Genomic DNA, 143,768 nt, shown 5'->3' with positions numbered 1-143,768 from the left:
CTGTTGCAACTCCCATTTTGAGAAAATGGGCAAATGCAGAGAGCTTAAATAACTTGCCTGGGGTCACATGCTTAGTAAGAGTCAGAACGGGAGCTTGAATGCAGGTATCTGGCTCTTAGAGCCGGCATCCTTCTCCATTCCACTGAAACACTACCACCATTACATACCAGGGACCCTGCTGAGGACAGAAATGCATAGATGTAGCCACTGCCCTCTGGCAGCTCCTGGTCTACCTGAAGGACAGACATTCCAGTATCTGGTTTCAGTGCTACATGAAAGGAACTGAGACATGTTCTAAGCACAGCAGATCCGTTTCAGAGGGGAGCGGAGTGGAGGACAAGGGCTCAGCCACCAACCCTGTTTTGGTTCCCACCACACCAATAGCAGAGACTCTGGGTCACATCCTGAAGGATGGAGAGGAAGTGCCTGCAGAAAATCCCTGGCACGGATCCCTAACTGACTTTGCTCATGTGCCTGTGCAGGTCCTGGGGAGGGGATTAGCAAGTCAGAGGAAGCCTGGGGACCTGCACCAGGATGCCCCGGACATCTGGAGCAGAGGGTGTTGGGCATCAGGAACGGGGGCTTGGCCTACCCCATCCAATGGCCTTAGCTGTGGTTCAGGGGAGCCCAATGTGCAATGGAGAGGGCAACAAACATACAGGAAGGCCACACTGTGCCATGTGGGGTGAGGACGCTGCCAACTTGCCACTCAGTTTACCATGCTGGTTTCCTTAGTAAACTTCCAGCTTTCTGGGAACAGGAAGCTGCCATTTATCACCAGGAAAACATGGTGGGAGAGAGGCACACAGGCTGGCTCCAAGCTGGAAGGAAGGGTGGGGCTGACTTGGATGGAGAGGTCCCTGTCATCTTGGAAGCCCCGGGAGCCAGTCAGGCCTAGAGCCTGATCTGAGAGTCACCGTTCCCTGGGCCTGTCACACTCTCAGTAAGGCTCTACAACTGATTTCTCTGCAATGCTCTGTCAAGGCCAGAGGGAAAGAGGTACCACTCAGGCTGGCCTCCAGGAGAGGAAGGCCTGGGCACTGGAGCAAACCCTGGCCTCCTCCGGGCCTCGGTTTCTCATCCACACAATGGAGAGACCCCCTCTCAGTCTTCTGCTGTGAGGCTGATAGCCTGGAGAAGGGACCAGAGAGAACTTCGGGGCTTTCTGGGAGACAGTGGAAGCTGGAGAAGGTTACTTCTCAACTCCTGTAACTTATGCAATGATGGGACAAAAAAGGGCCCTGGCAAGGCTGGATGATCTGCAGGTCTCAGGTGGGCATCCTGGGTGCTACCTGCTTCCTGAGCCCCTCTTCCTCCTCTGTTTACCCCTACTCAGCTGTTGGTAGGAGCCACCAGGTCTGGTAGGGCCATCCCTGTGAGGCATTTATTCGATGGTTCCTTCCCAAAGTCCTGAAAATGCTTTTTTAGAGACACGTCCCAGGCCTGAGAGAGGACGCTTTTCTCTAAGGAGACCCACCAGTCTGTTGCCATTGGCAAGGGGCCGCTCCTCTTGACTCCTCCCACATCTAAGACCTGCCCATGTCCTCTCCTTTCTCTTCCTTCCAACAGCCCCCCTGGCCGGCCTAGTCAGGCCTTGCCAGACCCTGGGGTCAATAACGGCACCAGTCACCTTGCCAGCACTCTCTCCTCAGCCCTTACATCCTCTGTTGCCAGAGTGGTCTCTTATCACAGACTGAACCATGATAGTCTGGGCTCAGACCCTTCAATGGCTCCATGCTGGTGGCAGATGAAGTCCAAAGGACTTCAGTGGGGGACACGGGGCCTCTGAGTTCTGGCCCCTGGCCTTGCAGCCAGCTGTCTCGAGCCTGTTTGGACCCTTGTGAGCTGTGTTCCACTCACTGCCCACCTTGGGTCCCTCATCCAGGAAAGCCAGGCCTTTCCCTGGCCCTTTCTTCTCCAGCTATTTTTCTAAACCCCAGTTCAACAAACACAAGATGCCTCTGGTGCTGAGAAAGCTCTTTTCCCATGTGCTAACAGTGAAGTCTGGGAGCAGACGGTGGAATCTGATGAGCTGATACAGGTGTTCTGCTTCATTCCCTTTTATTATAAACACCCCTTTCAAATTGACTAACTTTGTAAAGAAATGGATTACTTTGATTTCAGAGACCCAGCAAAGGTGGGCACGAAGCCCATGCTGGGCTAGCAGAGGTTTCTGACAGGCAGGGAGGCTAAGTCTATCCTGAGCCTGCAGTCACCTTCCACCCCTGGGAACCAAAGGCCTCCAGGCCCTGGGTACCCAGGAGCTCTTGGAAGGGCTGCCTGGGGGTGTGGCTGATCACACACTCTCAGAGGATGCTGCCATGGACAGCAGCCGCAAACCGTGGAGGGAGGGAGCACGGGCTGGCAGGGAGGAGACAGGGAGCACAGCTGTCATCACCCGGCTAGCGTGTGTCTCTGGCCTGCCTCTCGTCACACTTCCTGCCTCCCTTTCTACTCCAGACAATGTTCTCCTGTGCTTTCTGTGTATAGTGCCTTCCTCTGCGGCCTGCTCCTGCTATTCCTCTTTCTGGAACACTCTTCCCCTCTTCTACCTCCTACTTACTTTTCAGGTCTCACCTTGGGAGTCATTTCCTCCAGGAAGTCTTCCCCACTGGGACTTCCCTCCCCTAGTCACTTGAGTTTCCAGGCATCCTTCCCCTCACCCCACTGACCCGGCTGGAGTTGCTGGTTGGCTCATTGCCTTCCCTCCTAGATCAGAGGCTTTCAGAGGGGAGAACCTGGGTCTGTCCTACTCAGCATCTTACCCTCACCTTGCCAGGTGCTTGGGTATGTTAGCAATAAATAAATTACACACACACACACACATATATATATGCACATATAGGTATATACAAATATAAATATGTATTTATATGTATGTATGTGTGTGTGTGTGTGTGTGTATATATATATATATATATATTTCTTTTTTTGGTGGTACTGGGGATTGAACACAGGGGTGCTCTACCATTGAGCTACATCCCCAGTTCTTTTTATTTTATGAGACAGGGTCTCACTAAATTGCACAGGCTGGCCTTGAATTTATAATCCTCATTCTCAGCCTCCCAAGTAGTCAATTTGTTGAATGAATAAATAAATACATGAACAAAAACCACCCCTGAGGGGCTGGGGCTGTAGCTCAGTGGCTAGGTGCTTGCCTAGCCCAAGTAAGGCACTGGGTTTGATCCTCAGCACCACATAAAAATAAACAAATAAAATGAAGGCATGCTGTCCATCTACAACTAAAAAAAAAAAGAAAACCAAGCCAAGCCTCGCTGAAGGAGGTGGTGATTCTGCAGGCCTAATGGGAAGTTCTCTGCCCCGCCCTGGCATTGCCCGACGGGATGCCTTGCCAGGGCACGGCCCAGAGTGTGCTGGCCTGTGCATGCGGGAGGAACTCACCTCTTGCTCAGCTCCTTCAGGGCACCACTTCGACACAGGCCCAGGTAATCCCCGAGAAGCTTCAGCTGCTCCCGGCTCCTGCCAATGAGGCGCATCTGCTCCACATGCTCGTACAGCGAGGCGTTCACCAGCTGCAGGTTGACCAGGGGCTGGGTCCGGATCTGCGCCAGAAACTTCAGGGCCTGCCGACAGACCTGGGGGCACCACGGAAGGGCCGGCTGTTAGCAAGCACCTTCCGGCTGAGCCCTGCACTGCCCGGCTCTCACTTGCCCTGCAGCTCTCTCCAAGGGATGCAGTGCTATCTCCATTTTACAGACGAGGAAACTGAGGCTCACTTTCCTACTTAGCCAAGAGCACACAGCTCAGAAATGGCAGTGTGACTCCCAAACCAGCTGTCCCTCTAATGACACCCATGTTGCCCCCTCCCACCCATGACAAGATGTGGGAAGTCACTCTGGATGAGGCCCCCTCCCCTAGGCCTCACAGACCTTTCCTCACTCTTTCCTGTCCGCCCAGCTCACTTTTCCTGCCTGTAGGAAACAGGTGCTCCCCTCTGGGCCCTGACTCAGGAACCAGGTGACTGGTGGGGCAGCTCTAGCCACAGGAAACCACAGAGCAGACACAGCTTAACAAGGTTCCCCCTATGCCCTGGGCTCTTGCCAGCAGCAACCACCAGGACTCCCCTGTGACTCCATAGAGCTGAGTGGTCAATCTCTCAACAGATCGAGAACTCTCAATTGAAGGTTCCACTCAGGAACCTTCCTGGCCCTAATACTAATGCCAACAATTGTGCACCTACTATTAGCCAGACATAGGGTCAGGGGCCTTGACCATATCCTCTCTTCATCCACAGAATAACCTGTGGGGAGAAGTGGCATCATTCCCATTCTATAGATGAGGAAACTGAGGCTCAGAAAGCTAAAGTGGTTTATCTGACCTGCCTATGGAAAGTGGAGCCCAGGTCTAAGCTGCAGCGTTGTTTCTGAACACCAGGTTGTTTCTGAACTCCTGTGGCAAGCTAAGGAGCGGGGGCCGACTGGAGGAAAATCAAAGCACCGACCTCAGGAGACTATTTATTTGGCAGTCCTGGGAATTGAACCCAGGGCCTCACTAGGCAAGTGCTCTACCACTGAGCTACATCCAGCCCCCTTTCTTTTATTTTGAGACAGGGTCTTGCTAAGTTGCCAAGCTGGCCTTGAACTTGGGATCCTGCTGCCCCAGCCTCCCAAGTTGTCAGTATTTCAGGTGTATGGCACCATGCCTGGCAGATTATTTTGAGTTTAGCTTAAGAGATATTCCATGTTTGGCACAGGGCCTGGCACAGAGCTCATCCTTAGTAAATGTGACCTTCTGTCAGCAGCTGTGTAGGAGCCTATCGTGGTCCATTTGTCCCTTTGAGGGTCAGAGAATGTAATGGGGTCTTCAGGAGAATTGGTCCTATATCTGGGAGCTGGGGAGACCTCTGGTCTGTCTCCCAGCTCCACCAGCAGCTCCCTTCTCCCCTTGCCATGGACAACTCCTTTTCCCATATCCTAGAGCCCTGAGGTACCAGTCTCCCAGCGCAAGGGCAGCCCAATGGCAAACCCCTGGTGACTTGGGTGAAATTGCTGTTCTCCAGCCCTGGCTCAGCTCTCCCCACAATAGCCTCTGGCCTTGAGTGAGGCTCAGATGAAATACACATAGGAATGAGTGCCAAACACAGCCCAGTGCTACAGACCAGCAGGGACTTTGTGCTCCCCAGGGACCGTCCCTGTTCTGTGGGCGTGGAGGAGAAAGACAAAAGCAGAAACCCCAGTCTGAGGCTGACATCCTGCCAAGTGCCAGCTGGACCTCAGCACAAGTGGGTCAGCCAGAGCAAAGAACAAACAATAAGGTCCCAAAGCCCTGGGCCAGCCACTTTCTGTTTTGAATTTTCTTGTCTCTCCAGGTTATTGATTTTTTGTTGTTGTTGTTGCGGTGCTGGGGATCAAACCCAGGGCCTTGTGCTTGCAAGGCAAGCACTCTACCGACTGAGCTGTCTCCCCAGCCCTAGGTTATTGATCTTTGACAGAGAGCTGGATACTTCCTGATCTCAGATAAGCCTAGAAAAGTATTGCAGTTTCCTAGGGAGAAGGAAGAGTACAGGATTCCAGCAGTGAGTAAGGAGCGGTCCGACAGAAGTATCAGGATCTGGGGAAGAGGGAATGTGCTCACTGTCAAAGGTTCCTTGCATTCCTGGTGATTCTGAGGGTTAGTTTTCTGTGTGTAGTTAAATACTACTGAGGCAGGGGTGGCGATGGGTGGACAACAGAACGGCCAAAGTGACGTTACCTTTGGCGTTTCCCCTCCCAGGAGAGTGGAATTTACTTGTGCTCTGAGGACACATTCTCGAGCCAAGACTGTGCAGCCTGCAGGTCCTGGGCCTCAAGAGAAGCAAACAACTGCTTCCTTGTATTTCTGTGTCTATCTGAGTAGAAATCTTTGTCTTTGGGATGAAGGCAGATTTGAAAGGAGAGGATGCATGGGATAATGGGATAGGGTGGAACAGGATAGGATAGGACAGGGCAGGACAGGGTAGATTTATTAGTGGATTTGTGAATGGATGGATGGATGAGTGAACAGGTAGGTGGATAGACGGGTGGTCTTGAGGCAGACTCTGAACAAGTGAATCAGGGATAAGAGGTGTGACTGGCCTCAGGGGAGGGAAAGGGCAGTGTTGGAAGGCACTGTTATAAGTGACAGGCATATACTGCCACAGTCTTCCCAATGGACCCAAGACAATACACTGTTTTTTTTTTTTGCGGGGGGGCTACCCAGGGACACTTAAACACTGAGCCACATCCCCAGCCCTTTTTTATATTTGATTTTTTAAAATTTATTTATTTTGATTCATTGTACACAAATGGGGTACAACTGTTGTTTCTCTGGTTGTACATATATTTGATTTTGAGACAGGGCCTCACTGAATTGCTTAGGACCTCACTAAGTTGCTGAGACTGGCTTTGGACTCACAATCCTCCTGCCTCAGCCTCCAGACCCACTGGGATTACAGGCTTGCCACTGCCATGCCCAGCCTGAGACATATGCTTTTATTAAACCTCCTTAATAAAAGAAAAACAAACAAACCAAAAACCTTAAAAGATGAGGAATCTGAAGCTAATTTGCTCATGACAACACAGTTAGAAACGTGGCTAAGTGCTGGGCAGTGGTGGTGCATGGTCATAATCCTCATGGCTTAGGAGGTTGAGGCAGGAGGATTGCAAATTTGAAGCCAGCCTCAGCAACTCAGTGAGGCCCTAAGCAACTTAGTGAGAACCTGTCTCAAAAAAAGTAGGACTGGGGTTGTGGCTCAGTGGTAGAGCGCTTGCCTAGCCTGTGTGAGGCACTGGGTTTGATTCTCAGCATCACATATAAATAAATAAATAAAATAAAGGTATTGTGACCATCAACAACTAAAAAAAATAATTAAAAAATTGAAAATTAAAAAAAACAAAAGGGCTGGGAATGTGGCTCAGTGGTTAAACACCCCTGGGTTCAATCCCCAGTGGAGGGGAGGGAGGGAGGGAGGGAGGGAAGGAGGGAGGAGGGAGAGAGAGAGACTAAGCCCAGTTAGAGAAGAGGCCAATCTGAAAGATCATAGAATATATTTTGTTCAAAAAAGAAAAAAAAGAATATATGTTGTTCAGAAGCATCTGGTGGACATAAAAAGTACCCAAGATATAATATTAAGTGAATAATGCCTGTGATAAAGCAGGATGAGTCCAAGATGATCCCAACTTTACAAAAAATAGTGTGTATGTAAATTAATGCTCAGGAAAGACTGCACCCCAGAATATCAGTAGTGAGTATCTCTGGGTAATGACACACAATTCTGATTTGTTCTTTGAACTTTTCTGTAAGTTTTAAGTTGAACAATAACCATGTGTTACCTTTATAATACAGAAAAAGTGCACTTTCAAAAATGTGAAATAAGTAGCTCACGCAGGGCTGGCAGTGTAAGTGTAGTCACCTGGAGTCCTCAGGGTTGGCAAAAGACTGAACTGCTCTAAGGGGTGTGGCCAGCTGGCTGGCCTGAGCATCCACTTATCCAACAATCCACCCACCCACCCAACTACCAACCACATGTCCGTTAATATATCTGATCTATCCTATCCTGTCCTTCCTCTCTACCCACCTGCCTACCTGCCTGCCTACCTAGTTGCTGGTGCCTTAAACAGTTTTGTCTGTTCCTTGGAAGCTGCAGAGAACGGTCCTTAGATGTCTACCTGGGGACCCAGGCAGGTGTTCACAGAGCTCTGTTCAGGGGCTACAGGTAGGCCCCAAGCTTTTTTCTTGGTCCTCCCCACATCACAGGTGTTAAATGAGTGATCCTGCTCCCCAGAGCCAAATCACTTCAAACAGACAAACAGCAGCAACAAAAAGGGAAGAATATCCCTTGGTCATTCAGCAGCCCTGTGTGACCAGGACTCACTAGGCCTGAGACTTACCGGGCGCTTGGTGAGGTCCCAGTTGTGGATGATCCTGGCTGGAATCACTGAAGCATCATCTTGGTGGCAGATGTCACAGTAATAGAGGCCAGAGAAGGCACAGAGTTTGGGTCTCACAAAGGAGAAGCCAATCTGCCGGGAGCAGCCTGTGGAGATAGGCATGGGTGAGTGAGCAGAGGGGCCAGGGTCAGCTCCAGGTAACAGAAGCTACTATGGTGGGAAGGGCCTGCTAGTCAGTATTTTTTAAAAGGAGAGTACAAAGGTAAAAATAACTCGCTCATATTTCCACCACTAATGATTAACACTATTAATACAATAACACACTGCATGAATTGTCATCACCATTTTATAGCTTAAGAAGATGATGCTTAGCCAGATGCAGTGGCGCATGCCTGTAATCCCAGTGACTCTGGAGACTGAGGCAGGAGGATCATGAGTGCAAAGCCAGCCTCAGCAATTTAGCAAGGTCCTAAGCAACTCAGTGAGACCCCATCTCTAAATAAAATACAAAATAGGGCTGGGGATGTGGCTCGGTGGTTGAGTGCCCCTGGTTCAACCCCCACTTACTCCCCCCGGACCAAAAAAAAAAAAAAAAAAAAAAAAAAAGTTGATGCTCAGAGGTGAAGAAATCTGTCTGGTTACATCACAACTAATTTACACATGGAACTCAAGTTTGGGCTTGGTTGGTCCCAAAGGCTGAGCTCTCTTCCTTCATCCCATGGCTCCACTGCTTGCTCCCCAACACCAACCTCCTCTCCATCCCCCGCTCTACTGGGGCCCGTTAATGCAAGCAACCAGGTCAGGGCCTGGCCAGCAGTGAAGGAGCTGAGGAAAGGGGGCTGGCCACAGGAGTGGATGGGGACGCTAGCAGGAGGCAGGGTGGCCTGGACATTTCCTGGGGCCAGCCTGAACCCTGAGTAGCTCATTATTTCAGAACAGAGGGGTAGAGCCAGTTTCAGTCCCTTGGTTGAAGGTCTCAAGGGACAGTGGGAGTGGGGTGTGGTCAGGGCAAAAGCTAAGCGTGGCTCAAATGCTAAACATGTGCTCTGCCTCCCACAGGGGCAAGAGAAAGTGTCCCTCTGGCCTGGACTAAAGTGCAGGATCTCCTGCTCAGCAGCTGCCTCACCCTCACCTTCACCTAATTTTCTCAAGATCCCATTTCAGTGTCTATAAAAATCAGTTGCTACTTGCTATTTTGTGGGGATATTACAAAGTCATAATGAGATCGGGTTCTGAAAGTGACCTGCAAACTGAAATACAACACAGCGCGCACTGGTGTCTGCCTGGCTGCTGGGCTGTGCCGCAGGGTGGGAAGGAAGCAGGAACTCCTGGGTTTCACAGTCCTGGCTGGCAGGTGACAGCCATGGGAGAGCTGTTCTCTGTGCCAGTGCTGACTTCACTGCTGGCAAGTCTCCCCTCGAGTGCTAGAGTCCCGGCCCCTTGGGCCGAAGAGAGAAAGAAGCAGGAGTTCTGGGGTGGCGGGGCTGCTTGCTGGTGTTCTCTGCAGGAAGCTCTGCTCAGCCTGCTTCTCCCATCCTCCAGGGGGGCCACCGCAGGCCACTTCCTTCCAGACATTTGAAGCAGGCTTTCCCCTCTGGTCCCACAGGCTCCACCCCATCAGGACAGCTCTGAAACTGGAACTCAATTCTTGCTGTGGCCTTCTGCAGCAGTGCAGCTGGCACGTCCCCCTGGACACTGGGGAGTGGGACATCACATAGGCTTGGACAATTCAAGGGCAGAGAGGGCCTCTGGGGTCCTCTCCACTAGCTTGTGCTAGAAGGGCTCCAGGGAGCAACCATCAAGGTCCAGTTCTGCCTCTCACACTTACTAGCTGTGTGAGCCTGAGACGAGGCACTTACCAGCTCTGGGCCTCAGCTTCCTCACCTATAAACAGAACAGCAGTCCCTGTCTCTATTAAATGAGATAATCCAAATAAAGCATCTGGCTCAGTGCCCTACACAATGATGATAATGACATAGCAGATGCAGTGATGTAAAATAATACCCATAAAGTATTACTAAGGAGAAAAAACCAAATTGCAGAATCACACACAGAGTTGTGCTGCCTGAGACAGTGGCCACGAACCACAGGTGCCTCTTTAAGTGAACTGAAATGAATATGCAGTTCCTTAGGCACACTAGCCACATTTTAAGCACAGGTGGCTCACAGCTACCACACTGGACAGCTCAGATCTAGAACTCTTTCATAATCACCGAAAGTTCTACTGGACAGCATAGAATAGCATGACTTGCAAAAAACATGCAAAATATTTGCTTTTGGGAGGATTCCAGGACCCTTTTGTAAAAGCATATGACAGTATAGCAAGAAGGTAATACAGAGGGGAGACAGTAGCAGGAACCAGGTCCCACACAGCAGCAGGAGAGGGGAGAGACAGGGGCTACCCAAGAGCAGGCAGCTGGCCCCAGTGGGTCCTGGGGAGGTGCAGTGGCTGCATGGAAAGTTCCCTGCTGCATCGGCTCAGGGGAGAGATGAAGGCACAGGAACCTCGCTGGAGGTGGGGCGAGGCTGGCAGGGAGCGGGTGGTGAGGAGGGTCAAGTCAGCACCTGCACAGAAGCAGCCCTGGGAGTCCAGGCCCTTCTCTGTGGGGATGGCCACCAGGTACTGCAACAGGAAGCCGTTCTCCCTGGTGGCGAACTTCAGCACCTCCTGACAGTTTTCATCCAGACTCCCGCCAAGCGTCACGGCCTCCTCGGCTGTCTCCAAGTAGGATGATAAGACCTTGCGGACCAGGTCCCTCCACTGGGCGGCCTCCTCAGCATTCCCTGCCTGCAGCTTCAGCACCGCCTTGGCTGTGATGATTTTGAAAAAGGCCGGGCCCCCGAGGCTTGTGTCTGGCAGGATGTCTCGAATGGTCTCCACTCCATGGCTGTCGCTTAGCATCTTTTCATTGTTTTTCACTCGGAAGCATTTAAGAGAGTCCAAAGACAGGGAAAAAATATAGGGTATCCAGGTCCTGTCCACATACAGGTACAGAAGGGACTCTTTGATAGCATCTGGCTCGGGAACCTGCGCAGACGTCCAGTCAAACTGTGTGCCCTGGGGGACTGTAGACTCCGGGAGCAGGGCTGAGTTAGAGAGGTGGCCACCCAGGGGAGCCTCGGTGGGGTCCTCAGGCTGGTCTGGATACTGGATGTTCACCCATTCGTCCTCCTGCTGAGGCCGGACCTTCTGCAGGGCCTCCCGCACCCGGTCCAGCCAGTCCTCAGCCTCATCCTGAGAGGAGGCACGCAGCGCCAGCTTCTTGCCAGAGAAGACCAGCTCAAAGCGCCCGTCACTGTGGGCCGGCCCCACAGCCTCACAGCGCAGCAGGGAGCAGCTCTCCACACAGGTGCGCTCCTCGTCGCTCAGGTAGAGGCGGAGCTCCAGCGGGGAGAGCTCGCAGAAGAGCTCCTTCCAGATGCCCATGGCCCCTCGCCGAGCCACCGTGCCCAGCTTCATGAGGCCACGGAACGGGTTGGACAGCCCTGAAAGCACAAAGAGGCACTTTAGAGTATGGGCCACAGTGGAAGTCCCCAGAACACAGCCGGCCATGGGCTGCTACCAGATGGGATTCTGAAAGCCAGACGGGAAGATTTTTTTGAGCACCTTGGCCAATCCTCCCTCGGCTTTGACCTCACTTCCTGCACTTCGCTGAGATGAATGTGCTCGGATGCACTCCAGCATCTGGGCCCACACTCAGCCTTCCCTCCTGTCGCCAGGGCTGTGCTTCTATGTGAGGTCAACCCCTCCCCCCATCCACGCAAGGCCAAGGACATCTTTCCAGCAATTCTCTCTCCTGTGTTGTGCTTTCCTCCCTCCTCTACTGGATCAGGCCTGCTGGCACACAGAATGCTGTAATTTCTCCCATCTTTAAAATCTCTCGCCTCAACTCACATCTCTAATTACTACTTTGTTTCTTGGTCCTTTTTGCAGAATAACTGCTTAAGAAATATTGGCACCTCTGTCTCTATTCCTGCTCCCATTCCTTCTTGAACCTGCCCCAGTTAGATTTCTGACTCCTCATTTCACTGAAACTGCTCCTGGGAAGGCCACCAATGCCCTCCTTGTTGCCAAACCTGAAGGCTACCTGGAAGCCTCCCCCTGCCCTTTGGTGTCCTTGGCTCCCTGATCCTTTCAAGGCTGGAGTGCTCCAGGGCTCAGCCCTGGGTCCCTGTCTGCTCTGTGGACACCCACTCCCTGGCTGAGCTTACCTGCTCTCAGGGCTTTATGCCAACAGACCCCAACTCTTTTCCTCTAGCCTGGTCCTCACCCATGAACTTTAATACATCTATTCCACATATGTCTAATAGGCATCTCAAAGTTCATGTGTCCAAAAATGAATTCCTAATTCTCTAGCTGCAAAACTGCTTCTTCCCTAATGTTCCTTATCTCATAAAGTGGAAAACTTCATCCTTCCAGTTTCTTGGGCTAAAAACCTTAGAGGTATCCCAGATTTTCTTTTAACACCTTCAGCAAATCCTCGTAGCTTCAATACTTATCTAATAGTCCCCGGCTCCTCCCCCACCTCCACTACCACACAGGTCAGGCCACTGTCATCTCTCTCTTGAATTATGACAGTCCCCTAAATGGTCTTTCTTCCCCTGCTGTCCTTTGGTATAGGAGCTGGAAAGTTTAGTTTAAAAGATAAGCCAGAGCATGTCCCTCTGCCATCCCGCCCCAGAACAAAGGCCTAACTACCCTTCGTGGGCCATAGGCCTCCATCCCACTGACCTTATCTCTCACCACCCCTCCTCCACTCTGCTCCAATTGCTCTGGTCACGACTGTCCCCTGGACATGTCAGGCATGTTCTTGGCACAGGATTTGCATTTTTCTCATTGAGTGAAACACAAAGACCACCGCATGCCTCCCTCCCTCCTTCCCTTCCCACGTCCTCACATGTCACCTTATTTGTGAGGGTGCCTTGGCCACCCTCTAGCCTGGCACTGCCTTGACTCCTTATTTTCCAGGGTTTTTACTACCACCTGATCATACTCTATGATTACTTGTCAGTTTTCTTATTTCCTGGACCCCGGTGCCAGAACACAAGTCCTGTGAAAGTAAGGACACTACTCAGCTTCCTGCTGTGTCCTCCACACCTAGAACACTGCCTGCCACATCAGAGATACCCAGTAAATACCTGCTCCATGAACAAAGGAGAGAAGGCCGGTGCCTGACACTGCTCAATGCCCTTGCTCCCCTGGAGTCTGCCACCAACGAGGGGTCCATAAGACTCCTAATTCTCTCTCCTGCAGCCTGGACTAACCTTGGAGATTTGTACTGCGTGGGGTTTCCTGACCCCTCTGGATAGCCTAAGAAGTGCACTTCAGGGGCTGGGGCTGGGGCTCAGGGGTACAGCGCGCGCCTAGCACGTGTGAGGCACTGGGTTCGATCCTCAGCACCACATAAAAATAAATAAAATAAAGATATTGTGTCCATCTACAACAAAACAAAACAAAACCCACACACCTTCTCAGGCATGGTGAGAGACCACAGCCAGCATGCGGACCAAATCCAAAAGAAGCCAACAAGGAGACCATAGCTCTACTCACTCAAAGCCCCACGGACCTGACAGAATTCTCAACCAGGTCACTGCAAACAGAAAATGAGGAGAGACTGATGCCAGGGCCCCTTGTTTTGTTTGTTATAAAAGGAACCCTTATTGAGGAAAATTAGGTTATGGTTATTTAATGCTTTCTGGAATTTCACAGGGTGTAGAGATCAAGCTGGCTTCACCGTAAATACTACATGGAGGACAGAAACAAACAGAAGATCTGATAAAGCTCACCAGCGCTGTTAAATGAACCATCTAAAATAAGGCCTTTAGAAGGAGCTGTTAGAACACCTGGGCCCTAGGCCCCAAGGCACAAGGTGCCCTGAGCCACAGAGGGAATCAAGAGTCCTCTAATTCTCGATTTGATAGTGCAATTTCAGGGAGCATATTTCTGCTTCAACATATGAAGCAATATTTTAATTCTCTGTAGATAGATTTGAACACTATTTTAATAAGATTTTATAAGAGAATACAGCACTTTCCCTGAAATGCTCTCCTGAAATACTAAGCATGAGTATGCCTCTTATTACATTCTGAGATGAGGTTTTTCTGGGAGAACACACCACCCATTGGATAATGGCAAACACGACTTTATTGCATGGTCCCTGCCAAGCCACCTACCCATCTGCCTGCGGTGCACCACCCGGAAGTTCTTATGCTCCTGCGCTGGTGCTGCCCTGGCTTTCCTGCTTCCTGGGGAAGGCACACATGCTTTGTCTAATGCCCCCAGGGAGGAGCTCTTTCTCGGTCCTTGAGAAAAATGCCTGCAGAGAGCAGGCCTTGACTCTGGAGTCCCTCGAGAAGCAGCTGTAGAGCAATCTGGGGTGCCCTCCGGGGCTTGCTCCTGGGTAGGCCGGTAGAAGTCATCTTCAGAGATCCAGCTCTTGCTTTTCTATTGAGAAAGAAGACAAAGGCTGTCTGCTTTTAAGTTGTTAAAAATTACATGCCATAAAATGAACCCATTTAAAAAAATGATATGAAATTCAATAGTCTTGGTATATTCACAGAGTTGTGCGATCATCACCTTAATCTAAGTTTAGAACATTTTCATCACCCCCAAAAGAAACCCCACGCCCACTGGCAGCCACCTTCATTTCCCCATGACCATCCAAGCTCCAGGCAACCACTTGTCTACTTTTTGTTTCTATAGGTTTGCACATTCTGGTTATTTCACACAAAAGAAATCATATAATGTGTGATCTTTTTGTGACTGACTTCTTTCTCTTAGCATGATGTTTTCAACAAGTATGTGTGAAAATTCAAATTCTCTTTTACTGCCAAATATTTGTGTGGGTGTACCACATTTTATTTATCCACTCAGCAGTTGATAGGTTATTTGGGTTGTTCCACTTTTTTGGCTATTGTGAATGATACTGCTATGAACACCTATGTACATGTTTTTGTGTGGATTTAGGTTTCCCTTTTCTTGGCTATGTACCTAGGAGTGGATTTGTGGAATCATGTAACTCTATGTTTAACTTCTCGAGGACCTGTTAAACCATTTTCCAAAGTGGCTACACAATTTTACATTCCCACAAGCAATATATGAGGGAATCAATTTCTCCATAAACTCTCCAACATTAGTTATTTCTTGATTACAGCCATCCTGATGGGTGTGAACGGGCTATTATGTTGAAGTTTTGATCTGCATTTCCCTAGTGTCTAATGATACTGAATATCTTTTCATGTGCTGATTGGTGATTATTATCTTCTTTGGGAAAAAAAATCTATTTGAATCCTTTGGTCTTTTTTAAAAATTTTTTTGTATCAGGAATTGAACCCAAAGGCACTTAATCACTGAGTCACATCCCCAGCCCTTTTTTATATTTGATTTTGAGACAGGGTCCTGCTCAATTGCTTAGGGCCTCACTGTGTTGCTGAGGTTGGCTTTGAACTTGTGATCCTCCTGCTTCAGCCTTCTGAGCCACTGAGGTTACAGGTGTATGCCACTGTACCCAGTCCTTTGGCCATTTTTGAGTTATTTATCTTTTTTGTTAAGTGCTGAATTGTGGCGCCCTCCCCCCCAAAAAAAGACTTGTTGAGCTCCTAACCCCAGCACCTTAGAATGTGACTTTATTTAGATGTACATGTAATTAGTTAAGATGAGATCATATTGGAGTAGGGTGGGCCCTTCATCCAATATGAGTGATGTCCTTATAAGAAAAGAAGACAAGACACACACAGAGGAGAACCGAGTGAAGACAGCACAGAGGGAGAATGCAGGTGAAGGTGGAGGGTGTGTCTACGAGTTCAGGGACACCAAGGTTGTTTGGCTGCACTGGAAGCTAAGAGAAAGGCATGGTACAGATTCTTCACTGGAATCTCCAGAAGGAGTCAACCTGATGACATCTGGACTTTAGACTTCTAGCCTCCAGAGTTAACAAAGAATGCATTTCTGTTGTTTTAAGCTGTCTGGTTTACGTCACTCTGTCACAGCTGCCCTAGAAAATGAATATCAGTTGCACGGGTTCTTTGCACAGTCCATGAACTAGACCTTTACCAGTTATATGATTTGCCAGTGATTTCTCCCATTCTGTGGGCTATCTTTTCACTTCCTTTCCTTTTTTTAAAATTTGTTCTTTTTAAATATACATGTCAGTAAAGTGTATTTTGACACAGTATGTATACATGGAGTATGACTTATTCTTTTCACTTTCTTAATGGTGCCTTGGAAGCACAGAGTTTTTAATTTTGATGAAGTCTAACTTATCTATTTTTTCTTTTGTCTCTGCTCCTGGTGTCGTATCTAAGAAACCACTGCCAAAGCCAGTGTCACAAAGATTTACTCCTACGTTTTGTGCTAAGAGCTTTATAATTTGAGATCTTACATTTAGGTCCACGATCGGTGTTAACTTTTGTGTTAGGTGTAAGAAAAGGGTGCAACTTGCTTCCTCTGCAGCCTTTGCAGGTGGCTGGCCAGTTGTCCCAGCATGTGGGTTTTTCTGCCCTGCTTACGGGGTCTGAGATGAGGGAGGTGCGGGGAACAGGCGGCCTCTGCTCCCCTTACCCGCCGCTTCTGCTGCTCTCTCTGCGTTGCCCTCTCATCTGAAGCTCACCTAACAGGGGAAGTGGGGGAAGTCTGGGGTCTGTGGCCTTGTGGGAATGAATTCCGGTTCCTTTATTTCACTATTTCAAGCCCTCCCTGCCTTTCTGTGCCTAAACATGCAAGAGCAGAGGCAAGGAAGCCGACTGGGCTGTCCTACGTGGCTGTCTACACAGAGGAAATGAGTCACACAAGGGGTGGGACCAGCCCAGCTGTTTTGTTAAGTGCCACCCACCTCACCCTGATGTTGCTATTTCCAACCCCTATATCAAGACATCCTCCTTGCTTATGTAGACAGGGAAGGGGTGCTGGGCTGGGGCCGCCCCAGAAGGGTTGGTTTGAACAGTTTAATCCATTCGATGCTATAAGACTCCTAGGTCAGGAGTTGTGAGTTCTGATTCAGGCGCCTGGGGGAGCCTCCCAGAACAGGGCCCCAACACCTCCTCCAGAGGCAGAATTGGCAGGTGCTTCTGCCAGGGATGGAAGATCTGTCAACAGCTCCTGGGGACCACGTACAATGCTGCACTCTTAACAAAGACTGCCTATGACACCAAGACCCAGGAGAAAACGGGCTGAAGCAGCTCCCTGAAACCTGTAGCTATCTTGGCAGCCTCGTGCACACTTGTGACGTCCTTCCTGCCATCTGCAGCCCCTGCTCATAGCCCTGATGGGAGACCTTGATCACTTCCTCCTTAAGCTTCCAAATTGGTCCTCAACCCACACTTCCCCCCAGTCCCAGAAGGGCCAGGGACCCCTACGGAACCCAGTGATATTCTGTGCTTAACACCATCCTGTTTGGACAGTCATTTTTCTTGCTATCTCCCACAAGTACATGGCGCAGGGTCAAAAAAGCGGGGAATAAATCTCGACTATCCCAATGTCTTTAACGTAAAATAAGAAAGGCGGGTTGAAGGAACTGGAAGGACGGAAACAAATGTGAATGTGACGACCATGGATGCGGGGGCTGCTCTCTCCACCGAGGACAGGGAGACTACCAGGAAACGTGCAGACGAGTTCACTGACCACAGAGCAGCCTCCAGGAAACGGTTCTCCAGAGAAACTCTTCGGCTCTCTCAAACGACAGGGAAAAACACTGGGAAGCAGGTTCCTTGGAAAAAGCACTGAGGGTGCACATCCCACCCCTGGGCATGCGGGGTGTGGGGGAGTGGGCCTGCAAAATCATCACACAGGGTTTTTTTCTCTCCCCTTTTCTATGCCTGCTGGCTCAGGGGCCCACATTTGGCCAGCTCCCTGCCCCTTTAAGAGTGGGGGATCACCACTGACCCAATAATCACACCACAGCACCACCTGCCACCAGAGATCCAAGACAGAGAAATGCCACCTTGAGTTATTCAGGCACTATACACAATGGCTAAGTTCCAGAGAGAGCCATCTAGCTGAGGAATGCAATGCCAGGTCTCTGGACCACTTTCAAAAGGATTAGACAGTCTGTCCAGGCTGTTCTCAAATACCAGGCAAGGGGACTTTGTACCCACAATTGTGGTAGGGGACCCTATGCCACAGGTGGGATGTCCATTGGGGAATGATTGGACCAAACTCATAGACAGTCACTCTTGGGAGCTTCCAGTTTTCCACACCTTCCTACCTACCACTCACCACAAGTGTAATTATGATGCGGATCATCATTTGTCTAATCTAGTGTCTGTCCCCAAAGGGTAGGGATCTTGTCTGTCCTGTTCCATCTCTGTCTCCCTAGCATCCACCATGGTGCTTGGCTCATACTAAATGCTTTGTGTTGAATGAATTTAAAATGAAACATTTTTTAAAAGAAAGGCTGACTGGCTCTTAGGGCTATGAAACTTGACATTGACCCTAACATTCCTCTAAACATTTTTGCTTGAATAATAAGTATGGAAGCACAGAAAGACAGAAACTCAGGGACAGACGTGTAGGGCACAGCCCAGCACCATCCCAAGATGGGGAGCCTACCAGGACCCTGTGCACATGTGCCAGATAGGGGTAGTCGGTGACTGCCTACTGAGTGAGGGAAATGAGTGAATCCACAATTCCTGCGCAAGACAGAGGAGGAAGCGAGCAGCATCAGAAACTCTGACACAGGACCCAGCATCAAGCACTTTGATTCCATGTTCCCCAGCATCCCGCTAGTAATCGGACTCCCCTGAGGCAGTAAGGAGGCAAAGCTTGCCCTGGTCAGACCAACTTAATCACCCCAAGCACCTGATGGTGCACTGCTCCAAAGAAACTTAGAAGTTGGCATCTTGAGAGTCTCTTGAGAGCTCAAGAACCCTTAATGGCTCCCATTCTCCCAGGTGCAGAGCTCAGGGCTGACAATTCCGAAGTGAACAGGTATGGTCTTTTGTATCGTGGAACTACGATTCATTCAAGTGAAGAAATAAAAAAATAAACAAGCAGACAACTGAGGAGGCAGTGAAGTTTTCCACTGTAATGAGTGTTATGCACAAAGGAGAGAAGACAAATGGGACAGAGTTGAATGGGATGGTGTTTTTTTAGACATGGGGTTCAGGGTAGGCTGAGACAATGATGAGGGCCAGGAGCAAATCAGAAAAGTGGTCCAGGCAGAGAGAACAGTGAACAGGAAGGAGCTCACTTTGTCTAGGTAGCTGTGAGGAGGCTGGAAGCAGAACTCAGTGGGCAGTAAAAGAGCTTTGTTGACAAGTTAGCTGGCCTATCCCGTTAGCTCTAGGTCCTTGGCAGGATAGCGTGGCTAAACCTGCAAAGCAGAAATCAGACCCTGGGCAGGAGTGAACCCAACATCGTCAAGGTCACTCTGTGGAGCCCTGTTGGAGTGCAGGCCACCATCCACAGGAGGTATTGCTCTGCCTCCAGTTCAAGTCAGGTGCTGCAGAGCCTTTCAACCTTGCATGGCTTAGGAGCCACCTAGTCACAACCTTTAGAGTTCCATGACATTCATCTTCCAGAAGTAAATCCAAAGCCATCTTCAGCATAGTAAACACAGAGAATCTAGCTCACATTTATAGTTACGTGATTTATACAGTCATATTCAATAATGCATGAATATGTAGTGAGACCCCAGCAACTTAAGAAGACCCTGTCTCAAAATAAAAGATTAAAAAGGACTGAGGGTGTAACTCAGTGTAAAGCACCCTAGGTTCAATTGCCAATACCCCCCTGCTCCCTGCAATCCCATGAATACACTAAAAACCACTGAATTAAACTTTGGTTAGGTTAGAATTGTATGGTGTGTGAATTATACTTCAGTAAGGCTGTTAGAAAGTGGGGAGAAGGGCCTCTTTGGGCTTCACGGTCCTGATTCCATCCTAAGTCATAAGATCTAGAAGTTACGACCCAGGGAGAGGTAAGCATGGATAGAGCTGAAAAAGCAAGACCACATCCCAACCTGAGCCCCAGATGGCACTGGGGTAAACCGGGGCGTTCTGATTTCTACCTCTGCTTTCATGACTCTCTTTTGCCCTCCATGGTGTAGTTTAACCGTGAAGACTAGAGAGAGAAGTAGTCAGAGAAACTCACACCTGAAAAGGTGTCTGTTTTCTCTCCTTCACTGTGGCCTCTCCCCTCCTCCTCCACAGGTCTCCCTGGGCATTCCAGAGCAGCTGCTTTCCCTCACCCTGCCCTGTTAGGTAGCTGGGGCTTGAGTCATGGAAAGGGCAGAGACCACACACATACCTTCCTGCAAACACAAGTCAATAACTTTGGGAAATGTCAAAGGCCATATGAGAACAAGTGTGAGGCACAACCTCTGACAGGTGCTTCATTGGGCCAGCAGTGCCCAAGCCTCTGGGCCCACAGCTCTCTCAAGGAGAGGCCCAGGGCTGGCTCTCTTAGGGTTACTGACAAACTGGACCGGCTTGTCTAGAAGAGTACTAATAGAAATATACTATGAGCCACATGCATAGTTTTAAGTGTTCTAGTAGGTACATAAAAAAGCTAAAAAAAGAAAATGTGAAATTAATTTTAATATATCTTACTTAGTCCAATATTTCCAAAATCTTTTCATTTTAACATGTAATCAATAAAAACATTATAAAATTATTGAGTGAATTTTATCCCCCCCCCACACACACACACAAACTAAGTTGTCAAAATATAGAACTTATTTTACACAGCACATCTCAGTTTGGACTGGTCATATTTCAAGTGCCCAAGAGCCAAATGGACTGCCACATTTGACCACAAAGTTCTAAACCCTGGGTCATGTAAAATGAGTATTTTCAAAGCCTGGTATTTTATAAAAATATTAATTTAACAGTAAGTACTAAGGAGGAAACCAAGGCTCAGAGATGCGAAGTCACTTGTCTAAGGCCTTACGCTGGTGAGTAGTAGTGGCTAAGAGCAGAGACTGTGATCAGGTAGGAGTCACCTTCTTCACAGAGTCAACGTGAATGACAGGAAGTGGGAAGTGGTGGCACGGCACTTGGCTCATCACTACTCACAGCCCAGGAAACCTTGGCCCATCCTTACCATGCTATTAACACTACTGCATGCAGGAGAGGGAGGCTCATGGGGAGAAGGCAGAGACGACTCAGGGTCACTAGCTGGGGAAACCCTGCTTCTGCTCTGAATCATTTCCCCAGGACTTCCCCACATCCTGCACCACTCACCGGGCTGGTGGGGGAGGAAACCACAAGCTTCAGTCCAACCGTACCGTCCTCCAGGGCCTTCTGCTGGGTGTTCCCTTGGCTGACTGCTCCACTCCTCTCTCTCACAGCGCTAGGGGGCTGCTGGCCTAAAGTGCTCCCCACAGCTTGGGTGACATCTGGCTGCTGCACATCTGGGATGCCAGGTGCCTGGGAAAGTGACTCCTGCTTGTGACCACCATCTGGGCTCCCCGAAGATGCTTGGGCAGGAAGGAGCTCTGTAGGCACATTGAAGTCCAGGTGTGTACTTGAGGCGAGGGAGAGCGAGGCCTGCAGCGAGGGGATCTCCGTCTTTTGGGGGGGTCCGTTGGTTGGCACAGAGTTGACCTGGGCTTTGCTGAATTCTGACAACACCCTAGAAGTTTTCAAACAAAGAAACCTGTTTATAGGACGATGGATAAAATGCCTAAGGCTACTGGGACAATGGTAAGAATGGAAAACTGCTGTTCTGTGATTTAAAAAAATCATACAAAACAACACTCTCTTAAATACCCACTGCACTCCCCAGCTCCCAGCCCCACGCAGCCCTCCACATACTCCCCACAAAGGCTGTCCCTGGTCAGGTCATGGGCACACGGGGTGGTCAGGTGAGCTGTGCAGCTGGGGTCTCAGGTGAAATGCTCACGGAGTACAAATGAACACTTGTGCATGGGAACTAACTGCCATTCTGAGAGTCTGCTCAAACAAATGGTTGTGTGGGCAGTCATTTCCCCAGCACCGTCTGTGGCAGAGACTCCTGGACAGATGGTGTCTACAGTGGGGTTCCCCAACAGCAAAGCAGCAGAGACACTGAGACTGCTGGGACAGGACTGGGCAAGATGAGGTTGTACTTTGTCTTGCGACAGTCACTGGAACAGCAGGGATGGAATGAGGTGCAAGGGCTGATCCCCCTCAGAGCTGGACTGGGTGTGGGATCATAGAAGCCTCATGTCCCCAGAAGTTGCTGCTGCAGCTCAGTGTACACCAAGCATAGAAGGGAGTGTACAAGTAACATGGGCTGTACCTCTTCAGTCGTCCTGTGGGACTGCCACTCCTTGCCTCCTCAGAGGTGCTTCCTGGGGCCACGGGGAGTCAATGTTATTGTCTCTGTATGCATGGACGCACTGCACAGAACGTAGTTCTGAGCCTTCTGGAATGTGCCCTGGCTAGTGACTACTCCTTCCCTCTGCTGTGGTTTCTGGGGATCCAAGTTTGCTTTCTAAAATAAACCCATTTGCTGTTTACTCTTCTACTTATAAAACCAGTGGAGTCTGCCTCAGGTGGTAACAAGGTTGTCTGGAGTTCAAAACCTGCACATATCTACTTAAACTGGTTCCAGAAGACATATTAAGTGTCCCTTAATTGAGGCTGGTATACACAGGGATTTTAGCACCCAAGTTGCTTACCTGCTTGGCTTCCCACTGAGCTGTGCTCTTACCTATGCCATCCTGACTCAAAAACATTCCAAGACATTATAGTTAGAAATAGGTGACCAACCCATACACTTATAAGCAACAGACTTTCAATATGGACACCAAGACATTGCAATGAGGAGAGAACAGTATTTTCAACAAATTGTGCTGGAATCAATGAACAGACACATGCAAAAGAATAAAGTTTGAATGTGATCTCATACCACATACAAAAATTAACTCAAAATGAAGCAAAGACTTAAATGTAAGAGCTAAAGCTATAAAACTCTCAGAAGAAAATAAAGGTATAAGTGGGTGCAATGTTGCAAACCTGTATTCCTAGTTACTCGGGAGGCTAAAGCAGAACTGTGTTTGAGACCAGTCTGAGCAACATAGTGAGATCCTGTCTCAACAAATAAATTAATTAAATAAAAAGGCATAAATTTTGTGTCTTTGGATTAGGTAATAATATAATATAAATATAATATAAATTAGACTTCATTAAAATTAAAAACTTTTGTGTTCCTAAAGATCTATCAAAAAAGTGAGGGGTTTGGAGTGTAGCTCAGCAGAGCCCTTGCCCAGCATGTACAAGGTCCCAGGCTCCATTCCCAGCACTGTGAAAAAGAAAAAAAAAAACAAAAAAAGAACAAAATTATGGGAGAAAATATTTGCGAATCATACACAGTGGTCTAGTATCCCCAATCTACAAACCATTCTTACAACTTAACAATAAAAGACAATCAAATTTTAAAATGGAAAAAGGATTTGAATGAACTTTTACCCAAGAGAGATAAACAAATGCCAGTAAGTACATGAAAGGCATTTAACATCATTGACTTTCAGGGAAAAGCAAATCAAAACCATAAGGAGATACTACTTATACCCATTAGGATGGTTACAGTCAAAGAGAATATCAAGTACTGGCAAAAATGTGAAGAAATCAACACATATTAGTGGCAAGAATGTAAAACAGTGCAGCTACTGTAGAAAGAGTTTGGTAGTTCCTCCAAAGGGTAATCATAGAGTTACATGTGACGGGCAATTCTATCTCTGGGTATATATCTAATAGACATAAAAATATGTTCACAAAAACCTGAATACGAATGTTCCCAGCCACATTACTTGTTAATAGCCTAAATGTGTGGGGGAAAATGTCCATTAGCTGATGAATGGATGAACAAATTGTGATCGATACATACACTGGAATATTATTCAGCCATGATATGTGTTATAAAATGAATGGATTCTGAAAACATTATACTAAGTTGAATGAAAGCAGTCATAAAAGGTCACATATTGTATGATTCCATTTATATGAAATGTCCAGAATTGGCATTTCGTGGTATTGGTAAGGGGTTTCCCTACAAGCTGGTGAAAATGTTCTTTTTTTTTTTTTTTTGGGTGCTGGGGATCGAACCCAGGGCCTTGTGCTTATAAGGCAAGCACTCTACCGACTGAGCTATCTCCCCAGCCCCGAAAATGTTCTTGAATTAGATGGTAATGATGTCAATCAACCCTGTGAACATACAAAATACCACTGGATTATTCTTTTAAAAGGTGAATTTTATGGTATGTGAAGTCTATCTCAATAAGAAAAATGGGTAACCACTCAGAAAGGTGGAAACATGTTTAGGAACAGTTATGGGGGAGGCAGGCAGCTGCTGCTTCTTGTTCTAATGTCTTGTTCTAAAACCAGAGCAAAGAAAATCCAAGAGTGCAGTTTGCAGGGAGTGGGCAGTACTGAGTTCTGGAAACAAAGGGCTTCCACAGGCAGAGAAGGAAAGGAAAATTTGCTGACAACTGTACATATCCATACCACTGTGACAGCAGGGGGCCACTTCTGAAATGAGGCAGGGAGGCAGATTTTGGCAAATGTGCTCTGTGAGGTCCCAGGTGCTCCTGGGCACCTGGGAGATGGTATAGTGAATGATTAAGAGCAGGGGCTCCTGAGTCTACGTGGTCTCACTTATTACACTGTTGTTAAAGCAGTTCATGGACTTCAATTGGCTTATCTGCAAAGCAGGAGCCATAATAGCACCCCCTTTTATGATTGTGACAAAGACTGAGATAATGTAGGCAAAATGCTTAGCAGAGTGTCTGGTACAAAGTAAATACTATTGACCTCAAATTTTTATGGTAGTTGCTTTTATCACTGATAAGATGGCTTAACCTCCATGTACACAAACATAAACATTTAGAGGAAAAAGTCAAATTATGAAAATATTTGATATCATTATAAAATGATTATCAATTAATGAATCCTAATGAAAGAAAAATTTTCATGACAAAGTAGACTGGGTATTAGAATAAGTGAGTGATAAGGCCTAAAGAAATGCTACCAGATAGCAGGGAGCTTGTATGATCAATCAGTTTCCACTAAATCAAAACCAAGGTCAAGATGAAAACAAGTTCAGTTCCATCAGCATCAGTACCAATCTTCAGGGTCCAGAGAAAATAAGGGAGACACTTGCATGGAGTGGAAAGAACTGCTGGTTAGAGATGAGATTTTGAATGAAAAGTAAAAGAAAAGAAATTTTTGAAGAATTGTGAAAAAAAAATACAGTCCTCCCACTTCTATTTGGATTAGGACACCAATTTCCAGAAACTTCTAACAAAAAAAAAATTTAAATGTGCTTTCTTTTGGAAAGCAATTTGAAAAAATACGTGTCAGTGGGCACAGTGGTGCACACCTATAATCCCAGCTGCTTGGGAGGCTAAAGTAGGAGGATCACAAGTTCAAAGCCAGTCTTAGCAATTTAGTGAGGTCTTAAAGTAACTTAGTGAGACCCTGTCTCAAATAAAATATAAAAAGGACTGGGGATGTGGCTCAGGGGTTAAGTGCCCCTGGGTTTAATCCCTGGTACCAAAAAAAAAAAAAAAAAGGAGTATGTGTTTTATGTGTGTGTGTGTGTGTGTGTGTGTGTGTGTGTGTGTGTGTAGTCATATGCTCACACACATGTGCAGTGATTAAAAATCGTGGTCTGAAAAACCACAAAGCAGTCCTGACAAGCATTTTTTCTGAACATGTAATATATGGACCCTTGTGGCACTGTTTTGGTGGGCAAGGGCCACTGAAAACAGCACAGAGGTGGGCCGCATATGCTGAGAACCAGTTCCCCCAAGGGAAAGTTTCACGCCAGAAACCTCTGACAAATACTCATGAAGGTTTTGCAGCAGTTTTTTGTTGTTGTTGTTGTTTTGTTTTTTTCTTTTTGGTGGTGGTTGTTTTGTTTTTTGGTACTGGGATCTGAACCCAGGGCCATTTACCACAAATCCAGTCCTTTTTAATTTTAATTTTTAAAGACAAGTAGTGGGAGAACTGATATCACAGGTACTTAGATTAAAAAAAAAATCACAATAAAACCACCTAGTGAGCGCTCACCATACCATAAGGGTCTGTTCTAACACTTTACATATCTTGACTCATTTAATTCTCTTTCCTTTGAAGAATTTGTAACCTCATTTTGCACATAAGGACATCAAGGTCAGAAAGGATAAATACCTGGTACTTTTTCAAGTTCAGAAAGCTGATAAATGGACAACTTGGGCGGTCTGGTTACTGAGTCCACTAGACTGTACCTAAGCTTAAGGAACAGTCAATCCTCTATCCACAAGGCAAACTGCAATTTGGTTTCCACAAAACAGAACTCCTTATATTAAATTAATAATTCCATCTAGAATGTTGTTTTATACTTTAATTTACAGGTTCTAATTTTATAGTTGTAATAATAAGTACAAGGTATTTAGGCCCAATTTTAAGTTACAAATATTTATGTAATAATAACAAAAGTCAACTCTTAAGTGCTGGTGAGACACTTGTATCCTTGAAATATCCTCCAAGAAATGCTGATCTCTGTGGATGCTCAAACACTTAGTACGAGGCCCAGCTCTAGGAACCACAGTGCTGGACATGTGTTTGTGCATCTGTGTTTAGTGTTTGCCAGGGGCTCACCCACACTGTCCAGGGTTTGTACATTCTGACCCTCATCCCTTGAGTTTCCCCATAAAACCCAAGACAGTGCTTCCCACACAGGGTGGATGGTTACTGATTCAATGACCTCAAGCTGGAATTTTCCAATCATAAGACCCATGAAAGATAAACACCAGGCACATGACCCAACAAAGCAGGATGGTCTGTGGAGGAGGCAGAGACATAGAAAGAGCTGAGACAGGTGGGCAAATCTACCTATGTCATACGGTAGGGACTGCTCCTCCCCAACACACCCTACCTAAATTCATCCATTTGACATCTGGAAATACCATCTCAAGGGCTCAGTGCTTGGCAGCTGTCTCTGGAGCCAACCAGACAGTCTCACCAACAGGCGTCTGATTTGATTCTTAAATAGCCATATGTAAGGGAATCTCCATCTTAAAGATGAAGAAACAGCTTCAGCAAGAGTCAGCAGTTAGCCTGGCATTACTGGACTTGTAAGTGGTAGAACAGGACTGAAAACTAGTCCACATACCACCTAATCCTGGTGCTATTCCCGCACTGGGTGGGAACCCTGGAAGGACCTGGACCAAGCTCAGGGTGGGCAGCAGGGGTAGAAAAAGGGCAGGCTGAGGGAACATGGGCTTAACCAAGGGAGGCTCAATAAAAGGTCTACATTCTTCACCTGTTAATGAGCAGAATCCACAAGTTTGATAATAATTTGTGGCAAGGTAAGAGGATAAGGGTACATTCCTGGTGGAGTATAAATAGGCAGCGCCTGAAAATTACATATTAATTCACCCTTCAGCCTAGCAATTTTGCTTCTAGGAGTTTACCGAACAGAGATATTTATATGAAACTAAAAGACCACAAATACAGGATTATTTATGGGACCAATGAACTCCAATGTCCATTAAATATAGGGCTGATTAAATAAACTAAGGTATATTAAAGCAATGGAATAATATGTGATAGAAAAAGAGAATGAAGATAATCTGATATAAAAAGATCTCTAAAACAGAGATAGAAGAATGTACATATATTACCTTTTGTGGAGAAGGGGGATAAAAAATAAGGAAGAGATTTTAAAAATCTATATATTGTTATTTGTTACTGATACATTTAGAAACTTTGGAAGTATATGCAATAAATCAGCAATTTATTAACTAATAAATAAGGAGGAAGAAAAGGGTGAATGTGGAACAGAAAGGGAAAAGAATTTTCATTGTATTGTTTCATTGTATGGTTTAGATGTCTTTTACCATAAAAAGATTATTTGAAAAGGAATCTTTAGCTGGGCATGGTGGTGTACACCTGCAATCTTCAGTGGCTCAGGAGGCTGAGGCAGGAGGATCATGAATTTGAGGCTGGCCTCAATAACTCGGCGAGTCCCTAAGCAACTTAATGAGACCCTGTCTCAAAATAAAAAAATAAAAAGGACTGGGAATCAGTGGCTCAGTGGTAAAGGGCCACTGGGTTCAATCCTGTGTACCAAAAAAAAAAAAAAAAGTCTGGCGTTGGGGTGCATGCCTGTAATCCTAGTGACTTGGGAAGCTGAGGTGAGGATGGCAAGTTCCAGCCCAGTCTCAGCAATTTATCGAGAACCTGTCTCAAAATATAAAATAAAAAAGGGTTGGGATGTAGCTTGGAGCACTTCTGGGTTCAATTCTGATACTGCAAAAATTTTTAACAGAAAAAAAAGAATAAAAAAAAAAAGGCTGGGTGAAGAAGGTCATGTCCCAGGCTGCCCTCTTAGGTCAAGTGACTCGGACACTTCCACACTTGCTTATTCCTCTGTCTCGGGTTTTGTGTCCCAGGGAGTCTTCTATGAAGTTACACCCTTATGCATATGCTTCACTGTACTTGTTGGACATTGTACATAATGTCTAAACTATTAAACATACTTTACGCTAAGCCTCAGGGATACTAAGTGACTTGTTAAAGGTGGCCCAGGATCAGAGCTGGAGTTTTGTACCAGCTCTGAGCCTTTCTAAATCTAAGAGCCATGCCTCCCTTTGACTTTCTTATATCTTGAGAGTTCAGTGACAGAAAATCACGTGATCAGAGAGAGAGAGAGACAGAGGGGGAGCAAGGGGGGGAGGGCAAGGCTGTGGGAGGGGCACTCACTCTTGCAGAGACGGGTCGGAATCATCAGCATTTGCTGTGCCCAGGTCTGAATCGTAGGACATGGGCTCCTCAGAACGGTCTGGACTCTTGGAGCCATTCTCTTGAAGTAGGCAGCTATCGGAGTTTAGGCTGCAGGACAGCTGGGAGGAACTGGCTGTGTCCAGGCTGAGGGAGGAGGCAGTGAGCTTCCTATTCCGCCGGATCTTATGACCCGAGTGCTGGACTTCAATGTCCTCTGAGCCTGAGGAATGGGAAATTGAATCCAGAGATTCCTTCCGCTGTAGTTCTGCACCAGAGGTAGTGAGAGGGTCAAGCTCAGAGAGTGGGCAAAGCCCAGAGAGGGCCAATGGGGTGAGCGTCCATTCATTTAAGATGGCGGACTTATAGGACAGTTCAAAGGACAAGGATGTTAGTCCCTGCAGGAAGCTAAGGAGGAATTCGCCCTCCTCGGTGTCTCGAAGCAGGGCCGTGGGCTGATAGTACTCGCACAGCCGGGCCTGCTCCTGGAGCAGCAGCTTCAGGTAGCACTCCATCAGGCCGTCGTTGAGGGCCAGCCGCAGCCAGGCCCGGCAGCGGCCCACGTCTGTGTTGACAAAGACCAGGTGCTCCAATTCCGAGATGATGTGTCTGGGACCGGGGAGAGGAGACTTGTTTCAAGAAACTGTCTCAATTTATTGAGATGTCATTTTACCCACTGGTTAGCAAGAACCCATCATAACTATTGCAAGTATACATAGGAATAAAAAATACTTGGATAATATGTTTTAAGGGGAATACAGAAACATTAAGCTATAACCCCTGACTTTTGAGTTTGGTGTCATGAAAGATAATTGCCATGTTTACTATAACCATCCCTAGAATCCCTGAAATCATCTGTTTGTCCAAGACATGTTTGTTGAGCCCTCAAGTTTTTGAAACTGGGAAGAAACAGGGTAAAGTGAATCCCTTTATTTTTTTTGTGGTGCCAGGGAACAAACTGAGGGCCTTGTGTAGGTGAGGTAAGCATGCTACCCTCGAGTTACACCCCCAGCCCTAAGTAACCGCTGTTCATGGGCAAAAGAGGTGGGCCTGTTTGTCGACACAGTTGCTGTGGGAGGTTGGACCATCATTTCTGGGTTGGCGGGAGAAAAACCATAGAAAGGGCATAGATGGAAAACCTTCTAGGAAAATTGGATGGACAGAGAAAGAGCACAAGTGGTAGGAAAGCAACAGACCTGTAACAGGAGTGGTGCGTACTCCACTTACAACGGGTGGAGGGAGAGTGGCTGACTTGGTCACGAAGTCAGGTAATGGAAGATCTTGAGTAAAAACTGATAAGGCCACATAAAGCAAAGGTTCCCACAACTAGCTATGCAGAAGCCCTTGGGAAATTTACCAGGATATAGAATTGGGGGCCTGAAATTAGTAGACTGGACTCTAGGGCAGCATTTGGGAGCTATAGGTACAGGGAAGTGACCTACCCATAGGTATAAGGACTGCTTTAGGATGGATTACTCTGCTCAAGGAGATCAGATCCTAATAAGGGAAACTCAGTTTCCAAATCCCGCAGGCTGACATAAATGCCCCTCTATGAGACCACAGTGCCTTGTGTGTGTCTCCTGTTGGGGAGTACAGACTATGTGCCCCTGGACTTGGTGGCTGAGCTCCAGCTAGTTTAAGCTCAGTAAGTGTTAAGCAGCAGATGACTTAAGGAAAGACAGAGTAAGATAATGGGGACAATTAAAACCACTGTTGCCCAGAAGAGAGGTAAAAACCTAAGATAGGGCAGTGGCAATAGGCAGGGAAAGGAAGCTCAGGGACTAATAAGGCACCTGGGGCTGAAGGTGGCATTTATAGCCTGTAGAGGTACTATGCAAGCCACCTGCTCAAAAGTTCCAGCAGTTAGGAACAGGGTCAGAGACACATGACTCAGGTGGACATTCAGATGGCTACTTGGATTCCACATTTTGATAAAACAAACAACAACAAAAAACCCATACCTCATTATGAGTATAATATTTAGAAGGCAGATGTTCAAAATATCAGAGGACAGAGCAACTTTTTCTATAAAGGGTCACAAAATAAATATCTCAGGCTTTGCAGGTCATATAAGCTCTGTTGAAACTGCCTGACTGCTATACATGATCAAAATGTCACAAGCCCTGGGGTGAGAAGCAACCACTGACTCTTGCCCGAGGGCTGAGGCTCTCAAAGTGTCAAGGCCTAGTGTCTGTCTGGGAAGCTAGGTCTGGTGACAAACCTTTCACTAGACACTCTCCAGTCCTCCCTCACCCCACCTCTACACTAGAAGACAGGGAGCAGATAAGCCTAGCATCCCACACTCCGAAGCTCCTCCCCTAAGAAAACCTCTCCAGCTGATCTCACTTGTGAGTGACAGCTTTCAGGAGGGACCAGAAGACGGGCTGAGGCAGCGGCTTCTGGTGGGCACTTTTCTTCCTTTTCCCTCCAGCCTCCGCGCGAATGTGCTTGGCATGCAGGCCGTGGATAAACACAGCCTCCAAGGCACTGCACATGGTGTTGGCATCTCCATCTTCACTGGTGACCACTGTGTCCAGGGACACATACTGCTTCTGCAGTGCCTTCACAGAGCCCACCAACTTCTTCTTGATGACCTAGGCAGTGCCGAACAGAAGACAAGCCGTTAGAAGAAAATTCTGTGGAGCGTCCCTGGAACCTAACCTTAGCCTCTCACCAAATATGTGTGCAGACACAAGCAGACACACCTATGTAGGCATCTATAGATTCCTTCAGCAAACTTAGCACATGTTCATTACAGCAAATAAAGATGAAGCACAGTGAAGGAAAGGAAAATCACACAAATCACATGACCCTACCCAGGGGTATTGTTGTCCAGAGGTAACATTATTGGTATTGTTTTGCATATCATTTGCTGTGGATCCTTTTTGCTTTCTAAATCGAATTCCAGTGAACTGATAGTCATATAATCTTTGTTTTTTTGTTTTTTTTTGTACTGGGGATTGAACTCAGGGGCGCTTTACCACTGAGCTAAGTCCCCAGCCCTTTTTATTTTTTATTTTGAGAAAGGGTATCATTAAATTGCTAAAGTGCTGAGGGTGGCCTTGAACTTGTGACCCTCCTGTCTCAGCCTCCTGAGTTGCTGGGATTATAGGCTAGCCATATACTCTTGTGTTTAAAAACTTGCTCTATCATAGTTCCAGCTATGAGAGCAAGGGGACAGGGGTGAGGCTTCCCAGCTAAGTTACATGACCAGCATTCTGCAGAGAATCAACAAGCTTAGGGGCAAAAAATTGCTGTTGTGGAACAATAAAAACATAGAGAAAGGGCTGGGGTAAAGCTCAGTGAAAGCATGCTCAGCATGCACCAGGCTCTGGATTCAAGCCCCAGCAAGACACACACACACACACACAAATCAAGAAAACAGGAGTATAGCTACATTAAGAAAGATTTTAGGCTTGGGAACCGAAGGCCTACGTTCAGTTCCAGCTCTGTCAGTAACCATCTGAGTCCCCTCAGACACTTCACTTAACCTCTGAGCCTCAATTCCCACATGTGTTAAATGGAAATAATATCTCCTGATCTATAGTACTGGGGACATCGCTCCTTGAGGGAGGGCAGGACCAGTTCTTTATTCATCATTGTGTCTTCAACATGTGGCACTGTGCCTGGTACACATAAGATCTCAATAAATGTTTGTTAAATGAATATATTAGAAAATGTGCAAGAAAGTGAAATACCAACTCAAAAAATGAATGCAAGATATTATTAGTAGATTATATAAAAACTAAAAATCTCCGGACTTCCAAGGCAGGGATAGCCAGAGAGGGGTAATGGCAGCCCCAGAGGGCATCACTGAGTTCTGTAATGTTCCTGATGTCCATGTAAGTTCCAGGTGACCAAATAAAGGTTAAATGAAAAACTAAAAAAAAAAAAAAAAAAAAAAAAAAAAATACTTTTAAGTGTCTGCAAGGTGTTGAGTTAAGTATGCAGGGATGGGATAGGCATACACCCTCAAGAAACCTTAGCCTCAAAGAGTCCGCCATGCTATAAGGTCAAACTGACCCAGCTCTGCTCCTGCTCCACGGGCCCTTGGTGGGATGGGAGGGCCATGAGGGGTAGGGTGGGGATGGGGAAGGAAAAGGGCCTCTGCCCAAAAACCAGCTGGGAGCTGGGTGCCATGGTGCATGCTGACAATCCTGCGACTCAGGGGGCTTGAGGCAGGAGGATCTCAAGTTTAAGGTCAGTCTCAGCAACTTAGAGTCTCTAAACAACTCAGTAAGACACTGTCTCAAAATAAAAATATAAAAGGGCTGGGGGTGTGGCTCAGTGGTTAAGCGCCCCTGGGTTCAATCCCCAGTACCAAAAACGAACAACAAAATACCAGGTGAAGCTGAACCCTCTAGTGGCCAGGAGAGGAAGGTACATTTCTGAGAGCTGAAGTTCCTTTCAGATAGAAAGTTCTCTGAATTGGGGAGAAATAGCAGGGAGGAAAGGGCAATACTGGCTTCTCCCAAGAAGCCACCTCAGGATTCTGCTGAGAGACCGGTCCAAAAGCTCTCCAGTCTTCTGCCTCTACAAGGGAAGTGACAGAGCCAGTCCAGAGTGCCTGAGACAGCCCTGGGACTAGCATGGAGCAAAGGACTCTCCAAGAAAGGGGATTTGAGGGATCTGGTAAACTGGTGACAAGCAACCATGTTTGAAAAACCTTGGAAGATGCCCATATTCAGACATATGTAAGCTACCAATTTGCCTCCACTCTTGAAAAACCAAACCAGTGCCTAGAGTCTGTTCTGCATCAAATCAGCACCTTGACCAAACTGACCTAATCACGGCCTAAGGGCAGAGGGCTGATTGGAAATCCTTCTTCTTCAGATAACTTAATTTCCTGGTTTTATTTATTTATTTATTTATTGCAGTGCTGGGGATCAAATCCAGGGCCTCACACATGCTAGGCAAACCTCAACCACTGAGCTCTTTCCCCTGTTCCCCCAATGTTTTAAAAATAAATCCCCATTTTACAACCAATATGATCTAGAAAGGGCAGGATCTCCCCAGGGTCTGCCTCTGCTATAACCTTTTCTCAGTCTGAGGCCTCTTTCTAGGCACTGCCCATTCATCTCAGTGAGAAAAGCCAATAAAATGGCAGTCCTCCGCAGCCCTTCCCACCCTTGCCACCTACCGGGATGGCAGCCCGGGGGTCCAGTCCATTCTCCACCACTGAGAGCATTTCCACTCAGGCAGCAGCTCCTGAGGAGACTCACATGACACCTGCAGGGAGAGATGGTGGCCAGGTGAGCAGGCTCCCAACTCACCCCAGCAGCCAGAGTTCCCTCCCAGCAGGCAGCAGGCGGAGGCTCACTCAAACTGCAACTGAAAGGCCTTTGAGCAACACAAAAGTAAAAACCAGAAGTGGATTTTAAGGAAGGAAACGGAAGGAAAAAAATCAGAGGCTCAATGCTTGGGAGGTGAGGCGCCCTGCGTGCCACAAGTGCGTGGTTGGTTAAGGGCTCTTCATACCAAAAGGTGACCCCAAAGCCAGGGCCTGTGGGATGTGGGTGTGGGTAAGGACCACACGCTGATCTAGGGTGCAACGGGGAAGCTTCAGTTGAAGGTGCCAAGAATCGGACCAGGACTCACAATTACCACTGAAAGCCCGACCCTGAAGCAGGCCCCCTAATTCTCGTCCCATCCGGGGTCTGCCAGCTCAGCAGTGGAAAGCTCAAGTGGAGCAGCTTCAAAATAGAGAACTCTTAGCACACTTCTGCTTCTCCTTTGGGGTGCCAGGGATGTGTCTAAACAGACCAACACGAGTTCTGCTTGCAGTTTACCCCTAACCAGCAAGGCACGCGAGGGCGCAGTACCAGATTTCTCAGGTGGAGAGGAAGAATGTGTAAGATTCTTACCGGTATAAATGGCATCTCCAATCCAAAGGGTGTGGCCACCCAAATCTATAATCAAAGAATGCCACTGCCCCAAATAGTTGGAAGTCAGTACAACATTAAATCCCTCAGGGCAGCTGGCTCCCTCCCCAGAACCTGAAGGTGCTGTTGGAAGGCCTGGGTGGACCCTCACACTAAACAAATCTCTAGTGAATACTCTGCTGAGCCTCAGGGGAATTAAAAAAAAAAAAAAAAATTACAGTTGTCTCTGCTCTCAAATCATTATGACCCAGAGAAGTTAACAGAACCAAGGAACGTGACATAGATTGCCTCATTTATGCTCCTCCTAGTCACAGGAGTTCCATTTTATTATCTCCACCTGACAGATAAGGACATGGAAGCTCATCAGGTCAAGGAACTATCGTAGGTGCCATGGCTGACAGTGGCCTTGCTCTATCAGCCTCGAGGGTTATGCCAAGCCCAGCTCAAAGGAATCCCGGATTCTGAGTGAGTGCCATGGGTGGGCTGGAAGGAAGACAACTCTACTGGGGACCCAAGAGAGGGTGCAGGGACAGCAAGACTAGCCTGGCAAGCAAGGATTACAGGAGTGTGGTGGAGCATGGGGTCTGGGAAGGAGAAAGCAGGGTGGCCTTCATTGAGGTTGCTGCTTCCATCTCTGGCCTCTGTTGGCCAAGAAGAAAGAAGGCACAAGGACTTAGGGCCTAGAGTGGACCTTCCAAGGGAGGCCACAGAGGGAGGCAGGTGTGTGTGAAAGGTGGCCCTGGCTGCAGGTCCTGGCTGACACCTCACCCTCTGCCATATTTCGTTCCATCTACCAGTGGATTCTCAGAGCTTCCCGAGATCTGCTAATAGGTTATGCTGACCAGCAGGCCTGATCCTGGAGGCTGGGTTCCTTCAAAGTTACCCTCATGCTGTCCAACAGGTAAAATCCAGCCTCTGGCTCCAAGACACAGAGTGCAAGCCCAATCCACAATTCCAGTGGCCTAAACCACTCCCTCAAGCCCTTCTAAACACGCCCTCAGGCTCCAAAGTTGCCCTTTCCTCAGCCAGCTACAAGGACCCAAAGGGCTGAGACCTTAATAATCTCAATAATAGCTTGGGTTCATTAACTAATGCCCTCATTAACTAATTAGCTGAGAATAACAGAGCATTTATTAGAAGGGGCTATCAATAATTGGATGCTCTGGCCAAGGACCAGTCTGCTAAAACAAACAAACAAACAAACTAACTAACTAACTAAACTTGAAGTTAAGAGACATCAGCTGGGTGTGGTGATGTGCACCTACAATCCTAGCAACTTGGGAGGCTGAGGCAGGAGATTGCAAGTTCAAGGCCAGCCTCAGCAACTTAGGGAGAACCTGTCTCAAAATAAAAAGGGTGGGGACATAGTTCACTGGTAGAGTGCCCCTGGGTTCAGAAAAGGGGTTGGGGGTGGGGAGACAAGTAACTTACCTAAAATTAAGGGAGCTGTACTACCAACAGGTCAGAGGGATTCAAATAGGCATTCACAATTTACAAAATAGGATCAAGACTTTGGGGCTCAGGCCACAATTCAGGAAACCTCTACTTTTCTTCATAGCAAGGTCAAAATACCCTATTTATTCATGTCCATTTTGCAGCACTTCAGGGAGCCAGGAATGTGACCACTGATGACATAAGAACTTGCTGGTGGAAACTAAGAGGCTCTGGATCTCTTGACTGCTGGGTCAGTGTTTCATTATCCACTGGGTGGTTCAGATCCCAAATCTACCTTTGGATGGGCTGGTGTCACTTCCTGTTCTCAGAATATCCTTTATTGATACCAAGAACCAAACTGGAAGGAACCATGGCTTCATTGAAGGGAGTAAGGAGAGAACAACGGCTACTGGGGAAAGACTGGCAGGGGAAAGGTGACTCCCACCATTCAGGTAACCCCCAAACACAATCACACCCCTACACAGACACTCGTTCAACCCTCCGTGGCTTTCCAGAGTGAACAAAGCAAATTTCTTTGATTTCATTCTCCAACCTCATTTATTTCTTAGAGTAATTCCATGAGAGATGATCATCCCTATTTTACAGAGGAGAAAACGGAAGCTAAGTAGAAACAGGGCTCAGCTAAGGGACAGGATTCTCTGGTCTCCTCGCTCTTCCATCGGATCAAACTATCTCAGGTCTTTGACTTGAAAAATTTTAAGCAAGCTGGGGGGGGGGGCGGTACTGGTGCACGCCTGTAATCCCAGCGACTTGGGAGGCTGAGGCAGGAGGATGGAGTTCAAAGCCAGCCTCAGCAACTAAGCAAGACCCTGTCTCAAAATAAAAAATAAAAAGGGCTGGGGATGTAGTAGGTGGTCGATGCTCATGGGTAAGATTCCCCAGTACCAAAAAAAGAAAGAAAAGAAAAAAAAATTAAGCAAATTATTATTCATAGACTCTTCAGAGCTGTGGTCAGAAGCTCCACTTTATTGAATAAGGCCTGTAAGCAACAAGACATAGTCTTGCTGATCAGATTTAAAGCCCCAATCAGCTGAGCCCAAGTCCTTCCCAGGGTACCTGAGTTTCAGAGCTGTCCTTTCTTAAATGTTTTAACACACAGGAAAGCCAGTTCTAGTTGTTTTTCTTCATTATACCGCCTGTCCTTCTATATACAGTATGTCCAATTTCACTTCCTCCAGAGGCCGAGGAAGAGATAAAAAGAGAAGAACAGCTTAGACAAGACTTACATTAAATGAAGAAATGGATAAACTGGCTTTACCACTCTCAAAACACTAAACCCATCGGTAAACAGCAACCAATTCTCTTTAGAGACTTCTCAGCCACTCCTAACAGCCTTCTGTCTACTGCCTGAATCTTGCCCTGGTTGTTCAGAACAACAGGCTGGTGTTTATGCCATCCAACTGCTGTACTAATTGATGAGTCATGTTATTTCACTTGGAAAAGAATGACAAAGTTATCTTCTGATTCGGAAAGGCAGCTGATCTTTCAGACATGTGAGTGCTGAATGAGTAAATAGCATCTCCTTCTATCTGAAGCAGGGTGGATTTCTAGACAAGTGTCCTGGATGGGGTGGGATGGATAAGTCCTTCAGAGCAATAGATTAAAATTAAATATGTTGGAGGGTGAGGTAGGGCGTGGTGGCACACACTTGTAATCCCAGTAACTCGGGAGGCTGAGGTAGGAGGATCACAAGTTTGAGGTTAGCCTCAGCAATTTAGTAAGGCCCTAAGCAAATAGATGAGACGCTGTCTCTAAATAAAAATAAAAAGGGCTGGGATATGACTCAGTGGTTAAGCGCCCCAGGGTTCAATTCCCAGTTAAAAAAAAAAATATGCCGGAGGGTAAGAAATTTCTAGCTTGTGATCCCCAGACCGAGGATTAGTGGGCGAAGACAGAACTGTGAAAGTGGTGAACACTAAATATCTTTCCTCCTTCCTTTCTAGCCAGTAGTCCCCACTTTCCCCATATCATTGTCCCATATGCTGTAGAATTCTAACAAGGTGCTTTACCACTGAGCTACATCCCCAGACCTTTCAATTTTTCATTTTTAGACAGGGTCTCACCAAGTTGCCCAGGCTGGCCTCAAACTTGCAATACTCCTGCCTCAGCCTCCCAAGTCACTGGGATTTACAGGTGTGCACCACTGTGCCTGGCAAGGAACAAACTCTGAATGAAAGAAAATAGGAACTCTGCCTGAGTCATTCACCATTGCATTTCTATACCTAGAACTGCGCTTGGCACACAGTGGTACTTGGAAAATGCTTGTTGAATGACTTGACAAATACAATGAAAACAGGGCATAGTGCAGGTATGTCCATTTTGAAGACTGTGGGGAGCTGAGGTACACCATTCTGAAGTGGTAGGGGTACTGTGCAGCTGCTGCTAAACAAAGCTGTCATGTATAACTAATTAGAACAAATAAAAAAGTTAAAGAAAAAAAACAAAACAAAACAAAGCAAAGCTGTCAGTAAGGCTGAAAGCCATTCAGGTAAGTTGCATCTTAATGCAAAGATACTGAAGGTAGCACTGCCATTCAGTTTTCAAAAGACCATAGTGACAAGCAAAGACAATGGGTCCTCTTGGGGGCCCTATAAATCCTGCCAGAGCTTGGGGTGTACTCAGTGCAAGCATGTGCAAGGCCCTGGGTTGATCCTAGCACCAAAAAATAAATAAATAAATTGCCTTCAAATGGCTAACCCTTCTGAAACCAGGTCATCAGAATTCAGAGGAAATGTAAACAAAAAGTCTCCAGGAAGCTATAAATGGTGAGCATGAGGTGTCTCAGAAACATCTGTCTGCCTCAGTTACTATGAAATAACCTGGCTTCTTGTGTTCGTGAAACCCAAATTGCTAAAATTCAATGATCCAGCACCTACAAAAGAGGAAGTAATGCAACAGCTTCTGAACCCAACTACGTCTCAGCTCCCTCAGGACCCACTAACCTCTGCTCTTCACATGTAACATGACTCTGACACCATGTGTCCCCTGTGTTTAGTGCTGGAACTGATCTGTCATCAGTTCTGGCAAGGAGCACTGAGATAGGATCCTCCACAAGTGCCAGGACAAGACACATGGCCATGGCTCTGTAAACAGAACCAACCCCAGTGGCATTCCCTGAGTTTCTCCAGGTCCAGAATACAGTCAAAAGGAAGGGAGGGCTTCAGCTGTCCCAGGGTGAGTGAGCTGGATGAGTGACCATCTCTCACCTTACAGGTATTTCAATGACACCTACCATTCCAACAGTCAACACAAGTAATATAATATGAATGGTGGGAAAAAACGATTCCTGGGAACAGGTATAAGGGACCAGACACCAGGAAAAACCTCTGACCCAAGATTAGGGTATCTCTACTTCCCCAAACTCATTTACCAGTCAAGCTGCTTGGTTAATCAAGCTGCTCAGCTCTGAGCAAGCACCCAGACCTGACTGTTCAGGGGTAGCTGGTGGGGTTCCCAGAGAGTTCTGCACTAAATTTTCAGGCTGAATGGAAGCTTGGTTAGGAGAAGAATGGGTACAGAGTTGGTGTGAAGAGTTGCTATGGAGACAACAGGTGAAAGGACATGAATGATCTCTGTTAATAAGAGGGAAGAGGGTGGTAGGAACTGAGGCAACAAGAGTTGGGGACAGTTTAACAAAGACTTAGGGATGGGGTGTCCTCAGGATGGTAGAAGAGGGAAAAGAAATATATAATGAGCTAGGTAGTTAAGGGCAAAGTCTGTGAAGAAGATACACACAAAATTTGGGATAAGGCTGAGACCAGAGTTATCACGAAGGGGGTGAGTACAATAGGGCACCTATTTTTGTGGTAGGTCTTTAATGAGAGGAGGGGAAAGGTAGATGTTTGAGATAAGCAGAACTTGGGGTGTGTGTGGGGGTGCTGGGCAGAGGTATGGGAGCTGGGGATGAGAAAGCTGAGCCAGAAAAGGGGAAACCTGAATGTTGGGTTTAGGGGAGGTTTGTGCGGAGCATTAGGATTGCCAGACGGGTGAGGATTGGCTAAGAGGAGGTAAGGGATATATCCAGTTCCGAGTTGCAACTGGGTTAAAGAGAGGTCACGAGTGAGGCTGCATTTATGCAAGACCGGCGGTAAGGAGATGGGGGCAACAGCTGAGGTCGGGTCACGGAGGGGAGAAAATGGAGAGGACGTGCCAGCGGTGGTAGCAGGGATCGAAGGCTAGGGTGAGAGCCCAGCGCGGGCTGGGAGAGCAGAGGCTCGGAAGCCGAACTGTCTCGAGGCAACCAAGGGGTCTGGGATCACCGCGTGGGCTGGAGGACCCACTGTCCGTTCGAGTTACGGCCCCACCGCCCCTACGCTGCCCTCTTCGCCCCCTGACCCCTAACTCACCAAAAGGAGCGGGGAGCTGGGCTGGGGGCGCTCCTGGCCGCGGCAGCCCCTCAGCCTCCGAACCGACGCTGGGGCCTCCCGGCCACTGACAACAGGAAGCGGCGTCCCAGCGCCTGACGCCATCACGTTGACTAGGCGATAAGGCCCCGCCTCCAGCCCGAGGAGCCAATCGTAGGCCTTGGAGTATCCAGGGGCGGGGCCAGGGGCACTTCAAAGCCCCCGGGTGCGGAGCCCAGGCGGCAGGTGAGTGCTATAGATGTCTTCAGATTCCTGCACGCCAGCCCGGCTCCGAGGGGCTAGGCCACCGGCGCGGGTAGGAAAGCGACTGTACTGCGTCCGACTAGGTCCAGGCTTCTGGGTCCCTGACTCCTCTCGGCCTTGGCACCAACTGAGCGACTTTGGGGTAGTGATTTATCCTTACAAAACCGACGATTGTCCACCCGAGTGGCACCGATAACACATACTCTGCCTTTGCCTCTCGAGGGCATCATTACAGCCCAGTAGGCAAAACCTGGGCCCAAATCGGAGCCTTCTTCCTGGTTTTTAGGAGCCGGGAAAACATACCTGTTTTGACGGCGCCTAGTACCACGTGATCGCCTTGAGGCTCCTCTGGGCTGTCTCTTGTGTGCGCCATGCCCGTCAGCCCTGGAGGCCTGAAACCCAGGGGCTCGCTTTTTCTCTTCCAGCCTTGTAGTTGTTTGTTTTCTTTCCTTCCTAGAAGTGACATCTCTCTTTCAAATGAACTTAGAAGAAAAATGTGGAGTAACGAACCCCAGGGACCGTGCTTTAGCACTTAACACTTGCAAACTTTGATCAATGAGAGCCTAGAGCCTGAGTCAGGACTGTGCATTGTTGGGGTGGGGAGAGGTACTTGCAGGCCCTAAGAGAGCACAAGGGTGACCAGGGACAGGCCAATTCTTGGAAACAAACTACACTGACTTTGGTCGGGGGTCTTGTGCTGCCTTGGCCTTTAGGCAAGAAAGGTATCCCTCATATCTCCACAGAACTTGGGGGCCCAGTGCCTACTTCCAGTTATAAAACTGGATATCGGCATTGGTGCTCCACCCTGATCCTGGGCTGCCTGATCAGTAACTCTCCTCCCCTCAGTTTCAGGCTAGATGGGTCACAGTGTTCAGTACAGTTGGCAGTTGAGCAGGAAGATGGCAAGTACACACATACAAATTATTCTTTCATGTCAAACATTTTAAACAAGATGGAAGGTATGGACTTTTCTAAGGAAACCTACCTACCTTGGAAAATGGATAGCTGTTTCTGGTCATAATCAGCACAGACAGAACGCTGATGGTTTGGGACAAGCATGTCCTGCCCCCAAATCAAGCATTCTACATCCCCTCAGTTATTCCCTTGCAGTTTCACTCAGCTGTTGAATGCAGAACTGTGGAATTCCTCAAAATAACCTCTTGTCTGCTTTTCAGGAGTCCCTATTTCCTGGTCCCTTATTTTCCAGGTTCCTTAACTCTGAAAAGTCTGCAGACTTGTCTACCTCTTCTCCTCTTGCTCTACACAAGGTGAAACTGTACAAAGGCCTGGGGTGGGATGAGGGAGGGCGGAGGAAATGGCAAGAGAGGGCAATGCACAAATGCACGTAAGTATCGCACATTTCCACAAAACATTTCATAATGGAGCATGTACCCACCAGCTAGACTCCAGATGGGGGGGAAAAGTTATCCTGTGACTGCAACAATAATAAAGGCACCTGCAAAATACTGTGGGACCAGAGAAGAGAATTTGAGAAGTTTCCAGATTCATAGTATCTATGAACATGTGAAGAACTGTTGAGTTTGGGCTTAAAGGTTAGTTCAATCCAGCTTCAATCTTTGATCCTCTATTACTCATCTCATTCTCTCGTCTTTTGGTAATAGAACTTCCTGTAACATTGGTCCACTTCATGCTTTGAATATAGCCGTAGCTGCTCTGCCACAGCGACTTAATTATTTTTAATTTTTTGGTACTAGGGATTGAACCCAGGGGCAATCAGCCACTGAGCCACATCCCCAACCCTTCTTCTTCTTCTTCTTCTTTTTTTTTTTTTTTTTTTTTTTTTTTTTTTTTGAGACAGAGTCTCACTGAGTTGCTTAGGGCCTTGCTAAATTGCTGAGGCTGACTTCAAATTCACAATCCTCCTGCCTCAGCCTCCTGAACTGTTGGGATTACAGGTGTGCACCACCACACCCACACAGAAATTTTTTAAAAAATAGACATGTTTCTTTCCCTCCCCCTCCCTAATTTTACCCTTCCTGATCTCAGGGGAAACAGGATTACTCTTCTTATCCATCCTACGCCAGTTATCTGTCCTCGAGCACACCTCCAACCATAGGAATGAAGTAATTCGGATTTGGGGAATGGCTCCAGAGGATCTAGGAAATCTATCAAATTAACAAGTGGATTCTGTCTGTCTGTCTGTCTCTTTTTCTTTCTCTCTCTCTCTCTCTCACACACACAAACGCGTGCACATACACGTACACACACACCCATCAGGGCACACCTGGAATGTAGCCTTTGAATCACCTCTAAAAACTCTCACTTGTCCTTGATGGGCAACCTCTTGGACAGGAGTCTCCTATGGGTTTTTTTTTTTTTTTTCCTTTTTCTCAAAACTGTGTCCTCCTCATAGGAGTGGCACTGGGGACAAGGACTGAGCTTTTGGCAACAGTCTTATTTTACTTTTGGGATGAGCCTCTTTCACTCACTGTGATTCTGCTGGGTTTAAGTTCCCTGCTCCAGGATGTGTGCAAGACCGTGGCCAGCCATTCAGAGCCTCCTCTTCCCTGACCCATGGTCCCAGGCTAATCAGAAACCTTTTGAGGAAGGTCTTTCTCTGAGCCATTTCTTCCACAGCAGTGGAGAATTGGAATTACTGATGACCGTTCTTGCAGACAAGGGGAGTCCTCTCAAGGCTGAAGCTATCCCAGAGGAAAGTGGAGCCGAGACGCAGATAGAGAGAGGATGCAATGAGCCAAGGATGCAGCCAGCCTTAAGCCCTTAGGGGTTCCTGTTATATAAGCTTATAGGCCATTTTTTATTCAAGTATATTTTAGTTGGATTTCTTTTATGTGGTACATGAAAAGCCCTAATATATATCTTTTTGAACTTAAGCAAGTTATCCTCCAGCTTCAACTTCCTATTAAATTGAGAATAAGATCTCCCTTCCAAATAGTTATAAGATTTAAATGAGATACATGCATACACCTTCAGTGTATGATTCCTATTAGTGATATAGTGACACGATTTATTTACTCTGCAAAAAGTGTATGATGCACCCATGCATTCAGAGGCCTCTTGCTGTGACGGGTGCTCAAAAGACCTGCAGTTATTAATTGGAAATTACTGTTTCAGAGGTTACCTTTTGAGCAGGCGATTTTTATTTTCCTGTCCCCTCCCAGTCGATGTGCATTCTTCCTCTAAGAGGTAGTTTGGTGTTATGGTTTTCCCCATCCCACTCCCACCTATTTGGCCTGGATTCAGGTTACTTCCAAGCAGAGTTCCCATCCCTCATTTTGTTAATAATCAAACTTGCTTAGGAGACATGTTGTATGTGTCACAGAACACTTATTTCTGTTACAGAACTGGAAACACCCTTACCAAGAGGAACTATGACTGTTGATTATTCATGTGGAATAAAATCACAATGACCCACACACATTTCTTAGAGGAAAAAAACTGTCAACCAGTGCATGGCAGCTGGTTGAGTTTTTCCTTTAATGTTCCACTGCTACTTACTAATTCACTTTGCTGCCTGTGAGCTCCTAAGAGCACAGAGAGAGAGATTGGCAGGAGCTAAAAAGTTTAAGCTGTTTTAAAAAAGTAAAATATCTATTAACTTGTTTTAGGCAAATTACAAAGTTATCTCCTGTGAACCACTATCCCAGTATAGTGACCCCTTATAGGGATTCCTAATTCCCAATTTTTATTTTTTCAAATTTATCATTAAATACCCAATATAAACCCATGATATAAAATTCAAAATGTATAAAAAGGCATATGATACTGCAACCTCCCAGTTGCCCTCTCTGAGGACAACCACCATCACCAGTGTCCTGTAATGTCCTTCCAGAGGAATTCTATACCAGCATGTCCATCAGAACTGTAGTGATGAAAATAGTCTACCATGCTGTCCAATATGGTAGCCATTAGCCATGTAACTACTGAGCCCTTGAAATGTGACTAGTGTGACTTAGAAGTTGACTATAAATTTTTAATTTGTATTAATTTAATTTATAATATATTTGCATATAATATATTTATGTATATATATGTGTGTGTATATATATGTATATGTATACATATTATAGTTATGTATAATATATAATATTATACATAAATATTACATACATACTTTTTTTTTATACTAGAGATTGAATCCAGGGTGTTTTACCACTGAGCTATATCCCAAGTCCTTTTTATCTTTATTTTGAGACAGGATCTCACCAAGTTGCTGAGATTCTGGCTAAGTTGCTGTGGCTGACCTCCAACTTCTGATTCTCTGAGCCTTGCAAGTCACAGGGATTACAGGTAGGCTCCCTTACATCTGGCTAAATTTGTATTTATCCATGTGTAGCTAGTGGCCACTGTGTTGGGCCAGTTTTATACAGATAACATACAATGCACAGTCTCATACTGTACACACTGGATTATATCTTGCCTTGTTCACTTACCAACGCCTACATATCTTGGAGATAAATTGTTCCAGTCTACCTCATTTTTAAAAACTACTATAAAATACCTAGAAGGTGTGTGTATATATATGTATATGTATACATATTATAATTATGTATAATATATAATATTATACATAAATATTACATACATACTTTTTTTTTATACTAGAGATTGAATCCAGGGTGTTTTACCACTGAGCTATATCCCAAGTCCTTTTTAGGGTATTTTATACCTTACAATACCTAGTTGTAATTCATGAAGAGAATTCCTTACTCCATTAGAGAGCCACGGACCATCACTTTTTATAATTATCTCTAAAATCCTCCACATATAGTAGGGTGCAGTGATGCATGCCTGTAATTCCAGCGACTCAGAAGGCAGAGGCAGGAGGATTGCGACCTCAAAACCAGACTAAGAAACTTAACAAGACCCTGTCTCAAAAGAAAATATTTTAAAAAGGGCCAGAAATATAGATCAGTGGTAGAGAACCCCTAGATTCAATCCCTGCCCCCCCATCCAAAAATATCCTCTCCCTGTAACCAAGACATCTCACAACAACCCTGTGTGCACACTCCTCCACTTATCAACCTGAACAGGAGGTAAATTGACATTAAATTTTATTTTATTTTTGTACTGGGGATTGAACCCAGGGGCACTTAATGACTGAGCCACATTTCCACCAGCCCTTTTTTGTATTTTGTTTAGAGACAGGGTCTCGCTGAGTTGCTTAGGGCCTCACTAAGTTGCTGAGGTTGGCTTTGAACTTAGGATCCTCCTGCCTCAGCTTCCTGAGTTGCTGGGATTATAGGTGTGAGCCACTGTGCAGCGCACAGTGTGGGCTTTAATGATCAATCTCACTGTCTTAAAATTGCCCTTAAGACACGTGGATCGCTGACTAGCTTGGTGCCTTCAGACAGCCTTCCTCTTAGGAAGTGATGAGAATCTTTCCAGTTTCAAATGACCCTTAGAGGAAGCAATGTCACTCACCTGTTTTGGTGTTTAGTCCTTTCTTCTGGAGGCCCCTATTGGGGGCAGCAGATTCAAAATTGGTATGAGACAGATCTCAGCTTTAAGTGGCACAGTCTCTTTACAGTTTATGGGGCAGATACTTAGCACTGTGCACTGTCAGTTTCTCTTTTGTAACAAATCACATGGTGAGAATGAAGGAATGGTTTAAAAGTCACCCAGTAATATTTCTGAGTCATCCCTAAGGGCAGGGCTTGGTACTAGGCACTGGGGGAAAGGGAGCAGAGCAGGGTGGAGAGGAAGGGGAAGTGATTCTTTTTCAGGGCTCCTGATCTAATAGAGAAGGTGGCCGAGCCACCACATTGGTGGCACTTCCTTTCACTAGGCTGCAATTCCAGGTGACCACTAGAAGAGTGGGTCCAAATTGTGTAACCTCCAAACCAGGGCTCATCACACGCTGAGAGAGAATTACTGACCCCAGTTTTTCTCCCCTCCTGGCATCCAGGGTTTCAATGTAGTAGAGTGTCCTTTCCTGTCCTCTGGATTTGGGCTTGCTTTGATCCTTCACATAAAGTACAAAAGGCCTTCAGATGTTTTGCTGGCCCTTGTGTGCATCTGCCTTCACTGGGAGAAGTGCTTCTCTCCGGCAGCTGCTGCCTCTCCAGCCTGGGCTGCAGAATGAATACACTTGGAACAGAGATGCAGGGAGAGGTGTAGCCAAGTGGTCAGCACAGCATCAGAGACGGATCTATATTAGACAACTACAGCATTCTGCTGCAGGGAGCCTGAGTCCAATCTGGAGTTTCAGGGTGGTTTGTTACATAGCATTATTGTGGCAATTGCTAAGCCATTCCTTTATTAGATTGTAGGTCCAGCTGCTACAAGTGACACCTAGCACAACAGTGGGTTAAGAAAGTTTATTGGGTTGTCATGTAATAAGCCAATAAAGAAGTCTGGCGTTTCCTACACACATTGCCATGTAGGAAAGAAAGTGGAATGAATCGGACATGACTTTCCTATGTTTATATATGAATACATGACCAGTGAAACTCCACATCGTGTAAAACCACAAGATCCTAACTAGAATAAGTTATACTCCATGTATGTATAATATGTCAAAATACAGTCCACTGTCACGTATATCTAAAAAGAATAAATAATAATAATAATAATAATAATAGTCTGGTGGCTCATATGTGAGAGACCCAGTCTCTATCTATTTTCCTGCTCCCCCTTCCTTGGGGTATGACCCCCATCTACATGAAGCCCTCTTAGTATTCCCAGTCTAGAAGCCCCTTGAAGAGAGGGACTCTGTCCTAGTCAGCTCTTTCCCCCAGTACCAGAAACAGGTCTGACTTATAACCCAGACTCAGCTCAAGCTGCATCTTTTTCAAGGACTCTCCTTAGGCGACCTTTCCTTCCCTGAACCAATACCTCTTTTCTGTAGAGTCTTTGCCCAATCGTGCATTGCCCCATCTTCTTCTTCTTCTTCTTCTTCTTCTTCTTCTTCTTCTTCTTCTTCTTCTTCTTCTTCTTTTTTGTACCAGGAATTGAACCCTAGGGTTCTTAACCACTGAACCATATCTCCAACCCTTTTATATAATTTTTATGTAGAGACAGGGTCTCTCTGATTTGCCTAGGGTCTTGCTAAATTGCTGAGCAGCTCTGAACTCACGGTCTTCCTGCCTCAGCCTCTCGAGCCACTGGGATTACAGGGGAACACCACTGTGCCCAGCTCCATCATTTTCTTCTTTTATGTTTTTTCCCCAGTCTGAGGATCAAACCCAGGAGTACTCAACCACTGAGCTACATCCCCAGCCTTTACATTTTTCATTTTGAGACAGGATCTCACTAAGTTACTGAGATCCTCTGGTCTCAGCTTTCTAAGTAGCTGGGATTACAGGTGGGTACCACTGTGACTGACTTATCATCTTTAAAAACAATGTCTCATTTCTCTGACAGGTTTTACTGGAATCGCAGTGTTCATTAATTCAGTGGTCATTGGCCCTTGTGTCTACCTTTATTATTCAGGATTCAGTTAAGAGCTGGTCTTCTGAGCTGTAATTTACCCCGTGGTAAGATGGAGGCAGCCATGTTTTGCACCACCTTGTCCTGGACACCCCTCCCCTCCCACATGTATGCACCCTTACAGTGAGAGGTATATACCTGGTCCATGGACACATAGCTCATCCACCGGCTGGACAGACAGAAATTCTGGACTCAGGCACAAACTCTACCCCATTTAGGATGAGCTAGGAAAGGCAGACTCTGTTTCTTGGGAGTTTTAATTTGGAAAGATGGTTAGGGTAGCACTTGAGACTAATAAGAATTGTAAACACTTGAGATACTGATATGTAAAAAACGTTAACTAAGCCTCACTGTGTGTGTCAAGTTTGAAGTAATATAAATATGTCCAAATAGTAACCTGGAGCTGCCTAGAATCCTCATCCAGACTCTGGGAAGCCCAGCAGGGCAAGGATTTCTATTCTTGCTTTCTCCCCAGCTCTGTCTTTTGATCTGACACTCTTCTTAAGTCACAATACAGAGAGAAATGCTTATCTTCATTTTCAGTAAGGATCTTTGGGAGGTAAGTTGGTAGGGCATCAAGGGAATGGGGTCTCTTGCCCAGCATCAGCTAACTGATCAACCAGATGAGGAACTGATAAGCACTCACTTTGTTTGGACTCTAAGCAGCAAAACCTGTTGTATTGCTCCTCTGGGGGACTCAGTACTATTCTTCCATGGTTGGTGCTATTCTCCATCTCATAATACTGGACTGCCAGCATTTTTTTTTTTTTTTTTTTTTGTAGTCAGTAGGATTATCAATTCTTATTCATTCAGACTTTCTTTTACTTACTGATGTGTTTAAGGCTCACTGACCTGCTAATCATGTGGGGAGGTGGGCAGGCAAAAGGACAGTCAGTGTAGGTAATAAATGGCTGATTCAAGAGGAAATAAAATACTAATACTTCCAGAGAACTTCCCCTCCTCCAACCTGTTGCCATGGTTACCTGCCTCCAGGGACTTGTTCCTCCCTGCAAAGAGTTGCTAATGAAAGCCCCCAGGGCTGCTCCCTTCCTGCTTGTATCCCTGGAAGGCTCTCTTCCCACCTTTTGGCCCATCTTTTGGCCCACCTTTTGGTCGTGTAGGCAAGATGACAGGAGGAGGAAGCATGAGAAGAAAGGAAATCTAAGATGTGTAAAAGGGCAGGACACCCACACTCCCTCAGGCACCAGCTTGGACCCTCTCCTCTGCAGTGTCACCTCTGTCCCTCTCTCTCTCTGTTCTGTCCTTTAAATAAAACTTTTTGTGCTTGCCTGAGGGTTTCTCGGGTGTTCAATCTTCAACACCAGGGGAACGGGACTCAATCCTGATTCTCAACATTGGTATCATCTCTGAAGGTCCCACTGACATCGGTTACTGAGGTAAGCTCCTTCGCAAACACCCCACATCTTTCTGAGGACAATAATGGGTACCTGTCAGCTAATTAAATGCAGTTAGTGCAAGCTGCCATTCTACAAGACTAGGGTGACAGGATTCATGGCCTAGGTGGCTCCTAATCACCTGTCCTGCAGGTCAGGCATGTCGGGTTCTGCCAGAACTGTTTCTCATTGTCCTGTCCAGGCTCAGAGCACTTTTGGCTTGGGTACACAGTGTCTCTAATCCCCGTTTGCCTTTGGATGTGTGCAAATGGACAAAGGGTTGGAAGAACTGCGGGGTTCTGGCCAGGGCCATTCCCTGGTGAACCTCAAAGGTTTCTCCCCCTACTCCTCTCCCAACTGCCCCTATGGGGAATCCTGTGGTGACTGGTCCATTGAGTGGTACTGGCAAAAGCCCCAGTGATACACCTGCCTCTGAATGAGCAGTTTCCCTCACTCGCTTCCCCCAAGCACTCCCCTCCCCTGGCCGATCAGACTCTAGGGTTGAGAGGGACACAGAATGGTTTGTAAGGAAATGCCTGGGTTCCCTTTGTTCACAGCCTTTACAAGCCTGTAGGGATTTCCGTTGTCATTTCTGTGCTCCTGTGTGCTTGTCGAGCTTCTTTGACTACAGAAAGGGATATTTATACCCACAACCCTCTGAAGATTCCTTTGGCCCATGGTGAGTGTAGACTTCTTATTCCAGCCTTCACCCCTAGAGTTCTTCTACTGCCAAACCTGGTCTCAATACCAACTCTCTATTTGATAGAGAATCATGGCCATCAGTGGGAAATATGAATTTTAATACCATTCTACAGCTCAGCCTCTTCTGTAAAAAGGAAGAAAATGGTTCGAGGTTTCTATGTGCAGTCCTATGTAAGGACTTCTCAGACCTTGTTTAAAAAACCTAAATTGTGCCAATCCTCCATTCTAAGTGAGGCCAAATCCCCCCAGAAATTCATTAACCAATGGGAGACTCCACACATACAGATCAAGATTCACTACAAAAGGGGTCCTGTGTTCTCCCAGGGAATTACAAGTCACATGGTGAGGGTGGATAATCCAGAGGCTTGCATTTTTTTCATGGTCACCCATGAAAAAGCACATGGGTTATGATCAGACTGGTAAGGCAGCAGGTAAATCCAGAGGTCATGCTTGGAAGGAGGGGTGGAAACTGCTGACTGCTAGAGGCTCCAGCATTTGGGAGACGTCTCCTAACCAAAGAGATAGTTCCTCAGTGCAGGCACCTATGGGTTCTGCTCTTTTGTTCAGTTCCTTTTTGTTGTTCAGAGGGGAGCCTCGTCCTCAAGTATTAATGGGAGATAATGTCTCATAATTATCTCCATCCAAATCTGGCCTGATTACTGACAGGGGGAATGATAAAAGGGTCTCCAGAAGAAAAATGGTTAAACTGCCCTATGCATGAGGTTTTGCCTCTCAAGCTCAAAACTGTATCTTCCCTTACTTAGCATCTGCCAGATCTCTATCTCTCCAAGGCTTGCATTTGAAATGTAAGTTGCAGGGGCCTGCAGAGCTTGCAAGACTCACAAGGTTTGCAGAGAAATGATTGAGACCTAAGCGGGGGGCTGGGCGGGGGGAGTGTTACTTTTAAATTCAAGTTGCTTGTGGGACCTAAGTAGCTGACTCTCTTATCTCCTTTTGCAGTCTACCATGCTGCTTTCTTAACAAGTTCCTCCCTAAACACTACAGCACAGGGAGGGAAAATGGAATGATCTCATATATATAAGTCTTCTTTACCTTGAGAATCGTTACCTAAGGATTTCAGGGCTCTCATTCTTTCAATATCTGAACTGACTCTAATCTAAGCCAGAAATGCACTCTGATCTGATAAGGATGTTCTGCATTCTCCTTTACTAGAGCAATTATGACTTTGTCATTTTGTTTAGAACTCCTGTTTAAAATTCTGCATGTTTGAGCTCATGGTTTCATGGTGAATTCACATTTGATCCTGTGCCCCTAAATTAATATATTTTTCTGATTAGTCTTTTTTAACTATAGATGTTTTTTACACTCTGTCTTTGTTCACAGGCCAGTTTTCAAAGGTTAGCTCTCAAAGTCTTTGGGAAAATCTCCTTCCCAAAATTCTAAAAAAGATATATAGTATTGGTGTTGTGAATAAATTTGATAGCCATCAAGGACAAGTGGCCACCTGAACCTTTGGTTTCAGTGTCCACCATGGCTACCAGACTTTACACCTAGCATTTCCAACTGTAGAGATCTGCCCTATGTTTAAGTCATAATATAAAAGACTGATAGGCTCTATTTTAATTTCTAACAGGTGGAATCTAATAGAGGTTTTAATAAACATCTGTTGCCTCCAACCTGTGGAGTTACACCTCCAAACTGCTACAAGATCTTTGTTTCATGTTTTATTATGTGTGCAACACCTGTGTATTGTATTGTGTCTACATGTGTGCTTATGTCCACATATCATGTACATGGTATCAAAATTGGCATATAGATAAATGAGCACTCATAAATAAATTTAAAGGAAAAATGGATCCAAATGCCTTTTAGTTCACATGACTTAAAGTGTTCAATTTAAAGACAGATGAGAATAAAGATGTCTTTAAAATTGCTAACAAGTTTTTCTAGATGGTCAGACAACTAATAGAGTGTTGATTTCTATAGAATGTCTAGAATGTAATATCTATTGCTTTTAGGATTTTTCTTCAACAAGGAAGAGATAGCTAGTACTGCTCACTACATTTGTCTGATATCTTGGTTTTTACAGTTAGAAATGAGTAAATTAGATTTAATATCAATGGGGTTAATCTTCATAAATGTGTTTGTTAGAGACATTTGATTAATTTACAAAGTGCTAAAACATCAACTGCCAAATATAAAATCAAGTACTCTTGACTTCTTAAATTCCATGAGAATATATTTAAACATTAAATGTGTTTTTATAAATTGGTAAATGGAAAAAGGTTTACGATTGCTTTGTTTTTGTGTCTTTACTAAAAACATTACTAAGTGTTAAAGTTCTATCAGGTGAAATTTATATACGAGTATAAGAGGTCTCAGTTGGATTTCAATTAAAATACTATAAGAACATAAACATATTTCATCTTATTAAAATGGAATAACATCTAAATTCAAAATTTTATAAGGGTTGTTTCAGAATGTGAATTTAAAACAGGGGTAAACAACCAGAAAGGATATATAAGAAGGTTCTAGGTATGGAAATACGTTTTAATATGAAAATAGAAGAAAAAATAAATTTTTCTGGATGAGAAAGTCTTTGTGTGGTAAAAAGTTGTAAAATGTCTAAGTAAGTTGCAAAAAGTTTATGGAGAGCAAATTTCAAAAAGTTCATGTGTAACTAAGTTGGTTATGTATATAAGTAGCACAATTAATTAAAGTTATTGAAGGTTTTTCCCTAAGGTCAAATATTAATGTACTAATATAAACCAGAGTTTAATCTTCTATGGGTTGAAGTAACAAAGATTTCTTAAAACATTAATCTGCTCTTATCTATCAAGATAATTTCTTGTGTCTGTTAAGTTTTATTATTTAGAGGAACTAGTCTGGTTAAACAACAACTGCTAATTTATAGTATTCCACTACATTACAGATCCTGAATTTTTCTTTACAACTGAACTTGGTTCATATAAGAACATCATTGTAATTGTGGTGCTGTTACTGGCCTCTTTGTGTACTAAATGTATTTGTATCTTCCAAGTATACAAATCTTTTTTTGTGTGTGGATGGGTACCAGGGATTGAACTCAGGGGCACTGGACCACTGAGCCACATACCCAGCCCTATTTTGTATTTTATTTAGAGAAGGGGTCTCACTGAGTTGCTTAGCACCTCACTTTTGCCGAGGCTGGCTTTGCACTTCCCATCCTCCTGTCTCAACCTCCTGAGCCACTGGGATTACAGGTTTATGCCACTGTACCTGGCTATATAAGGTTTTAAATATAAGGTTTAGAAGCCCACTTCAAATTAAACTTTAAAGATTTGGGATTATAAAAATTATGTTTCTTAGTTCATAGCTATTATTACAGACTAAATATGTTTTTACTCTTGTTAATTTCATTTTGTGTTTTCCTTGTAAACTTTATAACTACTATCTGTTAGTGTCTTACAGAAGTATAACTTCTAATATAACAACCTGAATTAATTTGAACTAACAGGCCATCACCTACAGGACAGACAGGATGTAAGGCTAACTTCTATTACTAATACAGACCCCAATTAAATAGAAGGGGTAAATAATTGTAAAGTTATAGACATTATAACTTTAGACATTAAAGTTAAGACATTAAAGTTAAGTACTCTAAGACTGCTGAAACTGGCAGGCTAAATGTTTAAGACTAAAGTTTAGAGACTAAAGTTAAGAAAGCACTTGCCCTCTGGGGTCAGCTTGAACCCAGGGAATAAAGGGACTTCTCTAAGGGATTTGCAAATCTGGGCCTCATGACATCTGATCATGGGGATTAATGAGACCCTGTACAACAGAAAGCTGACCAGTGCACGTGCTGCAAGGAGGAGGGTCATTGTAGAGGGAGATGTCCCTGATGCTTCCAAGGGAAGCCATGTGGTCAATAAGACCCTGACCCATCCTGGCAGACGACACCAAAGGAGCTAAGAAGATGCTCTCAAGTTCCCAAGAGTGACCCCCTAAGGGAACTTGGCTGAATCTTAACAATAGATAGGAACAAGGTCAATTTGACCAGCTTGGTCTTAAATACCTAGCAAAAACAGTTATAACCAAAGTACAACCATATCTGGGCATTTAAAAGAGAAAGACAATAGTTCTTTCAACCTAAGATTTACATTTGTGTTAGCCCCATCAAGAGTAAGTAAGACTGGAGGCTACAAAAGAGGGATTCTTAGGAGTGCCTGATAACTATCAAAAGAGACTATTAAGAGTCAGAAGTTTTTTTAGTCAATAGTCAATTAAAGGCCTACAAATCTTCCTAATCTTCTCCACAAGTAGGCCTGATCTGTATTTGCTAGTATGATTATCTAGCCCTAAGTGACAGATATAAAGGAATCTCTACTGAACACAAAGGATATGCTAATAAAAAGTATTTTATAAAAATCAGATGACATTAGATATCTGAACATCTTATGGGGGCATCTTGACATTATAAAAACTAAGTATTGTGTTTACATTCTTTAACTCTGGCAATGTACTAATAGCCTTAAAGATTTACATTCTTAAATAGAGGCCATGTCCTTACTGGCTCTCACACCTCCCGGTGAGAGATTACTGTTTTCTTTCATCTTCATGATGTTCATTGACATGTTCCAGATGCTGTGATGTTTATTTCATACTAATCTTATTCCGGTACTTGTCTTTTTCTCTCATAGAAGGACCCACCTCTCAGAAGACTTTATAGCCTGTTGCCTCCAAATCATATTTTACCACTGACCCCTCAACTGACCCAAAACATTCCCAAAAGGGAAACCCAAACTGCTTGCCTCATGTCACCCCTCTCAACCTGAAGCAGCCAGAATAGTCATCGTCCATTTCCCCTTACAGCAGTAAAGGTTCTGTTCTCAAGAGGGTAGATTGAGGCTGGGGGGCAAAAGGACAGTCAAAGTTGGTAATAAATGATTGGGTCAGGAAGATGGGGGCTGATTCAGGAGGAAATAAAATACTAATACCTCCTTCTCCTCCAAACTATTGCCAAGGTTACTTGCCTCCAGGGAATTGTTCCTCCCTGCAAAGAGTTGTTAATGAATGCCCCTGGGCCACTCCCTTCCTGCCTGTACTTCTGGAAGGCTCCTTTCCCACCTCTTGGTCATGTAGGCAAGATAAGGGGAGGAGGGAGACCTGGGAAGGAAAACTAAAATATATAAATGGTCAGGACACCCCCATTCCCTTGGACACCAACTTAAGAGTCTCTCTCTCTCTTTCTCTCTCTCTTCTGTTCTTTAACTAAAAACTTTCTGTGCTTACCACAGTGTTTCTCAAGTGTTCAGTCTTCAAAACCAGGGAAAAAGTACTCAATCCTGATTCTCAACACCGGTATCACTAAATGTGATTTATTAACAACTTTGTCTCTGAGGATGGGAGTGGAGGAATGCTTGCATCTTTTTGCAAATTATCACTTGTAATCCTGCAGTTGTACATGATGATGGATGAGGCAGGAAGTGGACAGGTTTGGGGCTGGGTGGAGTTGGAGGGAGCTGAGCACACGTGACCCTAATTGGGGTCAGCAGAGGCTGAGGCAGTCCATGAGAGTGGAGAAGTAGCCCTACACATATGTTTTCCAAAATAAAGGCCCAAGGAGGACAATCTTGGGAAATCACTGCTCTTACATGTTCTATATCCTATCCTACTAGTTGTCCAAGGGTCAGAATTTTAAAAAAGAAAATCCAATAAACCAATATTAATTTTCTACCAGCTTGTAAGGGTGGAGAATCCCCTGCCCAAAACAGAGCATATGTTTGCACCTGAGTTTGAAGGATTGGGAAGAAAGGCAGAGCTTGGCCCCCCAGTGCAGCAGGTTCAGTGATTCAAATATTCTGGCAGCCCCAATACCCAATGAGAGAGGCCAGAAGGTGGAAGATTCTTGTGGGCAGGAGGTCAGGTATGTTGGAACAATTGTTTCTTGATGAACCAGAAAAAGAGTTCACCAGAACAACTGATATTTGATTTAGAAATCCAGGGCTGGGATTGTGGTTCAGTGATACAGCACTTGCCTAGCACGTTTAAGGCACTGGGTTTGATTCTCAGCACCAGATATAAATAAATGAATAAAATAAAGGTCTATCAATATCTAAAAAAAAAAAGAAAAAAAGAAATCCAACCCCTTGAAGATGATGTGTTTTCTGGCTCTCTGAAGCTGATTTTTTATACTGGGGGCAGGAGGCCTAGAAATGCTTTCCAACCTTGTTCACACACCCGCTTACAGAAGCATGGCTGCCACAGAGGATTCTGGTTTCAGACCAGCTCTTCTTGCCTATGCCTTTGTTGTCTGTACACATATATTTAACTATTTACATTTTACTTTTTACTACATGTATTGGGAGCCACCTATGAACCGTGTTGTGAACTGAGTGATGTTCAAGCCATTAGGCAAGGATCCCCCAGTTTGAGAATGCCTGCATCACACCCGCACCCTGACCTAGCTCACAGCTCCAAGTTCAAAAACAGCTTCCCGGAGATGGGCGTAGCCTTCCAAACAACTTGTTTACCGCAAGACCCCTGCCACACTAAGAAGCAAGCACGAAAACAAGACTCCTCCCACACTGAAACCTCATACCTGCTGATCCCCTTTGATCTGTGTTGCTATAATAAAGCAAGCACAGGCTTTTTCTTGTTGGAGCCAGACCCTTCTGGTCAGCTCGACCCGCCATGCCCCTGCTTTAAAAATATTCTTGCTTTTTGCCTTTATTTTCTGATATATCACTTTCGTAGCTTTTATTTCATAGCCAGCCCATCCCTCTGGTGGGTACCCACTCCCTTACCCATGTGGGATGTGAAAGAGACACACATATAAAATTGTGAATTTTATACCTTTTTAATATGAGAAAAATAAGTACTTTACAAGCACTGACAAGAAACCAATATTAGAAAATAAAATTTGCCAGTTGTCTGAGGCAGGACAGATTTACTCTCCGCCCTCTTCACCGCCCTCAGCAGAGGCTGGGGCAGAGGTCTGTGATGGGGCTTCCATATCCCTGGGAAAAGAACAAGGCCAAGGCTGTCACTCTTGAAAGGAGCAATCAAGCTTTTCCTTACCTCTTCACTTTAGAATTTTACACCCCCAGCCACTTACCCAGCATCCTTATTGAAAATCTCGTCCTCATCAGAGGAGTCCTTGTCATGTAGTTTCTGTGCCATGTTTTTCTTACGTGTGGCATTGAGAGGTCTGTACATATCCCTAAGCCAAAGTGGCCGCCTTAACCAGAAAAAGCCCTCCTAGAAAAGAGAAGGGGGAATATTAATTCTGCTTTCCCTGCCTGCCCTGGCCATACCACTGGTCCTCCTCAAATTTACCTGATTTTCGCTATCCGTTGAGCCTCTCCTACACAGAAATCCAAAAAAGCCCCTGCGGGGGAAGCACACGCACGAGACAATTAGTGATGGATGCCATTTTTTCGTGTCTTTTTGCAATGTACACCTCTGGTCTTAACAGGACAAAGCCTGTACCTTAGTTCATGAACACAATGAGCAAAATCACTCTAGACTGGTTCCTGAAAACAATTCCCTGAATGCTGGGCTACCAGAACTCTCTGTGTGTGTTCCAAAGGGCCACACAAGTATGGGCAGGATTGACAACCCTGCTTACCATCTTGGCTAAGTACCTTGTGCAGTGCACAACCATACTGGGCCCAAGTATTTTACTCCAGAGCCTTTCACATCAGTTCTCTTTGGATTTAAGTCTCACATGCATCATTCATGGTGGGGGGCGGGCAGGGTGGCTGTTGAGGGGGAAGGTGTTTCTATTTCCTAGGTGCTTTATCCTACAAGTTGAATCACATCAAGCAAATGCCAAAGTCCAATTAGTAAAGTTGTCTAGCTTACAGATTTCCATACTGCAGGCTGTCACTTATGATTGAGTTGTAAAATAAGTTTGGACACATAAGATATCCTTTCTGAATATAAACAAAAAAGAATCAGCGAGCCTTGTTTCAGAAACTATTGATGTTTACATTGGTATGTAACTACTAATCCATGATATCAAATGTAGCTTGCAGTCCAAGTGTGGGTGTAATTAATGGAGAAGCACCTAGCTGAAGAGGAACCTTTCTTTGACACTAGCGGTGTGACCACAGGGCAAGATATTTCCCCTTTCTTCTTCTCTGTTTCTTATTATAAAAGGAAGAGACAAACTACTGTCTCTAAGGTCCCTATTAAAATTCTATGAAATCTGGAGAGTGGGTGTGAGAAGGTGATCAGTAGGGCAAGAAGGTAAAGTTTTCCCATCATTCTAGAGGAAGGACTCATACATTCTACCTCCAACAGCCTTGAAGGGGAACAGCCCTGCACGCGAACACCCCAAGGCCTTCCCTCCCCTGAAAGCCTTCCGGAAGGGCGCTGGTTGGGTCTGATGCATATGAACAGTGGGAGCAGGCACAGCCCAAACCTCTCGCCCTCCACTCTATTTCCTTAAGGATGGTGAAAGCAGATGCTTCCCTGCTAGCACGGGTTACCTCAGCAGGCTGGGGAACTAGTTTTCCTGGAGCCAGGGGAGACATGAGAGGAAGTATTCTTCCTGCCTTTAGCAGTTTCCTCACTGTAAGATGAGGGAATTGAAATAAACAAGTTCTAAAATTCTCATTTAAAGACTGCTAGGCTCATATTTACCTTGAGGGCCTTTCTTTATCGTCTTGTGATGCTGTTTTATGGGAATAAATCTGTTTTGGAAGAAAATAGAGTCATAAGTATCCATCACCATGACCACTAAACTCTAAGTCTCTATTCAATCCTTTTATTCATTTTGTCTCATTTACTCAGTGAAATGATAACTTTTCTGAGGGCAGGAATTTTATCCTGTTGAGAGTTCTCTGACTCTTCCACAGTACCTAGTTTAGGGTCTTGCATGCAGTTGGCACTTAATATATTTTATTGACTGTTTTAGATAAAATTCAACAGATAATGACAAATAAAAACTCTTAAAAGTAGGAAAAGAAAGAAACAACCTCAACTTGATAAACATGTCTACCACCACCCTAAACAACAGTGTTGTTTTAAAATCAAGAACAAGAGTAGGATGCCTGTTATTGCTGCTGTTCAACCTCATGGAGGAGATCCTAATCAATGCAGTATGAAAAATAAATGGGGCAGGGATAGGGTTGTGGCTCAGTGGAAGAGCACCTCCCTAGCATGTGTGAGGCATGGGGTTCGATCCTCAGTATCACATAAAAATAAATAAAACAAAGGTATCATGTCCATCTACAACAAAAAATATTTTTAAAAAATAAGTGGAGCATAAGAATTGGAAAGGAAGAAAGGAACTGAAACTATATATCGAAATTTATATCAAAATGGATTCTACTGTCATGTATAACTAAAAAGATCCAATAAAAAATCCATATAGTAAAAATACTAAAATTCAGCTGGGTGTGGTGGCACGCATCTATAATCCCAGCAATCTGGGAGACCAAGGCAAGAAGATCACAAGTTCAAGGCCAGTCTGGGCAACTTTGAAAGACCCTGTCATAAAATAAAAAATAAAAAGGACTGGGAGTTCAGCTCTGTGGTAGCATGCCCCTGGGTTCAATCCCAGGTACTGCAATCAATCAATCAAACAAACAACTAAAGAAAACTCTAGAATTCTTCTGAGGTACATTAAGAAGAAATGAATGTATGGCATGAGATAACATGTTCCTAGAATGTAATAAAGATGTTAATTCTCAAATTAATCTTCAAATTCAGTGTAGTCCTATTCAAACTCCAAGATAATTTTTGTTTTTGTTTTACAAAAACCAGCCAACTGACATTTGGTGGAGAAAATATATAAGAATAGCTGTGAAATGTATGAAAATGATCAGAAGAGCAGGAGCTTGCCCTACCAAATATATAGCTTGAAATATGTTATAAAGCAACTGGAATCAAGCGGTGTGATGCTAGTACTGTACAGGAAATGACACCTGGGTCAGTGGGAAGAGGATCCAGAGAAAGACGGTATTTCACATCAGTGAAGAAAGAATGAACCGTTAGAATTGTTTTAAAACAAGATATTCACATGGAGGGGGGAAGATTCCTTACCTCAACCATACTAAAATAAAACACAAATCCCAGGAGGATTAAAAATATAAATTAATTCTAAAAATTATATAAAAAATTATAAATACAAATGCAATGTTAGAAAAGCACTATTAGAAAGTATCCGGAATTACCTTTGTTCCATGAGGTAACAGAGGCCTCTCTCACAAGGGCACATCCATGGCCACAAGGCAGTGCTGTGACTGTGGTGGGTGGCTTCTTGACTAGAAATGCACCTACTCTTCACAGCCCCGCCCCTTTCGACTGCATTGCCTTTTTTCTTATGGATATGTAAAACTCTTTTTATACCAAATATGTTAGTCCTGACAATGATTTGCAGGGTTTTTTTGCTGTATTTCAATGTTTCAAATATTTCCCAGTATTTTTCCCTTAAAGAGGCAAACAGGCTTTGCAGCAGGGGAACTGGACTTTTGTTCTTGGTTTGCCACTGAGGCTGTAAGTTGATCTCCTTTCCTTCATTTGTAAAAGAGGGTTTATGATATTCTCCTACAGGATTTTTGTGAGGATGAAATCAAGTAACATGTGGGAACTGTCTGTCCTATGCTTAGCATCTGTAAGTACTGTTTGCTAATGGCACCAGAGATGGTGTCGTCACTTCTACCAAAGGTATGCCTGTGGCACCAGACTTGGAAAGCTCTTTTCCACCACGAGATTATAAAAAAAATATATATATATATATATTGCTTCTATTTTCTTCTAAAGCTTTCATGGCTTCTTTCTGTTCTTTTTTTTTTTTTAAACATTTACTGAAACATGTTTAAGGTGAGAAGTAGGCATCTTTTGTTACTTGCCCCCCAAATAGTTAGGTATCTGTTCTATTACCGTTAATTCATTTTCCTCCCAATGATTTGAATATTAAAAGGTGACATTTTAAGTCTTAGAGGCTGAAGTGTAGCTTAGTGGCAGAGCATACCCAAGGCCCTGGGTTTGATTCCTAGCACATAACATGCATGTATATAAATATATGCAAATATCTTAGGATCACTTGGGTCTGTCTATTGCTGAGCTCTGTATGCTACCTTCAGATACTGGATTTATATGATTCCTCATTGTGGAATTCACATAATACCTCATTTCTCTTCTTTTGAACACCATATTGCCTACTACAATAGTATCTACTGCTACTATATGCTCCCTGTCTTCATGGAGTTTATCATCTAAGTAGGAAAAGGAAATAATAAAAATATAAACAAACACAAATATAAGGTTGAATTGTACATAAAATTTTTTGTTTGTTTGATTTTGGTACCAGGGTAACCCAGGGGCACTTAACCACTGAGCCACATCTCCAGCATTTTTGTTTATTTTGAGACAGGGTCTTGCTCAGTTGCTTAGGGCCTCACTAAGTTAACTGAGGCAGGCTTTGAACTGGCAATCCTTCTGCCTCGGCCTCCTGAGCCACTGGGATTGCAGCTATGTGATACTGCACCCAGGTGTACATACAAATTTATAAATCAGTATAAAAGTTTACAGAAATTTCAAGAAAGGTCACATGCCACCCAGAGATGCAGATTGAACCATCTGTGCAATGGCCAGTGATCATCTTCCCAGAGGCTTTTGCAAACTGACCCCATGCATAAGCACCTCTTAGGCTCAGAAATTTGACTCTGTCCTCACTAAGAGAGGACTTACTTATTCCCTTCTGACAAGTCTCACTTTATGGATACCACAGGACTAACCCAAAATCAGAATGCCAGATAATCACCTGACAGTAAGAAATACTTCTGTTCCACAAACAGAACATCTGTCTACACCATAAGGGAATTGCTTCTTTATAGAGATGCCTTTAGGGCACACTCAGGCACAATAGGAAAGCTACTTGGTGAGAACAGAATTAGAACAAAAGGGCTGAGGTGGACAGATCCATCCATCTTCCCTCCTGGTCAGAGGTTACCTGGTCAGTGGAACTGACTCCACACCTGCCCAGGATCCATTGCTACTCTCGCAAAATGTTAGGATGGGCACTAATCACACCAGTTTCTTTTTCATCTTTTCTGTGCTTTTACTACTGACCAGCTCTCCTGTAGACAAGCATATTTTTCTTTTTTTTTTTTTAGTACTGGGGATTGAATCCAGGGGCACTCTACCACTGATTTACTTTCCCAGCCCTTTTATTTTTTTATTTTGAGAAAGGGTCTTGCTAAGTTGCCCAGAATGGCCTCGAATTTGTGATCCCCCTGCCTCAGGCTCCTAAGTCACTGGCAATGTAGGTATGTGCCACCACTCCTGGCCTGGATGAATTTTTCTGAAGATATGTTAAGACTGTCAGTTTCTATTCAAGTCTGAGCCATCTGATCCTTATATATCTCTGTTCTACTCCATTAAGTTTTGACTTTGGTGTTTCTCTCTTTCTTTTAAAAAAACTGTTTACCAAAATTTTAAGTTCTGAGAGGAGGGTCAAAGCCTCACTATGGCCTCAAGAAATGGAAACAAATCTCATAGCTGGCATAGGCCCAGGAGAACTGGAGTATTCGGAGAAGGCTTTATAAAGAAAGATGAACTTGAGTTGGCTTTTGACAGATTCATAAAACTTCCACAGACATGGTAAAGTAAGGAATTTTAGACGGGCAAGGAATGGGCATGGCGTGACTGGGGTGGGTGGAGGGGTTGCTTTGGCTGGAATAGAGGGCTGCCATGACAGTGGTAAAGGTTAACCCGCTAAGTTGGGTGGTTGAATCGGGAGGGTAGAATCTAGATTGTCAGCTTATTAATGGACTCTTAACATTCTAGCACTTGCCGATTGAGAAAAGTAATAAACCATCATGTAAGCAAACAAAAGGTAAACAGAAGCGGGCACAGGAGCACGTTGTCACTGTGGCCTGCCCTGAAGTGGCTGATGAGAATTCAGCTGCTGTGCCTTAACTGAACACCTAGACAGCGCCTCACACACTAGAGGAGGAGGTGGCTTCGTGGGTCCAGTGAGTCTAGAGGATAGCACTTTTATCTTTTAGCCCTCTCCTTTTATCCCAGGGTGATGACTACTCCTTGAGAGTGAAGTCATCTCTTGTCATTTCAGCATGCGAGTGATTGGTGAGTACATCATATTGTGGACGTGGTTTTGGATTGGGCAGATTTTGCTATGATGTCATCTCTGACCATCTTAGTCTTAATTTCTCAGGAAATTACGGCTTATTCTCTTGGTTTCAATTTCTCAGATATCTCCTGGAAATGAGGTTCCTTTTAAAAATCCATGGAGCTGGGCACAGGGGCATACAACCTGTAATCCCAGTGGCTCAGGAGGTTGAGGCAGGAAGATCGCAAGTTCAAAGCCAGTCTTGGTAACTGAGCAAGGTCCTAAGCAATTTAGTGAAACCCTGCCTCAAAATAAAAAATAAAAGGGCTGGGGATGTTGCTCAGTGGTTAAGCACCTCTGGGTCCAATCCCTGGCACCAAAGTAAATAAATAAATAAATAAAATAAAAATTCCTAGAATATATTTTTCAATAAAAGAACAAAGCATAACTCAGTGTTAGTGACTGAAGAGAAATGTCAAGAAGCAGCAGGGGAAGGAGCTTTGATTTTCAGGGTATATGTTCTAAATCTATTACAGTTATAAGATGTATTCTGGAAACCTGAATTGTTGTCCTTACCTCAATAAGACAGAAAATTATAATCAAAATCATCACTACTACAGTCACAGATATTGCCAAGATGAGTTTGTTGTTATAACCATATCCTGGAACTCCTTTTGTGAGCTAAAAGAAAGAAAGAAAAAGAGTAATTTTTGTTAAGTAAAAAAGAGATGGGAAAGGATGAAAGTTAAGTATTCAAAATTTCCTTTCTTCTAGGTGAATAGCTTGCAGTTTCTTAAAAAACATACCAAATCTAATATGTTACATCTTTTTATCACACATCTTTTTTTTTTCTATTCTTTATCTTGTGTGTTAAGCCCACTTTATTCTCTAATGGAACAAAATGGGGATCTCTGTCTTGGCCAAAGTTATGTGGCCAAGACAAGTGTGAACTAGAAGCCCCTGGTCTGCCTGCTTGGGTGCTTCCATTGTATACCCTAAGTGACGGAAAAGTCTGGGCTTCTTGTTCGATAGTGCCCTCACCTCACTTGTCTCCTCATGCTCTTTCATTTCACCCTGGGCTTCTGTGCTCTCATTGATATAGTTCTCAGTTTTCCACTGGTCTGTATCCCATTCAGCCTTGGACACCTTGATTTCTTGCTGTTCACTGAGAAGCTTCATCAGGAGGCCTGTTCTGGAAATGAGCTTGGCACAGGCCAGTTGCACATAGGTCTCAGAGCAGTCCAATTTCAAAGTCCGGATAACATGAGAAATGAGCCTTCTCACATCATTGTTAGGGATGAGGGACCGCAGTTGCTGGTTTAGCTGAATTTCAAACTGATCACCTGGGGATGCCGTCAATGGGAAAGAGAGGTCTTCAGGCTTGGGTTGTGAGTCAGTGTTCGCATTGAGGTATTCCCATTGTGTCTCATTGGTTTGTTGAACAGTTGGCATTATGTTGAATGCGGTCACAGCGTTATCTGCAGATTCTATAGAAGGGGTCTCATAGGTTGCATTTTCAGAGGTAGTTTCTTCTAACACAGTAGCATTTGTTTCGAAAACATTTCCTTCAGAAGGAATTTTTGCAGTTTGGTTTTCTACAGCAGGGTTTTCTACAGGAGGGTTTTCTATAGGAGGGTTTTCTACGGGAAGGTTTTCTACAGGAAGGTTTTCTACAGGTTCTGAAAGAGCGTTTAATCCTGAGAAAGGATTATCCGGAGAATCCGGGTCTGAATTTGAAAAGACCCCTCGTGCAGGGGAGTTTATGAGGCTCCTTAGGGCGGAGAATGGGAGCCTCTTGGCAAGCATCGGTCTGCTGTGCGAATTATCCTTTCTGAACTTTCGACTCCCTTTGGCCTTGGGTATTCTGCGGGCTGCAAAAGGGTTAGTTTTATGAAAGGTGTGAGTTTTTTTGGAACGTATGATTGGTTTATCAGCCTTCATGCTCTTAACTCTAGCATTTGCATCTTCTAAAACAAAAAGGGTGTAGGTTAAGTCTTTTGTTTTGTTTTTAACCTCAGGCTGGAATTTTGAAATGGTGGAGGGGGGAGACTTGCCCAAGGAGAATTGTTTCAGGAAAGAAGAGACTGCTGCTTTATGTTCACTTGTAAATGAAGGTTCCAGGAGGGAGTTTTCCACTAACTTCCTGGGCCTCCGCTCCATGTGAAGCTGCTCCAGTTCCCTTGGGATTGGTTTCCGGAGGCTACTTTCTTGGGCGATTTTCTCCACAAGTGGCGGGGCACTCTGTTTCCTCCTCCACATGTTCTGCTTTCTCATTTCTCTGAACCGCCTTTTCCGCCTTTTCCATAAGCCTCTGGGCCCCTTGATGACTTTGTTCACTCTCTGCAGTCTTTTCTCTGTATTCTCAATCTCTGCCACATTGTTTTCCTGTGGTTGGGCAGGTTCCAATTTCTTTTGAAAGATCTGGCGTTTAAATTTGGGACCTAAAAGCCTAGACTGCATAAGCATGGCAGTTTTCTCTTTTTTTTAACTTCATCAATTTTTTCCTGAATTTCTGCATCTAACAAATTTTCCAGAAAATAGAGCTTCTTTAATTTGTTTTTATAAGTTGAATTGTTGGATGCAGGTGAAAGAGAGGGGTTCTTTGTATTGTTCTTCAAATATTCCATGGCATTATCTCCATCTTGAACATTTGAAAAAAGCAGTTTAATGAATGGTAATAATGTTGACTCTACATCTTCTAGATTTCCCTCTGAGAAATATGGCAATATGTAATTTAATGCACTAATAACATCACTTTCATCATTGAAGTCTAGCTGCTCATTTAAGAATCCCGAAAAGGTGACACCATTTTTATCTGAAGCTGGCCTTTCAGGCTCAATAGTCAGCTCAGTGCTGGTGTTCTTCTTCCGGGCCTGTAACACCTTCATGAATGCTCCTTCTGCATTCCCTACAGATGCTTCTTGAACTGTCAAAAAAGAAGAGACTGATTTTGATAACAGAAGACTGATGGACAGCTTTTTGACAGTCCACAGCCATACATCCCAGTCAAATATAAGAGTATCGTTTAGAAGGAAGAAAAATAATTTCACACTTAAACCTATGAAATGGCAACAACAAAAAGAGAAAAAGACATCTTTTTGACAAAGTGCTACTTAACTCAGAATATCCCATACTGTGAAGTATAAGGAACTCTGTTTAGAACAGTCAATTGCCCAGTACTCAATAAAAGCCCAAGACTGGAAGAGAAATATTTATCAGCTCTGTGAGCCTCTCTACAGATCAGCTGTGTCTCCTTACATTCACATACCCCATGCTGTCCCGCTGATATTCAGAGGGGGCACAAAGCCTCCTCCTCCCACCTTTTCAGTGTGCCATGCATGTTCTTGCCAGCATCATAGATGATCATGACAAAGGACAAAGCTACTTTGGTCAGAAGCCTGCCCTGTTTTCATATTAGATGTGAAATCTAAATAATTCCGGCTTTACTTGGGGAACAATCCAAAGCTTTGCTACATGAACTCAAGTATACCATTGTGTAGCTGGGTTTTTCTTTCTCCTTTTCTTTGGTACCTGGGATTGAACCCAGGGGCATGTAACCACTGAGCCACACCCACAGGCCTTTTTATTTTTTATTTCGAGTCAGGGTCTCGCTAAATTGCTTAGGGTCTCACTAAGTTACTGAGGCCGGCTTTGACTTAGAATCCTCCTGCCTCAGCCTCCCAAGACCCTGGGATTGGATTCCACCACCAGACTGTAGGTGGTTTCTCCCCAGGAGAACTAAAGTATTTTTGGTGTGGTGAGGGTGTCAGAGGAGGGGGTAAGGATGGTGAGAAAAGAGGAATATGGGCTAGAATTGGGTACAGAAGACCTGGGCACAAGGCTACAAGTCCTTGACACCTCTGATCTTGTTTTCCTTATCTGTAAATGGAGATGAAAAATACTTGTTCTCTGGGGGAAAAGGAAATAATGTGATTGGTGAAAAATTATTTTGAAAAATAAGTTACATTGTATGTAAGTAGCAAAGTGCTATTAGTTATTATTTGCTCCAGATCACTGGTAAAGACCTGTGTTTAAGCTATTTGGATATGAAAGCAACCGCATTTTGGAAGTTATGAAGTTAGTGCTAAAAAACCTAATATAGAGAAAAACATCTGAAAGCACATGAGTTACCTGTGGATAGAAAAGTTTGAGATTCAGAGGAGTTCAGAGTTGGATGGTCTAGGTGTAATATCTGGTTATAGAATCAGAAAGTCCTAGACTTCAAATAAAATATTTATTCTCTTTTTATAAAGTTGCAAAAAAAAAAAAAAAATAGATCTATGTCTGCCCTATAAGGGAGAGGACCCTTGAGACCTAATGCATAAAACCAGCTTACTAACTGCATTGTACTATGTGAATAAGTTATCACTGGAAGACAAAGCACAAAGCAGAAAGCACGGGATGCCACGTGTGGTCATTAATGTTATTCCTTCTCCCTTCCATTCCTTTCTCTTGGTCCTTAGGCACATGGAATAGTTATATTATTAAATTATAGCAGAGAACCTGATTTTTAGCAAGAGTGCAATTCAGAAATTTAGGGAGTTGAATTCTAGACAAATAAATAAAAATAAAGCAATTTCATCATTAGTTTGAAAAATCTATGATCACCAGTAAAAAGCTGAATAACAAAACAAACAAAAGTTAAAGCACTTCTCTCATCAGGCAGTTCAGACTCACGGCAACGGGTGTTGTTTGTCCGACAGGCACTGTCACATCGCAACTTCACTGTCTTGCAGACAACTTCAATATTGTTTTTAAACTGGCAGAGGCAACAGGCCATATGGCTAGGTAAGATCCTATACATGGAAACACAGAAGATTACATTAATGTAATTAATGGAAAAGGAGTTCCTTGAGTAGCAGAAGAGCAGCCCAAGGCTACCACAGGGCAGTGCAGAATGGAGTCTTGATAAATAAAGCCTGGACAAGTTGGGTTAAAACAAATGGCTAACTGCTATTATTATTATTATTATTATTATTATTATTTGGACCAGGGATTTAACCCAGGGGCATTTAACCACTGAGCCACATCCCCAGCCCTTTTTATTTTTTATTTTGAGATAGGGTTTTTCTAAGTTGCTTAGGGCCTCGCTAAGTTGCTGGTCCTGGCTTTGAACTCATGATCCTCCTGCCTCAGCCTCCTGAGCAGATAGAATCACAGGTGTGCACCATGGTGCTGGCATGCTGCTCTTGAATATTGTAAATAAATTGGAAGGAGGAGAGGGGTGCCCACCAGAAGGGTAAGCATGGCAGTGGATGTGGTAGGCCTAAATGAAACAGAGATTAGAATTGGGTGACATTAGGAAGCATCTCCTTTCAAGTCAGTCTTGCTCTGGGTTAGTAGTACATAAGAAGGTAGACTTCTAAGAAGGGTCTGAATAAGTCTCCAACTACTGGAGTCCATTTCTCAATTCCTGTCGGGAGTGGTAAATGTTAGACATTTACTCTGGGCATAAAAAATAGCTTAGTTCAACTCACACTGTGTGGTTAAACAACAGCAGAGATCACATTGGCCAAATCTGGATACTCTGAGCATGTAAAAGAATAAAGAGGGGTTGGGGGTGAAGCTCAGTGGTAGATGTATGCCTAGCATGCTCAGGGCCCTGGGTTTGACCCTCAGTCCTGTGAAAATAAAAAAATAAATAATAAATAAGGTATAACATAAACTAAAGAAGAATCCATGAATCCACAATGATATTCAAAAGAAAAGGAGGCGGACTTTCAAAAGAATAATGTTGGTACCGGGTGTGGTGGTACATACCTGTAATCCTAGCAATTTGGGAGGCTGAGGCAGGAGGATTTCAGATTCGAGGCCAGCCTCAGCAATTATCGAGGCCCTAAGCAACTTAGTGAGACCCTGTCTCAAAATTAAAAAAAATAAGGGACTGGGGTGTGGCTCAGTGGTAGAGCACTTGCCTACTATGTGTGAGGCACTGGGTTGGATCCTTAGCATCACATAAAAATATTTAAAAAATAAATGAATAAAAAGGGCTGGGGATGTAGCTCAGTGGTAAAGCATCTCTGGGTTCAATCCCCAATACAAAAAAAAAAAAAGAATAATGCCAACTAGGAAATGTAGAAGTAATGCTAGAATTAGAAAAGTGTCATTTTGCAATCACCAATGTACCAATGTAATACTTATTCAGACAAGAATTATCATTAATGTACATTTGGGTGAAAAGACATTTGAGTGTAGGAAATTATTACCCCACAGGCCACTTATTAATTGCCAAACAAAAACATAACTTTATAGTGAGGAGGTCTGAAAGGTACTACCTTAATCAAGTTATCAAAAATTATGGGCCACCTGAAACCACAAAGTAGGAAGACTGTAGTATCCTTCCCAAAAATGTTTAACCTGGGCTGGGGATATAGCTCAGTTGGTAGAGTGCTTGCCTCGTAAGCACTTAAGGCCCTGGGTTCAATCCCCAGCACCGCAAAAAAAAAAAAAAATGTTTAACCTGAATTCACTCATGAGATTGTTGATAATTTATAGAACAATGATCTTAGATATGCCTCAAAGTGCTAAGGTCATGAAAAACCAAAAAAAAGAAAGAAGGAAGGAAAAGGAAAATCTTTAGGTTAAAGGAAACAAAACATAACATGTAATACCTAATCTATCACCCTGAATCAAAACAAAACAGATTTAAAGATTTAAAGAATGTTATTTTTAAAAATAATCTCGCCAAGATGGAATGACAGAGACCAATTTAATCTTCCATCTGAAACAACCAAAAAAGACAAAATATGTGAAACAACAGTTTTTGAGACATTGGTTATCAAACAATCAAGGTCAGTGATCACAAAGAAATGGGAAGTCAATGAAGCGCATCCCAGCTGACTGCTCTGAGCGCGTTGTGTTTCTAGGCCATGGTGCAGAAGGGGAAGCAGGCCGCAACTGGCATCCCTGCAGAGGGACAGCAAAGTACTGATCAAGTGTGAGGAAACCACTGAGGCTGGGAAGAGAACCACCAAAGGGCTAGAATATCAGAGTAGGTGGGGAAGAGTCACTGTTTCCGTAAGCCAGATTGGAAAACCTCATGACTCACAGGGCACCGGGTACCCGGAAAGGCCTTAGAGCTCAGTAGCTGTGATAATGAGCTTTAGACCGAAGGTTACTTCTGCCCCACCTCACAAATCTTAAAAGTTCAACCCAATAAGATAAAATTATTTTGAATAATATAACTTCACCTAGAATGTGCTCAAGCATATTTATAAGAATATAAAAATAAATCCCAGCAGCTTGGCAGGTTGAGGCAGGAGAATCTCAAGTTTGAAGCTGGCCTCAGTAATTTATCAAGGCCCTAAGCCACTTATAGAGACCCTGTCTCAAAATAAAAAATAAAAAGGGCTGGTGATGTGGCTCAGAGGCTAAGAACCCCGGATTTCATCCTTAGTACCAACAAAACAAAACAACACAACAAAACAAACAAAACTAAAAAAATTGAAATTCACAATGTTCAAAATCAAATTAAAAATACTAAGCATGCAAAGAAACATGGAAATATGAGCTACATTGAGGAAAAAAAGCAATCAATCAAAACCAACCCAGAACTTACACAGATGTTAGAATAAGCAAAGACGTAAAGCAGCTTCTATTAATGTGTATGTCATCTGTTCAAAACTTACAGACTGAGACTAGCTACAGAGAGGAACACATTTCCTGTCCAAGGCATACCAGGTAGAACCCCGCCACTCTGGGTAACGGAGAAGGTGGTTGGTAATGAGTTCTGACTATTCAGGGAGGAGGGCATCTAACTGACATGGGAGAGAGCCACTGGAAGATGATGCAGGAGGCTGAGGAAGATGAGACCAGAGCAGAAACTAAGAGATCTGACAATAGGAGGAAGGCAAGTTAGTCCAGGAGGTGACCTGACAAAAACCAAGGGGCAGAGTGCTAAACGAGGGGCCCTTTTCCATACTACTCTGTGAACCCCTCAACTAACCTTAGCATTAGAGTAAGTTTCTATTTAGCTTGTCATATAAGACAGGAGAATGGCAGAAATTAAGCAGCAGTAAATGGTATAATGAACTATCACAATAGGCCCTTCCAGAAATAATTTCAAAACTCAAAGAAACCAACCAAGAAAACAAAAAAAAACCTAACTAAAAATGGATCATAGACCTAAATCAAAGTATGTAATTTAATTTCTGAAAAAAACCAAAGGATAAAAATCTTTGTGATTGTGAATTAGACAATGGGTTAGATCTTAAACAAAGATATCTTAGGCAGGACATAAGCACAAACCCTCCAAGAGAAACTCGGTAAATTACAGTTCATCAAAACTAAAAAATTTAAAACTTTTACTCTTCAGGAGATAACAGAGTGAAAAGACAAATTACAACGAGAGAAAAGATAATTATTAAACACCTATCTGAGGGAAAGGACTTGTATCCAGAGTGTATAAAGCACTTTTAAAACTTAATAAGGGCTGGGGATATAGTTCAGCTGGTAGAGTGCTTGCCTCGCAAGCACAAGGCCCTGGGTTCAAATCCCCAGCACCACAAAAAAAAAAAAACAACAACTTAATAAGATAAATATGCAGTTGAAATATGGGAACAGATTTGAACAGATACTTCATTGAAGAAGAAATGTGCATATAAATAGATATTAAACATCATCGGCTATTAAAGAAATACAAATTAAAACCACAATGAGATATCACTACATTCCTACTAGTAGAAAGACTAAAATTAAAAAATGAAAACAAAAACTTGAAACAAGGATTAGATGAAGATGTGGAAAACTGCAATTCTTCTGTACTGATGGTAGATAAGGTACTAAGTGAAAGAAACTAAAAATCTACTCCTAGATGATTTGATTTATAAGACATTCTGGAAAAGGTAGAACTATAGGGAGAGATAAAAGACTGGTGGTTTGCAGGGGTTGGTGGTGGGAGGAGAGGATGAATGCAAAGGGATGTGAAGGGCTTTTTTGGGGTGACAAATGTTCTATATCAGGAATGTGGTGGTAGTTATATTACTATACAAATTCACCACACTGTACACTTATGTGTGAATTTTATTACATGAAAATTATACTTCAATAAACTTAGGAAAATAATAAGGGCTGGGGAGATAGCTCAGTTGGTAGAGTGCTCGCCTCACAAGCACAAGGCCCTAAGTTCAATCCCCAGCACCGCCAAAAAAAAAAAAAAAAAATAAAGAATATAATAAAACAAACAAAAAAATACCAACTAAAATAAATCTAAGAAAAAAAAAACTTACAGTTTTTCCAATTCGAGAGTCATCAAGAGGATATTCTCAACTGTTGAAAGTGATACTTGTGTTGTTCCCATGTCTCTGAAAGAGAAAGCCGAGATATTCGCTGTGATGACCCCCAATATAAATAGTCTATACTTGAAAACATACTTCAAGGGCATGTGATGACTTCTATTTTGGCTTCTGTATAAAACAAGCTGCCTCAAGAGTTTATTTCTCACAAAAGATAATTCCATAATGCTCTTATGGAAGATACTTAAGTGGACTATTTGCATCATCAAATCAAGGACCTTGACATTGAATAACAGAACCTATATCTTTTCTTTAAGTATGATTTACTTCTCATTTTCATATTGCATTCATTTCTCTCTCTCTCTCTCTTTCAAATACTATACACCTCTTCCTCTTTGCTTTCTGGGATAAACGATATTCTACACGTGTTATCTGTATGCATTCTTTAATGCTGCTGCCTTCCCCATGGCTCTCTTGCCCCATGATACACCCTTTCTTAACACTTCTTTAACACAATGTTTTTCTCCAATAACGAATTAAAATTAAAATTATGAGTTTCTAAGTCTTAATACAAAATACTAAACCTTTGATGAAGTAAACAAGAAAAGCAGAAATCATATCTTGATTTTAAAATTATTATAATACTTACAGATATTTTAATGCTGGCAATTTAAAAAGATGTGAATCTTCAACAGTTGTCAGAGGATTACGACTGAGAACTCTGAAAAATGTAATGGAATTAAAATCATATTTTCAACATGCATGAGACTACATGAAAAGCTTCTATTCTTTTTTTGGTGTAGAACATATATGTTAAAAAAATCATTTTGTCTTTATCTATAAATCACCCTTAGAATTCATAAAGCACTGTTCCTTTGGGAATTACCCAACTCTCCAGAAGATAAAGTGCAAAAGAGAAAGAAAAAGAAAAAGGAGGGAAAAAATGGAGAGCAAAGAAAAAACTATGCCAAAGAATTTTCAGGCCTAACACCCTAGAAGTAACTATACTAGTAGGAAGTCCTTGCCCTGTAGGAAACACTACTTTTAGTGCCTTCCATGGTTCAAGGTGTTTGCCTTTCATTTTTAGAAATTTAAAACAATTCATGACCTAATTCACTTGGATAAGAAAAAATCTAGGCCCAATTCCTTGACTTGGACGTCAAGGAAAAAGGGCTGAAGCTAAGCGGAGGAGCTGGCTGAAGCCCTGCTCCCGCACCTGCTGTCCCTGTTCTCTTCTATCACATCACAGCCTTGGCCGAGGGCCTGGGACCACCTGCTTACTTCTCAGTCTCCTGGATTATCAGTTCAGTTCCTTGAGGGCAGGGGTCTCATCTTATTGTCTCTGTCATTCCTGTGCCCCACACAGTGCCTAAAATTCTCCAGATATTTAATAAATGTTTGTTGAATAAATAACATTTTGCTTTCATGTCAATACAATGAATAAATTCTTTTTTTAAATTTTAATTTTTAAATTTTATTTGTTCTAATTAGTTGTACATGATAGTAGAATGCATTATACATTTTGATAGATCATACAGAAATTGAGTGTAATCTCTCATTTTTCTTTTTGAGATGGTCTCACTATGTTGGGCAGGCTGGCCTTAAACTCCTGGGCTCAAGTGATTCTCCCACCATATCCTCTGGAGTGGCTGAGACTATAGGCATGTACCACAACACCAGAGATAAACTTTTTTTTTTTTTTTTTTGAACACAGGATTGAACTAGGTGTACCTTATTATTGAACCATATATCCAGCCCTTCCTATTTTTTAAAATTTTGAGACAGGCTCTCTTGATAAATTGTCCAGGCTGGCCTCAAACCTGCTGAGGCTGCCCTCAAACTTGCAGTCCTCTTGCCTCAGCCTCCTGAGTCCTAACACACCCAGTGTAAATTCATTTTTGATGCAAAGTTTTACTTGAAAATACAGAAAGATTTTTTTCAATTCATTAAAGCAAACAAACAGAAAACAAAAAAGAGAAAAGAAATAGGAAAAGAAAAAGAAAAAAGAAAATCTGCCTTTAGCTTAACTCTATTCAAGAAGCATTAGTGTATTTCTACAAAACATTTTTTGGTGTGGGGTGGGGGGTTGCGCAGTACCTGAAATAGAAGCCAGCTGCACTTAACCACTGAGCCACATCTCCAGCCCTTTTTATGTTTTGACATAGTTGCTGAGTCTGGCTTTGATCTTGTGATCCTCCTGCCTCAGACTCCTGAACTACTGGGGTTACAGGTGTGTGTTACCATGCCCAGGTAGAACATATTTTTAGTTGGTTCTCTATAGTCATTCATAACATTTTAGGATTCATCTTAACATAATTATGAAAGCATGTAATATAATTCACTCTAATTCAGTCCCCAGTACTTCCCCTGTCCCTCCTTTCCTACCACCCCCTGTTCTCTCCCTTCTACTCCACTGATCTTTCTGCTATTTACTTATAGTTTTTAAGAATAATAATTATTACAGTTAACATGTACTAGGCTACCAGGCATCTATGATCAGCATTTCACATTTAATCCTCATAATAAGCTTATATGGTAAATGTTATCATGAACCCATTTTACAAATGAAGAAACTGAGGCACAGAGAGGTTATATAACTTGTTCTAGGCCACCAAGCTAGTAAGAAGCAAAGCTGGAATTTGAACTTAGTTCTGACCCCAAAGCCTGTATGAAGAAAAAAAAAAAAAAAAAGGTTTAAGATAGCTGTTACTTTAATCTTAACTTTGAGAGGACTAAATACAGAAATGCCTTTGTAAACTTCATCTGCTCATCTGGAAAAGATGCTTTGAGAATACACTTTTATTTCTTTTCCCTAATTATTTCCCATGATTAAATAATTAGCCCACAGAAATTGAGACTTTAGAAATGTAAAACCTTGTTATAGGTGACATCGGTGAAAATGGTAGAGTAAGGACATCTGAAAATACATCCCTCCACAAAGGCAACAGCAACAAAAAAATGGCAACATGGTCAAAATCACCTTTTCCAGTGTTCTGGAAATTTAACCAAAGGCTTGCACAAACTAAGAAGCATATATTCCACAAAAATAGCTGAATTGCTATGAGAATAGTGAGATCTGTGTTGTTTTAACCACTCCTCTTGCTCTAGCTCAGTGGTAGCCTTGAAAAATAGCCCATATCTACAGTACTAGAGGGGGCAAACAGAGTTGGGGCTCCTTCAAAGACTCTTTCCTAGTAAATTGGAGATCCCCTAGAATACCTCACTTGAAAGGTTTGTTTTTGTTTGACCTGATTGAAAGCTGTCTACTGCTAAAAGCCTCTCTCCAGGAGGTATTTCTGGAAAACAATTATAGAAAGTATTTTAACTATGGCAACTTCACGAGACAATGGATAACAGATGGAACCAAAAAAAATAGTCTAAGCAAAAAGCTTAATAGAATGCTGAAGAATAAAATGTCCATATGAGATATTCCAACATGTCCCTGGGAAACTGAAAGACCATGAGAGATACATACCTGGGAATTTGGAACACCATGCACATATGTAGGACATGTGAGCATAAGCAGAAAAAATACTGAGAAGACCCTAAAATTCTCAACCCTAACTGATACTGAGGTTCTGTACAAGTAGGAAGTAAAAGCTGAGGCAGAGCTATAGACTCGGACTGCCTGGCACAGTACTATAGGCATGACCCAATACATACACAGAGCCCCTTAGCAAAAACTAGAAGACTTTTGGTTTTAAACATTTAATGAATTCTCTGTTCAGTCACTAGGTGAATGTTAAGCTAACTAAGCAGAGACTTCAGTGGCCCCACATGACATGACAAAGAGTACCGACATTACAGAATTAGTTTAGCAAACTCCTTAAATAATCAAATAGGAACTACTACAATAAGTAGCAATAAAATCAAATCTTTGGGATGGAAATTTGATTTCCAGAATTGCTACATTATAGTATTTAAAATGTCCAATTTTCAATAAAATGATTGAGAGATGCAAGGAAATAAATTGTGAACCAAACATGGGGGGAAGGAAATGGGGGAAAATCAGGAGAAAATGTCCCTGGGGAAGCCCAGCATGGGACTTACTAGGTAGAGATTTAATTCAGCTATTTAAAATATGTTAAAAGAGAAAAAGAAACCATCTAGTATGGTAGATTAAATGAAAGTTATGAGAACAGTGTCTCATCAAAGAGAGAATATCAATAAAGAAATAGAAATTTAAAAAGAAGTCAAAGAGAATTCTTGAGTTGAAAGTATGGTAACTGAGATAAAAAAAAATCACTAGAGGATCTCAATGGCAAATTTGAGCAGGTAGAAGAAATAAACAAGAACTTCAAGGTCAACTGAGACTACTGAGTCTGAAGATAAGGAAGGGAAAATGAAGAAAGATGAATGGAGTCTCAGAGATGTGTTGTGGGACACCATTAAGCTTACTAATGTATACATAATGGGTATTCCAGGAGAAGAGGAAGGAGTAGTAAGAATATTTAAAGAATGACTCCAAACTTCCCAAACTTAATGAAAAACATCAATCTACATATTTAAGAAGCTCAAGGACCTTCAAGCAGGATCAAAGTGACACATCACAGTCAAAATATCAAAACTCAAAGACATAACATCTCCATCAAAAGAAAACAACTCAGCATACCAATGGATTTTCTGTTGGGCAGGGAATATAGCTCAGTTGGTAATGCACTTGCCTACCTCTGGATTTGAGCCACAGTACTATGAAAAGGAAAAAAGAAGAGAAAAAGAAAATAAAAAGCGAATCTTCAAAAGATTAATAGGTGATTTCTCATCAGAAATGAGGGAGAACAGAAGGTAGTAAGATGGCATAAGAGGGCTGAAAGAAAAAAAAAATCAAGAAACAATTCTATACCTGGAAAAACTATTCTTTGAAAGTGAAAATATTCCTAGATAAACAAAAACTGAGAGTTTATTGCTAGAAGAGCTGCCCTATAAGAACACAAAAAGCATTCCTTCAGGCTAAATTGAAGGATACTAGATAGTAATTTGAATCCACACAAAGAAATAAAAAATACCAGTAAAGTCTACATAGGTAAGTATAAAAGACAGTATAAATTTGTTATAACTTCTTTTTTTTCCCTCTCTGATTTAAGAGAATTATATAAAGCAACAATTATAAATCTATGTTGATAGATACAAAATGTATCAAGATGTAATATGTGACAATAATAGTATAATGGAGGGGTGAGGGTAGAGCTATTGAAATTAAGTTGGCATTAATCTGAAGTAGAACGTTATAAATTAAGATGTTACTGGTAATCCCTAGGGCAATCACTAAGAAACTAACTAAAAAGTGGTTGGGTGTGGTGGCACACCCTATAATCCCAACAGTTTGGGAGACTGAGGCAGAAGGATCTCAAGTTCAGAGTCAGCCTCAGCAACTTAGTGAGGCCCTAAGCAACTTAGGGAGACATTTTCTCAAAAAAAAAAAAAGGGCTGGGGATGTGGTTCAGTGGTTAAGGACCCCTGGGTTCAATCCCTGATATCAATAAAAAGAAAGAAATAACTCAAAATTATTTTAAAAATTAGGATTGAAAAAGTACACTAGAAAATACCTATTTAACACAAAAGAAAACAGTAATGCAGGAAGTAAGAAGAGAAAAAGACATGACACAGAGAAAACAAGGAGCCAAATGGCAGATGTGAAATCTATCACATTAAGTTAAATGGATTAAACTCTCCAATAGAGGCTGAGGTTGGCAGAATGGATTTTTAAAAACATGATCCAATTAGGTGCTATCTACAAGAAACTAAATTCAAAGACACAAGTTGGTTGAAAGTAAAAGGATAGAAAAAGATGTATGATGCAAACAGTGACCAAAAGGGGGCTGAAGTGGCTATATGAAAAACAGACAAATACAGATTTAACATTAAAAAATTTTGACTAAAGATAAAGATGGGCATTTTATAATGATAAAGGTTCCATCCTAGCCAGGTATGGTGTAGGCCTATCATCTCAGCTGCTTGGGAGGCTGAGGCAGGAGGATCACAACAGGTTCAAGGCTAGTCTGGGCAATTTAGTGAGATCCTGTCTCAAAATAAAAATCCTTACAAAGGGCTGGGAATGTAGCTCAGTGGTCAAGCACTTGCCTAGCATGTGTGAGACCCTGAGTATAGTACCAAGTATTTCAAAAAGAAAAAAAAAAAAAAGGTTCAATCCATTAAGAACATACAACAATTAAAAATATATATGCATTCTAACAAGAGTTCAAAATATATGAAACAAAAACTATTTGAGAATAGAAAATTCAATTTTAGTAGCTAGAGACTTCAATATGCTACTTTCAATAATAAATAGAACTACTAGACAGGAGATCAGCAAGTAAATAAAAGACTTGGATAACTATAAACCAACTAGAATTATCTTTTCACATGCACATAGAACATTCTCCAAAACAGACCACATGTTCAACTACAAGTATCAAAATTTTTTTTTTGTTTGTTTTTTTGTTTTTTGTTTGCGGTGCTGGGGATTAAAGTTTGCGAGGCAAGCACTGTACCAACTGAGCTATCTCCCCAGCCCAAGTATCAAATTTAAAGTGACTGAAAAGATATAAAATATGTTCTTAAACCAAAGTGGAATGAAATCGGAAATTAGTAAATGGAGTTTGGGAAATTCATAAATATGTAGAAATGAAACAAATAACTAAAGAATCAAAGAAGAAATTACAAGGGAAAGTAGCAAATATTTTGACATCAATGAAAATGAAGACACAACATACCAAATGCTTATGAAATTTAGTTGGAGCAGTGCTCAGAGGAAAATTTATAGATGTACATGCAAATATGAAAAAAAAATCTGTGAAAAAACTAGAAAAAACCCCATCAAACTAAATCCAAAGCAAGAAGGAAGGAAGAAAATAATAAAGACTAGAGCTGAGGAAGGAAGAAAGCAAGGAAGGGAGATAGAGAAAAAACAGTAGACAAAATCAACATAACCAAAAATTGGTTCTTTGAAAAGATCAACAAAAACTGACAAATTTTGGCTGACGGGCAGGGGTGCAGGTGGGAAGACTCAAATTACTAAAATCGGAAATGATCAGGAATGAAAGAGGTGGTACTATTACTGACCTTACAGACATGGAATGGGTTATAAGAAAAAACTGTGAACAATTTGTATGCTAATAAATTAGATAATCTGGACTAAATATATACACTCCTAGAAATGGATTTGAGAACAAACAGAAAATCTGAATAGATCTATATTAAGTAAAGAGATTGAGTGATCAAAAAACTTTTCAAAAAAGAAGAGAACTTTCCCCCCCTTTGTTGAGACAAAGAAAAGCTAAGAACTAGAAGGCTTCATTGGTCAATCTACCAAATATTTAAAGATTTAACACCAATCCTCATAAACTCTTCCAAAATATAAAGACAGTACATTTCCTAACTTATTCTATGAGTCAGCATTGCTCAAACCGTATGAAAACATCACAATAAAATTATGAATCATTATGTCTCATGAATATAGATGTAAAAATTCTTTAAAAATGCTAGCAAATTCAACAGAGCAGTTTACACCAAGACCATGTGGGATTTGTCTCAGAATGCAAGGTTGGCTTAACAAATATAAATCAATCATGTAATTCAGCATATTAATATAATAAGAGAAAAGAGTTGATACAGTAAAAACATTAAAAATGCTTTCATTATAAAAAACATCAACAAACCAGGAATAGATGGAAATATCTTCAAGCTAACAGAGGACATTAAAAAAAAACATTCTAACATCAAACTTAATGGTAAAGAGTGAAAGCTTTTCCCTTAAGATTAAGAACAAAGCAAGGATATCCACTATTACCACCTTCTATTAAACATTGTATTGGATGTTCTAGTCAGGGCAACTTGGCTAGGGGAGACATCTACAATGGGAAGAAAGAAATAAAACTATATAGGCAGATGACATGATATTACATGCAGAAAACTATTAAAAATCCACACACAGGAAAAAAAAAACCCTAGTTTTAATGAGTTTAGCAAGGTAGTAAAGCACAGATCACTGTGCAAAAATTAACTATATTTCTGAGTTTAGGGGTTACTTCCTGAGCATGTACAAGGCCCTGGACTTGATCCCATGTACAAAAATAAAATCTGTATTTTTACTCACTAGCAATGAGTAATTCACAAATGCTATTAAGAAAACAATTCTGTGCATAATAGTGTTAGCAAGAATAAAATACCTAAGCATAAATATAACCAAAGAAGTACAAGACTTACACACTGAAAACTAAAAAACACTATTGAAAGAAATTATAGTGTGTCTAAATCAATGGAAAGACATTCTGCATTAATGAATCAGAAGACATTACTGTCTAGATGGCACTATTGACTGGGAGTGGGGGCAGACATATGCAATCCCAGAGACTTGCAGGAGGACTGCAAGTTCAAGGTCAGCCTCAGCAACTTAGTTAGGCCCTAAGCAACTTAGAGAGACCCTCTCTCAAAACAAAAAATAAAACAGGCTGAGGATGTGACTCAGTGGTTAAGAACTCCTGGGCTCAATCCCCAGTACAAAAAACAAAAACAAAACAAAACAAAACAAACAAACAAAAAATGGCACTATTCTCCAAAAGGTTCTAGTGCATTTCCTATCAAAATCCAAGCTGGCTGGACTGGGGACATAACTCAGTGGTCGAACTCTTGCCCAGTAGGCATGAAGCTCTGGAGAGAAAAATCTAGGTGGCTTCTTTCTAGAAGTTGACAAGCCAGTTCTAAAATTCATATGGCAACCAACCTAGATGCCCTTCAATTGATGAATGGATAAAGAAACTGTGGAATATTACTCAGTCATAAAGAAGAATAAAATTATGGCATTTGCTATTAAATGGATGGACTTGGAGAATATCATGCTAAGTGAAATAAGCCAAGCCACAAAAACCAAAGGTTGAATGTTTTCTCTGATAAGTAGATGATGATACATAACGAGGTGGGGAGTGGCGGGGGGCGGGGCAAGAGCATAATGGAGGAAGTTTGGATTGTGTAGAGGGAAATGGGGTGGGAGGGGGTGGGAGGGGGTGGGGAAAGAAAAAATAGTGAACTGAGACAGACATTATTACCCTATGTACATGTATAATTACATGAATGGTGTGAATCTACATTGTGTACAACCATAGAAATGAAAACTGGTACCCCATGCAGTCTGTAAAAATAAAAATTAAAAAAGGGAAAAATACACACCTCAAAGCCACGTGCCAGTTCTAACCTCCTCCAGCCACAACCTACCACTTCAATTAGCCCCATGGGTTAAGACTCTTACAACTCAATCATTTCTCCTCTAAATTTTCCTGCATTGTCTCACATGTGAGCTTTTGGGGGACACCTCACATCCAAACCATAATACTGCTGTTATTTCTTGTCCTGAAGTTGATTGTGTCTGATATCAAAAGTCCCTCCAGGTTTCTCATGAAAAATAAAAGAAAAGAAAAGAAAAGAAAAAAGAAAAGAAAAGAAAAGAAAAGAAAAGAAATGAAATAATAAAATAAAATTCATATGATAATTCAAGGGACCTAGGATAACCAAAACAATCTTGAAAAAGAACAAAATGGTAAGACTCAAACTTCCCAACTCAAATCCATAGCAGAGTACTGTGGGAATAAGGATAGAAACATTAGTTAAGGGAATACCACTGACAGTCCAGAAATAAATCCTCACCATTTATGGTTAATTGATTTTTGACAAGAGTACCTAAACAATTCAATGTTGAAAGAATAATATTTTCAAGTGGTACTAGGGCAGTGGATATCCACATGAATATTAATGAAGCTGGACCCCTTTCTGTGTGACACACAAAATATATCCAATACCTAAGTGTATAAGAGCTAAATAAAACTATAAAGCTCTTAGGAGAAAACACAGGAGTAAATGCTCATGACTTTGTTTTAGGTAAAAGTTTCTTAGATATGACATGAAAAGCATAAAAAAAAACAAAGGAAAAATTAGGTAAATTAGATTACATCAAAATTTAAAACTTTTATACTTGAAGGACACTAATAAGAATGTGAAAGGGAGAGATCCACGACAGCAGGCTAGAGGGAGGCTGCGTTCCTTGTCACTTTGTAATCTGGGTTTCAAGCAGAGGAAATCTGTTCCTCTGTGAAGCAGTCTTTGCTGTTCATCAGTCCTGTTCACCCCTTTTGTCCACCTCGACCACCCACAGGCTGCCAGCATATCTACTACTTCTTGCGTGCAGATTGCTCACTGACTGCCACCTTTCACCCACTATTTACCCATTTGCCTGCTTCTTGCCTGCCTGTTGCCTGCATTTTACCTACCCATCACCCACCACCCAAAGTCCACCTGCCGATTTTCCTCCGGTGGCCTGCAGACTGCCAGTGGATCACCGCAGCCTGCTGTTGCCTGGAAGTTCACTATTACAGTGCCCACAGATTTGGTTACACGTGACTGCCACCATTTTGGGACAACAGCCAGGACCTGCAGGAACCTTGGCACAACTGACCACGCCCTGCCTCAAGAACCCCTCAGCCTGACTGAACACATCCTGCCTCCAGGATCCCTGGCCTGACCAACTGCACCACACATGGACTTTGCACCCATGCCCCAAGCTGCAGCTCCCCATTTGCCAACATGTTTGGAAGCCAGTGCAGCCATCTTGGGTTATCCTGGAAGCAGAAGCTGCCATCTTTAGGTGGGGCAAATCCCATCCTGAGATGCCTTCTGGAGACTGGAAGCTTATTGTCAGATACCTCTCATACATTAGGCTACAGAAGACTTGGAGGTTTAAATAGTATATGAATGTTATAGTGTAGATTTTTTCCCCTCCTTATTTTGAAAAATTTTGTTTTATTTTTCTTGCCATCTCTATTTTCCCTTTGTTTACCTCTTTCCTCAGAGTCTTTCTCCCTTTTTTCATGCTAACAATCAACTTCTTTTGATTACACTTTCACTCTTCTTATGATATAGAACTTCTATATACTCTTTTCTTATCCCATTAACAGTTACAACCTACACCCCTCCCCATCTTCTTTGTCCTCCATTAGAAACTGCAGACCTCATTGCAAATCTATTTGTTATACTGTAGATAATAATTGAACTCATCCTCTCTGTTTATTATGACAATATTGTTAATGTCTTCATAGGGGCTATTTGGTTTAGGGCTGCATATCATCTGTACTGGGTGCTGCTAATATTGATCTCCCCCTTAAAGAAGAGGTTTTGGAAACCTGCAGGGTCACTATGAGCCTATAGGGGGAAAACTGCAGTACACCAGGATCTGCACTGCTAGAGGGGAAGATATGTGAACAACATGAAAAAACAAGGGAAGAAAGTGTTCCAAACAAACCTAGATGCTATATTAATAGAATCCAATGAAAGTATGGTAGAAGAAATGTCAGAAAAGGAGTTTAGAAAATACACAATTAAAATGATTCGTGAAGCAAAGGATAGACAAGAGAGCAAATGCAGGTACTGAATGAACACTCCAAAAAGTAGTTGAAAGAGAAACTGCAGGAAGCAAAGGATCATTTCAACAAAGAGATAGAGATTCTGAAACAAAACAAAACAAAAGAAAACAAACAAACAAAAAACAACAAAGAGAATTCCTTGAAATGAAGGAAAACAATAAACCAAATAAAAAACTCAATGGAAAGCATCACCAACAGACTTAGATCACTTGGAAGACAGAACCTCAGACAATGAAGACAAAATAGTTAATCTTGAAAATAAAGTTGACTAAACAGAGAAGATGGGAAGAAATCATGAATGGAACCACCAAGAACTATGGGATATCATGAAAACACCAAATTTAAGAATTATCAGGATTGAGAAGGGCACAGAGATACAAAACAAAGGAAAGAACCACCTATTCAATTAAATAATATCAGACAATTTCCCAAACCTGAAGAATGAATTGAAAAATCAACTATGAGAGGCTTACAGGACACCAAATGCACAAAATTACAACAGATCCACACCAAGGCACATTATAATGAAAATGCCTAACATACAAAATAAAGATAGGATTTTGAAGGCTGTGAGAGAAAAGCATCAGATTATATATAGCGGGAAACAAATACATATATCAGCAGATTTCTCAGCCCAGACCCTAAAAGCTAGAAGGGCTTGGAACAACATATTTAAAGCTCCGAAAGAACGTGGTTGTCAACCAAGAATCCTATACCCAGCAAAAGTAACCTTCAGATTTGAAGACGAAATAAAATCCTTTCATGAGAAACAAAAGTTAAAAGAATTTACAAATAGAAAACCTACCCTAAGGCTATCTATGCTAAGCCCATGGCTAATATCATTCTAAATGGTGAAAAACTGAAAGCATTCCCCCTAAAAACTGGAACAAGGCAGGGATGCCCTCTTTCACCACTTCTTTTCAATATCGTCCTTGAAACCCTAGCCAGAGCAATTAGACAGACCAAAGAAATTAAAGGGATACGAATAGGAAAAGAAGAACTCAAACTATCCCTATTTGCTGATGATATGATTGTATACTTAGAGGAACCAGGAAATTCCACCAGAAAACTTTTAGATCTCATAAGTGAATTCAGTAAAGTAGCAGGATATAAGATCAATGCACATAAATCTAAGGCATTTTTATACATAAGTGATGAATCTTCAGAAAGAGAAATTAGGAAAACTACCCCATTCACAATAGCATCAAAAAAAATAAAATACTTGGGAATCAATCTCACGAAAGAGGTGAAAGACTCTGAGAACTACAGAACACTAAAGAAAGAAATTCAAGAAAACCTTAGAAGATGGAAAGATCTCCCATGTTCTCGGATAGGAAGAATTAATATTGTCAAAATGGCCATACTACCAAAAGTGCTATACAGATTCAGTGCAATTCCAATTAAAATCCCAATGATGTACCTTACAGAAATAGAGCAAGCAATTATGAAATTCATCTGGAAGAATAAAAAACCCAGAATAGCTAAAGCAATCCTTGGCAGAAAGAGTGAAGCAGGGGGTATCGCAATACCAGATCTTCAACTCTACTACAAAGCAATAGTAACAAAAACGGCATGGTATTGGTACCAAAATAGAAAGGTGGATCAATGGTACAGAATAGAGGACACGGACACAAACCCAAATAAATACAATTTTCTCATACTAGACAAAGGGGCCAAAAATATGCAATGGAGAAAAGATAGCCTCTTCAACAAATGGTGCTGGGAGAATTGGAAATCCATATGCAACAGAATGAAACTAAACCCATATCTCTCACCATGCACGAAACTAAACTCAAAATGGATTAAGGACCTCGGAATCAGACCAGAGACCTTGCATCTTATAGAAGAAAAAGTAGGTCCAGAGCTTCAACATGTCGGCTTAGGACCAGACTTCCTCAACAGGACTCCCATAGCACAAGAAATAAAAGCAAGAATCAATAACTGGGATAGATTCAAACTAAAAAGCTTTCTCTCAGCAAAGGAAACTATCAGCAATGCAAAGAAAGAGCCTACAGAGTGGGAGAAAATCTTTGCCAATCATACTTCAGATAGAGCACTAATCTCCAGAATCTATAAAGAACTCAAAAAACTCTACACCGGGGGTTTTCAAGACGGGGGACTAGAGGGCGGCTGCATTTCATGTTGCTCCAGGATGCAGGATTCAAAAGAGGAGATAGTGAGATACTTGGGACCAACTCAAAGCCGCCGGGTGAGTCTCTCCTGTTGGGGAGGCGTCACGGATGGGGTGGTAGCCCTGGAACGCAGGGAACTTTGTGAAGTAGAGTTGCTCGGCGAGACGCCCCTCCCCCCCACTGGAGCGGTAAACACGGACAACTGGGATCATTGTAGAGGAGGCTGCTCAGCACAGCGCTTGGACTCGGAGCAACCACTGGGGCTCCGGGCGGCTGCCTGAGGAGGAGCTGCGTGGCGAGCTGTTTGGACTTAGAGCGACCGCTTCTGAACATTGGGGGGCTGCCCCGAGGAAGAGGAGAAAGAGCGCGGCAAGTTGCTTGGTCTAGGAGTGACTGCATCAGAGCTACAGGCAGTTGCCAGAGGAGGAGGCGAGTGGTGAGTTGTTTGGACTCAAAGCAACCACTCCTGAACACCAGTGGCCTGCCTGGAGGAGGAGTGCAGTGGGTCGCTTGGACTCCGAGTGACTGCTCCTGAACACCCAGGGGCTATCCCGAGGAGGAGGAGGAACAGGGCGGGTCACTTGGACTCGGAGTGACTGCTAGGGCTACGGGTGGTTGGTGGGAGGAGGAGACACGAAGTGAGTTGCTTGGACTCCTAGTGACTGCATCGGAACACCGGGCGGCTGTCCGGAGGAAGAGGTATGTGGCGGGTCTCTGGGTCTCGGAGCTATTGTACAGGGCTCTAGGTGGCGGCTCAAAGGAGGGGCCGCATAGCCAGGTGATTAGGTGCAGAGCAGGGTCCCAGGACCAGCTTCTTGGTGGAAGCACCGCACAGAGACACGCCTAGGGGCAGAGCAAAGGTTCCAGGACTGCGGGCAGATTCTCTGAGGAGAAGCAGTCTAAGGAGACTGGTCTGCGAAGGGTGAGGCTCCCAGACCCAGGAGGTAGGTCGGGGCCCCTGGGAACGTTGCAGAGGAAGGCAGCCCAGCCCAGGCAGTAGTTGTAGATTGAGGGGAACCTCTAGGAGGGGCTGACCAGTGAGACCTCCCCACCGGGTGAGTCTTCCCTGCCAGGTGAGGTTTTCCCACAAGGACGGTAAAACCAGAGACACAGGCTCAAACAGGCCTTGCCTCATCCTGCAGCCTAGTTCCCCATTGGATGACTATTGGTCAACAAGTGGAGGCACCTCTGCCCACTATCAGGGAATATACCCCACCTGAGGGTCACCAACCCTAGAGAGGCAGCTTCCTTGTGGAGCACTGCATTATCAACTTCCTCCAAGACTGCAGGCTACTGAAGGATAAGAGGGGATTATACTAGCAATCTTCAGGGACATTATAAGTCAATAGAGGAAATCTGCAATATCTTAATGACCCACTGATTCCTGAACAATATGAGAAAACAAGGGAAGAAAATGCCCCAAACAAATCTAGATGTTACATCAATAAAATCCAACGACAGCATGGCAGAAGAAATGACAGAAAGGGAGTTCAGAATGTACATAATTAAAATGATCAGGGAAGCAAACGATGAGATGAAAGAGCAAATGCAGGCATTGAATGATGAGATGAAAGAGCAAATGCAGGCATTGAATGATAGCACCAATCGACAGTTAAAAGAGCAAATACAGGAAGCAAAAGATCCTTTCAATAAAGAGTTAGAGATATTGAAAAAAAAACCAAACAGAAATCCTTGAAATGAAGGAAACAATAAACCAAATTAAGAACTCCATAGAAAGCATAACCAATAGGATAGAACACCTGGAAGACAGAACCTCGGATATTGAAGACAAAATATTTAACCTTGAAATCAAAGTTGAACAAACAGAGAAGATGGTAAGAAATCATGAACAGAATTTCCAAGAACTATGGGATATCATGAAAAGGCCAAATTTGAGAATTCTTGGGATTGAGGAAGGCTTAGAGAAACAAACCAAAGGAATTAACAATCTATTCAATGAAATAATATCAGAAAATTTCCCAAATCTGAAGAATGAAATGGAAAATCAAGTTCTAGAGGCTTATAGGACTCCAAATACACAAAATTACAACAGACCCACACCAAGGCACATTAAAATGAAAATACCTAACATACAAAATAAAGACAGAATTTTAAAGGCTGTGAGAGAAAAGAACCAAATTACATTCAGGGGAAAACCAATACGGATATCAGCAGATTTTTCAATCCAGACCCTAAAAGCTAGAAGGGCCTGGAACAACATTTTTCAAGCTCTGAAAGAAAATGGATGCCAACCAAGAATCTTATACCCAGCAAAACTTACCTTCAAATTTGACGATGAAATAAAATCATTCCATGATAAACAAAAGCTAAAAGAATTTACAAAAAGAAAGCCAGCATTACAGAACATTCTCAGCAAAATATTCCATGAGGAAGAGATAAAAAACAAAGAAGCAAATCAGCAAAGGGAGGAATTATCCTAAAGGAACTGTCAAATAAAGGAGGAACCAAGGTGTGTCAAAAATAAATAAATAAATAAATAAAATTTTAAAAATGAACCAAAAGACCGGGAATACAAATCATATCTCAATAATAACCCTGAATGTTAATGGCCTGAATTCATCAATCAAAAGACATAGACTGGCAGATTGGATTAAAAAGAAAGATCCAACAATATGTTGCCTGCAAGAGACTCACCTCATAGAAAGAGATACCCATAGACTAAAGGTGAAAGGATGGGGAAAAACATACCATGCACATGGACTCAGCAAAAAAGTTGGAGTATCCATCCTCATTTCAGATAATGTGACTTCAAGCCAAAGTTAGTCAGAAGGGATAAAGGAGGACATTTCATACTGCTTAAGGGAAGCATAAATCAGCAAGATATAACAATCATAAACATCTATGCCCCAAACAGTGGCTCATCCATGTATGTCAAACAAATCCTTCTCAATTTTAGAAACCAAATAGACCATAACACAATAATACTAGGTGATTTTAACACACCTCTCTCACCACTGGACAGATCTTCCAAACAAAAATTGAACAAAAGAAACCATAGATCTCAATAACACGATCAATAATTTAGACTTAACAGACATTTATAGAATATACCATCCAACCAAGAGCGAATACACTTTCTTCTCAGCAGCACATGGATCCTTCTCTAAAATAGACCATATATTATGCCACAAAGCTAATGTTAGCAAATACAAGAAGATAGAGACACTACCTTGTATTCTATCAGATCATAATGGATTGAAGTTAGAAATAAATGAAAGAGTAAAAAACAGAAACTACTCCAACACCTGGAGATTAAACAATATGCTATTATATGATGAATGGATAACAGAAGATATTAGGAAGGAAATTAAAAAATTCTTAGAGGTAAATGAGAACAAAGAAACATCATATCAAAATCTCTGGGACACTATGAAAGCAGTACTTAGAGGAAAATTTATTTCATGGAGCGCATTTAATAAAAGAAGTAAAACTCAACAAATAAATGACCTAAAACTACAGCTCAAAGCCCTAGAAAAAGAACAGACCAACACCAAAAGTAGTAGAAGACAGGAAATAGTTAAATTCAGAGCTGAAATCAACGAAATTGAAACAAAAGATACAATACAAAAAACAATACAAATACAAACAATACAAATAGAAACAATACAAAAAACTGACAAAATAAATAGTTGGTTCTTCGAAAAAATAAACAAAATTGATAAACCTTTAGCCACACTAACAAAGAGAAGACGAGAGAAAACCCAAATCATTAAAATTCGGAATGAACAAGGACATATCACAACAGACACGACTGAAATACAAAACATAATTAGAAGCTATTTTGAAAATCTATACTCCAACAAAATAGAAAATTTCGAAGACATCAACAGGTTTCTAGAGACATATGAATTGCCTAAACTGAACAAGGAGGACATACACAATTTAAATAGACCAATTTCAAGTAATGAAATAGAAGAAGTCATCAAAAGCCTACCAACAAAGAAAAGTCCAGGACCAGATGGGTTCTCAGCCGAGTTCTACAAAACCTTTAAAGAAGAGCAAATTCCAATACTTCTCAAAGTATTCCATAAAATAGAAGAGGAGGGAACCCTCCCAAACTCATTCTATGAAGCCAATATCACCCTGATACCTAAACCAGACAGAGACACATCGAGGAAAGAAAATTTCAGACCAATATCCTTAATGAACATCGACGCAAAAATTCTCAACAAAATTTTAGCAAATCGCATACAAAAACATATTAAAAAGATAGTGCACCATGATCAAGTGGGTTTCATCCCAGGGATGCAAGGTTGGTTCAACATCAGGAAATCAATAAATGTCATTCACTATATCAATAGACTTAAAGTCAAGAATCACATGATTATTTCAATAGATGCAGAAAAAGTATTTGATAAAATACAGCACCCCTTCATGCTCAAAACACTAGAAAAAATAGGGATAGTGGGAACATTCCTTAACATTGTAAAGGCCATCTATGCTAAGCCCATGGCTAATATCATTCTAAATGGTGAAAAACTGAAAGCATTCCCCCTAAAAACTGGAACAAGGCAGGGATGCCCTCTTTCACCACTTCTTTTCAATATCGTCCTTGAAACTCTAGCCAGAGCAATTAGACAGATCAAAGAAATTAAAGGGATACGAACAGGAAAAGAAGAACTCAAACTATCCCTATTTGCTGATGATATGATTGTATACTTAGAGGAACCAGGAAATTCCACCAGAAAACTTTTAGATCTCATAAGTGAATTCAGTAAAGTAGCAGGATATAAGATCAATGCACATAAATCTAAGGCATTTTTATACATAAGTGATGAATCTTCAGAAAGAGAAACTAGGAAAACTACCCCATTCACAATAGCATCAAAAAAAATAAAATACTTGGGAATCAATCTCACGAAAGAGGTGAAAGACTCTGAGAACTACAGAACACTAAAGAAAGAAATTCAAGAAAACCTTAGAAGATGGAAAGATCTCCCATGTTCTCGGATAGGAAGAATTAATATTGTCAAAATGGCCATACTACCAAAAGTGCTATACAGATTCAGTGCAATTCCAATTAAAATCCCAATGATGTACCTTACAGAAATAGAGCAAGCAATTATGAAATTCATCTGGAAGAATAAAAAACCCAGAATAGCTAAAGCAATCCTTGGCAGAAAGAGTGAAGCAGGGGGTATCGCAATACCAGATCTTCAACTCTACTACAAAGCAATAGTAACAAAAACGGCATGGTATTGGTACCAAAATAGAAAGGTGGATCAATGGTACAGAATAGAGGACACGGACACAAACCCAAATAAATACAATTTTCTCATACTAGACAAAGGGGCCAAAAATATGCAATGGAGAAAAGATAGCCTCTTCAACAAATGGTGCTGGGAGAATTGGAAATCCATATGCAACAGAATGAAACTAAACCCATATCTCTCACCATGCACGAAACTAAACTCAAAATGGATTAAGGACCTCGGAATCAGACCAGAGACCTTGCATCTTATAGAAGAAAAGTAGGTCCAGAGCTTCAACATGTCGGATTAGGACCAGACTTCCTCAACAGGACTCCCATAGCACAAGAATAAAAGCAAGAATCAATAACTGGGATAGATTCAAACTAAAAAGCTTTCTCTCAGCAAAGGAAACTATCAGCAATGCAAAGAAAGAGCCTACAGAGTGGGAGAAAATCTTTGCCAATCATACTTCAGATAGAGCACTAATCTCCAGAGAATCTACAAAGAACTCAAAAAACTCTACAACAAGAATGCAAATAATCCAATCGACAAATGGGCTAAGGAAATGAATAGACACTTCACAGAAGATCTACAAGCAATCAACAAACATATGGAAAAATATTCAACATCTCTAGTAATAAGAGAAATGCAAATCAAAACCAACCTAAGATTCCATCTCACCCCAATGAGAATGGTGATTATCAAGAATACAAGCAACAACAGGTGTTGGCGAGGATGTGGGGAGAAAGGTACACTCATACATTGCTGGTGGGGCTGCAAACTAGTGCAGCCACTCTGGAAAGCAGTGTGGAGACTCCTTAGAAAACTTGGAATGGAACCACCATTTGACCCAGCTATCCCACTCCTTGGCCTATACCCAAAGGACTTAAAATGAGCGTATTAGAGATACAGCCACATCAATGTTCATAGCTGCTCAGTTCACAATAGCCAGATTGTGGAACCAACCTAGATGTCCTTCAATTGATGAATGGATAAAGAAAATGTGGTATATATATACAATGGAATATTACTCAGCCATAAAGAATGATAAAATTATGGCATTTGCAGGCAAATGGACAAAATTGGAGAATATCATGCTAAGTGAGATAAGCCAAATCTCAAAAAACCAAAGGACAAATGATATCACTAATAAGTGGATGATGACACATAATGGGGGGTGGGAGGGGTTAGTGTTAGGGTTAGAGTTAGGGTTAGGGAGGGTGGCAAGAATGGAGGAAGGAAGGACTGTATAGAGGGAAAAGAGGGGTGGGAGGGGTGGGAGGGAAGGGGAAAAATAACAGAATGAATCAAACAACATTACCCTATGTAAATTTATGATTACACAAATGGTATGCCTTTACGCCACATACAAACAGAGAAACAACATGTATCCCATTTGTTTACAATAAAAAAAAAAAAGAAAACCTACCCTACAGAACATTCTCAGCAAAATATTCCATGAGGAGGAAATGAAAAACAACAATGTAGGTCAGCAAAGGGAGGAACTACCTTAAAGGAAAAACCAATCAAAGGAGAAACCAAGTCAAGTTAAAAACCAAAAATAAGCCCAAATGACTGGGAATACAAATCATATCTCAGTAATAACCCTGAATGTTGATGGCTTAAACTCATCAACCAAAAGACAGAGACTGGAAGATTGAATTAAAAAGAAAGACCCAACAATATGCTGCCTTCAAGAGACTCATCTCATAGAAAAGGACATTCATTCACAGACTAAAGGTGAAAGGATGGGAAAAAATCTACCACGCACACAGACTCAGTAAAAATGGGGGGTTTTCCATCCTTATATCATATAAAGTGGACTTCAAACCAAAGTTAGTCAGAAGGGATAAAGAAGGTCATTTCATACTGCTTAAGGGAACTATAAATCAGGAAGACATAATGATCATAAATATTTATGTCCCCAAGAACGGTGCATCCATGTACATCAAACAAATCCTTCTCAATTCCAGGAATCACATAGACCACAACACAATAATTCTGGATGACTTTAACACACTGCTGTCACCCTGGATAGATCTTCCAAACAAAAACTAAACAAAGAAACCATAGAACTCAATAACACAGTCAATAACTTAGACTTAACAAACATATATAGAATATTCCATCCATCAACGAGCGAATACACTTTCTTCTCAGCAGCACACGGATCCTTCTCTAAAATAAACTGTATGTTATGCCACAAAGCAACCCTTAGTAAATGAAAGAAAAAATAGAGATGCTACCTTGTATTCTATCAGATCATAATGCAATGAAATTAGAAATCAATGACAAAATCAAAAACAGAAACTACTCCAACACCTGGAGACTGAATAATATGCTATTGAATGAAGCATGGATAACAGAAAACATCAGGGAGGAGATAAAAAAATTCTTAGAGTTAAATGAGAATGATGATATCACATATCAAAATCTCTGGGACACTGTGAAAGCAGTACTAAGAGGAAAATTCATTGCATGGAGCACATTCCAGAAAAGAATGAAAAGTCAACAACTAAATGACCTAACATTACATCTCAAAGTCCTAGAAAAAGAAGAACAGAACAACACCAAAAAGTAGTAGAAGACAGGAAAAAATTAAAATCAGAGCTGAAATCAATGAAATTGAAACAAAAGAAACAATTCAAAAAATTGACAAAACAAAAAGTTGGTTCTTTGAAGAAGTAAACAAAATAGATAAACCCTTAGCCACACTAACAAAGAGAAGGAGAGAGAAAACTCAAATTACTAAAATTCATGATGAAAAAGGAAATATCACAACACTGAAATATATAAATAGAAGCTACTTTGAAAATCTGTACTCCAACAAAATAGAAAATCTCAAGACATTGACAAATTTCTAGAGATATATGATCCTCCCAAACTGAACCAAGAGGACACACACAATTTAAACATATCAATTTCAAGTGATGAAATAGAAGAAGTCATCAAAAGTCTACCAACCAAGAAAATCCCCAGACCAAATGGATTCTCAGCTGAGTTCTGCAAGACCTTCAAAGAAGAACTTATACCAATACTCCTCAAAGTATTCCATGGGCTGGGGAGATAGCCCAGTCAGTAGGGTGCTCGCCTTATAAGCACAAGGCCCTGGGTTAAATCCCCAGCACCCGCAAAAAAAAAAAAAAAAAAAAAAGTATTTCATGAAATAAAAAAGGAGGGAACCCATCCAAATTCATTCTATGAAACTAGTATCACTCTGATACCAAAACTAGACAAAGACACATCAAGGAAAGAAAACTTTAGTCCAATATCTCTGATATTATAGATGCAAAAATTCTTAACAAAATTCTGGCAAATCACCTACAAAAACATGTTAAGAAGATAGTACACCACAATCAAGTGGGGTTGGGGGGAAGGAAAGATAGTAGACTAAGACAGACAGTATTCCCCTATGTATATGTAAGATTACATGAATGGTGTGAATCTACATTGTGTATGACCACAGAAATGAAAAGCCGTATCCCTTTTGTGTACAAAGAATCAAAATGCAGTCTGTAAAAATTAAAATAAAAAAAGAACGTGAAATGATAACTTAGAGAAGGGGATAAAATATTTATAGATCATACGGCTGATAAAATCTAGTACAGAAAATATCAAAATATATAAAGAACTCATATAACTTGGGGGAAAAAAGACAATGCAATTTTCAAATGGGGAAAGGACATGAATAAACATTTCTTCAAAGAAGATATGTAAAGGCCAATATGCTCATGAAGAGATGCTGAGTTTCTCAAGGTGTTAGGGAACTGCAAATTATAACTATGAGATACTACTTTATACTCATAATGTTATGAAGAGAAAGAATGTCACAAGACTGGTTAAGCACTGTTCCTTAATCTAGGGCATTAAATATAAATAAGACAGATAATAACAAATGTTGACAAAGATACAGAAAACCTTGAAACCTCACACACTGCAGCTGAGAATATAAAATAGTGAAGCCACTGTGGAAAACAGTCCGGGAATTCCTCAAAAGTTAACTATTGTTACCATATGACTCACCAATTCCATTTCTAGGTATGCACCCTAGGATTAAAAACGCGTCTACACAAAAACTGATACATGAGTGTCCACAGCAGCATGATCCATAATAGTCAAAAAGTAGAAACAACCCAAATATCCATTAATTAATGAATACATGAACTGATATAGTGGTATCTCTATACAATGGAGTATTATTCAACCATAGAAAGTACTGATAACCGTTACAAGGGTGAACCTAGGAAACAAAAAGCTATGTGAAAACCAGACATAAAAGGCCATGTACAGCCAGGTGCAGTGGTGCACGCCTGTAATACTAGCAACTCGGGAGGCTGAAGCAGGAGGATTTGGAGTTCAAAGCCAGCCTCAGCAATTTAGAAAGGCCCTAAGCAACTTTAGAGATCCTGTCTCTAAATCAAATACAAAATAGGGCTGGAGATGTGGCTCAGTGGTTGAGTGCCCCTGAGTTCAATGCCCTGGACCAAAAAAAAAGAGGCCATATACAATATAATTGGTTTATATGAAATGTCCAGAATAGGCAAATCCAGTAGGACAGAAAGTACATTAGTAGATGCCGGGGCCTGTGGGGAAAGAAATAGGAAGCGAAGCAATAGCTAACTAGAACCATGTTTCCTTTTGGAGTGATGAAAATGTTCTGGTAGATAAGGGTGATTGTTGCAGAACATTATGAATGCGCTGAATATCACTGATTTGTGCTTTGTAATGTCGCTTTTTTGTGGTATGTGGGTTTTAGCAATTTTCTTCTCTCCATGTTTCCCCATTCATGAGGGAAAGGTCTAGCAGACAGAGTGGGGACTGGGGATATAACTGTGCCTGTGCCCGTGATGAGATGTACCTGGGGTAGGCTTGCTCTTCCCCCTCTTTCTGTGCACTTAACGTCAGAACACAGCCAGTGTGCTAAGCCAGAGGAGGGAAAGGAACCATATCGTAATGTATAAAGCACCAACGGTTGTGAGCCTAATCATGTCAGTAGACAGGAAAAAGAGGAGCGAAGTTTCAGACTCTTCTTGACTAAGGTGGAAGTGAGTAACTGGTGAAGCCGGGAGCCACATAGCTTGCTTGTTCTTGCCTAGTGATCTCCCCTTTTCTAGTGCATTTTTCCAGATATTTTTCAGTCTCATTAACTTGCTCAGTTTATAACACTAGTTCATACTCAATAAGATCATGTTATGAAGAGAAAAAAATGTGAAGGTCTCATGGCTTCACATTCCAATGTCACATGTCTGTTCCTCAACCTTGGGCTCTGAACATTCCCTGCCATGAGTGGTGGCATGAAAACCTGTGAGGTGGCTGGTGTGCTCTGTATAAGTAGGCTCCTACACCTCTGTCTCCTCTGGCTCTCCCTCCACTGGCCTTAAAGAATGACTGCAAAGCCATACGTAGCCAGAAGAATTTAGTGAAGTCTGCTATCTTTCCTCTAAGATGATCTCGGTCCTTCAGTGCTCCATGGCTTTACGCCCATCATCTCAGCATTCCCTCTTAACAGGCAGCCCCTTCTCCCACGGACATTGAGATCTTTGTATCTGTCCCTAGTGAAATCAAAACCATGCTAGCTTATCCTATTTTTTTTCCTCCTGTATTAGAGCATTATTTTCTTCACTAAGGTTGTGCCTGTGCAATGCAGAGAATGAGTTAGAAGTTGGAGCACTCTACAGTGATTCTTCTATGAACCAAACATTTGAACGTTTGTAGATTCACCGTGGACACTTCACTAGAGATCATTTCCATTTCTCTCTCAGTTCCCTCATTTTATAGATAAACTAAGTGCCCTGACTCCTCATCCATTGTCTTTTTGATACCTTTATGGGAGTATTATGTGGCTAATTTTTTGCCTTAAAGACTGTCTCAGAGGCAAAGTTTAAGAAATAGTGCTTGTTTGTATGTTTGTTTTGTGTTACTGGGGATTGAACCCAGGGGTGCTTAACCACTGAGCCATATTCCCCAGTCCTTTTCATTTTCAGGATCTCACTTAGTTGCGTAGGGTCTGGCTAAATTGTTGAGGCTGGCTTTGAACTTGAGATCTTCCTGCCTCAGCCTCCTGAGTTGCTGGGATTACAGTCATGCACCACTACACTCAGCTTCTAGCCATTTTTATTTTATTTTGCGATAGGGTCTCACTAATTTGCTGAGGCTGGCCTCGAACTTGCCATTCTTGCAAATAACTGGGATTATGATGAGCATCACCATGCCCAGCTTAAGAAGTACAGTTTTAAGTGGTTTTTAAAAAAGTACCTTATTGGAAAAAGAAAACCCAAATATTTTTGCATAAGCCTTTTGCTGTAGAACAATGGGACAGAATACAGGTAGCTCACAAAATAAGGGAACATTTCTTACCTGTTTTTTTTTTTTTTTTTTTTTTTCTCCAAATTCTTCTATACAGGTCCAGACAGATGGGCTACGTTTCCTTTCTATTAACTGAAGAGACAGAGAAGAATTGAGGACTGAAGCGTCATCACTGTCCTGAATGTACTGAAATCCTAACAGCTTTAGCTGAAAATATGTCCAAAGCAGGCAGTCAAAACAAACAAAATAGGACAAACTCCAACACTATCTATGCTAGAATCCCAAGGCAGGCAGGGAAACTGGTTCATTTGAGGAAAGTAGTCAAAGAAACAAGCAGAGTAGCCCTCACCCTGTTCCAGTATGTTTGAAGTATTTGGGGATGGAGAAACCCCTTTCCTTTATTCATCTACATAGGTCCATGAGTCATAAGAACATGACTCCCCACATGAAGCTCGTCAATACAAGACCTCCGACTGCATCACATCAGTCCTTTCTAAAGGCAAAGTCTAAGGAATCCGAAACAGCAAGCCTGTATCTGAAAGTGCTCAGCCAAGCCTTGAAGAAGACTCCCTGGCAGTGAGGAACAGAAGCAGCAGCAAGGCCCCTGGAATCAGGCAGACCTGGGTTTGAATTCTGACTCTGTCACTTTGTGCTGAAGTGACTTGAATTACAAACATCTGTGAGCCTTACTTAGTAGCATTTTCCTCACCAAGTATGAAGATTAGATGAAAGAACATGTTAAGGCATCTAGGAGGGGCTGGGCCCAGAGAAGACCGTGATGATGTCAAATAGTCACTGGCCAATGAACAGGAACCCTGGGGATGCCAATAGCTCTAGAAGTGCAGAATTCTCAAAGGTAACTGGAGCTGTCTGCTCCAAAGGTCCTATGCAAGTTAGAAACCGACTTCAAGATACAATGCACAAAAAACCAAATTGTCATCAGCCAGCTCCTATTACAAGGAAACAAAAGTTGCATAGAACATTACTTATAAAGCTTGTAAGAGCTTCTGCCATTTATTAAAACTGTTAATAAATGTTTATTATTTATCATTGTGGAAGCAAGTTATCCAAGGTTTCTGAATTTCAACTTTCTACAAAATGGGGAATAATAATATCAACATTGAAGAGTTCTTGGGAAAATAATGGAACATGTTTTGAATATTTATCATGTGCCAAGCACTATTCTAAGACCTTTCAGTACGCCATCTCATTTGCATAAGTACTTCATACAGTGCCTGGAACATAATAAACAACTAGTAAATGTAGGTATTAAATAAATGTAATGGAAGAATTTCTAAGGTTCCAAGAGAAAAGAGAAGAGAAGATGCCTGTGTCACAGGTGGGAAGAAGAAGATGCAACTGGGAGAAGAACAGTGTAATAGTTACTGGATATGAGACTCTCAAAACTTTCAAACCATTAAAAATTAAGCCATTCTAACTCACCCCAAAGGACAGACCTGAGCTCTCTTTTCATCTTTAATATTTATGCCTCTGAATCTGAGAAGCTGCTGCCAGGATTCCAGTACAAACCAAAAAGTGATGACCATACCCTGAAGCACGCAAATTTTTGTGCCTCTACGGCTGTCGGTAGGAAACTGGTGCTAGTGGACAAGGGGGGAGTAATAGGGTGTCTCTGGGATCTCAGTTCAATTTCCCTTTATAGTGTGGCCACATCTACCTCATGGATATTCTCAGCAGTGGAATAAATAATTCAATAGGGATAAAGCTTGGATTTCCCTCTTATTTTTTCTTTGTGCTTATGTTCTTGGCCTAATATTGACGTGTCATAGACAAGTCAGCATGTGAATGTGTTCTATCTGAATAGAGCCTGCATTTCTATCTTGGAGAGTCCTTCAGTTTCTAAACTCATGGAGCTTGTATTGTTAGAACCAATGAAGTAACTAAAAGAATTTTAAAAATAAGCCATCAGTCTGGACCTGTGTAGGTGAATGAAGGAGAAGTACTTTAAAGTCAGGGGGAAAAAAGTATACTTGACATTTAGGATTATCAACCAGTGCTGGTTTTCCATAACATATTCATTTCTGGTTTCATCTGGAAGAGATATGATTATTACTACCATTTAAAGAGTGGTACTTTACTAATAAGTTCTTGGCACATCTTTGACACAAATTTCAGGTTCAAAATAGACTGAGCCTAATATACTGCTAATTTGTTGTATCAGTGTTTGTTCATAATAGGCCTTATTTAAGCTTATTTAAGAGATTTTCCAGGTTGTAATTATATGGAACCCAGAGGTGAATCCAGACTTTGTGGAGAACTGAACCTTACCTAATTTGGGAAATGTCCTCTGATAAAAACATGCAAAATTTATGCATACAGAATTGAGAGGGCCCCAATCAGAACCTTAGAAGGGGGCCTGTGCACATGAGGAGCCCTAGAGCTTAGGTTCCATTCAATTCATGACAAATCCACATCAGCTGGGGCCTCTGTACAAACTTTCGTAATTCATGGAAAATTGGTATTTCAACTTACAAACACCTCAGTACTGTGTCATATTGGTCATAAATTATTGGCATCTTCCCTTGGCTTATCTCTCACTATGGCAAGTGTTTCCTGAAGGAAGAGAGCTTTGTCTACTAGAAGAATTTTACCCAAAAGTCCTCAGCCCCCAACACACACTTGGTAAACTGTTAACCATTATGCCAATCTTTTTTTTTTTTCTTTCTTTCTTTCTTTCCCTCTCTTTTTTGGTACCCATGGGTGCTTAACCACTGAGTCACATCCCCAGTCCTTTTTTGTATTTTATTTAGAGACAGGGTCTCCTGAATTGCTTAGGGCCTCGCTAAATTGCTGAGGCTGGTTTTGAACTCAAAATGCACCTGCCTCAGTCTCCTGAGCCACTGGGATTACAGGTGTGTGCCACTGTGCCCAGCTCTTTTTTTATTTTTTAAGAGACAGGTCTCACTATGTTGCCCAGATTATCCTTGAGCTCCTGTCTTAGCCTCCCAAATGGCTGGGACCACAGGTGTGCACCTTGTCTGGCTCATTGTGCCAGTCTATAAAAGCAACTGAATTGGTCTGAGAGGAACAGCTGTATTCGAATCACATGAAATGAGTATTAATGTCCAATGCCAGTTAGCTCTGATTTTCTCATGACCATGAAGCAAATGCCTTTTTTCGGTTAAGATGAACACAGAAGCTAAAGACAAAAGTTGGTGGCTTCTCCATTTTAGGAGTCTTTTCTGACCCACTACCCATCCCTACTACTTTGTTTGAAAAGTAGACCCTCAATATTTTTTCCCCAATTTATGCTTGAGCAAACTGATGAGGGGGAGAGGTGGCTGTAATAGAGCAGCATCTGCAGGAAATTCCAGGCATATCCTACAGCCCTCCATGGAACCCCAAATGAACCATATGAACCTAGATTTCTGACCCACAAGACAGGTGGACAATTTTTTTCCAAAATCGGGTTGAGAGGAGAACTTTCACCATGAGTCTAAAATCCCTTTCAGGGGCTAAGGTATATGTTGCTCAGTGGCAGAGTGCTTGGCTACAATGCCCAAGACCCTGGGTTCCATCCCCAGCACCAAACAAACAAATAAACAAAACAAAAAACCAAAATAAATAAAAAAGTAAAAAACAAAAACAAAAAAATTCCCCTTTGAACTGAAAGGGAATAAAACTCATATTTCTTGTTGCAGGTAGTCAGGAAAAAAAGTATATGTAATTAGGTTAGAGCAATGTATTGTCTTTACAAATATTTTGTACACTATAACATAAACACCATATTTCCCACACCTCAAAGGTTCCTATTGCCTACAGATAATTCATGGCTTCAAAGACACACATTTTTAGAAAAATATTTCTTTTAGAATTATTTTTAGAAAAATAATTCTTTTAGAAAAATAATGCTCTGGGGAGAGAGGTCCCCTGTGCCAGGTTTTCAGTATTCTTTTCTGCTTTCCATGGAGAAAGCGCCTAAACTTGTGCTCCCTGGAGGACTTTATACTAAACTTGATTCTTTGTAGCCCAATGGTGCATACATTTAAGCAGTTAGGGACTCTGAATATGAAATGGAATCAGAGTTAAACTCCCAAGTGAAATTCAAGGACCATTCACATGTCAGAGCATCGTCCAAGGCTATTTTGGGTGTTACTTGCATGATGCTTTCTATTGTCCATGCCAGAGATCAGTTCTAGAAAAAGCAGAGCATGTCCTATATAAATGACAGGTCTCTTGGCCTCTTTGTACCTTAGTTTCCTCATTTGAAAAGAATGGATGGATCTTAAGACATACTTTTCAGAGTTCAGACAGGGTTTACAACAGCTAACCAATAACTGTATAAGGTTTTTAACACATAGGTTTTTTTTTTTTTTTTTTTTTGGTACAGGTATTTATCTTCCATTTCACTTACAACTTGTGTAAAAACTGCAATCCATGCCATGCCTGAAATGTTCCAAAGCCCAGTTCTGTGATTAAATTGCAACCAAGGTTTCTACAAAAAAAAAGATATAAGCCAAAGAAGGAGGAGAAGAAAAAAGATATTCTTTCAGAACATTGATCATTTAGCAGTGATTCTAACTTATCTATGATGAAATATAAACCACAATACTTTTTCCACACACTAAAGAAATCTCACTGCGGAAGATACTGGCTTATGATTTATACTTCTGCATTTATACATGCAGAGCCTTAGCTATAAAACAGTGAATGCTCAAAAAATACTTGATACTTAATTCTCTTAAACAAGTCTTCACAACTTCAATGCTATTGACATTTTGGGCTGGACAATTTTCTGTTGTGGAGGTTTGTCCTGTACATTGTAGATGTTTTGCAGCATCCCTGGTGTCTGGTCAATAGATGTCAAAATGTCACCTGGGTGCAAAATCACACTAATTGAACTACTGCTCTGTAATGACTTGTTTCAACCCATGTAATAATTCTCACACTATTCTTTGCTAGAGGCTAAAAGGATTTGCTAAATAACTTTAGTAACTTTTTACTAGTAAAATTTTAATCATAATTTCAAATGAGTAGCAAGGGAGTTTATAAAATTTCAAATATCATGAAATCATACTTGTAACTTACATAAACTGCAAAAAAGGTAGTGGTTCAAATGTACGTCTTTCGATAGATTGTATTTTATTGCAGGATAAATCTCTAGGAAAAGTAAAAGGAAAATATTGCCTTGGTTAGATATTAGGTATCTAATTAGTATGAATAAATAGAATTGAGAATTATTAATACTGAATACTTAGTTTTTGTTTAAATTCTAAACCTTTGGATTTATATTTGAACTTCTTAGAGTTTTTAACCTTGCCCACTCTTCTCCTGGTTTAATTGTTTTTTCTTTCATGTGTGTGTGTGTGTGTGTGTGTGTGTGTGTGTGTGTGTGTGTAGTACAGGGGATTGAACTCAGGTCTTGTGCATGCTATACCCTCAGTCCTTTATTCTATTGTCTTAACCCAGTTTAAAACTAGAAGAAAAAGAGACCTTTCATATCATTTGAAAGGCAGTTACTCCTCTAATTAATAAATGACTTTCAAAACTGTACTTTCTATCATAGTAATGGAAACTCATTTTGGTTTCATATTACCTTAATATTCCATAAAGGTAACTGCTTCAGTTGTGTAGTGCTGGGACAATAAAAAACAACAAGGAACTGGATTTTTAACTGAAAACACCCATTCTGACTAGAGTTGACTCTTACTTCCATGGGTTTCAGCTTGTCCTTCACTTTTCACCTGGATGGGTGTAACCACCATGACTGGTGTCTCTCCCTTTCTAATCAGTCCTGAACACAGTCACCACATAGGCTCTCTAGAAGTGGTTCTTCAAGCCCAGTATCACCTGGGAACTTCTGAAGAATGCAAATTCTCAGCCCTACTCCAGAACAACTGAATCAGTAACTGTGGTGGGCGGCGGGTGTCCAGAACCAAGTTCTACCAAGTCCTCCAGGTGATTCTGAGAGGAGGTTCAAGGTTGTTTTAGAGCAGAGCAGATGGTTCCCATTCGTGACTCCTTTGCTTGGCACTCAAGTCTTAGAAGGTCTGGTTCCACTCTCCCTCTTGTACCCTACAGGTGCCCATGGCACTCCTCAAACACATTCCTGGGTTTTGCCTTCCTCCCGCTCTCCCTTTGCAAGCTTAGTATATTCTCCCCAAGATGCCTAGCTGGTGATTCCCAGTGGGCTCCTTCAAGGTCCTGTTCAAACAGCACTGCTCTAGGAACATTTTCCTTGACCCAGTTTGAAATCTTTTCTCCTATTCTGTGATGTAGACACAATTTATACCTTTTACTGCCCCTATCCATTTCTTTTTAATGCAATTATTTTTGCATTCCATTTCTTTTGATACAAACTCCTGGAAAGCCTGGATTAGGTCTTGTTCATCTGCGGTGCCCTCCAGGTTTGAAACTGACACAAGTATTTGAGCAAACTCAAATAGTAATAAAATAAATGGATAGCACTGGGGAGCAAAGAGGGGCACAAAAACGACTATTTGAAAAGGAATCCAGTTTATGGCTTCATGGCTGGCCCTTCTGCTGCACCTCTTCAGCACCTTGTCATCCACTGGGCCCTTGCTGCATTATGGTTTGAGTTCTGAAAGGGTAGGAACCTGTCTCATTCATCTTTGTGCCTCTAATACTAGGCACGGTGCTTGGCATGTTTTTCTGAGCTCTTTTTTATTGGCTAGCATTTTTAAAAAATAAATGTGAATATATATGCTAACATGAAATTATTAGCTAACAAAGTATTACATAGTAGAAATAATGAAAAGTCTACTCCATTAAGCAGTTAGCTCATCTATTTTCTCCAAACCATGTTTGTAAGGTTTGAGGCAGAAGTGACCAAGACCACCAATATAAAAGTGGTTGTCCCTTAGGGCCTAAGAGGTTTGATAATTCAAAGGACTATTTTTAGTACCATGTGAAGCTCTTTATACCCACAGTTCCTTTAAGCTTTTTACATTTGAAAGAATAAATTTGCTAAAAAAGCATCATTAATTAGTTTAATAGGGTTAATGACTCATACATATCTGTATCCCATGTACAAAGGATAAAAATCAAGCTATCATAGCAAAGAACCTAAATTATCTTCTTATCTTTAACCAGACAGAAATACTATGCAAGTACTCCCTCCTTGACAACAAGAAGAGAGAGATTTTAATTTTGTGATTAATGAAAAGTTACGGGCAGTTCTGATCTGTTTACTTAATGGAAACATTTCAAGTTACATCATTTAATCATCATTTCAAATATCTATTTTCTTGGGGGGGTGGGGGATACCAGGATTAAACCCACGGACACTTTAAAACTGAGCCATATCCCCAGCCCTTTTAATTTTTTTATTTTGGGACAGGGTCTTGCTAAGTTGATTAGAGCCTTACTAAATTGCTGAAGCTGGCCTTGAACTTGCAATCCTCTTGCCTCGGCCTCCTGAACTCCTGAATTTACAGGCATGCACCACCATGCCAGATCTTCCCACATTTTTATTGGTGCATTATAGTTGTACATAATGCTGAGATTTATAGTTATATATTTGTACGTGCACACAATATAACACTATCATTTGACCAATATCACTCCCCAGCACTTCCCCTTCTTCTCCTCTTCTCACCCCATTTCCTTTCCTCTTTTCTACTGATCTCCCTTTGGTTTTCATGAGTCTTACCCACGCCTTTCTTTTCCTTTTTCCTCTCTAGTTTCCACTCGTGAGAGAAAACATACAACTCTTGGCTTTCTGTGTTTGGCAAATATCTATTTTTAATGTAGGTATGGCAATTCCTGCATTGAAATTCTTAATACTGGTATGTTCTCAGTAGTTTATTCATCTTGATATTATTATTTATGTGATTTATTTACTTAGCTAATTATTTAGTCTTTAAGTGTTAATTTAATTCAGTTTAAATTGTTAAAACATTCTGGGTTAATGGCATTCAAATTAATATAGGTGGCCTTTTTTTTTAATCTCTTGTAGGCATCAAACTGAGGTTAACTTTAATTCCCTTTGTTCTACTGATCCAACTTGTTTAAACCTTTTTTTGTAAAGGTCAGATAGTAAATATTTTAGACTTTGCAGGCCACATGTTTTAGACTTCTGCTGCATATTCTTTTCTTTTTATTTTACAACACTTTAAAAATGTAAAAACCATTCTTAGCTTATGAGATGTGGATTGAATTTGATCCATAGGCTGTAGACTAGATATAAATACATATGAACACTTATAAAACAAGGTTTATAGAGTGTTAGTAATTGCTCTGATCTTACTATCACTTTCCCAATTCCACTATAAGTGGAATTGTTTTTTTCATCTGTATCTTATCTACATAATTTTTAAAACTAAAAATGCTTAGGAGGTATTTAATGCTAGAGATGGGTTAATACCTATACAAACTTACATAATCACAAAATTTAATTGCTGGGATAGATTTTACAGATTATCTAATTTTAACCCCTTATTCATTTTATAGATAACTCATAACTCACAAATAAATGTGATTAACTAACTTACAAATACTGGAGGGATAGCAGGCCTTCAAAGGAATCTTTGTGTAATTCAGTCAGGGAGTTTTCACTGAGAATTCTGGAAGATGGAAAGGTTATTTCTGGATCAATATTCAACCCAAAGATGGAGAATACCCAGTAAAAAAGTATGAGAAAATAATAGTTGTCATATTCTGTCACCAGGAGTATAAGGTGGCATGGCCTTTTTGAGGGCAGATAAAACTTCATATCGATAATAATCTTCACCCCCCAAAAATCCCATTTCTATTCTATATAAGTATTTCCCCTGTTCACCAAGAAGCATGTTCATTGAGGTTATGCATGTAAGAGGAAAACTGGATACACTACACATCCATTGGTAGGGGAATATTATTAAATAAACCATGATATGTTCATACTTTGGAACATTATGTATGACTTCAAAAGAATACGGTAGCCTCTGTGTGCTAGAAAGAAACGTGACATATGAAGAAGTGAAAATCAGTTGCATAATGTTACCATTTATATAAAAAAAGATAATAAAACCATGCCACAGACCTATTTTGCTGTATGTAAATATGTGTGTAGGGAAATGCATAGGGAAAGGTCTGGAAGGATATATACCAAGCTCAGAGTGATGGCTTCCTCAGGGGTGGAGGGTTAGAGCACAAGGAGGGGCTCACTATGCCTGTTATTTCACATTCATTCGTTAAGATCGTAATCATGGGGCTGGGCTGTGGCTCAGTGGTACAGCGCTTGCCTGGCAGGTGTGAGGCTCTAGGTTCGATCCTCAGCACCGTATGAAAATAAATACATAAAAATAAAAGCATTATATCCATCTACAACTAAAATTAATATTTTTAAAATTATGTAATCATGTATTACTTATATAATGGAAAATAAATTTAAATTTACAAAATTGAATATTTAATTATTGTTGCTGTGATCCTGGGGATGGAACCCAGGTCCTCACTCATGCTAGGCAAGTGCTCTACCACTGAGCTATCACCCCAGGCCCCATGAAATTCAATTTTTTTGTTTTTGTTTTTTTTTTTGTTGTTGTTTTTTGGGTGCTGAGGATCGAACCCAGGGCCTTGTACTTACAAAGCAAGCACTCTACCAACTGAGTTATCTCCCCAGCCCCGAAATTCAATTTTTAAAATAACCACGGAACTTCATTCAACACAGGCTGATTTGAGATATGGAGGGGAAAATCTTTTTCTAAGAGGTACTGGCCTCAACATTCTAGACTAAGAAGGATCTTACAATGCAGATTTTCTGTATTCACGTTTTGAGAGAATATACTCACAGTTTCTCAGTCCAACGGTATGATCTCCATATGTTTTCTTCAATGTAAGAAATAACATTTCCTTGGAAATTCCTGTGAAGAAACAGTTTATACCTTTGAATAAGTAGGAAAAGAATGAACAGAATAAGTAAAACAATCAAGGCAGACTCATGGGGGCCATTCAAATATAGAAAAAACAAACACAACAGAAAACCCAGCTTTCTAATTTCCAGAACTATCAGCTTCCCAGTTTGTACAATAAAGGAATAATGTGGGCCATGGGCACAAATGACAAGGCAACTCCTCAAAAGTTTAACTTCCTATCTGTCCAATTTTAACAGAAAAATGGGCAAGAATTTACCATTATTAACAAATATGAATCAAGAAACACATGGACAAAAAAAAAAGAAGGAAAGAAAGAAATACACTGCAGGTAACCCCAAAGCTTTGCCTAAGTGCCCTCTGTTGAAATTTCTTCAGGTATTAAGAGGATAAGGACAATAAGAAATCAGAGGAACTAATGTGCTGATGTAGAAAGACCTCTTGAAAATGTTGCACAGGAAAAAAACATGAATCAGAGGGAAGGTTAAAAAAAAAAAAAAAAACTTCATCGGGAAAAAAAAAAAAAAGGCACAGAAATCAGAAAGAAAGACACACACCAAAATGTAACAGGGGTCATCTTGTGGGTGGTTGGGCATGGACAAGGGGTGACAAAGGTAGAGTATGAATTTTTACTTTTATCCTATATACTTGTGACTTTTTTAAAAAAAATGTGAGAATGTATCTATGAATGACATGTTTAAAAGAAGCTATTAAATATTTAGTTTCAACTCTACAGATAACTTGAACTTTTAAAAATTCTGTCCTTATCCCTTAGCAACAACTTTCCTGGTTTATACACCTTTACATAGACTTTTTCTTGGAGTTTGGTGTTGGAGGATAAGCCTGCTCATCTGCCTATGGACATTTCTACTCAACCAGAAGCCTTCTGACGGCTTTATGGTCCCCACTAAGAAATGCCTAAGACTGAACTCATTTCCCTCCAACTGACTTTCCTTCCTGGGGTTGTTTCCACCTGCTATGTCACCAGCATTCTCATCTCCATACAGGACAAAACCGGTGGGGCCATATTTTATTTTCCTCTTTTCTGTACACCTCATCCCCCATCTCTTTAGTCCGTCACTAAGTTCTTCGTTTTTTCCTTTAGTGCCCCCAGGATTTTTTTTTTTTTAAATATGATTCCGGTTTGTTTTATTTCTTTTAACAGACTATGGTCATGTCCTAAAATGTTTTTAAATTCTTATTTTTAAAACCTGGCATTTTTGTTATCAAACAGAATAAGTTGATGGAAGTGTGATTTTTTTGTTTTAATTTTTTGTTTGTTCTTTTTAGTTACACATGACAGTAGAGTGTATTTTGACATATCATACACACATGGAGTATAACTTCCCATTCTTGTGGATATACATGACTTGGAGTTACACTGGTCGTGTATTCATATATGCACAAAGGAAAGTGATGTCTGATTCATTCTACTGTCTTTTCCATTCCCCTCCCCTCCCCCACCCTGCCCCCACAAGGATTTTCTTTCTACTCCCATCACAACCACTGACTCAGCCCCTTCTTGTTTTACTCCTAGATTTTGCTAACATTTTCCAGGTGTCCCCCAATTAAGCTTTCTCCTCTAGATCACTCTAAATATGGATTCTAAAACAATCTCTTGTTTTAATTATTTTTGTCTCTTGCTTGAAAATGTTCAGTGGCTCTGCTTCCTAACCCAATTCTTTGAGGCATACTAGTCTACTAAATCCTGGTCATTCCTTTGTGTAGGCTGTACTCCCTGTTTTTTCAATTATAATTAACAATTATAGCCACCCTTCCAGCCCCAGGTAACATTTTAGCTTATCTGTGCAGCTTTCCCTAACATCCATACCTCAGTGATGACAGATTCTGAAGAATTATAGCACCTTTGGTCTACATCCTCTTTTAGTACTTATATATCATCTCCATTTTTATGTTTCTTCCCACCTATCATTTTCGTGTTCTGAGGACAATGTCATACTTTTGTGGTTCCCACAGTACCTAGCCCTCAGCTGGGCACAAAATGGATGCTATATATTGAAAGGTCAAGGTCAAGATGAATTCTGAACATAACTGAGGGACTGAATAATAATATTAATAACTAACATTCATAAATATATGATAGGCACTGATATAAGTATTACATGTACTCTTCATCTAAATTACACAACAATCCTGTGAAATGGTAACTATCATAATCCTCATTTTCCAAATGAAGAAATCGAGTCGCAGAGCTCGATAATTTGCCCAAGTTCACAAAGCTAATAAATGAAAGATCTGGGTTCAAACTCAGGCAGTCTGATTCAAGAATCTACCCTTCACCACTGGTTATATCATCATTAATGTGTGGTAGAGCAGATGGAGTAAAATGGCAAAGTTTAAGCAATGATATGATAGAGCTAAATAAAAATGGGTAAGGAAATAAAGAACGTTCACAAGTAAAAGACTGGAGAAAGGGCACTTTAGTAAGGAGGAGGAGAGGATATGGGAAAAGTTGACAAGCAAAAACTAAAAGCAAAAAGTCAGTCAATGTGGGTTGGGGAGTGGAAGGAGGAGATGAGGAGGCCCAGGAGACCCTTGAGGAAAAGGCTACCAAGATAGGCAGAATGCAGAGCACAAAGGAGAAAAGGTGATGCTTACAAGATTGTGAAGGTGCCATTGTAGCTGTAGGGCTCGAGCACAGGCACTCGGTGGAGTTTCTGCACTGGGTTGAGACCGACACACAACAGTGTCTCATCTTGGCAGGTACAGAGCTCACATATATTGGTGCTCGTGGTGGCATTCTCTTCCTTTTCTGTGGCATAAATTTCTGGGAAATGAGTCGCGGTTTGTTCTGGATTCACATGTGGAACTGTGAATTCAGTCAGGTTTGGTTGTGGAAGGGTCGTTTCCGGGAACTTTGAAAGAGTTGTAGGATTATTCAGGGTTACAGGATTTTCAGTTACTGCAGTGGGTATTGGAGTCAGGGTAATCGTCACATCTGGAGGTTGAACTCCAACACTAGATGACACCGGCGGCAGGGTTGGATTCGTTGTTGTTGGAAGTGTAATCTCATAATACACGGGAGGTTTAGCTATAATCTCCTTATATGGCTCTGGAAGCTGAATTGGCTTCCCCTGCATGGTTTGAGAAGATGCGACCTCCACGTTGGGTTTTGGTGTTATGGTTATTTCCACATCAAAAGATTGAGCCATGACTGAAGTCTCCTCATGGTTGACTTGAGAAGTTGTAGTCCATTGATCCGGACGTACTAGTGTCACCTCAGGGGGCTCTGGAGGAAGAATTGTAGTCCCCAGATTTAGCTGTGGAAATGTTATCATCTCAGGGGGTTTTGGAGGAGGATTCGTAGTTCCCTGGTGAGGACGTAGAAGTGTTACCTTAGTGGGCTTTGGAGGCAAAGTTGTAGAATGTTCAGTCTCTACAATGGGCTCTGGAGTTATGGTGAGTTCCACATCCGCAGGTTTAAACGTGAAGCTGGGTGATGTTGGATACTGAGCTTGATTCTGAGATAGGACCTGCTGCTGAGTTGGAGGAGTTTCTTGTGTTTCTTGTGTTGGAACTATGATTTCTTGATATACTGGTCGCCAAGTTGAGGTCTCCTGTAGGGTTTGAAAAGTAATTTCGGGGAGCGTTGGAGGAGCTGTAGGTTTCTTCTTGGCTGTAGAAGGTTTAGTGGGTTCTGGACTTAGGGTGAGTTCCACGTCTGCAGGTTGAAATGTGACACTGGGTGATGGATACTGAACTTGATTCTGAGTTAGGACCTGCTGCTGAGTTGGAGAAGTTTCTATCTGAGTTGAGGTCTCTTGTTGGACTGAAGAAAATTCAACATTTTCAGAGACTCCTGGAGACTGGGAAGGGGAATTAAACTGGGTTGGGGAAAATGAAATTTGCTGGATGGGAATTGGTTCCACTTCTTTGGAGACATCTGAAGGTACAGTAACTATCAGGGCCACATGCTGAATTGTGGTTTTAGACAAAAATGAAGTCTCACCTCTGAACATCACTTCCAGATCTTGAGCTGAAAATGACAAGGAATCACTGATTGCAGGATAAGTTTGAATAATAGTAGTTTCTGTAGGCTTAGTCGTCGTCGTCGTCGTCGTCGTCGTCGTCGTTGTCGTCGTCGTCGTCGTCGGGCGTGTTTCCTGGACTGGTGGAAGTTCAACACTCACAGGGGGCGTTGAGGGCAGAGATGAGCTCTCCTGCTGACTTGATAAAGATTCCTCAGGCAACTCTTCAAGCTGACTGGGGACCTCTTGATCAACTGGAGTTTGTTCCTCCTCTAGAGGGGGGCTTGGTTGAGGTTCCAACTGCTCAGGGGACACTGAGGACTCATCTAGGGTCTCCTGTTGGGCCGAAGTGTCAACCTCATTATTTAACTCTGGAGTTGGAGGCTCAACTTGATCAGAACCTAGAGAAGAACCTGTCACCTCCTGACCTTCTGGAGGTTGAGCTACTTCATTAGGAAGTTCTGGAGGCAGAGTTGGGACTTCAGGCTGGGCTGCAGAAGGTCCTACCTCATTAGTTGGAATTGAGGGAGGAACTATAGCCTCACCGTTGATCACAGAAGTTCCCACCTCTGTAGTGGGTTCAGGTGTTATAGTAATTAGCACATCTGCAGGTTTACCAGTCACACTGGGCAAGTCTGGAGGTTGCACGGGTGCTTCGAGCTGGCTTTCAGAAGACTGGTCCTCCCCAGGAGACTCAGAAGGCTGAGCTGTGGTCTCCTGCTCACTGAGAGAAGGTTCAGTCTCCACAGCAGGGCCCAGAGGCTGAGCTGGGGTTTCCTGCTGGGTTAGAGTAGGTTCTACTTCCTCAGCATACTCTGGAGGCTGAACTGGGGCCTCTGGCTGAACTGGGGCCTCCTGAACAGGGGCCTCTGGCTGAACTGGGGCCTCCTGAACTGGGGCCTCCTGAACTGGGGCCTCCTGAACTGGGGTCTCCTGAACAGGGGCCTCCTGAACAGGGGCCTCCTGAACAGGGGCCTCTGGCTGAACTGGGGCCTCCTGAACAGGGGCCTCCTGAACAGGGGCCTCCTGAACAGGGGCCTCCTGAACAGGGGCCTCCGGCTGAACTGGGGCCTCTGGCTGAACTGGGGCCTCTTGAACTGAGACTTCTGGCTGAACTGGGGCCTCCTGCTGAACTGAGACTTCTGGCTGAACTGGGGCCTCCTGCTGGGCTAGAGAAGATTCAACCTCCTTGGTAGGCTCTGAAGTTATGGTTATTTCCACGTCCGCAGGCCTACCTGTAACACTGGGCAAATTATAATAATTAACTTGACCCTGACCTAGAGATGGAACTATAGGTAGAGTTGGTAGAGTTTCAGCTGTATTCTCCACAGGGGGCTTTGGAGCTTGAATTGGAGTCTCTTGCTCGGCTAAAGAGGGTTCTGAGAGCTCTGAAGTCTGAGCTGGAGCCTCTTGTTGGGTTGATGAAGGTTCTACTGCCTCAAGACCCTCTGAAGGCTGAGTTGGGGCCTGCTGCTGGCCTGAAGGCATGCCAACCTCTTTAACTGCCTGTGGAGTTATGGTAATCAGAACTGCAGGTTTACTTGTGGCAACTGGCTCAGGGTCACTTCTTAGAGATGAAAGTTTATGACGCACTGATGGCTCACCTGCTAGGGCCTCCTGCTCCTCAGGGGCTTCTTGCTGGGATGAGGAGGACTGGAGCTCCTCAGGAGTATCTTGGGCCTCCAGAGGAGGTTCAACCTGGTCATGGGTTTCTAGAGGTTCATCTGGGTTCTCCTGGGATTCCGGAGGTAGGCTGCCAGGATAAGCTACATCCGTACTTGGATATACATAATCATCCTGCAAGCTTTTTTGAAGCTGAAGTTTTGCAAATTGCTTTGGAGTTCCAACAACAACCTTAGCAAATCTCCGACGTTCAGCTACATCCTTCTTCAGATTCGGTCGCAAAAAAATAAACTTGGCTGCTTTTGAAGTCGGACTACCCAGAGGTGGAACAAGTACTTTAAATGACCGGTGTTTTGTAGACTGATCCAAATCGACAGTACGAATCTTACTTTTGAGTCCAGAAGGTAGCGCTGGGACCTGACTCTGATCCCTATCTAGCATTGGAACCAACTCTGGGAGTCTCTCTTGCCGAGTTAGTTTGTCGTGCAGATCCTGACGTGGAACTGCAAATTGATCAACTTCTGGGGGCCGCTCTCCAGGTGAATCCCTGCCCAGGAATGGAAGCAAACTGTCAGTTAACTTCTGTGGCGGGTCCAACATCTGGGAGCGAGCAGAAGACCCCAGGTCATCAAAACCCCCGGGGTCTGCCGGGGGTGTAAGCGCATAGGGCGATAAGGGTGGGAGTTCAGAGGAGTGCAGAGACCAGGGCTTGATAGGCCCTGGGGGTTCGGAGGTCAGGTGGGGAGGGTAGTGGGTCAATGGCAGAGGAAAAGCTGCAACGAGCAGCAACAAAGGTTGCCACACGAGGAGAAGCCGAAATACCCAGTTGCACGGTAGGGACATGACATACGGAAGCTCCGAGGCGCAGCGACCCAGGCCAATGGGGTGCCGGGTCGTGCTAGTGGGAGTCGAACCGTTATGGCAGCCCTTAGCTGCGTGCGGCCGGGGAAACCGGTTTCCGCCCCGCCCCGCCCTTTATTTATGACATCTTTGTTTACGCAACCTTTATTAGGTTCGCTCGGGCGCTCGGGCGGGGGAACCTCTTCCCACAATCACCCGACCCAGGCTTCCCTTCCCCCAGCAGGGGCGACAATCGCTTCCCACAGGCCCCCATCCCCATAGCCAGGCAGGATTTGGGCCACAGACCTGGGTGGTCCCGGGACTCTAGCAACCCACTGGGTCGGGAAGACAGAGATTCCCCAGGTAGCCACAGGGTTAGGGGATATTCGGTAGCGGGTAGGGCTAGTTCAGTTTTGGACTCTTCCTCTTCCAAGCGGAAATCCGAGACATTTTTCCTCCCCTTGGCTGAACTGCTTCCACGAGAAGCAAGCGGCCTGCAAAACGAGGGCCGGTTAGGGTGGTAGGCAGACTATATGTTTATACATCAAGGTTATTTATTCCATAATGTTGCCATTTCCTCTGAACTCTCAGTATCCTGTTTCATGTTTGATAACTAATTCATAACTCTGTTAGGCTGGGGCTACCACAGAATCAGTGATGACTCCAAATTTCTGCAGGAGGGGTTTTAGGCAGGGGCAATTCAGTCTGAGAGGGGGTTTGAATCCGTGTGGACAGCCTTTTACACTGGCATGGGAAAACATCCCCTTCCTACCTTGGGTCACACAGACGTAACAATACTTTTTTAGAGGTGTCCCTCATGTGCACACATCTGGAGAAGACAGGATGTTAAAGCCTGCAAGTTAAATAATTTTCTTGAAACGCTACTAAAACTAGAACCCAAATGACTTTTCCAGAGTCCTTATAATAATCTATTTTATTACTTGCTTATTACCTGACACAACCCTGGTGTATAAAGACAATGTGTCATCTTCTTATTCCCAGTGCCTTGCGTATGGCTGAGCACACAGTAATGGTTTTCAGAGTGGATCTGTAGGGATGGATCTCTTATAATGGGATTTCTGCAGTCAGTGTAGACTTCCTTCCTTTCACATTTCACAGAAAGCTAGACCTCTTAAAAGTGGTTTCCTTGATTGGTTTTATTTAAATTGAACTAAAACTATTTTACATGGAAATAAGAAAGGACTGTTTCAGAATGCAACCCACTTTCTCTGCTTTTTCAAAATGAAACTCACATTTTTGAAGAGTCATATAATTGAAAATCCCCAAATTAAGTTCCTCCCTCGCGCTTCCCCCAAATATTTTATACATAGTAAATAATAACTATTTTCTTCTAGAAATTACTTTGGCAACTTACTTCCTAGTTAAGGGCTTTCATATAATTGATTTACAGAAAAGTTCTTCAGCAAAATATTCTACTTGAGTATAGGGAGATGTTGAGATTCAGAGCTATAACACAATCACACCTAAGGCCGTACTCTGTTCCAAATCTCTGGGACATGTGTTCAAGCAGCCCACTTTCTCTAATTCTTGGAAAGGGAGCCTAGCCCCTCTTTTGGGCCCACAACTCTAGTAGTACTCTAAGAGGTCTTAATTCTGCTCTCTAAGCTTCAAACAAGGGGTCAGGAAGTCCCTAAATCCCCTGCACTCAAAGTAGTTTCAGAGTTTTCCTATTTTCCTAAGAATGATACATGCTGAAATGCAGAACTCTTCTAATCCCATTGATTTTTTTCTTTTATGATACCAAGGATTGAACCCAGGGGTGCTCAACCACTGAGCCACATCCCCAGCCCTTTTTTAATAAATATTTATTAAATAAAAATATTTATTTATTTCTTTTGAGACAGGGTCTCACTGAGTTGCTTAGGACCTCACTAAGTTGCTGAGGCTGGTTTTGAACTCCTGATCCCCCTGCCTCAGCCTCCCAAGCCGCTGGGACTAAAGGTCTGCGCCACTGCATCAGCCCACTGGTTGTTTTCAAACATGGCAACACTGGCTATGGAATCCCTGCGCTTTCATCTTCATATACTTGAATTATATCATGTAGTTCTTCTTCACTTCTGGCATCTCTAATCTCTTCACTGGGTCTGTACTCCACAGCTATTTTTCCACTTTCTGAAATAAAGTTAACAAGGATCAATTCGGAATTTTTCTTGTTCTAAAATTTCTCCTGCACATCATGGTAGCACCCTCATGAGACATGCCTTTGATTTCTGAAAGAAAATAAGAGCATTTCTTAGAAATGTCCTTACCTACATATCAGTTTTAATATAACTCTTTGTTAAAAAAACACATAATAAAGTATCAACAATGTCTGGTTTAAAGAATGTTATGATCTTAGAGATAGGAACTAAGAAAGAATGACACAAAATATTTGTAAACAAAAATGTTCAAATGGTTGAACAATAAGGCATGAGGAGGAGTCAAAGTGAGTTCAAACCCAGGTGTAGATCCCTGGACTATAAGACACTTCATATTAGAAGAAGGAGCAATTTTCTACCCCCTGAGAACCAAAATTCCACCAGAAACAATGAACAAATTTTTGGAGAAAGTACTAGAACATTTTATCAGTAGGAAATGGTCTACTTACCTTAAAGACAATACAATTTTCTTCAAAGTATAAGGATTTGGTCTAAAGAGTTTTGAGTTTATATAAGCTTAGTTCTTAAAGGCTGTTACTCAGAGTTGACAATTGGAAATTCTAGCCCATGACCCTGGGAGTCAGACTTTCACTGGAAGGCCTCCCCAGATTGGAGGGCTGAGACCCATCAGGGTTACCTCTTATAAGCAAATAAGGGTATCTAATAACTTAGTTAGTATTTCTTAGTCTCTAAGCCTGTAGGGCCAGTTCTGTTTGGGAACTCTGCTAATTATCACGTTTCCTTTGAACACAGCCTGTAACATTCATATCACAGGAGAACCCAAGCAGGAATGTGACACCATTCAAAACATGCTACTTTGAAGGCTCACATGAAAGCAGCTAATTATTATGTAAGCGTCATATTTACCCAATATGTCAGTGCCATAAATGAAAACTGAAACTGAATTCTTTTTTTTTTTTTTTCTTTTTTTTGCGGTGCTGGGGATCGAACCCAGAGCCTTGTGCTTGCAAGACAAGCACTCTATGAAACTGAATCCTTAATTCAGCAGTTTATCTGTTCATTCAGAAAGAAATGACAATGATAGCAAACATATTTTGTTTGCTTACCACGTAAGCATAGTTCTGAACTTTTACATTTGTCATCTCATTTACTCTTATACTATCTCCCCTAAGAAAGGCAGAATTACTAGCCCTATTTTACAATAACAAGATTTCATTTTAGAGATATTAAATATCTAAAATCTGTCTGACTATAAAACCTAAATTACATTAAAAATCTAAGACACAGAGTTAGGACTCAACCCCAGGTGTCCAAAGCTTATAATCACTATACTGATGACAGGCAAGCAATTGAGAAGGAAGACATGGATCAAACACTTTCTGCATCAGCACAGGCAAGTTGTTCTACATTCATAGACTGGGGACAATAACATTTGCAGTCATTTTTCTCACAAATGTCATAGGACAAATTTGAGACCACTGCTATGAAGGAATTTAGTAAATGAAAGCAATATATGGAGGGTTTTAGAGATCCATATTTTCATCTGATTAACTTTTCAAAGTGAGTTTATTTACTCATTGAAACTGAAGTACTTCAAAGGCTATCAAAGAAGTCTTACCTAAAACCACAATGGACAGTTTCTGGAATGCATCTGACAAAGCCTTCTGAATAGCAAGCTTCTGGGCCATCTTTCTTTTCATAAGGAATGATAATGGTCCTACATCCAAATGAAACAAATGGATTTAAAATATGGGTATGAATGATTATTGTTCTATATTTTAAAAAAATAAGAATACATCTGCAATTCTGAGATCATTATCTGCACAATTAAAAGCAACATATCACATGGGTTTTTGTTGAATGGCTATTGTAGGTTTATCCTGATGGAATCCATTTTCACTGCCCCAATCCATTATGGAAGTTCTTAATGTGCTAGAAGGGAGATCAACGCCAGAAAGCTGGCCTAAGTCTCATATCACTCATTAATTTTAAATGGACAACTGGAAGCTACGCTCCTAAACACCCTAGACTCCTATGCATCAGGACTGGAATCACACACTGAGAAAGATTTTCTGGTAATGCAAATGACCTGGTCTCTGCCTGCACTCAGCCACAGCAGCCTACTCTGCTCCACGAACAGCCCTCAGCCCTGCCTCTAAATAAAAACCCTAAGCCAGAGGGCCATGGATTCTAGAAAAAACTCAGTTATCAACTGGAGTACCCTTTCTAGGTATCTATATTTGATTCTTTTTCTGCTCAAGACTCTTCAAATGACTGAATATTTATATAAGAGTGTATGAAAATCTTATCTAGATTTTGCTGAGATAAGTGAAGACCACAAGAAATCTACAGTTGAAGAACTATTTTAGCATAAAGCAAAGTTCTCAACCCAGAATGGGAGACACGTTATCTCTTTCCTCCTCCTAAGCTTCTTGGCAGGAGATCAGTCTCAAATTTTAAATTTAAAGGTTCTGTTAGGCCTTGCCCAAGGCGAAAACCTGTATTATAAGGCACAAAAGTTCTGCCTCAGACTTTAGCATAGCAAGGGAAGGACCTGATGGGGAGCTGAAAAGTGAGTTTTGGAAAGAAGAGAGACCCTTCTCCTTCCCTTCCCTGACTGAGAACCAACCTTCCTCCAGCTGATCCAAAGGCTCCTCTGCAATGCCTACTCCAGGACTCCTGCAGGCATAGGACAGCAAAACCACCTCTAAAGCACAGAAGAACTTCAGGCTTTGCTTCTCCAGTGGTGCCTCCAGAGCTTCATTTTCTCTTTCTTCAAGGTCAGAAAGCTCCTGAAGCTGTTAGGATTTGAATTAAAACACATTCCTATGATTTTCTATTTTTCTTTTTTTCCTGGGAATGGAACCTTGGGCTTCACATATGCTAGGCAAGTGCTCTACCACTGAGATACATGCTAAGCCCCCACCCCCAGTACTTTAATGTACAGAAATAAAACTAAACTGCAATAATCACAGATTGAGATGCCCCACAGCTTCAAAATCAGGTAAGATTTGCAACAAAGTTTCTAGATATAGGAAAGCTTTTTTTTTTTTTTATTACACACCACACAAACACTGGAGAAAATTATGGACATCACCATTGAGATGATTAAGGTGATTATCATTATTTATTTGGTACTCAGAATTGAACCCAGAGGCATTTAACCACTGAGTCACATCCCCAGCCCATTTTATTTTTTGAGACAGAGTCTCACCAAGTAGTTTAGGGTCTTGCTAAGTTTCTGAGGCTGATTTTGAATTTGCAATCCTCCTGCCTCAGCTTCCCAAGCTGCTGGGATTACAGGCATGCACCACCACACCTGGAATTATTATTAATTCTACGTTGTGGGCCAACTCAAATATATCCACTTGCCCTCATTGATAGGTAGCTTCTCACATCTCCCCCTACAACCCAGTTCAATCTTTCTGTCTAGAGTCTAGGATTATAATGTTGAAAGGAGAGTGTAGTTAAAGAAAGTCTACAGGGTTTACCTTGATGATCCTTTTTGACCATCCATTGAAACCAAAGTAATAATTTGCCAGTTCTTGGCATTGTGAGCTGTTTAGAGCAAAGGTTTGATGTCGAACTGCCTTATGTCTGGTGCCAAGACAAACCTAAAGTCATAAAAGAGACCCACAGATATCATAACCCGTCAGAGATTTTATCTTGGATATACCTGAGATTTATTGATACTAAGTTCACAGAGTGATTGTTAAGATTAAATGGGATAGAAAGAACATTTTAAGTACTGCATTTCCTAATAAACCCTAAACAAATGTTATCTATTCTTTCTAAGCCACAGTACTTTGCTGCATCATTTTCAGGACTCCTGATTAATTGGAAGGTTCCCCTTACCTCTGGTGGTGATAAGTGATAATGAAATCAACAAGGGAGTCCTGCAGAAAAATTATAGGATTGTGAGGGAGCAAAGATATCATTTTATAACTATACTGCACCAATAAAAAATATGGAAAAAGAAAAAATGTCTTTCCATCCAGTAGCTCCTGCTTGAGAACATGACTTAAAAAGCAGTTAAGATGAACTGCCATTCACCAAGTTACTAACCCATATTAGAGGCGAGACTATATATACCTGTGTGAATGTTCCAAGCCACTAAAATGATTAATGGTTCAGTTGCATTAGCAGTCTTCTTTGAGAATGTAAATGTCTCCTAAGCATTAGCTCTCTAAATGTTTTATATATAATTGTGGAGTGGAGTGTCTCAGACTCAATCAAGTTTAAATCAGTAAGCAATATGAATAAGAATAGGCAGCAAGGTCAGTAGCCAGCAACCAGATCAAGTATCCAATTAGGAACTAAAATAGTCCCTGAAAAAAGAAAGGTGGCTGAAATGAGGTACAATGAGATTTTTGTTCTGAGACTCTTAAGAAAGCAAAATTGGTTGACACACTAACGTGGAATAGGATTTTTACAATGCATTAAAGAAGGTTTTGCCCATCTTCTGCAAAATGAAGGGAGCTCTTATGAGCAGTTTGCGAATTATGAAGAAAAAGCATCCTTTATGTTACAACTGACGACTCTTAAGTTTGTGAAGTTCACACATTTTAAATCCACATAAAAGTAAATATAAGCAGAACTTCTCTGATGAAGATTTCTTAAAAGGCAACATAAAATGACATGGGATTTTGCAACAGTAAGTCTGGATTTGACCTCCAGCTTCCATGGTTATTGTCATGAATCTTTTTTTTTTTTTTTTAAATCTTTAGTATAGATGGACATGATATCTTTATTTTATTTACTTTTTATGTGGTGCTGAAAATTGAACCCAGTGCCTCACACATGCTAGGCAAGCGCTCTACCATTGAGCCACAACCCCAGTTCCAATTGTCATGAATCTTAAGCAAGTCACTTAACCGTCCTGATTTTGAGTTTTTTCATCTAAAAAACAAAAACCAAAATAAAACAAAAACAACAACAAAAAAAACCAGAAACAAAAAATCAAAACCTCGAACTAAAGGATCAATGTGGTAATGTATCTGGAAGCATTCAGTAAACCAGAATGCTGCAAAAATGCTACCCTATTATTGAATTCTGCACTTCATTTCGTTGGAGCTAGGAATTCCATATTTGAACTCACCCTCAATGGAGATTTCTGAAAAAGCAGTTTCCTGTCGCACGCCACTTGGGCTCTCTGAGCATCCCTTGATGAATAAAACTTAATGACAGCATAGAAACCAGGACCGGCCACTGCAGCGTTTGGGAAGACCCGGACTGAATACAGGAGGCCAAACCGGGAGAATACTGTGAACAGAGAATGCTGTGGGGTGGTCCCACGCCAAGTTAAGTGCATGAACGCTCACGCCCCGAAAACAAAACTGCACATTCCCTTCTGTCCCCCAAGCCCTTCTACACGATGTGTGCAGCTGAAAACACTTCACCCTTCACGAACGAGTTTTCCTCTTACAAAAGAGGCAACGTTTGGCAGAGATGCATCACAAGGCAACATGCCCTGCTTGTTGAGAGGAACCTCTCTGGGTGGCGGTAAACTCTGTTGGGGCTCATTGGCTGCTAGGGTCCCCTCTAGAGCTAACAGGTCTTCAGCAGAGGCTCTGAGGCGGGTGAGGGGCTAGAACTCCCAGACAGCGGGTGAGCGGCTTTCTCCACTCCTCCCTCCACCCTGGCCCCAGCTCACATGCAAGGCCTCGGCCGTGGGTCCAGAGCTCAGCTCCCACACCAACAGTGTTTTGTCACTCTCAGTGGGAACCGCAAAAGGAACCAACTCCGCCATTCTACCGTCACTGCGCCTGCGCGACTGAAGCCCAAGCAGTTCTGCGCCTGCGCAAGGCATGCCCGCGATATTTCAAAAAAGGGCGCGTGCAGGGGGCGTGGCCGCAGGTGGGCCGGGGACACGAGCCCAGATCGCTCCCCCGCCTCTCCCACCCCGGGCGGTCTCAGTGTCCATTACTTGACTCCGGCCACACCACCCCGATGCCTTAGGAAGAGTTTAATGCTTCTCTTCAAGTATGTTTTTTGCGATGCTGGGGTTCGAACCCCAGGCCTTGCACAGGGTAGGCAGGCGCTCCATCATGAGCCCCATCCCCAGCCTAGTCAAGTGTATTTTTAGGGCAGATCCCGAAGTGTGGGTTTACGAGATCAAGTACAGGACATCTTTATAGCAGCTAGTTTCATCTTCACTTGTGGAGCAGACTCGGGTTCTTATTGTAACACGGGGTTGTGTGAACGCTGAAGGGTTCACGTCTCACGCACCTGAAGCATCAGAGGACAGAGGGTGGGAATTCAATAGTAGATTTATAGAAGCAAGGAAAGCTTCCACAACACGGGAGGGGTCCTAAAGAGGGTAGCATCGGTGGCTGTCTGTGTAGGGTTTTTGTTGTTGTTGTTTGTTTCTATTACTGCAGCAATTTGCCAATTTTAACACCTAGAACACCATTTTTCAGACACCATTTGCTCCAGTGTTGGTGCCCTATTTGAACCCACTCTGATTCCAAATGTATTTCTCCTCCTTACTCTGTCACCCAGTTTCCCATGTCATTCAATGTCCACAAATATATATATATATATATATATATATATATATATATATGACACCAGAATCACTAGGACAACTTGGGAATTCTAAAGAATTTCATGCAAGACTATTAACAGGTCAGTCAGTTTTACTTTAACTTGCACATCTAAAACTCCCCAAAATAGGGTTAATGAATAACACTTCTAGAGGTCCTTTCTTGCAAACTCAGTAGGTAGCACTAACTGTTAGCAGAAAATGAGCAAGCAGGGTGCAAACTTCACAGATCAGCAAGGCCCTTTATTAGGCAGTGAAATCTTGCGTCTGGCGGATCCACTTTCCTAATGGAAAATAAGCCCCTAGCCAAAGGCAGAATCTGTGCTTATTACCAATGTTACACTGAGAGGTGACTTAATTATTGACAGAGCATGTCAGTCTGGGCACTCCGGAAACAGGTTTGTGAGAATTTGAAAATGTGTTCTTACTGGGCAACATTTTTACTTGGGGAAGAATGGAGGGTCTGGGGTCAGTGTTCAGTGCTTATCTCTTTCCCTTCGGGGGTCCATTGTACTGTTACTGGGAAAGGATTTATTTGGGGAAGGATCAATGCTTTGGCTTTGCCCCAGAGACTGCCATTTTAGGTTTGATGGATATCTCCTTCCCAGGGATCGTCCTGTACTGGGAAAGGATGTACTGGGAAAGGATCAATGTTACCAATGTGTTGCCTTCTTCCTCACTCCCTCTTCCCAGGCCACACTGTTTTGGGGTTTGTCATTTTCCATAGCTTACACTAATTACCTAGTAAGGTAGGACCACCACCCAGATTAAAACCCTAGGTTAGAGCTTGTTTTTGGTTTTGGTCGCCTGACTGGAAGGCCTCACTCACCCTTGGATGACCACACATTCTGTTGTTGTCTCAGGTTTCCTTAGCTACCCTAACGTTAGTCAACCCCAAAGAGTTGTTTTGAACTCAAGCAATTCTTTTGTTTTAAGGACCATGTACAGGACAAACTCAGGTTAACAAACACATTAAACAATCCCACTATGGGAATAAGAAATTAAAACCATGCACCTTCAAGTGTATCAGAATAAGAAAACAATCAAGACTTTCCTATGAAAGATTAGTTCCTCATCAAAATAGTATAGAAACCCCTAGACAGAGGCCCTCAAAAACTTAGCCAGACCCTGTCTCAAAGGGAGCTGGGGATGTATGTGGCTCTGTGGTTAAGGTGTTCTGGGTTCAATCCCTGGTACAAAAATCATTGATCCCTGGATTTCTGATCCATTTTATTTGTGAGCGGAAGGGAAAAAAAATAAAGTGTCGACAAGAGGAAGAAGCGTCGAAGATTCCCAGAATAAGGACAGGAATTCTGGAATGACTGCTCAGAGCACCTGCACCCTGTTTCAATGCAGATGGCACCCGGTCATCCAGTAGGAGAGAGGCCGGCCGGCACAGAACAACCTCCAGTTTAACCTGTGGAGAAAAAAGGACACTTAGTAGTAGCTTCTCCGCACTCCTGTCCCAGCTCCTGGTGAGTCTCTCTGCAGAGCAACACCAGGAATTCCCTTCACTACTAGCTCTTTAACTTGTTTTCCAGGCCTCTCTGATTCTTTGAATTTCCATCATCTCTGGTTCTTTTCCTTTTTTCTGCATTCAGTATGCTTCCTTATTTTCAAATCCTAATCTCCCTCTAAAAGTAGACAGTACTGTTTTAGAGGGCTAAGAATTGAAAAGGGAGAAAGAAAAAAAATCCTGTGTGCAACCACTGACTCTCCTCTTTCAGAAACGATCAGCCTTAAGGCTCATCCATGTCTCATCTTGTAAGGTCTGCAGAAGCACAGGTAGGAGGACCGCTTGAGCTCAGGAGTGTAAGGCCAGCCTGGGTGACAGAGTGAGACATCATCTCTATAAGAAAGAAGAGTGAAGCTGGGGTTGTAGTTCAGTGGTAGAGCCCTTGCTTAGCATGTGCAACGCACTGGGTTTGATTCTCACTGGGTTTGAAGCACAAAAGGTTACTGACCATCTGAATGTCTACCACCACCGAGGAGCTGGAAGCTTTGGGGGTGTCTGCCCAACTGAAGAGCTCCTTACCTGCTGGCAGTTGTTTGTATTGCTTAAATCTTCCTGTGCCTATAGCCAACTGGACTAAGGAAGAACACTCGTGGTCCAAACTGGACCAATCAGATTCTGTGTCCCTGGAACTTGGACTAGTTGCTTAGACTTCAGCTCATAAACTTGGAACTTTGATAGGCTTGTGGATGGGAAGCAGAGGAAACAGATCTATGTAGAGTTTAGTGAAGTGAATGCACCAACGGAAATAGAAACTGGCCATGGAAAACTTGTGCCAGTTTCTGGTCCTAATTGCATTCTCTTTCTGAGGTCTAGCTGCACCCCTTCATTGGGCTCAGTGAGACACCGTCTCCTCTCAGAATCAGTTTCCCTCGGCTAGCTCAAGTTGTTTTCTGTTACTGCAATCAAAATAATTTTGTTATATACAATGTCAGAGAATGTACCAAACCCAAGTCTTCTCAGATTTCCAAGCCAGTCCACTATCCCTTATTTTTCTAGACTGCTGAAAGAAAGTGTCCAGGAGACCCTGCCCACAACCTCTTTCTCTGCCACTCCTCCTTCTTGGGGTCCTGCCCATGAACAGTCCTGTTGTGTCCTCCTCACCAGTTCCTCATCCCTCTTGCTCCAGACACCATCTTTTTTGCACAGCTGATGCTCGAGAGAAGGTTGGGTTCCAGCAGATCTGTCAGGGGGAAGGAGAACATTTGTTAAGAGCACAGAGGACAGTCACAACGACAGAGGCAGACTCTGACCTTCCTTGCATAGGATCTGCTACCCAGGCTGGTGCACTTCCAGATAGACAAGGCCTCCCTCTCAGGGTTCTTTTAGACACTCTCATAATGACTACTAGAGATTGGGGTAGCTGGTGATATGGGCAGGAGAGGCAGGAGGACTGATATTTGGGCCTGTCCACTACCATTCTTCTTAGTCAAAGTAGGTGGTGGTTCCCCCAAAGTTTTCAGGGTTTCCAGGAGGAAGAACTACCAAGAGGCAACCCAGAGTCAAGGTCAAGTCCTGCCTAATGAGGGCACCTCTTTTGGTGAGGATTCCAGAAATATTAGAGTAACAAGGAGGAGGTAAGGGGCAGAGTCATGGGCCTTGTCAAGCCTCCTGGATCAGCTCTGAGGTGAGGAGTTTGCACTTGGCCTTTGGTCAGACCATTACTCTGCAAAATACTGAGTGGTTAGACTTGAGCCTTCAAAGTCATGAGTTGCATTCAATGCCACTCTTCTTTTCTTTCTTTCTTTAAAAATTATTTTTAGCGACTGGGGTTGTGGCTCAGTGGTAGAGCACTTGTCTGGCACGTGTGAGACCCTGGGTTCGATCCTCAGCACCACATAAAAATACATAAATAAAATAAAGGTATTGTGTCCATCTACAACTAAAAATTTAAAAAAAATTTTTTTTTTAGTCATCAATGGACCTTTATTTTACATATTTATATGCGGTACTAAGAATCAAACCCAGTGCGTTGCACATGCTAGGCAAGCACTGTACCACTGAACTACAACCCCAGCCCCACTCTTCTTTCTTATAGAGATGATGTCTCACTCTGTCACCCAGGCTGGCCTCAAACTCCTGAGCTCAAGCAGTCCTTCTGCCTCAACCTCACAAGTCAATAGAACAACGAGCATCCCATCACTTCAGGTTCACTTCTCCCTTTGAGCCTCAGTTTCTTCATCTGTAAAGTGGGAATCACAAACAGTTTTGAATGGAAAACTGGGCATGGACATTTGGATGAAATAAGGTAAGCATGTGAAGTGCTTAGATATAATATGCTCTCAACCAACTTTGGCTGCCTCAGGATCTGCAGAATTCTCTGACTGGATGGATATCAGGGCCAGTAAGTCAAGCCTCTGCTCAGTCAAGGGATTCCCTGACTCTTAAAACTCTCTAAGGACATGCCCAGGCTGTGGATGGGAAGAGAAATCCTGTGAGTGAAGCCTGGTTTCTTCTGTCATCCCTCCCACCCTGGGACCTGGGCCAGACCTTCACAATCCACGTGGCAATAGTTTTCGGAGTGACTCTGGTAATCATTGCACCAGTAGTGGCTGTTGATCTGGAAGATGCCATAGTCTCTGCTGCCATCTACGTTTTCATTTACCTTTGATATGTTGAACTTGCTTTCCGCAAAAGCCAGGCAAATCCCTTAGAATGAGGAGAAGAGGGTCAGGATTTAGGGAGGTCCCAGCTGAGTGGGTAGGGAGATGGCAGAGAAAGGGAGACAAGGATTCAGAGGAAAGAAACAAGCTCTGAGAGGTGAGATGGAACCAGAGGGCTAGAAATGACCATGGGCATCTCCTCTCATCCTTTGGTCCTCCCAGCTACTCATCAATGTAACCAACCATTCATCATCCTTCCATACACCCATGCTTTCTGCTTTATTGAGCATCTACTGTATGTCAGGAAATATGCAAAGCCCAAGAAGGAGCATTCAGCTGGGTCAACTATAGATGCTACTTTCAAGAGACTTTTAGAATAAGAATGATAATATGTACCTAAAAAAAGCAAGGTAAAAAGAGAAAGTGTTGCCAGACAGTTGCACAGATTCCAGATAAAAGGGGAGTTGTCCCTGCCATGCAGGAAGATGTAGCTTTTGCACAGGCTGTTCCCTATGCCTGGAATTTTCTTCCCCTAACACTTGGGTTATCAGATTTTCCATTTCGTTCAGCTCTACTCAACATCACTTCCTCAGTGTCTTTCCCTGAGTTCCCATCCAGAACAGTCAGTGCCACCTGTCACATCCTCCTGCTTTATTCTTCTTCATGCATTTATCACCACCAGGTAGTACTGTGTTGTGTGTGTGTGTGTGTGTGTGTGTGTGTGTATGAGAGAGAGAGAGAGAGAGTTTACTATCACTCCCTTCCCCCTGGATTGTGAATACTTTGAGGGAAGGGACTTTGTTTATCTTTATACCCCTAGAATCTGAAACAGTTCTTGGTACATAATAAGTGCTCAGTTAATAATTTTTGAATGAATGCGAAATGTTGGGAAAGGCTTCTTGGTTTTGAAAAGATGAATGGGAGAGAAGGAAAGATGGTCAATAGGCATGGCTAGGAAAGGAGAAAGAAGAGGGGGCAGAGGAAATGCACTTACACTCACTCAAGGAGTAACCCTCAAATCCTTCCAAATCCTGCTCGTGCAGCACCTTGGCCAAATCACAGCGACGGATGAGCGTGGCCTGGGTTACGACAAGAAGGCAGCAGGCTACTGTGATAAGCAGTGGTGCCCTGGTCATCATCAGAGGGGGCCAAGAGTCCTTGTCTCACAGACTTCCTGCCAGTTTTCTCTGGGAGCCTGGGGAATCTGGAGAGAACAAATTTCCTTGCTTACTACCGGACTGTTCCCAGTCTCTTTCCTCTCATCTATTATTTTACAAATATTTTTGTAATTTAAACATTTACAAAAAGAAACTCTCGTGATCCTCCCTGTACCCATTTCTCAGCTTCAACAGTTAAAAACCAAGGCCAATCTGATTTCCTCTGTAGGTCATCTTGTACTGGACGCTCAGGGTCCAGCCACATTTGGGAACTGGGGCTGGGAGGGAGGTTGACAAAGGATATTAATGAACAGTATGCTTCACTGGCATCTGTGCATGTCTGTTTGAGCATGTCCTTTCAGAATAAGAGTTAGGTAGGACACTGGGGCTGGGGTTGTGGCTCAGTGGTAGAGCCCTTGCCTAGCACATGAGCGACTGGGTTCGATTCTCAGCAGTACATACAAAAATAAATAAATAAAATTAAGATATTGTGTCCCTAAAAAAAGAAAAGAGTTAGGACTCTGGATGCTGATCCCTTCCCCCATCCCCCACCCTTAGACACATGATACACGACCTTCCCCAAAGGCATACTGTGCCTTCTGCGGGGTGGGCTGGTTGTAGGCTCTACCCTTTTGTTTCCACTCCAGGGTGGTAACTCAAAGCAAGTAAGAGTGATCTGGTTGTAGAAATAACCAAGTTCACACTGGTGAAACCAAGGGCTTTGGATTCACACTGCCTGCTTTCAAAGGCTGAGTGCTGTATGACTTCGGCCATATACTTAATTTCATTATGAAACAAAGATATACTTACATGGCAATTAAATAAAATAATAAATGCTCATATCTTGGTTTCACATTCCCCACAAAATGAACCCAGACTCCTAGGAATATGGCAGATTCCTAAGCTATAGCAGGAACGGATATGAGATAATTCTGGATTATTTGGTACTACACAAGTTAAGGAAGTGCTCAAAATATGAATTGAGGCATGTCAAATGGACAGAAGAGCTAGCTCAAAGAGCCATCAACTGGCCAAACCTTGAACAATATTTTTATAACAGTTTTATTGAGATACAATGCACAATAGATCATTAATTTATTGAAAGTGTACAATTCAATAGTATTTCGTATATTTACAAATGTATGACACTATTCTCACAATCAATTTTAGGACATCTTTATCAACCCAGAATGAAACCCTGCACCCATTAACATTTTGTAGACTTCAGAGATTGGTTTGAGCAAGAATAATCAGCAGGTGCTAAGTCTGAAGAGGCAGGAAGCTTGATGAAGGACTGGTTGTGCATGTGGTCTCAGAGAGTTGCCCCCGGATTGCTTGGTAGTTGCACAGTTAAACAGCAACTATACAGTGGATAAACCAGTGGTTTGATCTTGTAATCAAAATTAACATTGTTGGGCTGGAGTTGTGACTCAGTGGTAGAGTACTTACCCAGCATGCATGAGGCCCGGGTTCAATTCCCAGAACCACAAAAAAAGAATTAACAATGTCAGTGAGGGATAGAGGGACATTTGTGTGCCTCTAGATGTGATACCATGAGAAGGGCACAGCACCCTTTATGTAGTATCCTGGCCAAGGATGTATGGTTTGTGTCTAATCCTGAGGAAACAAAGCCAAACTGAGGGGGAAGATCTGTGAAATAACTGGCCTGTGTTCTTGAAAATGGTCAATGCCATGAAAACAAAGAATGGGGCTAGCCAGGCAGTGGCACCTGCTTATAATCCCCAGTAACCCAGGAGGCTGAGGCAGGAGGATTGCAAGTTCAAGGCCAGCCTCAGCAACTTAGTGAGGCCCTAAGCAACTGAGACTCGGTCTCAAAATAAAAAGAGCTGGGATGTGACTTAGTGGTTAAGTGCCCCTGGGTTCAATCACTGGTACCAAAATTTGAAAAAACGGGCTATTTCTGTCATAGGTGTGTCTGTCTTTCCCCTTAAACTAGGTGTGTGTGGCTCAGGGTACAGGTCCTGGATTCCTCCACCCAGCACCTCTACTCTCCAGCAGCTGCTGGGTGGACAAGATGGCTTCTCAGGTGGGCTCGCTTCCATTCTGGTTCTCTTGTTCTCTTGTCTCACTTCACACTAGCCTGAGCCTGGAGACATTCTTTAACTTCGCTCACAGTCCTCACCCCAGGGTGGCCAGATTCAGACAGTAAAATACAAAATGTCCAATTAAATTAGACTTTCAGGCAAATGACAAATCATCACTTAGTTTAAGAATGTCCCACGCAGCCTTCCCCACCCTGACTCAGAGACTTCTCTTAGACCCCACTCTTTGAGCCTGGGAAGAAGGGAGCTCCAGTTCTGCCCTTTAAGCCCCCTCTCACGGAAGACAGTGGTCCTAGCATGTGTGTTCCCACCCCACTTCCAAAGCTTACCTCTTTCCCACCCCTCTCTGACCCCAGGTCCCAGTCTCTGCCCAAGACTTTCTGTGAAATCTATAGATCAAGGCAGTTTGGAGTAGGAACCTCTTCCTCACCAAGCACACTTCAGCCCCACCTGGCTAATGTCTCTCCTTGTCCTAAAGAGGGTAGGAGTGCTGGCTTCCCTTCTGGAACTCTAGTTCTGTGACATCATAATTCCCCCTGGAAATACACTGGTTCGAGCCATGCAAACTGACCAAGCTTCGGGCAGAAATGGCAGATGGGCCTGGGAAGTCAGGTGACAAGTGTGAGAGAGCTGGCTGGGCCAGACAGGGTTCCATCCTTCTGCCTCCCATCCCTTCTAGGAATAGGACCACGCGGGGGAAACTCCTTCCCCCACAGGTTTTTTTGGTGCAAGCTTCCAGTCATAGGATCCCGCCTCCTTGAGGAGACAAGAATTGTCTGTGGATCCACATATTTTGAATTGGAGCTAAGTGGAGCTTAAGTTCTCAAAGGAAGCCCTAGGGTGCAGGGATAGAGGTCAGTAGCTTTCATTCCTGTGGATACAGTCTACATCAGAGGCTGAGCCTCCATGAAGAGGCAGTAGAGTCAGGGGCAGACTCAGAGTGCACCCTTTCTAGGATTCAAACACACCCTTCCTTTCTTGCAGTTCTGAGATTCAATAAATGTCCCTTCTTGCATAAACAAGTTTGAACTGAGTTTTTGTCACATGCCACCAAAGGAGACCTGCCTATTACAGCTAACTCATTGTCTGAGCCAATAATGACTGGGATACCAAATCTGGGAATAATTTCCCAGAGGAGTTTCCTGGCTACCTTCCTAGCCTTCTCAGTGAGGGTCAGAAAGGCTTCCATCTAGCCAGAATAAGAATACACAAAAAGATATTTATAGCCCCATGAACATGGTAGTTCAGTAAAGTTTATTTCCAAGTCCTCAGAAGGTGCTCCTCCTATAGTTTGGATTCCTGGTGGAAGCCCTGGCCCTGGGGCAAGGATTGTTATGGGCACAAGTCTCACATTGTATGCAGATCACCCAGGAGATACTTGTGAGCCAGTGGACTTAGAAATGCTGACTCAGAACATTCTTTTTTCTTTTTTTTTTTTTTAATATTTTTGTTTTTTAGTTGTAGGTGGACACAATACCTTTATTTTATTTTTATGTGGTGCTGAGGATCGAACCCAGGGCCTCACGCGTGCTAGGCGAGCACTCTACCACTGAGCCCCAGCCCCAGCCCCTCAGAACATTCTTAAGTGCCCCCGTGGAACTGTCTGATAAAGACAGGACTGGAGTCTCAGGAAGGCTCTTGGGCCATCAGAAAACCTCCGACATAGATATCTTCCTTAAAAAAAAAAAAAAAAAGGAAAAAGTCTTAACCTGCTTACTTTCATGGTGGGAATATTTGGCTCCCATTCTGTCAGAGGGTCAGGCAGAAGGACATTTAAGCCTGCGGCTGGATTTCCTTCCTGTTTCTTGCAGGCAGTCTGCTCTTTGGTTGTCCTGAGCAACCACGGTGTTTCCCTTTCTGTGGTCCCTGTAATGTATAACCCCAGTTTTCTAGGTGCCCGCTTTGCATCCAGAAGATTAAGAATTTCCTGTCCATATTTTATGCCTTTTCCCCCTGAGTTAATTATCCCCTTTTCTTGACATAAGGCCCCGTGAACATGAGGGGTGGTGAAAGCATACTTGAGTCTGCGTAGATATTGACACGAATTCCTGCTGCCAACTGGATGGAGTGCTCAGAGAGCAAAAAGTTCTGACTTTTGTGCTGAAGTCCCTGAGGCAGAGGCTTTGCCTCAGCGTGGGAGTTCAGAGTGACCACGGCCTACTCAGTAAGATGTACCCCATCCTTTATGAAACTGCTTCCATCTGTGAAGTACTCCACATCCGGGTCCTTGAGGGGGCTGGCCTGTCAGGTCCAGTTCACTGGAGAACACCCTCTGACCTCAGTGCAGTTGTGATCAGTTTGCCCAGTCCCAGTGGGCAGTGGAGTTGCTGGGTTTAGAGTTCAGATGACTTTAACGGGGACATGTGGATTTTCATATAACATGCCCTGGCATCTGACCATCCTCTCATTAGTCAGCCAATATTGTCCTTTGTATTCTAACAATGTCAAAATCGAATGAGAAACTCTGACAACCAATTCTTGGCCCTTTGCCAGATTATCAGCTTTCAACACCAGAAGGGCCGTGGCTGCCAGGGCCCATAAGCAAGGTGGCCAGCCTTGGGCTACAGAGTCCAGCTGTTTAGAAAGATAGGCCACTGGAAGGTGCCATGTCCTTAGCATTTAAGTCAGGCTCACAGCTGTTCCAGACCACTTGTGGACATCCAGAAGGTAAGGCTTTGTGAGGTCAGGGAGTCCTGGTCCAGGCACTGGTGAGCGCTTGTTTAATGTCCTCAAAGGTCTTTTGCTATGCTGACCCCCACATCAGAGGATCCCATTCTCCCCCGCCCTCTGTGGCTTTATAGAGGGGGTTTGCCATAACTGAAAAGTTGGGGATCCATATACGACAGAATTCAGCAGACCCTAGAACTCTAATCTGACAGTGGGTTGAAGGGACCAGAATTGAGCAGATCGCCTGTTTCCTTTCGGGGCCCAGAGCTGTTGTCCCTGAGTTAGATAGAAATCAAGGCATTTGACTTTTTCTAGACAGATCTGGGCTTTCTTCTTTGAAACTTTGAAAGCTAGGCTTACATAGGAGAGTGAGAAGCAGCTGTGTCCCTTTCGTGCTGTCCTCTCTGGTTGTTCTGGCCACCCGCATTATGTGGGTTCACATATTGAGCAATGTGTACCCGCATTGTTTTGCAGGAAAGGCTTTTAAGTTAGAGGCCAGTGCTGTCCGGAAGATGGTTGATGAGGTTTTTTTATTTTTATTTTTATTGTAAACAAAAGGGATACATGTTGTTTCTGTTTGTACATGGAGTCAAGGCATACATTTGTGTAATCATACATTTACATAGGGTAATGGTGTTTGATTCATTCTGTTATTTTTCCCTTCCCCCCCCACCCCCCACCCCTCTTTTCCCTCTATACAGTCCCTCCTGCCTCCATTCTTGCCCCCTCCCACCCCCATTATGTGTCATCATCCGCTCATCAATGAGATCATTCGTCTTTTGTTTTTTTTGATATTGGCTTATCTCACTTAGCATGATATTCTCCAATTTCATCCATTTGCCTGCAAATGCCATAATTTTATTATTCTTTATGGCTGAGTAATATTCCATTGTATAAATATATACCACAGTTTCTTTATCTGGTTGATGAGTTTTTGAAGCCCTGTGGCAGCCCGGTCCAGGTCAGTTGAACTTTAGTTGGAGACATTCTTTCTTCCAGTGTCCCTCTAGATAGCTTGGCTTAGTCTCAGCCTAGTCCCTGGGTGAGGTGGTCCCTCCATTCAGACCTTCCTTTGGTTCTGCATTTGGCCCCGGTTTTGACATTTGTTTTGACCTTGTCCTGGTGGGACCTTCCCTTTGGGTGACCTGTGGGTTTTCAGTGAGGGCAGCTGCAAGGAGACCCATTGTCTTCTTTATCTTTTGGTCTGCCTCTCCTGGAGCCTCTTGGTCTCGGGGGATGAAAATTGTGGGTGACCTCTTCAATCAGCTCTCTGGCATTCTTTTTAGCAAAGTCCAGTCAACTCCTCTAGTTTTTGTAGCTTTTGATAAATGTCTCTCTGGGCTTGTTTCACCCGCTGGTTGTCTGGTGCCTCAGGATCAAAGGAGTGACAAGTTGGAAGGTCTCCACAGTCATTCACAGAACTGGCTGGGGCTTCCATCAGGCTTTGGAGTACTTCTGATATCTTCTTCATGTTTAGGGCTCTCCTTTTCCCTTCATGTAGGCTGCCTACGAGGGCCTCTTGGTAGCTCTTTTTCTTTAGCGGTCTTCCTCTTTGTTGGGGTCCCACCCTGGGTCTGTGTTGGGACATTGGATGTGGGCAAAGGATTGGGTGTTGCCTTGTGTGTCCTGAGCATGTTCCTCTAGCCACTTTAAAGCTGCTTGGGTCATCTGTCTGCATTCTTCTGTCAACCCAGGTGAGCTGGCGGGTCTGGATAATGGACTGCGTCAGATCAACCATGGCCCAGGGCTTCTCTATGTAGAAAGGAGTGTGCTTCTTCCATCTCAAGAGATCAGTGGAGGTGAAAGGCTGGCATGCAAAACTGCGCTGTTCTCCTCAGACGTTTCCCTCCTGGTCATCATAGGCGGGTCATCTATTCTCTTGTAGGGGCGTCTGGAGAGCTCTCATCTGCTGGGTTGTGGCTCTGGTCTTGGAACAAGTCTCCCATCTTGGTCTTGGGGAGTGGAGGAGTCTTTGGCTCTGGGAAGACTTTGGCACTGAGGGCATTGAGGAGGGAGGAGGAGCCATTGTTGCAGGGGCCACCATTTGTTGCCTTTGGGCATGAGGGGGCTGAGAGGCAGTCTGCTGTCTCAGTGGTCTTGGCAAAGTCAGGTAGAGTGGCACATAAAGTAGTGGGTTCTCTTCTGGCTCATGGGGAAAACTGGTTTCCTCTCTGTCTTTCCTTTTTTTAGGTTTTCTCTGTTTAGTTCCCTTTGGTTGTGCCTTAGAGGCCATCATAGTCCGAGCTAACCTCCAGTTGGATTGTCCTTCCAGGCAGGTTCTCAACCAAGGGGGCTGCTTCTGTACTATCTCTTGCCAGTAATCCATATAAGGGAATTGATCTGGGTGTCCAGGTGTTCTGACGGCCATTAAAAGGGCCTCACCAATGGCACTTTCGTCTAAAGATCCTTTTGGTGACCATCCCACCTCAAAGGTTGGCCATTCTAATTTGCAAAGTATATAACCTTTGTGGAGGGAACTTTACCCCATAGTACCATTAAAACCTTTCTTAAAGTTTTCTAACATACATTTCAAAAGACTCAGTTTCCTTTGTGTGACTCCCATGTTCCACCCTGCATCAGTGTCAAACACTTAGGACTAGATTTGCTTGGTCCATCTCTGGCCGTTCCCCTTGTGTGGACCTAGGGTCCTCTTAGCCTTATGCGTTGGTATCAGCCCCTGACCTGGAGCTTCCACCTAGATGTTGGCTGTGGAAATCCACCACAGACTGTGTGAGGTACCACAGAACCGCGGATCGGGACTCCGCACTCGCTTCGGCCCTTGGGTTGAAACCCTTCCCTGTCCTCCTCATTCATACACTTTCACACGGATACAGTCAGAGAAAAATTTCTATACCACCAAAAGCCCCCAAATTCCACAAATTCCCAAATTCCCTGACCCTGAACAGATACTACTCAGGTGACTCCCTGGATCCTTTTCGGCTCCAACTCCTTTTGGAGGTTACTCAGGACCCTCAGAGGTTGATCAAGTCTCTCTTCCACCTGCTTGGCCTCTATAGGGAAGTCAGCTGGGCTACCAGCAGTGGACCTGGGTTCTACCTGTTCAGTCAGGTGGTGCTCTAAATCTAGTCCTGGTTTCTGTTCCTTATGGGTTCTGGGTTTTATTGTGCTCTGGGGCAGAAGCTGTGGCACAGTACTGGGTGAGTCACCTCGCCTATGGGCAAAGAGTAACCTGTGCTGCACCAAGAAGTGTTATCCTGGGGATAAGAGAGGCAGAGAAGCTGTCTTTGCCTTCACTGTTCCGTCGGGGTCACCAAATGAAGTGGGACAGAAGAGGCTGGACACCTGAGGAATTTTCAGGAGGCAGGTTTATTGACTGCAGGGAAGACCTTCATACCCACTGGGTGGAGGCTAGGAGGTTCACAGGACAAGGGCGTTTTGTTCCATCCTCTAGACAGAGGTTTCAATTTTTTCCCTGCAAACCTGGCATTGTCACAAAAAGGTTAAACTACCAACCACAATATTCTCTGTGCATAAGTTTTGCTGATAGAAAGCTTTCTGAAGAAGAACTTACATGTTGCAATTATACTGGGGGTTTCTGCTTAATTATGGTAGGGTCTTCTGAGTGGGAGTCTCTGGCTTGCTTCCAGCTGACAGTCTGCCACCTTTCCATGAAGGCCACAATATCTCAATATCATTAGTCACCAAGGAAGTCTGAGAATTTACTTTCAACTGTAGCAATTAAAAAAAGCTCAGTTTTGGGCTGGGATTGTGGCTCAGTGGTAGAGCGCTTGCCTTGCATGTGTGAGGCACTGGGTTCAATTCTTAGCACCACATACAGATAAATAAATAAAGGTTCATCAACAACTAATGAAAATATTTAAAAAAAAATCAGTTTTGTCACTATTGACCACTCAATCTCAGAGACGGCAGGAGCTGATGGAGAGTAATGGCTTCTCAGTGGCAGCCTCCCTGGTGCCCACCACACGGGGAAGGGCAGAGGCAGCCAGGGCAAGATGGAGAGTGAGTGTAACAGTGGTCCACTTCACCTTTTGAAGCTAGCTCTAAGGCTTATTTTTAAAAAGGGGTAAGCTGGGGCTGGGGACATAGCTCAGTTGGTAGAGTGCTTGCCTCGCAAGCAGAAGTCCCTGGGTTCAATCCCCAGCACCAAAAAAAAAAAAAAAAAAAAAAAAGGGATAAGCTTTCCTTCCTTTTGCTCTTCTCCCTCTCTCCTTCCCTAACCTGGGGAACAAGATTACCCTGAGCTACCTGTGCTCCACAGGAAGGAGATATCTGCCAGAGGATCTAGGAGGTGAATATCTCCCAAATTAACCAGTGAATGTTAGCACACCGGCAGGGGACCCTGGGACTCCCTGTCAGGACACACCTGGAACATGGCCTTTGAAGAGCTCCTTTAAAACCTCCCTGTCCCTCCTGATGGGTAGAATCACAGTCTCTGGGACAGGAGTCCCCTGTGCTTCTCCTTTGCTAGCAAACCAATAAAACTTCTTTTTCCATTTTCTCAAAACCATGTCCTCATTATTGAATTGGCCTCGGGGACAAGGACAGAGCTTTCGGTTACAAATTTGGCAACCCAGATGGGACCTGAGAGCAGCCCCTACTTGGGCTTTCTTGGGCAGGCCAGGCACTCCCAGCAACTGCACTTCATGCTGAGGATGTAAAGTGAACTTTTTGAAAACTGACTACTAGAAAGTTAGGAGACAATGAACCAGAGGAGCTATTCCTGTGAGTAAAGGGAGGAGTGGAATGCTTAACCTCACAAGATTGCCTTTACATTTGAAAAAAACCTATCTGGGGCCCTTTACCCTCATTGCCTAAGGATTAGCTAGCCTATCTTAATGGGGATGGAAGAGGAAAGCTGCCAATCACAAGGAATGGGGCAATGGGTTCCAGTATTATTAAATTATTATCTGGGGACAAAATAGTCTCTCCTTTTTAAGATCTGCCCTATTTGATCAGAGGACACTTTTGGGTGCAGCCCTGCCTGTTGCCCACAGAGCTAAAATAAAAAGGCCCCCCTGAGTCCCCATGAATTCAAGCGCCTATGTCTTGGCCCTGCTGATTTCTGAAGAGAGAGGTCCCTAACATTCTCTGAATGGTCAGTGTGACCTCCATTAGGCAGAATGACCTAGATACGTAGGTATATAAGGACAGAGTCTCTGCGTACAACTGACAGTGGGGAACTCACTTAAAGTTGATGGCATTATGATGATGATAAGGGAGACTGATCACCCAACAATGCCCTGTGCTCCAGACCCTTGAGTGCAGACTGGAAGGAGAAAAGATTTAAGGCACAACTTTTAAAAATGTGCCTGACTGTCTGATCCCTCTCCTGGAATAAGATTGGTTGGGTCAATTAAATGTACAGATAACATTCTCACCCCAAAAGCCACCACTTCCTTTGCAAGTGCTTCCCAGGAAAAGCAACAGAGCCTGCTGCTGGAGGTCTGCTAGAAGTGAGGAAGGACTTTTACACCACAGGGACCCTGAGAAAGGTGATCAGTGTTACCTTAACCAAGATCTGTTTTGGGAAGAAATAACTTGCCCTGGGGGTAGGGGAATAATAGCAATCCTTAAGAAGAAGACGTTCATTCTCTTCTGGACAGTTGTTTATAAATTGTACAATGAGTCACTTTTGCCAGATGTCCCACTCTGCCTCTTCTGCCTGTCAAAAACCTCACACTGAGGAGTGCCAATTTGTGCAAGACTTGAGAGCTATAAAATATTAGAGTGTGCTGTCCATTGATTTTAGGATTTTTCTTTGACAGAGAAACAGATGACTTAAAACCTTGACCAGCCTTGATTTTCATGAATGACCTAAGTATACATGACTAGAGATTGTTGAGAACAGGGTGACATCTGTAAAACCCCCCACAGGAAAGGGCACGCAAACACTAAGGAATGAGAAACTATCTTGATCACCAGGATGCAGGTGGTTGCGACAGCATCCTCAAGAGCCAATACAGGACAAATAGGACGTGCTGGGCCCCGGGCTTATCAAGGCTGTTAAGAGATACCTGTCCGAGAAATGTGCAGCTGCTGGGAACCTTATCTATCAAGGACGGGGGGCCTAGCCCCGACTCATCTCCTGCACAGTTCACCCCTTCCCTCTTCCATTCTTCCTCCAGGACCATTCAGTTCTGGCAGGACCCAATGAGAAGCAAATAGATTGGCGGGACCCAACCAAAAGAAGACAAATGTTTAGCTGTTCAAATGTTAACCAATAATGTGCAGGTCTTTGTGTGTGAATGCTTGAAAACCTCTTAAATAGAGTGCTTTCTCACCCCTCAGGGCTGCTTCCCACTCAGCCATTGTAGTGGTCTGAGAGGCTGGTTGCGGTCCAAGCTTGAGCTTGCAATAGAACCTCTTGTGTGTCTTGCGTTATCGTGTCTGCACTTTGACTCTCTGGGGATTGGTCGATACTGAACCCCAACAAGATACGTATACATCTGAAACTAAATATGTTTGCCTGAGCTTTATCTAAATGTTCTATAAAAGTTTATAAAATGAATCAAACAACATTACCCTATGTAAATTTATGATTACACAAATGGTATGCCTTTACGCCATGTACAAACAGAGAAACAACATGTATCCCATTTGTTTACAATAAAAAAAAAGTTTATAAAATGAAAGTTCATATAGGTTGAACCAATAAGTGCTATCCTATCTATATACATTGCCTCTGGTATAAAAGGGCAACACTGCCATTTAAAAAACTGGCATATCTGTCTGCTTTGACTAAGTGTAATTCTGATTATTAACACTGTTCCCCCCAGGGCTGGGGTTGTGGCTCAGTGGTAGAGTGCTTGCCTAGCACGTGTGGGGCCCTGGGTTCGACCCTCAGCATCACATGAAGATAAATGAATAAAATAAAGGTATTGTGTCTATCTACAACTAAAAAAAATTAAATAAAACTGTTCCCTAAATGTATAAGAGATTTAAGGATATCCTTGATTTTTTCCTAGTACTGCTAAACTCTGCAAACCTGTAAATATCTGAATTTTACTGTTAAAAATTGAACCTAGTTAATATAAGGACATCTATGTAATAGTAACACTATTAGTTTTTTGTAATATTAAGTATACTCGTGTTCTAGTATACAAATTTTAAAATATAAAGCTTGGAAGAGCACTTTACCAAACTCTGTTCCCGGATTAAGATTGTCTAAAATGGTAATTTAGAAATAATAAATTTAATTGGAAATTTATATTATTTAATGTTCTGTAAGTGGACCTGTTATCAATATGATGTATGCAAAATTTTAGGTTACTTCTTACACTGGGGTAAAAATTAAAATGTATTTTTAAAAAATAATGAGAGCCCGATCTGTTTAAAGGTGGATATTGTAAAACATGAAAACATTTTGCCACTTTTTCACAAAAAAGGGTTAAAAGCTCTCTTAGCTTTTCTTTGATTTCTGTTTCAGAAGTGATGTTGTGTTGTTGTTTGTGAAGTGCCTTACCTGAGATTAAGGCTCTGCCTCCCGCCTTACTCCATGTTAGAATGGCTCCAAAATAGGCAAGACTTCAGTTCATTTAAAGTTGTGTTCAAAAGATTGATTTTTTGCTGTAAAGATTACTGTGATCTCAAAATAAACATGAGGTATAATATAACTAAGTAAGGTTTGGGATTATAAAAAAAAATGTTTCTTGGACTATAGCTATTATACAAACTCAATATGTTCTTGCTGTTGTTAATTTCATTTTGTATTTTCCTTGTAAACTTTAACTGTTATCTGTTAGTGCCTTACAGAAGTGTAACTTCTAATATAATAACCTGAGTTTGAGATAATACGCCATCATCAACAGAAGACAGGATGGAAGGTTAACTTCCAGTACTAATACAGACACCAATTAAATAGAAGGGGTAAATGACTGTAGAATTATAGATATTGAAGTTATAACCTGTTTCTCCCTCTTTAAGACTGGTAAAACTGGCTTGCTGACTGTTTAAAACCCAAAACTTGGAAACCAAAGTCAGGGAAGTAAAAGGGTCAAGGAAAAAGCAGCCAATAGTTGGTCCTTGCCCTGTAAGTTCAGCCAGCACCCAGAGAAGGACAAGAGGGACCCCTCTAAGGGCTTTGAAACTCTGGTGAGTCACCTGATCTGCCAATCAGGAAGATGGAGAGGACCCTAGAGAATAGAAAGCTAACTGGTTGTGCACATTCTGCAAAGAGGAGGATCATTGGAGACATAAATGTCCCTGATGCTTCCAAGAAAAACCACATATGGTCAACAAGACCCTAACCTGATCCATCCTGCTAGAGGAAAGGTAAAGAAGCTAGGAGGCCTTGCAAACAGCCCCAAGTGTGATATCTGAGGAATCTCTGTTGACTCTTAAGAATAGATAGGAACAAGGTCAGTTTTGACCTGCTTGGTCTTAAACACCTGGCAGGAGAATATAGCTTGAGCATGGTCCTACATGGGGTTTTAAAAATATATAACTGAAGATTCACACTTGTGTCAGCCTTACCAAAAGTAAGTAAAGCTAGAGGCTGTAGAGGAAGGGTTCTTGTGGGAGTGCCTAATATTTAACTATCACAAAGGACTGTAGAGACACAAATTTGTCCTGTTTCAGAAACTGGCTGAAAAACTAATTGCTCTTGTATTAATTGTTCACAAAAGCTGTCTTGTTTATTGTTCTCCTAGTGTGAACATTGCCCTATGTATACCTTGTTGGGTCACCTGCCAACTGCCACCATGAACTTCTGGACTGCTGTGATGTAACAACCCTTAACTGTCCACACCCCACCTGGCAGAAAACAAGGACTTTGTGTCACTTCCTCTCAACTTCATCCTCTCTTAACAGGAAGCAGCTTGGAGATGTCATTGCCCATTTTTTCATAGAAATGGAATGTAGAAATTACAGTGGGGAAATGTCCTGTTGTTCTACTTCGCCTTTTGAATATAGCTCTAAGGCTTATTTCTAAAAGGGACAAGTTTTCTTTTTCTTCTTCTCCCTCTCCCTTCCCTAACCTGGGGAACAAGATTACCCTGTGCTACCTGTGCTCCACAGGAAGAAGATATCTGCCAGAGGATCTAGGAGGTGAATATCTCCCAAATTAACAAGTGAATGTTAGCACACCGGCAGGGGCCCTGGGACTCCCTGTCAGGACACACCTGGAACATGGCCTTTGAAGAGCTCCTTTAAAACCTCCCTGTCCCTCCTGATGGGTAGAATCACAGTCTCTGGGACAGGAGTCCCCTGTGCTTCTCCTTTGCTAGCAAACCAATAAAACTTCTTTTTCCATTTTCTCAATACCCTGTCCTTGTTATTGAATTGGCATAGGGGACAAGAACCAAACTTTTGGTTACATAAGGAGGTCGGGGGGCTGGGGAGAGAGCTCAGTTGGTAGAGTGCTTGCCTCGCAAGCACAAGGCCCTGGGTTCAACCCCCAGCAGTGCAAAAAAAAAAAAAAAAAAAAAAAGGCGGTCAGGGTCAGGGCCAGGAGCAAAGGAGAGGGACTTCTACTGAGGTCAGCTTCCTGGTTAATGAAAATGCTCGTGGACACAAGTAGGGGACCCCATCAGAAACACACTTCTGTGCTTGTGCCCCTAAGTAGGTCAGAAGGGTTATGGAAAATCATATTCCTGAAAGATAGCTCCCCAAGGAAAATGGAGAGACAGTGTGGCTTGGGAGGAGGGAGGGGAAATTGGCCAAACATTAAGCCTCTCCCAGCGCACCCTTTCCCAATAACGATGGGCCCTAAACTTGGACCTTCCCCCATCGCAAATTAGCCCTAAATGGAGGCACAGCAAAGTTTGAAACTCTGGGAAACAATGGATCCCAGAATAAGAATGATGAGTTTCAACCTTTTTACAACCACCCTCCTGTAAGGGAAATCCCACGGAACCACGCCGGACATGGGAAATCACATAAGGAAGTTTATTAAGCAAACAGAGTGTCTCCCTGCAGGGTAAGAGAGAAAATGAGAGGAAAAGAGAAAGGAAAGAGAAAGGGTGTGTGCTACAGAGAGTGGAAAGCCAGGAGGATAGAGAAAAAAGTGAGTAGGACAGACAGAAGAATGGGAAAAGATGGCGGGAAGCTATGGTAAACAGTTGAATTCCTTGGGGCTAACAGGGGACCAATATTGGAGAAGGATACTTGCAAGCTGACTGATGAACCAATAGCTAGCTAGGATGTTCACAGATTGACAAGTGGTTGGGAGGCGGGGAAAATGGCTGCACTGGAAAGGTCAGGGGGAGCAGCTTTGTACATTACATTCCCCCGTTTCTGTTTTTATAAGAAAATCTTTTGCTCTCTAGTTCTTTCCAAAGCCTTCTCTCTCCTTCCTGCCTAAGTGACTGGGGCTGGTTTTGCAGGTGAGATGTAAAAAGTCCATTCTCCTTCCAGACTCCCAAAGGCAGATGGTTTTCATGGACTTCATTTCCTCGATTTGACTGATCCCCCATCTGTACACTAACTGCCTGTCCCCAATTCTGGCTTCATTCACCCCTCTAATTCTAGGAACTCCTTTGCTGTAGGGAAAGGGGATCGATAACCAATCTGGCTTCTTCAAACTGGAAAGGGGCAGCGTGGGGCAAGCAGTTTGGAGTTCCCTTTTTAGAAATCGGGTCAATTGAGTGGTCCAAGGTAGAAGTCCGGTTGGGGAACAGCAGGTTGTAAAGGCATCTGGGGATGGGTGCTTCTATGAGAGAAGAACAAAAAGACATGAGTACTGAAATGAGATTGATAAAATATAAATGTTGCAGAATCTGGAACATGCCAATGCATACCATAAAGATGACAGAAGTCAATAATTCCTCACCAGGGGGTGGAAGAACTAAGAAGTTGTTCCCATAACAAGGCCTAGCAAAGGCTGGAGAGGACAAGGCCTTTATTTGGGAACTTTAACATTGTCCAGGTTATCAGGAATGTAAACACAACATTTAGTAGAGATCTCTATACTTCTGTTACTAACAAACATAGATTAAGCCTATCTGTGTCTGTAGGCCTTAAACTAACTAAAACTTCTGACTCTGGCAGTTTCTCTTGATAGTTATCAGGCACATTTGCCTAAGAATCTCTTTTGTAGCTTTTAGTCTTTATTCTAGTGGGCTAACACAAGTGTACATTTTAAGTTACATTTAAGTATTATTTCTTTTAAATGCCCAAGAATGGCTATATTTTGTTTTTAACTGTTTTGCTAGGTGTTTAAGATCAAGTTGGTCAAAGTGACCTGTTCCTGTCTGTTAAAGAGTCAGCTGAGTTCCCACAGGGGTCACTCATAGAGAACTTAAGAGCAGCTTCTTAGCTCCATTAGTGCCATTGGTTAGGCAGGGTCTTCTCGATGAGGTGGCTTCCCTTGAAAGCACCAGGGATGTCTCCCTCTTTCCTTGACCCTCCTCTGCAGCAGGTGCACTGAGTGGCTTTCCCTCTAGTGGCCTCATCAATCTCCTTGGACAGGAGATTGTGTGACCCAGAGTTGCAAAGCTCCTTGGAGAAGTCCTCTTGTTCCCTGGGTTCAGGCTGACTTTGAGGGCAAGACCCAAATATGGACTTTTCTTGA

The 143,768-nt window shown here is 42.8% G+C and overlaps 4 protein-coding genes, 1 non-coding gene and 1 pseudogene across 9 annotated transcripts in view; all 6 read right to left on the bottom strand.

The window, feature by feature from the left end:
* The window catches only part of Plekhm1 (pleckstrin homology and RUN domain containing M1), a 49,916-nt gene extending 3,902 nt beyond the window's left edge, over positions 1 to 46,014 (bottom strand). The window contains exons 1-10 of one of the 3 annotated variants that reach the window (XM_047545746.1): positions 45,904 to 45,982; positions 40,237 to 40,950; positions 33,694 to 33,782; positions 30,900 to 31,147; positions 28,536 to 29,162; positions 21,048 to 21,438; positions 14,043 to 14,313; positions 10,434 to 11,354; positions 7,869 to 8,014; positions 3,403 to 3,596 (exon numbers count right to left, since the gene is read on the bottom strand). In XM_047545746.1, the coding sequence (XP_047401702.1) occupies positions 3,403 to 3,596; positions 7,869 to 8,014; positions 10,434 to 11,354; positions 14,043 to 14,313; positions 21,048 to 21,438; positions 28,536 to 29,162; positions 30,900 to 31,147; positions 33,694 to 33,741 (2,846 nt within the window). In that variant the 5' untranslated portion in view covers positions 33,742 to 33,782; positions 40,237 to 40,950; positions 45,904 to 45,982. Of the gene's footprint in view, positions 1 to 3,402; positions 3,597 to 7,868; positions 8,015 to 10,433; positions 11,355 to 14,042; positions 14,314 to 21,047; positions 21,439 to 28,535; positions 29,163 to 30,899; positions 31,148 to 33,693; positions 33,783 to 40,236; positions 40,951 to 45,903 lie in introns of all 3 variants that reach the window. The other 2 variants (XM_047545747.1, XM_047545748.1) reach the window with 2 other exon arrangements.
* Trnai-uau (transfer RNA isoleucine (anticodon UAU)) lies at positions 23,872 to 23,956 on the bottom strand. Its single transcript has one exon. It is a non-coding gene; the product is annotated as a tRNA-Ile (tRNA).
* Positions 46,015 to 56,847: 10,833 nt separating the features above from the next.
* On the bottom strand, positions 56,848 to 113,613 carry LOC124979247 (leucine-rich repeat-containing protein 37B-like). Its single transcript, XM_047543769.1, has 18 exons — positions 112,752 to 113,613; positions 112,288 to 112,436; positions 111,310 to 111,951; positions 109,778 to 110,034; positions 107,078 to 107,149; positions 105,797 to 105,868; positions 102,372 to 102,443; positions 101,698 to 101,778; positions 72,913 to 72,984; positions 72,258 to 72,332; positions 67,708 to 67,826; positions 65,816 to 65,956; positions 64,072 to 64,376; positions 63,607 to 63,711; positions 58,596 to 58,645; positions 57,285 to 57,336; positions 57,064 to 57,206; positions 56,848 to 56,965 (listed from the first exon to the last, which is right to left on the bottom strand). The coding sequence occupies exons 1-18, from the start codon at positions 113,611 to 113,613 to the stop codon at positions 56,896 to 56,898; spliced, it is 3,339 nt and encodes a 1,112-aa protein (XP_047399725.1). The 3' UTR covers positions 56,848 to 56,895.
* On the bottom strand, positions 95,787 to 95,953 carry LOC124981552 (uncharacterized; annotated as a pseudogene).
* Positions 113,614 to 114,746: 1,133 nt separating the features above from the next.
* On the bottom strand, positions 114,747 to 121,479 carry Rdm1 (RAD52 motif containing 1). Of its 3 annotated transcripts, none has more exons than XM_047545644.1 (6): positions 121,384 to 121,479; positions 120,829 to 121,008; positions 119,222 to 119,344; positions 118,360 to 118,528; positions 117,349 to 117,447; positions 114,747 to 115,743 (listed from the first exon to the last, which is right to left on the bottom strand). In XM_047545644.1, exons 1-6 carry the CDS (start codon positions 121,477 to 121,479, stop codon positions 115,625 to 115,627), a joined length of 786 nt encoding a protein of 261 aa, XP_047401600.1. In that variant the 3' UTR covers positions 114,747 to 115,624. The 3 variants fall into 3 exon arrangements, with proteins under 3 accessions (XP_047401600.1, XP_047401601.1, XP_047401602.1); XM_047545645.1 differs by having other exon boundaries at positions 115,626 to 115,841; XM_047545646.1 differs by lacking the exon at positions 114,747 to 115,743 and having other exon boundaries at positions 117,305 to 117,447.
* Positions 121,480 to 123,621: 2,142 nt separating this feature from the next.
* Lyzl6 (lysozyme like 6) lies at positions 123,622 to 127,529 on the bottom strand. Its single transcript, XM_047543768.1, has 4 exons — positions 127,385 to 127,529; positions 126,278 to 126,436; positions 124,892 to 124,970; positions 123,622 to 123,691 (listed from the first exon to the last, which is right to left on the bottom strand). Exons 1-4 carry the CDS (start codon positions 127,527 to 127,529, stop codon positions 123,622 to 123,624), a joined length of 453 nt encoding a protein of 150 aa, XP_047399724.1.
* Positions 127,530 to 143,768: the final 16,239 nt, after the last annotated feature.

The sequence above is a fragment of the Sciurus carolinensis genome, chromosome 3 (assembly GCF_902686445.1).
Source record: "Sciurus carolinensis chromosome 3, mSciCar1.2, whole genome shotgun sequence".
Lineage (NCBI taxonomy): Eukaryota > Metazoa > Chordata > Mammalia > Rodentia > Sciuridae > Sciurus > Sciurus carolinensis.
This window is presented reverse-complemented; position numbering and strand designations above follow the sequence as displayed.

Excerpts from the sequence above, each read along its gene's own strand:
- Rdm1 (XM_047545644.1), bottom strand. The coding sequence starts at position 121,479 with ATGGCGGAGTTGGTTCCTTTTGCGGTTCCCACTGAGAGTGACAAAACA. Across the intron at positions 119,345-120,828 it reads TTCAGAAATCTCCATTGAGG|GTTTGTCTTGGCACCAGACA; the intron begins GTGAGTTCAAAT and ends TTATGACTTTAG. Across the intron at positions 117,448-118,359 it reads TTTGGATCAGCTGGAGGAAG|GACCATTATCATTCCTTATG; the intron begins GTTGGTTCTCAG and ends ATTTGGATGTAG.
- LOC124979247 (XM_047543769.1), bottom strand. The coding sequence starts at position 113,613 with ATGTCCCTACCGTGCAACTGGGTATTTCGGCTTCTCCTCGTGTGGCAA. Across the intron at positions 110,035-111,309 it reads CTCTGCCCTCAACGCCCCCT|TTCCCGGAAACGACCCTTCC; the intron begins GTGAGTGTTGAA and ends ACTCTTTCAAAG. Across the intron at positions 57,207-57,284 it reads CAACGGATAGCGAAAATCAG|GAGGGCTTTTTCTGGTTAAG; the intron begins GTAAATTTGAGG and ends TCTCTTTTCTAG.
- Lyzl6 (XM_047543768.1), bottom strand. The coding sequence starts at position 127,529 with ATGATGACCAGGGCACCACTGCTTATCACAGTAGCCTGCTGCCTTCTT. Across the intron at positions 126,437-127,384 it reads GGGTTACTCCTTGAGTGAGT|GGATTTGCCTGGCTTTTGCG; the intron begins GTAAGTGCATTT and ends CCTCATTCTAAG. Across the intron at positions 124,971-126,277 it reads TTGCCACGTGGATTGTGAAG|ATCTGCTGGAACCCAACCTT; the intron begins GTCTGGCCCAGG and ends TCCCCCTGACAG.